Below are 129,224 nucleotides of genomic sequence, written 5' to 3' on the forward strand. Positions count from 1 at the left end.
GAGCTGTGTGTGTACAAGTTGTGCGGGGCAGACTGTATATATCGGAAGTACTGGGTGTAGGCTGCGCACATAGCGGAGCCGTGTGTGAGGCTTCGGGAATATAGGCCGCAGTGCAGACACTTGCTGAGTGTGAGGAGTGAGTGTAGTGAAGTGGGATCCCAGTCACATGATCAGGGTCCTCAGTGAATGATATCCAGAGTACAGACGCTACATGGAAACTTCTCCTCAGTCAGTGACATTTCCGCTATTATTTGCACTCACTACTGGCACAATTATCCCGCGCCGCCTTTTCTACACAATCAGGGATCTCTTCAAGAAGGAGTTTAACAAGGAGTTGCCGGCCCCGAGTGGATCAGGAGGATGCAGGAGCAAGTACAAGTATGCAAGAGCTCTGTCATTCCTCTGGTCACAATGGTGAGCAGATGGTAAATATTAACCACCCCATTTAATAAAAAATGTTTACATGTCGAACACTTTGTTTGGGTTTCAGCCAGGGCCAAGCAACATCAATATATTATATTTTTTTTTCCCACAGTACCGTCTGCAGCACTCAGGAGCCTGCAGTGTTGAACCCTTCTGGGGCGATCCCTCAGGAGTCCTCCACCGAGGGACACTTCGACAGACTCGGCCCATCTGCAGCTTCGCAGCCTTCCCTCACATCTGGTGAGGGACCAGTAGAAGCGCCACTGCAGCGCGAAACGGCTGTCGTCCATTCCACTCCTGCTCCTATCCTCCCGACGCCGATGTTTTAAAGTATTGGAATAAAGAAGTTTTTTAACCGGTTTGTGCCATCCGATCCTTTCAATTTTTGTATCCATTGTGGCTATTTTCTTTGGAGTGGCACCCCGGCTCACGGAGCACTTACTGCTGTATACATGCTTGCAGCATCAGGTCATGCAATTACCTGTGCACTGAGTGGGCTTCCCCGCTGTGCGGATAAACACTTTGTTGGAGCTACCTCAAACATAAAGATACCAAATGTAAATTTTTGGTGAAGAATCAACAACAAGTGGAACACAATTGTGAAGTTGAATGAAATGTATTATTTTACATTTTTGGGGAAATTCAAAAACTGAAAAGTGGGGCGTGCAATATTATTCGGCCCCTTTAACTTAATACTTTGTTGCGTCACCTTTTGCTGCAATTACAGCTTCAAGTCTCTTGGGGTATGTCTCTATCAGTTTTGTACATCGAGAGACTGAAATTCTTGCCCATTCTTCCTTGGTAAACAGCTCGAGCTCAGTGAGGTTTGATGGAAATTGTTTGTGAACTGCAGTTTTCAGCTCTTTCCACAGATTCTCGATTGGATTGAGGTCTGGACTTTGACTTGGCCATTCTAACACCTGGATATGTTTATTAGTGAATGATTCCATTGCAGATTTTGCTTTATGTTTGGGATCATTGTCTTGTTGGAAGACAAATCTCCATCCAAGTCTCAGGTCTTTTGTAGACTCCCAACAGGTTTTCTTTAAGAATGGTCCTGTATTTGGCTCCATCCATCTTCCCATCAATTTAACCATCTTCCCTGTCCCTGCTGAAGAAAAGCAGGCCCAAACCATGATGCTGCCACCACCATGTTTGACAGTGGGGATGGTGTGTTCAGGGTGATGAGCTGTGTTGCCTTTATGCCAAACATATCATTTGGCATTGTTAACAAAAATTTTGATTTTGGTTTCATCTGACCAGAGCACCTTCCACATGTTTGGTTTGCCTCCCAGGTGGCTTGTTGCAAACTTTAAACGACACTTTTTATGGATAGCTTTGAGAAATAGCTTTCTTCTTGCCACTCTTCCATAAAGGCCAGATTTGTGCAGTGTTCGACTGATTGTTGAATAGTTACAACTAGCTCACTCCAATGTGATGCAAAAAGGGGGGTGTTTAATATACATACAGTAGTCACAAACGTTTTGGTCTGCAATGGACCTTCATCAGTGTGCTAAATTAGCGTGAATGGTATATATAGTAGAACCCCGGTAGGAATTAATTGATTTGCATCAAAATGTAAGTTTAACTGGAAAAATTGCACTGAAAACAGTCCGGCTAGCGGGAGAGGAAGAGGCACGAGAGACCCATTCCCGTACCTCTGCGGGAAACTTGGCAAGAAATTGCTCTATAAGGAACGCCTGTATAACATCTTCCACAGTAAAGGCGTTTTCTGCTTCCAGCCATCTCCGACATGGCTGGGACATCTTATGTGCATACATCCTAAACAATCCCCCCCCCCCCCCCCGTAGTGCATGGGAGGTCTCAGAACTTGGCCCTATATGAGTCTGGGGTGATAGCATGGTAATCCAGGATAGTCTGCTTTACAATGTTATAATCGCGATTTCGCTGTGAGTCAATGGTTCGGTAAGCCTCCGCCAGGCTACCATTCAGGAGTCCCACTAACAAACGCATCCAGCCAGAGTGGGGCACCTCCATCACGGCACACTGCTGCTCAAAGTCCTTGACGAACCCCTCCACATCTCCGGAAGCCTCATCAAATGGCTTAAACTCTGTCCAGGTGATCCGTACAGGCTCCCAGATCGTTGGGTTTACATTCCGCATTGCGTTACTCCCTCTATCAAGCTCCATTGCTTCTTCTCCGCTGTGCCCGGTGGGCAGCCTCCTCCTTGTACTCCTGAGAGATGCCTGGGCCCAGAACCGCCATCTCTTCTTCATACCACACCACGCACTGGCTTTTTGGGGTGGGGGTCCTCGTCTCCAGTGCTTGTCCTTCAGATATATGGGGGAAGGTGGTCGGGCTGGCACCCACCAGTAGGTCAAATAAGGCCTCTTTAGTCAGTCCCTGGTAGTTCAGGCCCAAGTCTCTGGCTTTCTCCTGTAAACTGGATACAGTCCAATTTCTGTACTCACTCTGTGGGTGGTTCTCCATTAGGTTACGCTCTGTTGATCCCGCTGCTTGCCACCAGTTGTCACAGGGTCCTACTCCGATACCACACAATCAACAGAGCAAGAGTATAGTGAACAATTCCAAGACCTTTATTTAGGCAAAAACACGAAAGGTCCATATAATCCACCACACAAAGGATAAAATAGTCCAGAACACGAATGCAGTTCAGTAACAGGATAAAAGGTGGTCCATATGCTTCCCCTTCTCTCTGACATGCTGTGTTCACCTCATTCCACACAAGACTGATCTGTGTCTCATCTCCCTGATATTTACAAGTCCCTCTCCTCATTCACAGGTTAGGGGGGTGGGTCACAGGGGCTCATTGTTTCAACAAGCTAGGTCAACATGTCATTAGCATATTAGCAAACAACATTATTCACTGACCCCGTGGAGAGATAACAATACAGAACTGTGGGGAGAATATCAGATGGCAAATAACTCATCCTACAAGAGAACACAATAAAAATAAGTAAAATATAAATATACACAAAGATGATACCCATATAGCATATCACACCAGCACACCCCACTTTTCAATTTTTGAATTTCCACAAAAATTTAAATAACCAATAAATTTCGTTCAACTTCACAATTGTGTTCCACTTGTTGATTCTTCACCAAAAATGTACACTTGGTATCTTTATGTTTGAAGCATGATATGTGGGAAAAGGTTGAAAAGTCCCAGGGGGCCGAATACTTTCGCAAGGCACTGTATAGTGTAGAATACACCTCACGAGTCATTCTCTGTGCTGTGATGGGGTGGATCCACAAACGTCGTCAGCACAGACACATGATGCGCTGTCTCTCTCGCTCCTTCGCCAGAATAATCGCTTTCAAATGATTCGCCTCAACAGTAAAATCCACATTAATCTTCAGAATGTTTGCCATCACGCCTTCCATCTTCGCCACTTGCTCCTCTACAACCGGTCAAAAATGGGCTGTAGGAACACTGTATATAAAGGTTTTCAGTAGCCAATAACGTTTGGGAGCCTCCCATGGGCGTTTTTAAAAACTGGATCCGTCGTAAAATGGATTAAAAAAAGGACGAAACAGATCAAAAACTGATGAAACGGATCCCTTTTTTTGCCGGTTCCGCTAGTCGGATCCGGCGGAAAAACAGATCAGTTTCATCAGTTTACGCTGGATCTGTTGCGACATCCGATTCGGTATGACGGCAAAAACCTTATGTGGGAAAGTAGCCTAAGCCAGTTATTTACCCATTGTAAGATAGATCTTACTGCAAGTATTGGGAGACACTCGCTTGGGAACGGGATTCAGTCACACAGGCACAATTTTCTCTATTAAACAGTCTATACGGTTTATTATGGCATCATAAACCAGGTCATGCACAGTCCATTACACTTCATGGAACACAATAGGCACTAACAGATGACATTAAGTTGCAGCTTTAACTTAGATACTCCATATACGGCTTTAACTCACAGTTCAGACACTACACTCGCCAGCCCTCCTTGACTAGCTCCCGGGGGTGTCTGTACGCCGTATCAATATCTCTACTCGTATAGCGCACACGACATTGATTCGCAGTCTCTAAACATGCTAGACCTTACTTCGTCCAGTTACGTGGGAGACCACACAGTTCATTACTGACCCCCTGTCAGTACACACAGTTCCCCATACTCTGGGTTACTTTCCAGGAGCTCCTGCTCCACACGCTGACTCCTGCCAGTACTCTCTTTCTCAGGGAAGCGGCCAAACTGGGATCCACCATCCTGGACAATGCCTTGCTCACTAGGCCACCTGACAGTCCAGATCCTCAGACAGGCTGTAGCTCCCCCAGTGCAGTGCCATTACAGACTTTGCATACACGCCTTCCCATGTGCTCTTCAGGAATTCCTACTCCCTGGACTTTCAACACAGGCCTCCCAGTGCGCTGTTCAGGAATCCGGTCCACGCACAGGACATCCCAACACACAAGTCTTCAGGTCCACGGCCTCTCAGTGCGCTATTCAGGGATCTGGTCCACGCACAGAACCTCCCAACACAAGCCGTCTAGGGCCTACATTCTCTACCACAGAGAGCATTCAGGTCCATACACTCTACTACAGAGACCATGTGACCACACCATGGTCACATTATGTACCTGTAACCACTCCCATAGGTGGGAAGTGTGTGTGGTTAGCCAGACCCGTCCAGCTCTCCAGCTAATCCTGCAAGCCTCCCTTTACAAACTATAAAAATACTTGTGGGACTACAGGTGCCAGAACAACATTACTTCAGGCTTACAGTGCAGACTCCCTCTGCGACACATACCGGTCATTTACAATCATGCCAATCACTATCTCATCATCATCATTACAGATACGCCTCCCTGCGTATCCTGAGGAACACATACAACGGCCCCTAGCTGCAGCATGGGTCACTGTGTCAAACCATTTACACATTTTCCCGCAGATGCAGTATTTTCATTGTGTACCAACCTCTTGTGTGGCACGGTATCAAACGCTTTGGAAAAATCAATATATACCACGTCCAATGACTCACCTTGGTCCAGTCTATAGCTTACCTCTTCATAAAAACTGATTAGATTGGTTTGACAGGAGTGATTCCTCATAAACCCATGCTGATATGGAGTTAAACAGTTATTCTGTCACAGTTCCTCCCCTCAAGGTGTCTGGGATGCAGTTACTGACAGCTCGGCTGTCCAATCTGGTATAGGGGTGTGCCGGAGCTGTTAGTACTGTGATTGACAGCTTGGCCATCCAATCTGGTAGAGGGGTGTGCTGAGCTGTCAGTGTGTTAATTGACAGCTCAACTATCCAATCTGAGACTGATTCGCCGGCAGTCTCGGGTGTTCATTATTCCACTTAATGGCCATTCTTCTTAACTGAGCTGAGTTTCCCAGAACACTGCCAGATGTACATTCATTTTGTGAGGTTTGTGCTGTGCTCTCTGTGCCTTGATTTCTATGTTTGATCTGTTGCCTGACCTTGGACTTTGTTCTGACTACCTGCCTGTTTAACCCCTTCAGCTCTGATCTGTTATCCTCCTGCTACTCTGACCTCAGAACTTTACCTGACTACGTTTTTGTCTCTTCCGTTTATGACGTACCCTCCTGGCTTCTAACCTTGGACTCCTTGACCACTCTGACTCACGGCTTGGCCGTGTGAAGTGACTGGCGTCATATTTTCTCATTGAGATGATCCAGAATAACTGCCACGCTGCTGCAATGCAGGTAGGTACAGGCGCCACTAGATGGCAGTAGAGTGGAAGCAAGACTGCACCTAAACAGAGCTGGCCTGCAGTGCAGCAGTGAGGCTACCACAAGTAGCAGCAGAATAGTCAAACAAGCCGTGTCAAATCCTAGACTGTAGCGCAGTACCAAAGGAATAAGCAAACTCCTGGTTAGAGACAAGCCAGGGAGTCAGTAACGGCCAGGAGTGGAAAAGCCACAAGACAGAAGCAGGTCAGGATACAAGCCAAGTCAAAACCGGGGAGTCGGCACACTTAAGGGAAACACGGAGTCAAGACAGGAATAGGGGAAAACAGAGACACGGATTCAGACAGCAAACGAAGCAGGACAAATCAGAGCAATCAGCGTCAGCTACAGCAGCACTAGGCAAAAACTATAACTGACATCACCTGCAGGAAGCAGCAGAGATAAATAGCCAACCTGAACCCAGGTAGAGGCTGAGAAAGGATGATTTGTGATGCCACCTGTGGTATTCGGCGAGTGATGGCCAATGCTGAATAAAGGGGTCCACTGGGGCTGATGGAGTTGCAGCAGAGTTGGTATAGCTCCCCATAGGTAGAGATTGGTCCCCAGGGATACCGGTACAGTTGGTAAGAGGGATGATTGATGGTTGAGTGCAGGAAATAATTGAAGGACACAGGGATAGCAGTTTCCTTTACCTTTTACTGATGAAATGCAGGTACAGTCCAGGGTACAGGTAGCAGGTGGTGATGGGGTCCGGGCAGCCTGGAAACAATCTCTTTGCGCTTTATCTTGGGGTGAGCCCAATCGCAGCTCCAGACCCTAGGCTCCTCTCTCGTGTTTCCTTTCCCTTCAGTGTCTCACACTACACTCACCAAACCAGCCTCCAGACCAGAACTTATAGGGAAGCTACCCTGAAACAGGGTTTAGAGCTCCCCCTTCTGGTCTGGAATTAGGAAGGTGTTGTATGTTTGTATTACCTGATTAGGGGATCCCTCCTTGCATCCAGGCATGACATTACGCCCCCCCCCCCCCCCCCCCCCCGAGAGGAAGGCAATGCCACTGTGGCAACCGGACTCCTGGGGTGCCACAAGAGCCTATCAGCTGATGTGGAATTGGACATGCCTGCGGTTTTTGACTGACCCTACATGTCAAACACACCATCTTTCTCAACCCACCATAACAAATCCACCTGCACCTCTGTCGCAGTCCAGCAGCTTGTCATGTTCACCATACTCCACCCTGTGTCAGCACAGCAGAGAACCCTCATTTGGGCAGTTGTGCTCTCAGAAAAGATTCTTTGCTCCTACGCATGGCAAAGCTAAGAGCTTTAACTTCACCATCCTCAATCAAGGTCACTCATTCCCCCACTTCTGGGTGTTTGCTAAGCGATAAGAGAGGATGCGATTTAGGCTGGGGTCACACTTGTGAGTACAATGCTAGAAACTTGCTCGAGTCTCTCTCATCAATACCGGGCACAGACGCCGACAATCGAAACCGGAGCGTTCAGATGAATAGAAATACATGCAGCCTCATGCTTCGACCCCAAGTGACTCGCAAGTGTGACATGTGTCTTAGGAAAGCAACCGAGAAAAGCAGACACGCAAATGGAGCGCACACCCAGAAAAATACAAGCTGAGTAGCAACAAATACAAAAAGTTTATTGAAAACCGAGACACATACACTAGAATAAAAGCATATTAAAATATAACAACCACACCACTTAGTCCCATGGTGAATACTCATGAAAGACAGCCCAAAATACAAATAGTAATATATATGCTATGTCACCATGTCTTAAGAACACAAAGCGGAGCCATTTTGTTGGTGATTGCAAAGTTATACTGTCAAGTAAACCGTCAGTGAGGAAGGCAGGCAGCAAGGATTCTGGGAGGTATATAGTGGAGGGAGCAGGGTGACAGCAGCACAGAGTATTTCAGGAGAGCAGTGAGCTGGTCTATGGGAGGTCACAGAAGGAGATATATGGTGGAGGAGCAGGGTGACAGCAGCACAGAGTATTTCAGGAGAGCAGTGTGCTGGTCTATGGAGGTCACAGAGGGAGATATATGGAGGAGGGAGCAGGGTGACAGCAGCACAGAGTATTTCAGGAGAGCAGTGTGCTGGTCTATGGGGGGCACAGAGGGAGATATATGGAGGAGGAGCAGGGTGACAGCAGCACAGAGTATTTCAGGAGAGCAGTGTGCTGGTCTATGGGGGTCACAGAGGGAGATATATGGTGGAGGAGCAGGGTGACAGCAGCACAGAGTATTTCAGGAAAGCAGTGTGCTGGTCTATGGGGGGTCACAGAAGGAGATATATGGTGGAGGAGCAGGGTGACAGCAGCACAGAGTATTTCAGGAGAGCAGTGTGCTGGTCTATGGAGGTCACAGAGGGAGATATATGGAGGAGGGAGCAGGGTGACAGCAGCACAGAGTATTTCAGGAGAGCAGTGTGCTGGTCTATGGGGGGCACAGAGGGAGATATATGGAGGAGGGAGCAGGGTGACAGCAGCACAGAGTATTTCAGGAGAGCAGTGTGCTGGTCTATGGGGGGCACAGAGGGAGATATATGGAGGAGGGAGCAGGGTGACAGCAGCACAGAGTATGTCAGGAGAGCAGTGTGCTGGTCTATGGGGGGTCACAGAGGGAGATATATGGTGGAGGAGCAGGGTGACAGCAGCACAGAGTATTTCAGGAGAGCAGTGTGCTGGTCTATGGGGGTCACAGAGGGAGATATATGGTGGAGGAGCAGGGTGACAGCAGCACAGAGTATTTCAGGAGAGCAGTGTGCTGGTCTATGGGGGTCACAGAGGGAGATATATGGTGGAGGAGCAGGGTGACAGCAGCACAGAGTATTTCAGGAGAGCAGTGTGCTGGTCTATGGGGGTCACAGAGGGAGATATATGGTGGAGGAGCAGGGTGACAGCAGCACAGAGTATTTCAGGAGAGCAGTGTGCTGGTCTATGGGGGGTCACAGATGGAGATATATGGTGGAGGAGCAGGGTGACAGCAGCACAGAGTATTTCAGGAGAGCAGTGTGCTGGTCTATGGGGGTCACAGAGGGAGATATATGGTGGAGGAGCAGAGTGACAGCAGCACAGAGTATTTCAGGAGAGCAGTGTGCTGGTCTATGGGGGTCACAGAGGGAGATATATGGTGGAGGAGCAGGGTGACAGCAGCACAGAGTATTTCAGGAGAGCAGTGTGCTGGTCTATGGGGGTCACAGAGGGAGATATATGGAGGAGGGAGCAGGGTGACAGCAGCACAGAGTATTTCAGGAGAGCAGTGTGCTGGTCTATGGGGGTCACAGAGGGAGATATATGGTGGAAGGAGCAGGGTGACAGCAGCACAGAGTATTTCAGGAGAGCAGTGTGCTGGTCTATGGGGGTCACAGAGGGAGATATATGGTGGAAGGAGCAGGGTGACAGCAGCACAGAGTATTTCAGGAGAGCAGTGTGCTGGTCTATGGGAGTCACAGAGGGAGATATATGGTGGAGGAGCAGGGTGACAGCAGCACAGAGTATTTCAGGAGAGCAGTGTGCTGGTCTATGGAGGTCACAGAGGGAGATATATGGAGGAGGGAGCAGGGTGACAGCAGGACAGAGTATTTCAGGAGAGCAGTGTGCTGGTCTATGGGGGTCACAGAGGGAGATATATGGTGGAGGAGCAGGGTGACAGCAGGACAGAGTATTTCAGGAGAGCAGTGTGCTGGTCTATCGGGGTCACAGAGGGAGATATATGGTGGAGGAGCAGGGTGACAGCAGCACAGAGTATTTCAGGAGAGCAGTGTGCTGGTCTATGGGGGTCACAGAGGGAGATATATGATGGAAGGAGCAGGGTGACAGCAGCACAGAGTATTTCAGGAGAGCAGTGTGCTGGTCTATGGGGGTCACAGAGGAGATATATGATGGAGGAGCAGGGTGACAGCAGCACAGAGTATTTCAGGAGAGCAGTGTGCTGGTCTATGGGGGTCACAGAGAGAGATATATGGTGGAGGAGCAGGGTGACAGCAGCACAGAGTATTTCAGGAGAGCAGTGTGCTGGTCTATGGGGGTCACAGAGGGAGATATATGGAGGAGGGAGCAGGGTGACAGCAGCACAGAGTATTTCAGGAGAGCAGTGTGCTGGTCTATGGGGGTCACAGAGGGAGATATATGATGGAAGGAGCAGGGTGACAGCAGCACAGAGTATTTCAGGAGAGCAGTGTGCTGGTCTATGGGGGTCACAGAGGGAGATATATGATGGAGGAGCAGGGTGACAGCAGCACAGAGTATTTCAGGAGAGCAGTGTGCAGGTCTATGGGGTCACAGAGGAGATATATGGTGGAGGAACAGGGTGACAGCAGCACAGAGTATTTCAGGAGAGCAGTGTGCTGGTCTATGGGGGTCACAGAGGGAGATATATGATGGAGGAGCAGGGTGACAGCAGCACAGAGTATTTCAGGAGAGCAGTGTGCTGGTCTATGGGGGTCACAGAGGGAGATATATGATGGAGGAGCACGGTGACAGCAGCACAGAGTATTTCAGGAGAGCAGTGTGCTGGTCTATGGGGGTCACAGAGGGAGATATATGGTGGAGGAGCAGAGTGACAGCAGCACAGAGTATTTCAGGAGAGCAGTGTGCTGGTCTATGGGGGTCACAGAGGGAGATATATGGTGGAAGGAGCAGGGTGACAGCAGCACAGAGTATTTCAGGAGAGCAGTGTGCTGGTCTATGGGGGGTCACAGAGGGAGATATATGGTGGAGGAGCAGGGTGACAGCAGCACAGAGTATTTCAGGAGAGCAGTGTGCTGGTCTATGGGGGTCACAGAGGGAGATATATGATGGAGGAGCAGGGTGACAGCAGCACAGAGTATTTCAGGAGAGCAGTGTGCTGGTCTATGGGGGTCACAGAGGGAGATATATGGTGGAAGGAGCAGGGTGACAGCAGCACAGAGTATTTCAGGAGAGCAGTGTGCTGGTCTATGGGGGTCACAGAGGGAGATATATGGTGGAAGGAGCAGGGTGACAGCAGCACAGAGTATTTCAGGAGAGCAGTGTGCTGGTCTATGGGGGTCACAGAGGGATATATGATGGAGGAGCAGGGTGACAGCAGCACAGAGTATTTCAGGAGAGCAGTGTGCTGGTCTATGGGGGTCACAGAGGGAGATATATGGTGGAGGAGCAGGGTGACAGCAGCACAGAGTATTTCAGGAGAGCAGTGTGCTGGTCTATGGAGGTCACAGAGGGAGATATATGGAGGAGGGAGCAGGGTGACAGCAGCACAGAGTATTTCAGGAGAGCAGTGTGCTGGTCTATGGGGGTCACAGAGGGAGATATATGGTGGAGGAGCAGGGTGACAGCAGCACAGAGTATTTCAGGAGAGCAGTGTGCTGGTCTATGGGGGTCACAGAGGGAGATATATGGTGGAAGGAGCAGGGTGACAGCAGCACAGAGTATTTCAGGAGAGCAGTGTGCTGGTCTATGGGGGTCACAGAGGGATATATGATGGAGGAGCAGGGTGACAGCAGCACAGAGTATTTCAGGAGAGCAGTGTGCTGGTCTATGGGGGTCACAGAGGGAGATATATGGTGGAGGAGCAGGGTGACAGCAGCACAGAGTATTTCAGGAGAGCAGTGTGCTGGTCTATGGGGGTCACAGAGGGAGATATATGATGGAGGAGCAGGGTGACAGCAGCACAGAGTATTTCAGGAGAGCAGTGTGCTGGTCTATGGGGGTCACAGAGGGAGATATATGGTGGAGGAGCAGGGTGACAGCAGCACAGAGTATTTCAGGAGAGCAGTGTGCTGGTCTATGGGGGTCACAGAGGGATATATATGGTGGAGGAGCAGGGTGACAGCAGCACAGAGTATTTCAGGAGAGCAGTGTGCTGGTCTATGGGGGTCACAGAGGGATATATATGGTGGAGGGAGCAGGGTGACAGCAGCACAGAGTATTTCAGGAGAGCAGTGTGCTGGTCTATGGGGGTCACAGAGGGAGATATATGGATGAAGGAGCAGGGTGACAGCAGCACAGAGTATTTCAGGAGAGCAGTGTGCTGGTCTATGGGGGTCACAGAGGGAGATATATGGTGGAAGGAGCAGGGTGACAGCAGCACAGAGTATTTCAGGAGAGCAGTGTGCTGGTCTATGGGGGTCACAGAGGGAGATATATGGTGGAAGGAGCAGGGTGACAGCAGCACCCTTTTCCAGCCTGTCGATGTGTGACAGTGAGGTGACAGGCGCAGTCCGGGGTGACGCTTGGGGGAAATGTAGCCATATAGCAATGATAAAAAATGAGACCCCATTCCAGATGACTCACCAGCCCTCCCGACTGCACCTAACTGGAGGTCACGCTACCCCTCTATTAACCCAGACCCGTGTGCAGGTGCTCAGCCAGAACCACCGTAGAATGGGTCCCCTTTCTGCAGATAATACTGCCATATAGTTCTCATATAATACTGCCATATAGAGCACATAATGCCGTCACTTGGATCACACATAATACCATCATATAAATCACACATAATACCGTCACTTATATCACACATAATATCACCATATGTCACATATAATAGCGCCATGTAGATCACACAATATAGTTCACACATTATTTCACCCTACTGATCAAACATAATACCACCATACAGGGGCGGATTATAATAGGTTCAATCTGGGCGGTAGCCCAGGGCCCAGTGGTGTGGGGGGGCCCTGGGCTACCGCTCAGATTGCCCGCCGCCATCAGGGCATGGGCGGACATACAGCCGGTGCGGCTGCACAGGGGCCCCGAAGGAGAGGGGGCCCAATCAGCTGTTGAAGTGTTTTGTTCTGTCATAGAGCCAGCGGCAGCATCTCCACTAAGTGGAGAAGAAGGCGGCCGGTACCGGAGTCATTTGCCGTCAGAGAGGGCCCTGCAGGCTGCAAAGACGCTGTACGGGGCCCCCTTCCTCTCCTCTTGAAGCTGCTGCAGTGCTGGCTCTATGAGGCAGGAGAATCACAGCATCGCTTCCCAGTTCCACATGCAGGGGCGTGGCTAGGCAGCATATACATTTTAAATAAAGTTTCGATTGTAAACTTCAGCCTCTCAGTGAGTGGCAGAGTGCACCCCGCTGCCCTGGTCTGCACCCCGCTGCCCTGGTCTGCACCCCGCTGCCCTGGCCTGCACCCCGCTGCCCTGGTCTGCACCCCGCTGCCCTGGTCTGCACCCCGCTGCCCTGGTCTGCACCCCGCTGCCCTGGTCTGCACAGCTCCTCCTCTGGGTCCTCTGCTTGCCACAGGTCTCCTGCAGCCTCTGTGTTCCAGATCTCAGGGCCTCTTCTTCCAGAGCACAAGGTGAGGGATGGCCAGGAGTTATCACTGCTGCTGGTTAGTATCCCCCGAGCAGCAGTGTCAGGAGGCACCATGTCCATGATGACAGCAGTGACTTAGTGACTGTGTGCTCGGTGCTTCCTGGTCGGTGCAGTGAGTGGCTGAGAAACCTGATCCTGCACCGATCAGATAGCAGGCAGCTGCCTCACAGGCACTAATTCACTGCTTGTAATCACTGACCCCAGACACCTCCTGCCATTACTGCAGCAATAAAGGTACCTTCACACTGAGCAAATTTACAACGAGAACGACAACGATCCGTGACATTGCAGCGTCCTGGATAGCGATCTCGTCGTGTTTGACACGCAGCAGCGATCTGGATCCCGCTGTGATATCGCTGGTCGGAGCTAGAAGTCCAGAACGTTATTTGGTCGTCAGGTCGGCGTGTATCGTCGTGTTTGACAGCAAAAGCAACGATGCCAGCAATGTTTTACATGGAGCTAACGACCTGCGAGAACAATAAGTGAGTCACCGCTACGTCACAGGATCGCTCCTGCATCGTTCTGGAGCTGCTGTGTTTGACGTCTCTGCAGCGACCTAAACAGCGACGCTGCAGCGATCGGCTCGTTGTCTATATCGCTGCAGCGTCGCTGAGTGTGACGGTACCTTAACTCCAGGCCCAGAGTGGCTCCTGTCCCCATCCTTCCTCCGATGCAGCATTTGTATTGCTTCACATAATGTATACCGTAAATAGAATTCTATCTGCGCATACCCTTAGCCTCCTCCAACAGAAAAAAAGCTTTATCATGCTCCATCAGTTATCATTTCAGTGTATAACTAACAAAACAGGGCAGTATGAAATAAAGACCAGGGCACTATACACTGTGTTCCAAATTATTATGCACATAGAGTTTCGGAGTGATGAGGTTAGAATTTTTTTGTTTGTCATTTAAACTCATTGATGGTGATGTGTGTCAGGGCTCTTTATATCACTGAAAGCAATTGCAGATTCCTGTGCAAATTAGTTTGGCAGGTGTGTCCAAATAAAGGCAAGACTACTTAAGAAGGCTGTTCCACATTATTAAGCAGCCTACATATTTGGCCAAAATGGGAAAGAAAAATGATGTGTCGGCTGCTGAGAAGCAACAAATTGTGGAGTATTTAGGTCAAGGCATGACTACAATCAATATTGCCAAGACACTTCATCGTGATCATCGCACAATCAAGAAGTATGTAGCTGATTCCCAGCACACACGTGTGCGTGCTGATAAGGAAAAATTGAGGACTCTTTCCAACAGGCAATTGCGTAAGGTTAAAAGAGCAGCTGCAAAAATGCCTGGTCATAGCAGCAGACAAGTTTTTGAAGCTGCTGGTGCCTCGAACGTCCCCAGAACACCAAATGCAGGGTCCTTCAGAGGTTTGCAGCTGTGCGTAAGCCATCCTGTCAACCACCTCTATCCACTGCACACAAGCAGAAACAGCTCCAGTGGGCCAAACGATACATGAAGACTGACTTCCAAACTGTCTTGTTCACCGATGAGTGCCGTGCAACGCCCGATGGTCCAGATGGATGGAGTGGAGGATGGCTGTTTGATGGACACCCCATGAAAACACGGCTAAGGCGCCAACAAGGAGGAGGTGGAGTAATGTTTTGGGCTGGAATCATGGGGAGAGAGATTGTCGGCCCCTTTATGATCCCTGAAGGGGTAAAGATGAACTCCATAATCTATGTGGAGTTTGTAAAACAACACTTCCTGCCATGGTTCAAGAGGAAGAACCGTGCTTTCCGCAGCAAGATCATTTTCATGCATGATAATGCACCGTCTCATGCTGCAAAAAACACATCTGCATCTCTGGCTGCTATGGGCATAAAAGAGGACAAACTTATGGTGTGGCCACCATCTTCCCCTGACCTCAACCCCATTGAGAACCTCTGGAGCATCATCAAAAGGAGTGTCTATGATGGCGGGAGGCAGCTCACATCTAAGCAACAGCTCTGGGAGGGTATTCTGTCCACATGCAAAACAATTGAAGCAGAAACCATCCAAAAACTGACAAATTCAATGGACGAGAGAGTTCAGAAGCTTCTTTCGAACAAGGGGTCCTATGTGCAAATGTAACATCACCTAGAATAAAGTTTTCACTTGAAAACTGTTTGATTTCATTTTGTAATAAGCTGATAATGCTTATAACTTCACAATTGGCCATATTTTTGTTCAAAATAAAATAAAAAAGGTTGAAAACTCTGCTGTGCATAATAACTTGGAACATGCATTTTGAGTGTTTATTTTTTTTAAAAAGATACTGTTTTCATAGGCAGTTTGTTCCAAAACATTGCAATTATACTAGAATAGTAGATGACTGGAAAATAACAATGACTGCAATTCAGATAGGCAATTTAGAGAAAATATGAGGAAATATTATTTGCATAATAATTTGGAACACAGTGTAAATAACAATGCTGTACATAACGAGAGGGCACTGTGTAATAAGTGACGGCGTTACACATAACAAGAGAGGGGACTGTGTAATAACGGGTGGCAATATACAGTACATAATGAGAGGAGACTATGCAATATGCCGTATTTTTCAGATTATAAGACACACTTTTTTCCCTCAAATTTGGGGGGAAAATGGGTGTGCGTCTTATAATGTGTATATACCTTACCGGTACCTTTGCCGCTGGCTGGGATGAGGGGGTGTCCGGCGATGTTACAGGGGTGTCCGGTGCTGCGAGGGTGTCTGGCGATGCTGCCCATTGCTGCGGCGGGTGTCTCTGATGCTGCAGGGGGCTCTGCCGACATTTTGTGAAAGGCCAGAGCCCCCCGCAGTTCCATGGTTTCCTGTGCGGTGGACTCCAGGAAAATGGCGCTGGGGGCGGCGCATGCAGAGGTGGAGATAACCCGCAGAAGCACCGCCGGACACCCCAGCAGCGCCAGACACCTGCAGCATTGGAGACACCCGCAGCAGCACCACCGGACACCTGCAGCAGCACCGGACACCTGCTGTGGCGCCCCCAAATCGGAACACCCCCTCATCCCAGCCTGCGGCCTGCAGCATCACCCCACTCCTGCCTCCTCCAGCAGCGACCCTGGGACCCCGTTTCACCGCAGCTACTACCCCCAGTAAGCAATAAGACGGAAGGATTATAAGAAGCACCACCATTTTATTAAGAAAAAAAAAAAATCCTATTTTTCTCCTCAAAATTTGGGGTGCGTCTTATAATCTGGAGCGTCCTATAATCCGAAAAATATGGTATGTATATATCTGTACATTGGTAGCCATAAAAGGAGGGAGGCCCAAACACATTTCTTGCACAGGGGCCCCAAATCGTCTGTGTCCGCCCCTGCATCAGGGCATTACTGCCCTGACTGGCGTAGTACGGGCCTGTTGGGCAGAGGGGGCCCTCATCGGGCCCCGTCTCATCTGCTCACCAGGCCCCTACCGGCCCTGCGGCAGTTTCACCTATTGATGTTCGGGCGCGCGACCGCACGTCAATAGGTAACAGCCGCCAGCCAATTGGAGGCTGGCTGCTGAAGTCGGCTGCAGACGCAGCGCACACGTCGCCGGCGTCTGACGTCATTGTCAGAGTCAGACACTGGGGCAGATTGCTGGACACACTGGGGGCAGGATGCTGGACACACTGGGGGCAGGATGCTGGACACCCTGGGGGCAGGATGCTGGACACACTGGGGGCAGGATGCTGGACACACTGGGGGCAGGATGCTGGACACACTGGGGGCAGGATGCTGGACACACTGGGGGCAGGATGCTGGACACACTGGGGGCAGGATGCTGGACACACTGGGGGCAGGATGCTGGACACACTGGGGGCAGGATGCTGGACACATTGGGGGCAGAGATGCTGGACACACTGGGGGCAGAGATGCTGGACACACTGGGGGCATGATTGGAGACATGGGGCAGAATGAAAGACATGGGGCAGGATTGGAGACAGGTTGTGCAGGATCATGGGGCAGGATGGATACGGTGGAGAATGATGGGGCAGGATGGGGAGAACATATGGCTGGAGCCAGGAATGAGATACACGGGGCCAGGATGGGGAATATTATTACGATAGGGGCTAATTAAGGGATATTATTACAGCAGTGATTTATTTATTTTATTTTTTGAGGACACTGTTTTAAATGGGGGGCAGTCCTGTTACTGTGTAGAGTGACACTGTCGCCTCTTTTTCTTCATGTGGTGTATTGTAGAAGTTGGGAAAATTTAAGTAATGTGTTCTACAAGCGGAGCTCGAGATAACTGTGTTATTTCCTGCAGAGACGAGTCCTGGCTGGATGAAGTGATGGCGGTCTCTGCTGGATGAAAGATGAAGGACTTCACCTAGAGACGTCACTGGTGAGTCAGTGTTACCTATACACTGACACTATACACTGTATACTATATACTGAACTGAAGGGTAAATTGACTAGATCAATGGATGTTTGACAGGTTATAGTTTCACACAGCAACTATTTTTCTGGAATAATCTGGCTCAGGTATATGATGACCCTGTCACATGACCCCGTCACATGACCGGGGGGCCCACAGTGTCTGAACAGCCCGGGGACCTGGCTACCCTTAATCCACCCCTGCCACCATACAGATCACATATAATACCGTCATATAGATCACACATAATACTTGGCGGCTCAGGAGACAGGATCACACAGGATAGGATTAGATACACAGCTCAGCAGACAGCATCACACTGGATAGGATTAGATACATGGCTCAGCAGTCAGTATCACACAGGATAGGATTAGATACACGGCTCAGCAGACAGTATCACACAGGAGAGGATTAGATCCACAGCTCAGCAGACAGGATCACACAGGAGAGGATTACATACATGGCTCAGCGCAGTATCATACAGGATAGGATTAGATGCACTGCTCAGCAGACCGGATCACACAGGAGAGGATTACATACACGGCTCAGCGCAGTATCATACAGGATAGAATTAGATACACTGCTCAGCAGACAGGATCACACAGGATAGAATTAGATACACGGCTCAGCAGACAGCATCACACTGGATAGGATTAGATACATGGCTCAGCAGTCAGTATCACACAGGATAGGATTAGATACACGGCTCAGCAGACAGCATCACACTGGATAGGATTAGATACATGGCTCAGCAGTCAGTATCACACAGGATAGGATTAGATACACGGCTCAGCGCAGTATCATACAGGATAGGATTAGATGCACTGCTCAGCAGACCGGATCACACAGGATAGAATTAGATACACGGCTCAGCAGACAGGATCACACAGGAGAGGATTACATACACGGCTCAGCAGACAGTATCACACAGGATAGGATTAGATACACGGCTCAGCAGACAGGATCACACAGGATAGGATTACATACACGGCTCAGCAGACAGTATCACACAGGATAGGATTAGATACACGGCTCAGCAGACAGGATCACACAGGAGAGGATTAGATAGAAGGCTCAACACAGTATCATACAGGATAGGATTAGATCCACAGCTCAGCTGACAGGATCACACAGAATAAGATTAGATACACGGCTCAGCAGACAGTATCACAGCTGATGGAATTAGATACACGGCTCAGCAGACAGGATCACACAGGATAGGATTAGATACACAGCTCATCAGACAGTATCACACAGGAGAGGATTAGATACACGGCTCAGCACACAGTATCACAGGAGAGGATTAGATACACGGTTCAGCAGACAGGATCACACAGAATAGGATTAGATACACGGCTCAGCAGACAGTATCACAGCTGTTGGGATTAGATACACTGCTCAGCAGACAGGATCACACAGGATTGGATTAGATACACAGCTCATCAGACAGTATCACACAGGAGAGGATTAGATACACGGCTCAACAGACAGTATCACAGGAGAGGATTAGATACACAGTTCAGCAGACAGTATCACACAGGAGAGGATTAGATACACAGCTCAGCAGACAGTATCACACAGGAGAGGATTAGATACACTGCTCAGCAGACAGGATCACACAGGATGGGATTAGATACACAGCTCAGCAGACAGTATCTCACAGGAGAGGATTATAAGCTCATGGCTTCTTCAGGAAGTTTCCACAGAAAGATATATATCTTTCTGTGGAAACTTCCTGAAGAAGAAGCCATGAGCTTCGAAACGCGTTGAATAAACCACCCGAACATCTTATAACCATACCTGGATCCATCATTTGTTGCAGCAGCGCGGATTTTATCCATATTCATCTATTATAACGGTTCTAAGAGGTCGCATCGCTGACCTGTGGATCTGCAGCAGCTGACAACAGTGCAGCGCCCCAGAGTCCTGGTCGTTGCAGTACTGTCGCTCTGCCACTAAGGGGAGTGATGGTACGTCTGATGGCACTAAAGGAGTTCACCTGACCAGGTATCACAGTCACACATTACACTTCACACTCCGGCCACCAGGGGGAGCAAAGAATTCTATGTATTAGGCCACTCCTCACACTCTGGTAAAACTGGGGGTTGGATAGGAAGTTAGAGGGAAGCTGACTGGGTTTTGCCCAGGTAACATCTAGTGAGAGAAGAGCGTTGCTTGGGAAGATCCAGGGAGGTCCCTGTCAGGGGTGGGATCCTGACAGAGGCCTAGCAAAAGGACAGATCGTTATGGAGCCGCGCCTGCACTTCATTGCGGCGGCATCTTAAGAAAGGACACGAAGCGAAGTATATTGTGGAGAAGTGAGAAACGAGATCACAGCACAAAGGCGATAGAACCAGTAGGAGTCATGCCCCGAGATCGGCAACATCCTACTGAGGCGCGTAGCCGGAACACCGAGGAAGTATTGTGCTCTACGCATTACATCAAACCAACGGCAGGGCAGTTAATTTTAGGTTGGCTGCCTCACCTTAATCACCTAATGAAGACAACGGAGGCAATTGTGGGAGAGGGGCGTCTCTAGGGTCCCTATAAAATAACTCCAGGCCTACCCCGTCATACGGGTGCGTCTGTCATGTCGGACAATGTTCAGACCAGGTCGTCTGACAGACAGCGGTAATTCCGCATTTGACCACTGTTTGCTCATTGGCGTCGGCTAGTTTTCGTCTGGCTACTCCGGGGTTAATTTATCTGATCCTCGGATTGGAAGCTGGGCCATGCCCATTTCCTTTAAATGGTTCTCCTGATCTTTGGGCGTCGCCGATTATAGCTTCTGTCTTATCCATTGTTATCTCGGTCTGGAGTGGAGAGCTGGTTGTTGGAGAATCGTTGCTGGTGGTGTATTTACCTTTGTCTTATTTACTCCTTCCTATATTTGTATTTATTTTGCCCTGCACATTTATAGTGTATTCCTGATTGACTGTGGTGTGATGTATATTTTCCTTTATCCTTGTTTGTTATAACTGTGGGTATCGGTCTATTGCATTCACTGGGTGGTGGTATTCAGTCTAGGGCTGAATCAGGAGTCAGGGTGAGGGTGGAGGCCTGAACATGCACACCTTCAGTGTAAACTTCAGGTAGAGGGTCAGACAGGGTTTCCCTAGTCTGAGGGAAATTGCAGGGGCCCGGGTTATTAGCTCTCGCCCTCCTTGTCTCCCCGTGACAGCGTCCTATCGATATCATCTGGGGGACGGAGAGAAAGAACAGAAACATACACAACAGTTGTGAGGACTATCCCGAGGTGCTCAGCAGGGAAGTACTACAACACCCAGGCGCTAGTAGGAAGGCACAGATTTCCACCTGCAAAGGGAACTCTGGATGTGCCTTCGCACCGGCCGGTCTCAGCCAGCCCTGTTAGCAGTGCTCTGGATTGTGGATGCCGAAGCCTTCAGTAAAGAGACTGCAACCCTGTGTCCTCGTCATTTACTGCAACCTACACCACCGCCTACACCTTTTTTTGGGCGCCCCTTAGCAGGACCATGGACCGGGTCGGGCCACCGTGACATCCTCAGAACCGAGAGACCCGGATCCGCGTACCCCGCTGTCCTGCGTTTGGGGGCCGCTCCAACTACACGATTTTACTGTGTAACACCAGGTGAGCAGTTCTCTCATAATTGATTGGAAACAATCCTGGGGATAAGACCCTATTTGTGCTTTTTTTGTCTCCTACCTTTCTATACTAACAGGAGAGGGTTAGATACATGGCTCAGCAGACAGTATCACACCGGATGGGATTAGATACACGGCTCAGCAGACAGTATCAAACAGGAGTGGATTGGATACATGGCTCAACAGACAGTATCACACAGGAGAGGATTAGATACACGTCTCATCAGACAGTATCACACAGGAGAGGATTAGATACACGGCTCGACAGGATCACACAGGTTAGGATTAGATACACGGCTCAGCAGACAGGATCGCACAGGTTAGGATTAGATACACGGCTCAGCAGACAGGATCACACAGGAGAGGATTAGATACACGTCTCAGCAGACAGGATCACACAGGAGAGGATTAGATACACAGCTCATCAGACAGGATCACACAGGAGAGGATTAGATACACTGCTCATCAGACAGTATCACACAGGAGAGGATTAGATACACGGCTCGACAGGATCACACAGGTTAGGATTAGATACACGGCTCAGCAGACAGGATCGCACAGGTTAGGATTAGATACACGGCTCAGCAGACAGGATCACACAGGAGAGGATTAGATACACGTCTCAGCAGACAGGATCACACAGGAGAGGATTAGATACACAGCTCATCAGACAGGATCACACAGGAGAGGATTAGATACACTGCTCATCAGACAGTATCACACAGGAGAGGATTAGATACACGGCTCGACAGGATCACACAGGTTAGGATTAGATACACGGCTCAGCAGACAGGATCGCACAGGTTAGGATTAGATACACGGCTCAGCAGACAGGATCACACAGGAGAGGATTAGATACACGTCTCAGCAGACAGGATCACACAGGAGAGGATTAGATACACAGCTCATCAGACAGGATCACACAGGAGAGGATTAGACACACGGCTCAGCAGACAGGATCACACAGGATAGGATTAGATACACGGCTTAGCAGAGTAGACAGGATCACACCGGATGGGATTAGATACACAGGTCAGCAGTCAATATCATACAGGATAGGATTAGATACACGGCTCAGCAGGCAGTATCACACAGGAGAGGATTAGGTACACAGCTCAGCAGACAGGATCACACAGGAGAGGATTAGGTACACAGCTCAGCAGGCAGTATCACACAGGAGAGGATTAGATACACGGCTCAGCAGACAGGATCACACAGGAGAGGATTAGATACACTGCTCATCAGACAGTATCACACAGGAGAGGATTAGATACACGGCTCGACAGGATCACACAGGTTAGGATTAGATACACGGCTCAGCAGACAGGATCGCACAGGTTAGGATTAGATACACGGCTCAGCAGACAGGATCACACAGGAGAGGATTAGATACACGTCTCAGCAGACAGGATCACACAGGAGAGGATTAGATACACAGCTCATCAGACAGGATCACACAGGAGAGGATTAGATACACTGCTCATCAGACAGTATCACACAGGAGAGGATTAGATACACGGCTCGACAGGATCACACAGGTTAGGATTAGATACACGGCTCAGCAGACAGGATCGCACAGGTTAGGATTAGATACACGGCTCAGCAGACAGGATCACACAGGAGAGGATTAGATACACGTCTCAGCAGACAGGATCACACAGGAGAGGATTAGATACACAGCTCATCAGACAGGATCACACAGGAGAGGATTAGACACACGGCTCAGCAGACAGGATCACACAGGATAGGATTAGATACACGGCTTAGCAGAGTAGACAGGATCACACCGGATGGGATTAGATACACAGGTCAGCAGTCAATATCATACAGGATAGGATTAGATACACGGCTCAGCAGGCAGTATCACACAGGAGAGGATTAGGTACACAGCTCAGCAGACAGGATCACACAGGAGAGGATTAGGTACACAGCTCAGCAGGCAGTATCACACAGGAGAGGATTAGATACACGGCTCAGCAGACAGGATCACACAGGAGAGGATTAGATACACGTCTCAGCAGACAGGATCACACAGGAGAGGATTAGATACACAGCTCATCAGACAGGATCACACAGGATAGGATTAGATACACGGCTTAGCAGAGTAGACAGGATCACACCGGATGGGATTAGATACACAGGTCAGCAGTCAATATCATACAGGATAGGATTAGATACACGGCTCAGCAGGCAGTATCACACAGGAGAGGATTAGGTACACAGCTCAGCAGACAGGATCACACAGGAGAGGATTAGGTACACAGCTCAGCAGGCAGTATCACACAGGAGAGGATTAGATACACGGCTCAGCAGACAGGATCACACAGGAGAGGATTAGATACACGGCTCAGCAGTCCGTATCACACAGGAGAGGATTAGATACACGGCTCAGCAGTCCGTATCACACAGGAGAGGATTAGATACGTGGCTCAGCATACAGGATCACACAGGTTTGATGTCCTGATCAGGAGCTGCAGTGAGAGGCCGGAGCAGCACAGAGCCTCCCCCTCTCTGTGTTACCTCTCTGCAGCTGGTGGTAAGGACGTCAGACCGCGGCCACCAACTACTTCCTTTCTATGGGCTTCCGACCAATGGGGCCGATCTCCTCCCTCTTCTGTGATGTGGACGGCCCAGGGGGCATGCTCAGATCACAGCAGGGAGCAGCTCAATGCTAGGTATAGGGTCGGCCAGTGGCTGCCATATTTGCAGAGTGTAAGTGTTGTGCTGGGACTCTTACACGCCTGTAAAGCAAATGGCATCGCCCAGTGGCTGCAAAAATCATTAATAATAAAAATATTAAGTAAAAAAAAATAATTTGGTATTACTTCCCTTTAACCCCTTCCCGACCCATGACGCCTATGCGGCGTCATGGAATGATCGCATCCCTGCAGATCGGGTGAAAGGGTTAATTCCTATTTTACTCGATCTGCAGGGAGAGGGGGAGTTGTACTTCAGCCTAGGGGGGGTGGCTTTGCCCCCACGTGGCTACGATCGCTCTGATTGGCTGTTGAAAGTGCAACAGCCAATCAGAGCAATTTGCAATATTTCACCTATGAAAATGGTGAAATATTGCAATCCAGCCATGGCCGATGCTGCAATAGCATCTGCCATGGCTGGAAATCATGTACTGGCCCCCCCCACCGCCCCCGATCTCCTCCCCAGTCCTCCGTTCTGTCAGGTACCCCCCTCCGTCCCCCTGTTCGCTCCCCCGTGCTCCTGTCCGCTCCCCCGTGCTCCTGTCCGCTCCCCCCGTCCTCCGATCCCCCCCCCTGTGCTCCGATCCACCCCCCCACCACCCCCTCATACTTACCGATCCTCCCGAAGTCGGTCCGTCTTCTCCCTGGGCGCCGCCATCTTCCAAGATGGCGGGCGCATGCTCAGTACGCCCGCCGAATCTGCAGGCTGGCAGATTCGTTACAGGTACATTTTGATCGCTGTGGTAGGTTCTACCACAGCGATCAAAATAAAAAAATAATAAATAAACCCCCCCTTTATCACCCCCATAGGTAGGGACAATAATAAAATAAAGAAAATATTTTTTTTTCTTTTTCCACTAGGGTTAGGGTTAGAACTAGGGGTAGGGTTAGGGGTAGGGTTAGGGTTAGGGGTAGGGTTATGGCATGTGCACACAGAGCGGATCGGCCGCGGATCCGCCGCGGATCCGCCGCGGATCGGCAGCGGATCGGCAGCGGATCGGCCGCGGATCGGCCGCGGATCCGCAGCGGATCGGCAGCGGATCGGCAGCGGATTGGCCGCGGATCTGCAGCGGATTGTCAGCGGATTGGCCGCGGATCCACAGCGGATCGGCAGCGGATCCGCAGCGGATTGGCCGCGGATCTGCAGCGGATTGGCCGCGGATCGGCAGCGGATTGGCCGCGGATCTGCAGCGGATTGGCCGCGGATCCACAGTGGATTGGCAGCGGATTGGCCGCGGATCCGCAGCGGATTGGCCGCTGCGAATTCGAAGCAGTTTTCCATCAGGTTTACAGTACCATGTACACCTAAGGAAAACCAAATCTGCTGTGCCCATGGTGCGGAAAATTCCGTGCAGAAACGCTGCATTGTATTTTCCGCAGCATGTCAATTCTTTGTGCGGATTCCGCAGCGTTTTACACCTGTTCCTCAATAGGAATCCGCAGGTGAAATCCGCACAAAAAAACACTGGAAATCTGCTGTAAATCCGCAGGCAAAACGCAGTGCCTTTTACCTGCAGATTTTTCAAAAATCGTGCGGAAAAATCTCACACGAATCCGCAACGTGGGCACATACCCTTAGGGTTAGGGTTGGAATTAGGGCTAGGGTTGGAAATAGGGTTAAGAATAGGCTTGTGGTTAGGGTTACGGATAGGGTTAGGGGTGTGTTGGGGTTACAGTTGTGGTTAGGGTTGGGATTAGGGTTACGGTTGGGATTAGGGTTAGGATTAGGGTTGGAATTAGGGTTACGGTTGTGTTGCGGTTAGGGGTGTGTTGGGGTTAGGGTTGTGATTAGGGTTATGGCTACAGTTGGGATTAGGATTAGGGGTGTGTTGGGGTTAGTGTTGAAGTTAGAATTGAGGGGTTTCCACTGTTTAGGCACATCAGGGGTCTCCAAACGCAACATGGCGCCACCATTGATTCCAGCCAATCTTGCGTTCAAAAAGTCAAATGGTGCTTCCGCCCTTCCAAGCCCCGACGTACACCCAAACAGTGGTTTACCCCCACATTTGGGGTACCAGCGTACTCAGGACAAACTGGGCAACAACTGTTGGGGTCCAATTTCTCCTGTTACCCTTGCAAAAATAAAAAATTACTTGCTAAAACATAATTTTTGAGGAAAGAACAATTATTTTTTATTTTCACGGCTCTGCGTTATAAACTTCTGTGAAGCACTTGGGGGTTGAAAGTGCTCACCACACATCTAGATAAGTTCCTTGGGGGGTCTAGTTTCCAAAATGGGGTCACTTGTGGGGGGTTTCTACTGTTTAGGCACATCAGGGGCTCTGCAAACGCAACCTGATGCCCGCAGAGCATTCCATCAAAGTCTGCATTTCAAAACGTCACTACTTCCCTTCCGAACCCCGACGTGTGCCAAAACAGTGGTTTACCCCCACATATGGGGTATCAGCGTACTCAGGAGAAACTGGACAACAACTTTTGGGGTCCAATTTCTCCTGTTACTCTTGCAAAAATAAAAAAATTCTGGGCTAAAAAAATATTTTTGAGGAAAGGAAACACATTTTTTATTTTCACGGCTCTGCGTTATAAACTTCTGTGAAGCACTTGGGGGTTCAAAGTGCTCACTACACATCTAGATAAGTTCCCTTGGGGGTCTAGTTTCCAAAATGGAGTCAATTGTGGGGAGTTCCTACTGTTTAGGCACATCAGGGGCTCTGCAAACGCAACCTGACGCCCGCAGAGCATTCCATCAAAGTCTGCATTTCAAAACGTCACTACTTCCCTTCCGAACCCCGACGTGTGCCAAAACAGTGGTTTACCCCCACATATGGGGTATCATCGTACTCAGGAGAAACTGGAAAACAACTTTTGGGGTCCAATTTCTCCTATTACCCGTGGGAAAATAAAAAATTGTGGGCTAAAAAATCATTTTTGAGAAAAGAAAAATTATTTTTTATTTTCATGGCTCTGCGTTCTAAACTTCTGTGAAGCACTTGGGGGTTCAAAGTGCTCACCACACATCTAGATTAGTTCCTTGGGAGGTCTAGTTTCCAAAATGGGGTCACTTGTGCGGGAGCTCCACTGTTTAGGCACACAGGGGCTCTCCAAACGCGACATGGTGTCCGCTAATGATTGGAGCTAATTTTCCATTCAAAAAGCCAAATGGCGTGCCTTCCCTTCCGAGCCCTGCCGTGCGCCCAAACAGTGGTTTACCCCCACATATGGGGTATCATCGTACTCAGGACAAACTGGACAACAACATTTGGGGTCCAATTTCTCCTATTACCCTTGGGAAAATAAAAAATTCTGGGCTAAAAATCATTTTTGAGGAAAGAAAAATTATTTTTTTATTTTCACGGCTCTGCGTTATAAACTTCTGTGAAGCACCTGGGGGTTATAAGTGCTCACTATGCATCTAGATAAGTTCCTTGGGGGGTCTAGTTTCCAAAATGGGGTCACTTGTAGGGGAGCTCCAATGTTTAGGCACACAGGGGCTCTCCAAACGCGACATGGTGTCCGCTAACGATTGGAGCTAATTTTCCATTCAAAAAGTCAAATGGCACGCCTCCCCTTCCGAGCCTTGCCGTGCACCCAAACAGTGGTTTACCCCCACATATGAGGTATCGGCATACTCAGGAGAAATTGCCCAACAAATTTTAGGATCCATTTTATCCTGTTGCCCATGTGAAAATGAAAGAATTGAGGCTAAAAGAAATTTTGTGTGAAAAAAAAGTACTTTTTCATTTTTGCGGATCAATTTGTGAAGCACCTGGGGGTTTAAAGTGCTCACTATGCCTCTAGATGAGTTCCTTGGGGGGTCTAGTTTCCAAAATGGGGTCACTTGTGGAGGAGCTCCAATGTTTAGGCACACAGGGGCTTTCCAAAAGCGACATGGTGTCCGCTAACGATGGAGATAATTTTTCATTCAAAAAGTCAAATGGCGCTCCTTCCCTTCCGAGCCTTACCATGTGCCCAAACAGTGGTTTACCCCCACATGTGAGGTATTGGTGTACTCAGGAGAAATTGCCCAACAAAATTTAGGATCCATTTTATCCTGTTGCCCATGTGAAAATGAAAAAATTGAGGCTAAAATAATTTTTTTGTGAAAAAAAAGTACTTTTTCATTTTTACGGATCAATTTGTGAAGCACCTGGGGGTTTAAAGTGCTCACTATGCTTCTAGATAAGTTCCTTGGGGGGTCTAGTTTCCAAAATGGGGTCACTTGTGGGGGAGCTCCAATGTTTAGGCACACGGGGGCTCTCCAAACGCGACATGGTGTCCGCTAAAGATTGGAGCCAATTTTTCATTGAAAAAGTCAAATGGCGCTCCTTCCCTTCCGAGCCCTGCCGTGCGCCCAAACAGTGGTTTACCCCCACATATGAGGTATCAGCGTACTCAGGACAAATTGGACAACAACGTCCGTGGTCCAGTTTCTCCTTTTACCCTTGGGAAAATAAAAAAATTTTCGCTAAAATATCATTTTTGTGACTAAAAAGTTAAATGTTTATTTTTTACTTCCATGTTGCTTCTGCTACTGTGAAACACCTGAAGGGTTAATAAACTTCTTGAATGTGGTTTTGAGCACCTTGAGGGGTGCAGTTTTTAGAATGGTGTCACTTTTGGGTATTTTCAGCCATATAGAACCCTAAAACTGACTTCAAATGTGAGGTGGTCCCTAAAAAAAATGGTTTTGTAAATTTTGTTGTAAAAATGAGAAATCACTGGTCAAATTTTAACCCTTATAACTTCCTAGCAAGAAAAAAAATTTGTTTCCAAAATTGTGCTGATGTAAAGTAGACATGTGGGAAATGTTATTTATTAACTAATTTGTGTCACATAACTCTCTGGTTTAACAGAATAAAAATTCAAAATGTGAAAATTGCGAAATTTTCAAAATTTTTGCCAAATTTCCGTTTTTTTCACAAATAAACTCAGAAATTATCGACCTAAATTTACCACTAACATGAAGCCCAATATGTCACGAAAAAACAATCTCATAATCGCTAGGATCCGTTGAAGCGTTCCTGAGTTATTACCTCATAAAGGGACACTGGTCAGAATTGCAAAAAACGGCAAGGTCATGAAGGGGTTAAAGAGAAATGGGAGCAAGATGTTGGGGTAATTGACAATGAGCAGTGGGATGACATATTATCCTCGATTCCCCAGCTGTCCACTAGTGAGGCACAAAGGCTGTCACAGATGTACCTGCTGCATCGGGTACACAGGACTCCCAAATTCCTGCATAAAATTGGGGTAAGAGAGGATGACTTGTGTCCGAGATGCGGTTCGGGCCCTGATGATTTGCTACATATGTTTTGGTCATGTGATTCCATCTGGAATTTCTGGACCAAGTCATAGACCACATAGACATGGTGTTTAGGCCATGTTCACACGTTGCGGTTTTTACCACGGATCCATGGCGTTTTTGACGCTGCGGATCTGCAGCAGTTTTCCATGCGGTCTACAGTACCATGTAAACCTATGGAAAACCAAATCTGCTGTGCACATGCTGCGGAAAAAAATGCGCGGAAACGCAGTGTTGTTTTTTCCTCAGCATGTCAATTCTTTGTACGGATCTGCAGCGTTTCTGCACCCATTGACTTGTATTGAGTCGGGCACATCCGCAGCAAAACCACAGATATAAAAAAGATCTGCGGTTTAGGTGTGGTGAAATGCTGCAGATCGGGAGGGGGGAAGAGTGTGGGTGGTGCGTGGGCGGAGACTGTGCGTGTCTGTGTGTGCAGGCGGGGTCTGTGCGAGACCGTCAGGGGTCTGTGCGGGCCTGCCGGGGGTCTGCGGGCTGCCGGGGATGTCTGTGCGGGCCTCTAGGGGGTCTGTGCAGGCCTCTCGGGGGTCTTTGTGTGTGTGTGCAGGCATCGTCAAGTCCCATCGGGCTATGCCTGCTACAATGACAGTGAGGGACACATTAGCCAATGATGGGACAGTAGTAGTCCCAACATCCGGCTAATGCGTTGAACGTAAAAAAAACAAACACAAACATACATACTACATACATACAACATAATACATACAACATACTACCTACATACAAAATACTACATACAACATACTACCTACATACATACAACATACTACATACATACAACATACTACATGCATATAACATACATACTACATATATACACCATACATACAACATACTACATACATACAACATACTACATACAGTACATACTACATACATACAACATACTACATGCAAACAACATACATACTACATACATACCTACAACATACTAAATACCTACAACATACTACATACAGTACATACAACATACATACAAAATACTACATACATACTACATACAACATATTACATACATACATACAAAATACTACATACATACTACATACATCCAACATACTACATACATACTACATACAATACATTCGTACATTACATATAACAGAGTACATACTCACCATCACTTGTCACCTTGATCCCTGATGCCAGTGTCACCTGTAAAAAATATTAAAATAATAAACACTATACTCCCTGATCCACAGAAATCCAATAAAAATGAGTGTCCCACGACGATCTCCTGTGGAGAGCAGCAGCATCAGCTGATGCGTCCCCTCTCTATGGGCTCCTGGAATACAAGGACGGAAGATATCCTTCCGTACTGTATTCTTCCACCACTGTAAAAAATTGTCCCTAGTCTCACTTGTGGCACTGCTGTGTGAGAAAGTTCCCATGCAGCAATGCCATAAAGTGAGAGCCTGGACTAAGGTAACCTCAGTGATGCACTGCAGGAGCTATTGTCTTCTGTCAGTATGTCACTGAAGGTCCTATAGAGCAGTGACATCAGCCGATGTCACTGCTCTATAGGGGGATCGTCGTGGGACACTCGTTATTAATTGGACTGCGTTGGACAGGTAGTATACGGTTTATTATTTTACATTTTTTGCAGGCGCTCAAGTATGGTAAGTATGGTGAAATTAAGAATAATAAAACACTTTTTTTTGGATGTGTCTTTATTTAACTCTTTCACTACTCTAGGATTAATAATGGATAGGCGTCTTATTGACGCCTCTCCATTATTAACCCGGGTTAATGTCACCTTACAATAGCAAGGTGACATTAACCCCTTATTACCCCATATCCCACCGCTACTCGGGAGTGGGAAGAGAGGGGCTAAGTGCCAGAATTGGCGCATCTCACAGATGCGCCATTTCTGTGGCGGCTGCGTGCTGGTATTTGTAGCCGGGGGGGGGGCCAATAACCATGGCCCCTCTCTAGGCTATGAATATCAAACCGCAGCTGTCTGCGTAGCCTTTCCGGCTATAAAATATAGAGGGACCCCACGTCATTTTTTTGGGGTCCCCCTATTTTAATAGCCAGTAAAGGCTACGCAGACAGCTGCGGGCTGATATTCATAGCCTAGGAGGAGCCATGGGTATTAACCCCTTCCCAGGCTACAAATATTGGCCCCCGGCATTGGCTTTCCCCCTCTGGCGCAGAAAATTGCATGGGAGCCCACGCCATTTTTTCCTTTTTTTAATTAAACGCTCATTAAGAAACATCGGCATTGCTATATCTATGGATATATCTATCTATAGATATATTTGTAGATAGATATATCTATAGATACATAGATGTATCTATCCATATATCTGGCTGATTTCACACATCAGGTTTTTGCCATCAGGCTCAATCCGGCAAGTTTTGAAAAAAAGGATCCGTTTTTTTCTGCCGGATCCTTTTTTTCTCATAAAGTTGTATTAGCCGGATTGCGCCAGATGGCCTCACGTTTCATCCGGTTTTTTGCCAGATCCGTCAGAAAAGCTGTTTCCGGTGGATGGAGAAAACGTACAGAAGAACGGTTTTACTGTCCGGCGAAAAAACACGCAGCGACGGATCCGGCGAAAAATGTATGAAACTGAGATGTGAAATGAAGAATCCGGCCTCCGAATCCGTTTTTTCATGCATTTTTTCCATTGAAATCATGCACATCTTTCATTCTCTCTCTAAAAAAAAAACAAAAACGGATCAGTTTCATCAGTTTTTCACTATTTGCAACGGATCCGTTTTTTAAAAAATTCACCGGATCCGGCCTGATGGCTAGATGTAGATAGATATATGGATAGTTAGGCTACTTTCACACATCAGTTTGTTTCCGTCGGGCAGGAGCCGGTGAATTTGTGGAAAAAGGGATCCGTTGCAAATAGTGAAAAACTGATGCAACTGATCCGTTTTTTAGAGAGAAAGAACGGAAAATGTGCATGATTTCAATGGAAAAAATTCATGAAAAACTGAATTCGGAGGCCGGATTCATCATTTCACATCTGTTTCATACATTTTTTGCTGGATTCGTCGCTGCGCGGTTTTTCACCGGACAGAAAAAACTTTTCTATGTATGTTATCTCCGTCTGGCGGAAACAGGTTTTTTTTTTTACAGATCCGGCAAAAATAGGATGAAACATGTGGCCATCTGGCGCAATCCGGTCGCTAATACAACTCTTAGAAAAAAACGGATCCGGTGAAAAAAAAACACAAACAGATCAGTTTTTTTCAAAACTCGCCGGATTGTGCCTGACGGCGAAAACCTGATGTGTGAAAGTAGCCTAACTATCCATATATCTATCTACATCTATCTATCTCATTCCTTCTGTCTATGTATCGATCTGTCTATCTATCTGTAGGTCTATCTATGTGTGTAATGGAGTGTGGGTTGGACAAATGTAAAAGAGGAGGTTGGACAAGACATGACATCACAATTTTTTTTTGTTCAATAATACATCTTTATTTAGCTTTCAAAACCGCATCAAAAATGTGCAAAAAACGCATAAAAATCACACCTGCGTTTTTTGCCAAGACCTGTGGGTTTAGTGCAGAAAAATACGCAGGTAAATCTGCAACGTGTGCACATACCCTTAGGGTTGTGATTCCTACAAATCCTCTGGTTTGTGTCTTGGGTTTTGTGGATGGGGTTGCTGAAGATGCAAACATAAGGTTGGCACAAGAATGTTATATCAAGCCAGGAAAATTATAGCAGCACACTGGTTGGACAGAGAGCCACCTACGTATCAAAAGGGGAGAGCCCTGTATAAATACTGTAAAATATGGGAGGATTGGAAAATTCACCAAGGCATGGATATTATGTCTACTTGGGGGTGCTGGGTAATATTATTACTTGTGTCGAGCGAGATATGTCAGATTAAGGTCCTTGGAGTGAAGCATATAAAATCTGTTCCCATAATGTCCTTCCCTTTTCAGGAGAAATCTAAAGAACTTGGAGACTTGGGACTTATCTTTCATAATGTTTATTTGCACATGAGTGTACAGATTGCCATATTCAGCTTAAATATGTTGATTATTAATATAATAAGATACTTGCTAATTGCTATGTGGTCCGGAACAAGGAGGGGGGAGGGGGTTTGGATGATTGTTGTCTTTTGTTGTATGTAGAAAAATTCAATAAAAATTTATCTGATTTTTTAAAAAAAATGTTTTTGACAAACAATACATCATATGCAGTGCATAAAATAAACAAGATTAACACAGGAAACTTACTATGGTGATCACAGAGATGATTTGGCTTAGCAAAGGAGAGCACTGCGATTGGGAACGTCCAGTGAACGGGATCGTACATACACTGATATATATCTTTCTGCATGAACCCAGATCATAATTAGCCTTGACCTTTTATCAGCACCTAAGTTACACCCAGACACCCCTCCTTGATGACCTCACATGGGCCGGATGGTGGGATGTTCTCAGCCCTTCAGGATTTTATAAAATTCCCAACATTAATAATATCTTCACTCCTGCAGACCACAGAAGATCAAGATCGCTGCTATGCTTTTTATCGCCATTTTACCTTTCCATATAGATAGTAAACATGACATGGCTGGAGTCAGCGATCTGACCACTACTGATTTGGGGCTTATAGGCAGGTATTGCTTTATGGATTTTAATGTTTTCTATAACAGTCTTATAGTCAAAAAACTATGGTAAGTTGTAAAGTAATTTCCCTTTCACATTTTATTATACGACTGTCTGTTATATCTTTTTGTATAATTTGTCAATAACATATAATATGATTTTTCAGTAATTCATTTTTCACACTCTAGGTATGGTAATGGGTTCTCTCTGTGTGGCATTTTCCAGCAGTGTCGGTATTTGTGATCCCTGGGTTCATGTGAGGTTGTTACATCATGTGAAACCTGCCCCCAATCAGCACTGGTGTCACCATCCCCACCTTCGGACATATCGAAAATCATGAGGAAGTCGGAGCAGCCACAGCCCTGACTTTCAGTTGATATTCAATACATCCAAAGGCGGGGACAGTACAGCCAGCACTGATTGAGAGCAGGGCTCATGTCATGTAACAACCTGACGTGAGCCTCGGGAATGTGAGTCCCGACACCACTGAAACGATGCTGGCATGGAAGCTAAGAGGAGTGTTTTTATTTTGACAAGGCCAAACATGAGGAATCACAAGGAGTTGTTGTCGGTTGAATCATTTTCAACAGTCTGAACATAAAAAAGCTTCTCCACGGTGTGAGTTTTCTGATGTGTATCAAGAGTTGATTTAGCTGCAAAAGATTTCCCACATTCTGAACATGGAAATGGCTTCACCCCTGTATGAGTTCTCTGATGTGAATCAAGATTTGATTTAGTTGCAAAAGATTTTCCACATTCTAAACATACAAATGGTTTCACCCCTGTGTGAGTTCTTTGGTGTCTATCAAGATGCGTTTTCCGGTTAAAACATTTCCCACATTCTGAACATGAAAAAGGCTTCTCTCCTGTGTGGGTTCGCTGATGTTCGATAAGCCATGATTTCACTGTAAAACATTTTCCACATTCTGAACATGAAAAAGGCTTCTCCCCTGTGTGAGTTCTCTGATGTTTGATAAGATGTGATGTATCTGTAAAACATTTCCCACATTCTGAACATGAAAATGGCTTCTCCCCTGTGTGAGTTCTCTGGTGAATAACCAGACTGTATTTCTTGTTAAAACATTTCCCACATTCTGAACATAAAAATGGCTTCTCCCCTGTGTGAATTATCTGGTGACTAACCAGATTTGATTTCTTGTTAAAACATTTCCCACACTTGGAACAAGAATAGTTATTTTCTACTGTGTGATTTTTTTGATGCTTAAGAAAAGATTTTTCAAAAGGAAAACTAGTTCCATATTCTAAACCTGAAAATGAATGTTTTGCTATATGAGCAGTTAGTTCTTCAGTGTTTACTTTGTGACTTTGATTTTCCTTAGCAGTCTGTAATGAATCTGAAGACAGGACCTGTTTGAAAGGATCAGATGATAAATCATTGCTGTGAAGGGATGATGGTATATCTGGAGTAATGGCAATCACTTTAATTGTATCCTGTGGAATCTCAAGATCATCTGATTTAAAAATTAAAGATGTCATCTGTCCCTCTGATCTCCTGGTACAGTCATCTGCCAAGAACAACATCAATTATTAGTTTTTAATATAATATCTTTGACTTATATCTTAGAACATTTCTACTTAAACTGGCTGCAAAAATAGCAAGTTATGTAAAAATATTGATCTACCAAGACAATGACAGTTCATAGGCTAATAGAAAACCTCATAAGATGCACGAGTAGATCGTAGTGCTCAACTGTTTGTTCACTCTGCTTCCCAAATATCGAATAAAAAGCCACCAAACTGTATTGTAAGCAAAAATAATACCAATAAAAACTCTAGTCCTCTGAAAAAAAGTCCCCACTCAGGTCCATCATCTGTCGGTGGAAAAACAGGTTTCCACATTATTAGGCTATGTGCACACCTTATGGATTTTGCTGTGGATCTGCTGCGGATCTGCAGCGGATTTGTAGCCGTTTTCCATGCATTGTACAGTACCATGGAAACGTATGGAAAACAAAATCCGCAGTGTACATACTGCGGTAAAAAACGTTTGGAAACGCAGCGTTGTTTTTTTCCGCATCATGTCAATTTTTTGTGCGGATTCTGCAGCGGTTTACAGCTGCTTCTCAATAGGATTCCGCAGGTGTAAAACTGCAGGTGGAATCCGCACAAAAACCATGGTAAATCCGTGGCAAATCCGCGGATTTAAAGGATCGCACTAACGCAATGTGAACCTAGCCTTAGTGAGTTAAAAGTCTTAAAAGTTGAACAGCGATTTCTCATTTTTACAACACTTTGAGGGGTCTATATGATAGAAAATACCCAAAAGTGACACCTTTCTGAAAACTGCACCCCTCAAGGTTCTCAAAACCACATTCAAGAAGTTTATTAGCCCTTCAGGTGCTTCACAGGAATTTTTGGAATGTTTTAAAAAAAAAAAAGAACATTTAAATTTTTTTCACAAAAAATGTATTTCAGATCCAATTTGTTTCATTTTACCAATGGTGCCAGGAGAAACTCGACCCCAAAACTTATTGTAAAATTGGTCCTGAGTACACTGATATCCCATATGTGGGGGTAAACCAGTGTTGGCATGGCAGAGCTCGAAAGGGAAGGAGCGCCATTTGACTTTTCAATGCAAAATTGGCTAGAATTGAGATCGGACGCCATGTCACGTTTGGAGAGCCCCTGATGTGCCTAAACAGTGGAAACCTTCCAATTCTAACTCCAACCCTAACCCCAACACCCCCCTAACCCTAATCACAACCCTAACCATAACTCTAACCAGAAACCTAATCCCAACCCTAACCCCAATTGCAACCCTAACTTTAGCCCTAACCCAAACCCCAAACCATAACCCTAACCCAAAGCCTAATGGGAAAATGGAAATAAATTTTTTTATTTTATTATTTTTCCCTAACTTAGAGGGTGATGAAGAGGAGTTTGATTTACTATTTATAGCTTGCTTTTATAGCAGGTTTTTATGTTTGGCAGCTGTCACAAACTAAAAGACGCTTTTAATTGTAAAAAAAAACCATCAATTCATGAATTTCTTTTGGGAGGGCATTTACACTGTTCCACGTGCAGTAAAATTGACAAAGCAGTTTTAATCTTTGGGTCAGTACGATTACAGTGATACCTCATTTTTTTTTTTATGTTTTGGCGCCTTTACACAATAAAAACTATTTTATATAAAAAATAATTATTTTTGCACGGCTTTACTCAGAGCTGTAACATTTTTGTTTTTCCGGTGATGGAGCTGTTTGGGGGCTTTTTGCGGGACAAGATGACGTTTTCAGCCGTACCATGTTTATTTATATCCGTCTTTTTGATCGCGTGTTATTCCACTTTTTGTTTGGCGGTATGATAAAGCATTGATTTTTGCCTTTTTATGGTGTTCACTAAAGGGGTTAACTAGTGGCATAGTATTATAGGGTGGGTCATTACGGACGGCGGTGATACCAAATATGTGTACTTTTATTGTTACATTTTTCTTCAAATATTTATTTTATAGAATGTATTGATTTTTTTTTAAACATATTTTTACAATTATTTAATAAAAAAAATTAATTCTTACTTTTACACTGTGTCCCACTATGGGACACTCATTTTGTGCAGGCTGATCGCTTCTATAGCATGCAGATCTGCATGTTATAGAAGCTGTCACCGCTGCATGTATTTTACACTGACCTGAGATACTTCCTGTTCATCACTGCGTAAGACAGGAAGTCTCTCAGCTTTGGAGACCCAGATGTCTCCATGGCAGCGATCGGGATCCCACGGCGTGCGGCGGGGTCTCCGATCCAAAGTCAGAGGGGCTGTCAGCCCCTGTTCCGGCTCCGGAACGCTATGATCATGTTTGATCGCAGTGTTTCAAGGGTTAAAGTGCCGGGAGCCATCTGTGACCGATCCTGGCACTTAGTGTCGGTGTCAGCTGTGAGAATTTTTTGACGGGCCAATTTTTACAATTTTGACCACTGTCCCTTTATGAGCTACTAACTCTGGAATTCTTCGTGGTGTTTTTTCGTGGCCTACTGAACTTCACGTTGATGGTAAAAAAAATTTTTCTTATAACTTCTGTTTGTGTAAAAATGGAAATTTGGAGAAAATTTGGAAAATTAAGCAATTTTCAAATTTGAATCTTTATGCCCTTAAAACAGAAAAATATGTTATACAAAATAGTTAATAAATAACATTTCCCACATGTCTACTTTAGATCAGCACAATTTTGGAAACAATTTTTTTTTATTAGGCAGTTATAAGTTGAACAGCGATTTCTCATTTTTACAACAAAATTTACAAAACCATTTTTTTAGGGACCACCTCACATTTGAAGTCAATTTGAGGGGCCTATATGGCAGGAAATACCCAAAAGTGACACCATTATAAAAACTACACCCGTGAAGCTGATCAAAACCACATTCAAGAAGTTTATTAACCCTTCAGGTGCTTCACAGTAATTAATGGAATGTGGAAGGAAAAATTAACATTTAACTTTTTTACTATAATGTAACTTAAGACTATTTTTTTGTTAATTTCACAAGGGTAACAGGAAAAAAATAACCCCAAAACTTACAGTGGTGTTCAAAAGTCCTGCATAGGCATAGGATAAATTGATTTTTCAAGTTTTAAACGTTTTCTGTCGAATATCTTCGATGCTAATATGACATATTATATATGGTTTTGTTCAGAATACAATTTTGCATTCTCTCCCTGTAATATTTTTAGCTTTTGAAGCAGTTTTGCCTGAAATTATTGCAACAATATGGGAATTGAAAGCACAACTATATATTGTACAGCTTCAGATCCAAAATTAGCCAATCACAGATGAGGTTCTTGTGACCAATCATAACCTGGATATGGCAGCCAATCACATTGCATTACATTGCATCACATCTGCTGCTTTGTTTGTTTGTTTTATCTGTTGGTCTATCTAGTGAATCATACTGTAGAGTTTTATGATGGGGGCCTTCAGATTTTTGTCAGCGGAGGATCGTGTGCGAGTTGTGGTGCTACATGAAGAGGGTTATACTGGCCCCCAGATCGCAAGGAAGGTCGGCTGTAATCAGAGTATAGTCGTAAGAATTTTGCAGAAACATAAGCAGCTTGGAATTACCCAGGACAGGCCCAGATCTGGTCGGCCCAGAAAGTCAACTAAAAGGGAGGATAGAGTACTGATAAGAACATCCCTTGCCAATCGAAAGCTCACCTCTCCTCAGCTTCTGCGAGAATGGCAAGAAAAGTGCAATATTGAGGTAGCAACATCAACTGTTAGGAAGAGATGTTTGGAAGCAGGATTGAAAGGGTGCAAGGCCCGAAAGAAGCCATTGATGACAGCCATACAAAGACAAAGGAGAAAACTGTGGGCATTGAAATATTTAAAATGGAGGAAGGAGGAGTGGGAAAAAGTGCTAATTAGTGATGAAAGCACTTTTTGCATTTAAGGAAATGATGGCAAGTCTTATGTGAGAAGGTTCCCACATGAAGAGTACAAGCCAGAGTGTTTGAGCTTCTCTGTGAAACATGTAATGAAAGTAATGGTCTGGGGCTGTATGGCAGCCAATGGTGTTGGAAGAACAAGGTGGCTACTATTGACTGGCCAGCTCAGTCCCCGGACCTCAATCCAATTGAAAATTTGTGGCACAAGGTATCATTAGAGATATCTAGAAAACAGCCAAGGACCAAGAGTGAGTTGATTGAGGCTCTGATACAGGCCTGGAACCACATCATCACTCGTGAACATCTGCAGAAGCTTGTTCACTCAATGCCACAGAGATGCAAGCTGGTGCTCAAGAGCAAAGGCTGGCCAATAAAGTATTAGAAGCTAAAGATGCACTCAAAAGGCCCTTTTCAGGACTCTGAATTAAATAAAAAATAATACATCTTAAAAAGTAAAATTTAAGTCTGTGTGAACTTGCATTGGAAGTTAATGAACTTAGAAACCTGTTCACTATTCTACACACTGTACTGGTGTAGGTATGGTTATGCTGTAAAAAAAATTATCAAAAATGCGCATACCATAACAATTTATACACTTGGGACATTCAAAAATGAGTATGGCAAACAATGAGGGATTACAAAAACATATATGTTCCACCAGTTTCACTGTAGAGCTGCAGAAGTATGAAACATATAGTTTTCTTCACGCCTATGCAGGACTTTTGAACACCACTGTATAATGCAATTTCTCCTGAATATGCCAATACCCAATATATAGGAAAAAACCACTGTTTAGGCGCATGGCAGAGCTCAGAAGGGAAGGAGCGCCGTTTGGCTTTTTCAACACAAAATTGGCTGGAATTGTGTTCGGATGCCATGTCGTGTTTGCAGAGCCCCTGATGTGCCTAGACAGTGGAAATCCCCCACAAGTGACCCCATTTTGGAAACTAGAGCCCCCAAGGAACTTATCTAGATGTGTAGTGAAAACTTTGAACCCTCAAGTGTTTAACTAAATTTTATAACGTCCGGATGTGAAAATAAAAAATCCTATTTTTTTCCCACAAAAATGATCTTTTAGCCCCCATTTTAATTTTCCCAAGGGTAGCAGGAGAATTGAACCCCAAAAGTTCTTATACATTTTGTCCTGAGTACATTGATACCCATAAGTGGGAAAAAACTACTGTTTGGGCACACGTCTGGGCTCCGAAGAGAAGTAGTGACGTTTTGGAATGCAGACTTTGATGGAATTGTCTGAGGGTGTCATGTTATGTTTGCAGTTCCCCTGATATGCCTAAACAGTAAAAAAACAAACAAACACAAGTGACCTCATTTTGGAAACTAGACCCCTTAAGGAATGTATCTAAATGTGCCTAAACAGTGGCAATGCCCAACAAGTGCCTCCTTTTTGGAACTAATCTACTGTTACCTGGAATGTGCATTTTATAATGTAGTAGCATACTTAACATAGTAACATAGTAAAATAGTTAGCAAGGCCGAAAAAGGACATTTGTCCATCCAGTACAGACTATATTCCACCAGAATAAATCCCCAGGCCTACGACCTTCTAAAGAACCTAATAACTGTAAGATACAATATTGTTACGCTCCAAGAAGACATCCAGGCCTCTCTTGAACCCCTCGACAGAGTTCGCCATCACCACCTCCTCAGGCAAGAAATTCCAGATTCTCACTGCCCTAACAGTAAAGAATCCTCTTCTATGTTGGTGGAAAAACCTTCTCTCCTCCAGACGCAGAGAATGCCCCCTTGTGACCGTCACCTTCCTTGGTATAAACAGATCCTCAGAGAGATATTTGTATTGTCCTCTTATATACTTATACATGGTTATTAGATCACCCCTCAGTAGTCTTTTTTCTTGACTAAGTAATCCTAATTTTGCTAATATCTCTGGGTATTGTAGTTCCCCCATCCCCCTTACTAATTTTGTTGCCCTCCTTTGTACTCGATCTAGTTCCATTATATCCTTCCTGAGCACCAGTGCCCAAAACTGTGCACAGTACTCCATGTGCGGTCTAACCAGGGATTTGTACAGAGGCAGTATAATGTTCTGATCATGTGTATCCACTCCTCTTTTAATGCACCCCATGATCCAGTTTGCCTTGGCAGCTGCTGCCTGGCACTGGCTGCTCCAGGTAAGTTTATCATTAACTAGGATCCCCAAGTCTTTCTCCATGTCAGATTTACCCAGTGGTTTCCCGTTCAGTGTGTAATGGTGATATTGATTCCTTCTTCCCATGTGTATAACCTTACATTTATCATTGTTAAACTTCATCTGCCACCTTTCAGCCCAAGTTTCCAACTTATCCAGATCCATCTGTGGCAGAATACTATCTTCTCTTGTATTAACTGCTTTACATAGTTTTGTATCATCTGCAAATATCAATATTTTACTGTGTAAACCTTCTACCAGATCATTAACCCCTTCACCCCCAAGGGTGGTTTGCACGTTAATGACCGGGCCAATTTTTACAATTCTGACCACTGTCCCTTTATGAGGTTATAACTCTGGAACGCTTCAACGGATCTTGGCGATTCTGACATTGTTTTCTCGTGACATATTGTACTTCATGATAGTGGTAAAATTTCTTCGATATAAGTTGCGTTTATTTGTGAAAAAAACGAATATTTGGCGAAAATTTTGAAAATTTCGCAATTTTCCAACTTTTAATTTTTATGCCCTTAAATCACAGACATATCTCACGCAAAATACTTAATAAGTAACATTTCCCACATGTCTACTTTACATCAGCACAATTTTGGAACCAAAATTTTTTTTTTGTGACGGAGTTATAAGGGTTAAAAGTTGACCAGCAATTTCTCATTTTTACAACACCATTTTTTTTTAGGGACCACATCTCATTTGAAGTCATTTTGAGGGGTCTATATGATAGAAAATACCCAAGTGTGACACCATTCTAAAAACTGCACCCCTCAAGGTACTCAAAACCACTTTCAAGAAGTTTATTAACCCTTCAGGTGTTTCACAGGAATTTTTGGAATGTTTAAATAAAAATGAACATTTAACTTTTTTTCACACAAAATTTATTTCAGATCCAATTTGTTTTATTTTACCAAGGGTAACAGGAGAAAATAGACCCCAAAATTTGTTGTACAATTTGTCCTGAGTATGCTGATACCCCATATGTGGGGGTAATCCACTGTTTGGGCGCATGGCAGAGCTCGGAAGGAAAGGAGCGCCATTTGACTTTTCAATGCAAAATTGACTGGAATTGAGATGGGACGCCATGTTGCATTTGGAGAGCCCCTGATGTGCCTAAACATTGAAACCCCCCACAAGTGACACCATTTTGGAAAGTAGACCCCCTAAGGAACTTATCTAGATGTGTGGTGAGCACTTTGACCCAACAAGTGCTTCACAGAAGTTTATAATGCAGAGCCGTAAAAATAAAAAATCATATTTTTTCACAAAAATGATCTTTTCGCCCCCAATTTTTTATTTTCCCAAGGGTAAGAGAAGAAATTGGACCCCAAAAATTGTTGTGCAATTTGTCCTGAGTACGCTGATACCCCATATGTGGGTGTAAACCATTGTTTGGGCGCAGGGCAGAGCTCGGAAGGGAAGGAGCGCCATTTGACTTTTCAATGCAAAATTGACTGGAATTGAGATGGGACGTCATGTTGCGTTTGGAGAGCTCCTGATGTGCCTAAACATTGAAACCCCCCACAAGTGACACCATTTTGGAAAGTAGACCCCCTAAGGAACTTATCTAGATGTGTGGTGAGCACTTTGACCCAACAAGTGCTTCACAGAAGTTTATAATGCAGAGCCGTAAAAATAAAAAATCATATTTTTTCACAAAAATGATCTTTTCGCCCCCATTTTTTTATTTCCCCAAGGGTAAGAGAAGAAATTAGAGCACAACAGTTGTTGTGCAATTTGTCCTGAGTACGACGATACCCCATATGTGGGGGTAAACCACTGTTTGGGCGCATAGCAGAGCTCGGAAGGGAAGGAGCGCTATTTTACTTTTCAATGCAAAATTGACTGGAATTAAGATGGGATGCCATGTTGCGTTTGCAGAGCCCCTGATGTGCCTAAACATTAAAAACCCCCACAAGTGACACCATTTTGGAAAGTAGACCCCCTAAGGAACTTATCTAGATGTGTTTTGAGAGCTTTGAACCCCCAAGTGTTTCACTACAGTTTATAACGCAGAGCCGTGAAAATAAATTCTTTTTTTTTTTCACAAAAATGATTTTTTAGCCCCCAGTTTTGTATTTTCACAAGGGTAACAGGATAAATTGGACCCCAAAATTTGTTGTCCAATTTGTCCTGAGTATGCTGATACCCGATATGTGGGGGGGAACCACTGTTTGGGCGCATGACAGAGCTCGGAAGGGAAGGAGCGCCATTTGGAATGCAGACTTAAATGGATTGGTTTGCAGGCGTCACGTTGCATTTGCAGAGCCCCTGATGTACCCAAACAGTACAAACCCCCCACAAGTGACCCCATATTGGAAACTAGACCCCCCAAGGAACTTATCTAGATGTGTTGTGAGAACTTTGAACCCCCAAGTGTTTCACTACAGTTTATAGCGCAGAGCCGTGAAAATAAAAATTCTTTTTTTTTTTCACAAAAATGATTTTTTTAGCCCCCAGTTTTGTATTTTCACAAGGGTATCAGGATAAATTGGACCCAAAAAGTTGTTGTCTAATTTGTCCTGAGTATGCTGATACCCCATATGTGGGGGGGAACCACTGTTTGGGCGCATGACAGAGCTCGGAAGGGAAGGAGCGCCATTTGGAATGCAGACTTAAATGGATTGGTCTGCAGGCGTCACGTTGCATTTGCAGAGCCCCTGATGTACGCAAACAGTACAAACCCCCCACAAGTGACCCCATATCGGAAATTAGACCCCCCCAAGGAACTTATCTAGATGTGTTGTGAGAACTTTGAACCCCCAAGTGTTTCACTACAGTTTACAACGCAGAGCCGTGAAAATAAAAAATCTTTTTTTTCCCACAAAACTTATTTTTTGGCCCCCAGTTTTGCAGGAGAAATTGGACCCCAAAAGATGATGTCCAATTTGTCCTGAGTACGCTGATACCCCATATGTTGGGGTAAACCCCTGTTTGGGCACACGGGAGAGCTCGGAAGGGAAGGAGCACTGTTTTCCTTTTTCAACGCAGAATTGGCTGGAATTCAGATCGGATGCCATATCCCGTTTGGAAAGCCCCTAATGTGCCTAAACAGTGGAAACCCCCCAATTATAACTGAAACCCTAATCCAAACACACCCCTTACCCTAATCCCAACAGTAACCCTAACCACTCCTCTAACCCAGACACACCCAACCCTATTCCCAACCGTAAATGTAATCCAAACCCTAACCCTATCTTTAGACCCAACCCTAACTGTAGCCCCAACCCTAGCCCCAACCCTAGCCCTAACCCTAGCAATAACGCTAGCCCTAACTCTAGTCCTAACTCTAGCCCTAACCCTAACCCTAATGGGAAAATGGAAATAAATACATTTTTTAATTTTTTTATTTTTCCCTAACTAAGGGGGTGATGAAGGGGGGTTTGATTTACTTTTATAGCGGGTTATTTAGCGGATTTTTATGATTAGCAGCCGTCACACACTGAAAGACGCTTTTCATTGCAAAAAATATTTTTTGCGTTACCACATTTTGAGAGCTGTAATTTTTCCATATTTGAGTCCACAGAGTCATGTGAGATCTTGTTTTTTGCGGGATGCGTTGACGTTTTTATTGGTAACATTTTCGGACACGTGACATTTTTTGATCGCTTTTTATTCCGATTTTTGTGAGGCAGAGTGATCAAAAACCAGCTATTCATGAATTTCTTTTTGGGGAGGCGTTTATACCGTTCCGCGTTTGGTAAAATTGATAAAGCAGTTTTATTCGTCGGGTCAGTACGATTACAGCGATATCTCATTTATATCTTTTTTTTATGTTTTGGCGCTTTTATACGATAAAAACTATTTTATAGAAAAAATAATTATTTTGGTATCGCTTTATTCTCAGGACTATAACTTTTTTATTTTTTTGCTGATGATGCTGTATGGCGGCTCGTTTTTTGCGGGACAAGATGACGTTTTCAGCGGTACCATGGTTATTTATATCAGTCTTTTTGATCGCGTGTTATTCCACTTTTTGTTCGGCGGTATGATAATAAAGCGTTGTTTTTTGCCTCGTTTTTTTTTTTTTTCTTACGGTGTTTACTGAAGGGGTTAACTAGTGGGCCAGTTTTATAGGTCGGGTCGTTACGGACGCGGCGATACTAAATATGTGTACTTTTATTGTTTGTTTTATTTTATTTATATAAAGAAATGTATTTATGGGAATAATATTTTTTTTTTTTTTCATTATTTTGGAATATTTTTTTATTATTTTTTTTTACACATTTGGAAAAATTTTTTTTTACTTTTTTACTTTGCCCCAGGGGGGGACAATACAGATCGGTGATCTGTCAGTTTGCATAGCACTCTGACAGATCACCGATCTGCGAGAAGTGCAGGCTGCTTCACAGTGCCTGCTCTGAGCAGGCTTCTGTGAAGCCACCTCCCTCCCTGCAGGACCCGGATCTGCGGCCATCTTGGATCCGGGTCTGGAGCAGGCAGGGAGGGAGGTAAGACCCTCGCAGCAACGCGATCACATCGCGTTGCTGCGGGGGGCTCAGGGAAGCCCGCAGGGAGCCCCCTCCCTGCGCGATGCTTCCCTGCACCGCCGGCACATCGCGATCATGTTTGATCGCGGTGTGCCGGGGGTTAATGTGCCGGGGGCGGTCCGTGACCGCTCCTGGCACATAGTGCCGGATGTCAGCTGCGATATGCAGCTGACACCCGGCCGCGATCGGCCGCGCTCCCCCCGTGAGCGCCGCCGATCGCGTATGACGTACTATTCCGTCCTTGGGAAGTAGGGCCCACCCCACATGGACGGAATAGTACGTCTAATGACAGAAAGGGGTTAATGAATATGTTGTGGAGAATAGGTCCCAACACTGACCCCTGCGGTACCCCACTGGTCACAGCGACCCAATTAGAGAATCTACCATTTATAACCACCCTCTGCTTTCTATCACTAAGCCAGTTACTTACCCATTTACACACATTTTCCCCCAGACCCAGCATTCTCATTTTGTGTACCAACCTCTTGTGCGGCACGGTATCAAACGCTTTGGAAAAATCAAGATATACCACGTCCAATGACTCACCGTAGTCCAGCCTATAGCTTACCTCTTCATAAAAACTGATTAGATTGGTTTGACAGGAGCGATTCCTCATAAACCCATGCTGATATGGAGTTAAACAGTTATTCTCATTGAGATAATCCAGAATAACATCCTTCAGAAACCCTTCAAATATTTTACCAACAGTAGAGGTTAGACTTACTGGCCTATAATTTCCAGGTTCACTTTTAGAGACCTTTCTGAATATTGGTACCACATTTGCTATGTGCCAGTCCTGCGGAACAGACCCCGTCACTATAGAGTCCCTAAAAATAAGAAATAATGGTTTGTCTATTACATTACTTAGTTCTCTTAGTACTCCTGGGTGTATGCCATCCGGACCCGGAGATTTATCTATTTTAATCTTATTTACCCGGTTTCTCACCTCTTCTTGGGTTAGATTGATGACCCTTAATATAGGATTTTCTTGTCTCTCGGCATTTCACCTAGCATTTTATTTCTACCGTGAATACCATGGAGAAGAAGGAGTTTAATATATTAGCTTTTTCCTCGTCATCTACAACCAGTAGCGTAGCTACCGGGGGGGCAGAGGGGGCCATCGCCCTGGGCCCACTGCTCAGAGGGGGCCCACCCGGAGCTACGCTGATACAGATACGAGCTGATACAGTTACCTTCTGCGGCAGAGCAGGGAGAATCCATCTCCTTTCTCTGCCGCCAGCCGCTATGGGGCCCCTGAGCTTGCGGGGAGGCCGGTATCCGTCATCACACTGATGAGTATGACGTCACCACCCGGCGCCTGCTGTCAGAAGATGAATGGGAGGTCAGAGCACCGCTGGAGCAAGGAGGAAGAGAGGTGAGTATTTATTGTTTTTTATGGGGGCTGCCTTATACTTCAGAATCATTATAGTGAATATATACAGTTGTGCAGTGTTCGTCAGGTTGTCGTGCATCAGTTATTTAAGTCAGAAATGAATTTAGTAGCCCAGGTTTGTCGGGGCAGGTGCTGCATTGATAAATTGAGTCCTTGCGTATTCCCCTTTTGTAACACACTCGGCACCTCTTTTGCGATTTTCATTTTTTTTCCAGTCTGAGGGACCTCCCCTGGGAAATGCTGACCTGGTACGATACGAGCATCTTCAGTTCCGGAAGTACTGGGGCCCGATCCTTCCTGAGTGCCAAATATCAGAGCCTTAACGACTACCTCCTGGAACTGAAGGTACGACATATCGGTGTGGCCTGCACATCATGACAGCAGGAAAGCGTTGAGCATTGCCATTTGTACGATATGTATGGCCAGCTTTTTGTACCACACTCTGGCCTTTCTCAAAGCACTGTATGGCTAGAGGAGTTGATCAGAGAGATCTACGCCCCCCATGTTTTTGTTGTACCCCAGTACAAAGTTCGGTTTGCTGACCTGTGCAGAGGTACCTCGAACAGTGCGGATTGTGCTGCCATCACCATGTATGGTGGTCAAGAAAAAGACATCCTTCTTGTCCTTGTACTTCACCACTAGCAGGTGGTTGCTGCATTGGGTTCTGCGGTCAACCTTTCTGAGCATCTGCCCAAGTAGCATTTTTGAGAGGCCTCTCTGATTTTTGTGGACAGTACTGCAGGCTGCGGTACCTCGCACAGAGGGGGTTTTGAAGCTTGGGATGCTGGTATAAAAGTTATCTGTGTAGAGGTGATAACCTTTATCCAGCAGTGGGTGCGCCAAATCCCAATTTTCCCACTCACTCCCAGGACAGGGGGGGCATTCAGGGGGTTGAATCCTGGTGTCCTTCCCTTCGTAAACTCTAAACCTGTGGGTTTTGCTGAAGTGTTCGATGACCAGCCAAACTTTGAACAGACAGTCAAAGTTGCAGTCATCTCATGGGAGACACTGTGCATTATCAGTATAATACAAGAATTTGTGGATGGCCTCAAAACGTGTCTGGACCATGACCATTCAGAACACTGGAGTGTTGTATAAAACATCAACACTCCAATGTTGCTGAAGCTCTGGCTTCTTCAGGATCCCCATGTGAAGGACCAGGCCCTAAAACTGCATAATTTGAACTGCGTCTACAGGAGACCAGTTAGAAAATGAAGAACTGGGAATTTGTGCCAAAAATTACTGAGCATACAAATTAGTTTGCTCCACCATGAGGTTAACAAAGTCCTTAGAGAAAAAGACTTTGAAAAAGTCTAGTTCTGTGAGGCCGGTGGTGTCAAACTTGATTCAGCTACAAAATCAGGAATCAGTGGCTCGTAATTTTCAGAGGGTGATGTCCATACAGCGTCCGTAATGGGGTGCGCTGGTTCATCTTCTGGAATAGTGGGCGCTGCTTCATCTTCTGTCTTGGGACGTCTCTGTGGCGGTTCAGCAGGAGCTAAGGAGGACGATGAGGAGGAGAAAGAGGATGATGAATCTGAAAAGTAAAGAAATGTGGGATTCTCACCCTCACCATCAGTATCGGGGGTAAGGAAAGCATACGCCTCCTACACTGAATAGCGCTGTTGGGACGAACGGGACGACTTTTTTTTATGAATATGGTGATTGTGTCAGCACTTTTTCTTACTGTTTGTGTGGAGGGGATAGTGCTTGGTGTAAACTTCTGTCAGAAAAGAAAAAGATAAAAGAAAAAAAGTGGGGGCGTGGCCTGGAGCTTGAGCGAAGCAGACGTGTGTGGCAAGAGCTCCCCAGTATTTTCTACCTGGGGACCCCAAAACCGCGTCCAAATCCTTGGGAATTCCACAATCGTGAGCCCGGGGTGTCTCTGAACGGACACCGCCTGAACCCAGCGCTGAGAGAAGTGCCGTACTTCACAGAGAAGACACCGGCTGGAATGCGCAGCGCCACAGCCAGACGGCGCCATCATTGTCTCCTCTACAGCCCCTGCAGTGAAGGAGCTCCTTCAGCGGAGGGGCGCCACACTGCGGAGCCCCGGGGTGAACATCAAGTCGTGAGGCAAGGAGGGGGATCGCGGCTCTCAGCGGTAGGTCCGGTGAGTCGGAAATCATTGGTGGCGCAGGGGGAGACCGCCCGCTCTCCAGCAGCCAGCATCACACAGAGGCTGCGGCGGTCTGGCCCACTCACCCAGGGGAAGACTACCACACCGCCCGTCCCTATCGTCCCCTCACTCTCACCTCCTCCGTCCCAGCCCTGCCAGACGTGGGTGAAGAGTGGAGGCCTGCGGGGAATCAAAGCAGCTGCAGTTCCAGTTCTCCCTCCCCCGCCTCTGGGTCTGTGTTTTGGCGCCAATTGCCGCCATTATAAGCAGGAGCGGGAACAGCTCCTTCACGGTGACGTCACACCGCCCTGGGATTAGCATTGGTCTGGAGAGACTGTACAACACAGTCAGAGCCCCGGTTTAACCCCCTGATACCTAGAATAAAGGGGAAGTCTTTCTGGGGAGGGGTTTTTACTGAGTGAGGAGCGGGATACGTCATGTAGCTTCTCGGATCCCCTATGCACACCCCACGGCCATCCATTAGCATATAAAACTTTCTATTGTTCATGGGTAAACCCAAAAAACGCTTAGAGGCACCTCTGGACCCTACAGCCCAATCCTCAGAGATGGATCGCTTCTTAACCATTAACAAACAGCACAGAAATACCAGATCCCACTCCTCCATGGGGGTTCCTGAGGATTACTTGTCTTCACAAGGCTAACTGACTCCACATAACTCGCCTGAAAGGGCATCAGAGGGGGACGTTAATAGTAATGATCTTCCTGATGACATGAACGTGCAGGACCTTAGTAAATTAATATGAACCCTTCCCACCAAAATAGATTTGGAGAAATTTGCTTGTAGAATAGAAAACTCCTATAAAAAGGAGCTCCATGCCCTAAAATCAGAATTTACAACAAGAGTGGAAGAAGTAGAGAAAACCCAGGAACTCGTATTGCAAGAACTACAAATTCACAGAGAGGTCATAACAAGCCATAATTTGAGACTAGAGGAATTAGCGACCGGAATGGAAGATCTGGAAAACCGTAATAGGCGTAATAATATCAGAATACGTGGTTTACCGGAGTCCATAGGCCCAGCTGAACTAGACCCCACAGTGCAGAAGCTATTCCTAGAAATCTTAAAATGATGCGGGATCGGGCCACATAGAACTTGACCGGATTCATAGGTCCCTTGGCCCGAAACCACAGTCAGATTCAAGACCCAGAGATGTCATTTGCAGAGTGCACTATTATAAAACTAAGGAATCTATAATGTTAGCGGCCAGACAGAGGGGCACAATTCATTTCTGTGGAACACAGATCCTAATACTATCAGACTTGTCCAGGCGGACCCTGCAGCTGAGAAGAGCCCTACGTCCATTATTGTCCCTCCTCCAGGGGAAAGATATCCCTTACAAATGGGGCTTTCCATTTCAATTGATTGCTTTCAAAAATGGGAAATCAGCCACCTTCCGCAACCTGGGGGATCTGGCCAACTTCTTAGGTACTTTCGAGCTGCCCATGACTGCATTGCCTGATTGGCCAAGTTCTCCTCAGCTTCCAGATATATCACCGAGATGGTCAAGGGTCCAGCGCTCCAAACAACACAAGAAGCATGACTCACCCTCTGACCAGACCTGAGAGCCTTTCATCTATACCCCATTTGATTTTGTGGTGACCTTGCCAGAGCTTCCGCGTCTTGTCGAGTCGCTCTGCATCTGGGCTAGATATGTGGCAGGAATTGAGTTTTGTTCCATAAATTGCCTCCACATAAGCTAAACTTATTTGTTTATCTTAGTTGTTTGACATAGTATTGGAGCTTTACTAACCCAATTTCTTCTTTCTAACATTTTATTTCCTAATTAGAGTTCCAGTTTAACCTTTATGAGTATTGTTACTAAATACTTGAAGTTTGCCTTTATACAATGTTACATAACTGTTGATTTGCCCCTTAGGCCGGGGGGTGCTGGGGGGACTGAGCCTCGCCTTTGGCTCTACCTCACCCAAATTGGTGCGAGTGGTGGCATTTTGGTACACTACAGCACCGAGATTTCCTCATCTAGGTGCCCGACCTTTACACTCTTTTTCTCCTTTCTCGGCCTACACTTAATAGGCCCCTCTCTTCTCTTTCCCATGGTTCTCCCCTCCAAATCCCTTATCCCATTCCCAGTCCAACCAACACACATGGATCTTCCATGGGCCTGGTTTCAAGGCTCTCACGATCAGCGGTTCAACCTACACCTTGATCATGGCTAAGATCAAATTTTGCTCTTTTAACACCAGAGGGCTTAACACACCAGAAAAAAGAAGGCAGGTACTATACTCTAGCCACAAGCAATGTGTCTCAATACTAATGCTCCAGGAGACCCACTTCAAAACAGGAGTGACTCCTAATTGTATATCGTACCATTACCCTAAATGGTTTAACAGCACAAACCCCCACTCAAAATCTAAAGGGGTGTCCATCGGCTTCCACAAGTCCTTCCTCCCCGAGATCCTAGATTCGGTAGCTGACGCAGAAGGGAGATTTATCTTTTTGAAACTGGCATGGCAATCTCGTGAACTCATATTGGCAAATGTTTATTTCCCTAATCAGGGTCAGCACAAATTTGGCTCCAAGTGCAAACAGCTTCTAGAAAAATTTGCAGGAGGCGCGCCAATCATCCTCGAAGGTGACCCCATGAATCCTCTACTTGATGTGTCATCAGGTAAGTCCTCATACCCCGTATCCTCTATCAAAAAAGTGAAGAAGCAGCTGAGTGACTTACGGTTGATGGATGTGTGGAGGGCGTTGCACCCGGGCGTGAGGGACTACAGCTATTATTCCCCAATATATTCTACATATAGCAGAATTGACTACTTCTTTGTCTCGCACTCCATGTTAGATGGCGGGGTAGAGGCCGATGTGGGGTCGATTCTGCGGTCTGACCACGCACCCATTTACCTCACCGTGCAACTGGGCCCCTCTGTGAGATCCGGGTTCTCGTGGAGGTTAAATGAAAATCTCCTGCAGGATCCGACTTGTGTTTCAGAAGTGAAGCGTTCCATTGAAGGTTTTATGGTGGACCATGCTGACGACCCCACGTCGCCCTCGATCAAGTGGGAAACCCTAAAATGTATCCTGAGAGGCGTATTCATATCGCATGGTTGCCGTCTTAAAAGAGAGCACACTGTAGAAATCACAGAACTTTCCTCCCAGATTCACAAACTCGAAGCAAAACACAAACAGGACCTCTCCCCGCTCAGTTTATCAAATCTGTCCACAGCCAGACAAAAACTTCTCACTATCCTAGATCAGAAATCTCGATGCCTAAGGGAAAAAATAAAGAGTCGCTTTTATCATCTAGGTAACAAAAGTGGCAAACTTTTGGCGAGGGCATTACATCCCAGGGGTCCCCAAACATTTATCCCATACATTAAAAATTTCAGAGGCAAAAATGTCTACAGCACGCAGGACATACTTTCTTGCTTTTATGACTACTATAGCTCACTCTATAATCTAAAGGGCCATTACAACGATCTTCCCCCGCACTCACTTCGGGATAAAATTAAATCGTATATCCAATCAAATCGGCTGCCCCCTATCTCGGAGGGGTGCTTGGTGGACTTGGAGGACGAGTTCTCACTAGAGGAAATCTCCTCTGTGGTAGGGGATCTGAAGTCTGGTAAAAGCCCTGGTCCTGATGGCTTCACAGCTGGCTTTTATAAACAGTTTTCGGACCTGCTGTGTACTCCACTTTTGACTTCTTGTAATCATGTGGCCTCGGGGGGGTCCTTTCCACCTCAGGCACAAGCTGCGCATATAACAGTCATCCCGAAACAGGAGAAAGACCTTACGCTGTGCAGCAGTTACCGCCCCATCTCACTTATTAATATAGATGTAAAAAATTATGCTAAAATGATAGCCCAAAGATTAAATAGTCTTTTACCCCATCTGATCAACCAAGACCAGGTCGGTTTCATCCCGGGAAGGGAGGCGCGGGATAATACCATCAGATCTATCTCTCTGATTGATAGGGCAAATAGAGGTGGAGACCCCATGTGCATACTTTCAATCGATGCCGAGTAGGCTTTTGATAGGGTGGGTTGGGAATTCATGCAAGGAGCTCTAGAGGGCATTGGGTTAAAAAAGAGGATGTTGGCATGCGCGGGCTTTGGCTGAGTCGGACATGACCGGCTGAGCTCCGCATCCCAACGGGCCAATATAACCCCACAAAGCACCGGAATCATAGCGAAATCTATAGCAGCAGTGGAGACTCACCACAGGGCATCGCCAGAGTGATTATGCCGAAGAAAGGAGGCGCAGGGCAGTCGGTGAACCGCACAATAGAGGAGCTCCTGTTAAACAGCAGCGTGGGCAAGATGGCCGCCGCAGCAGCACACTCCTCAGCTTCCCTCACAGCGGTAAGCAGCGACGCTGAAATGGAGGAGTCTAGCATAGCAGGGGAGACAGTAGTACCCACAGCAACCCTGATAAAGACATTACAACACACATTCCGCTCTGAGCTGAAATCAGCCATGCACAACGTTACTGCACAAATCCAGGAAATAATGCAGCGTACCTCCACTCTGGAGGATAAGATGGAGGCAACAGTAGGGGCCCTGGAGGAGGATCAGGAGACCATTAAAGTACACACTGAACGCATAATAGACCTGGAGCTAAAGTGTGAGGACTTTGAGAACAGGTCTCGTAGAGGCAATATACGCATTAGAGGTCTCCCAGAGTCTATTGTAGCCCTTAAAGACACAGCTGCAGCACTGTTTAAAGCACTACTCCCAGATGTAGACCCTACACTGCTTCACATTACAAGGATCCATAGAGCCTTGGGCAGACCGAGAACATCTGAATTCCCTAGGGATGTAGTGCTTAAGATGCATTATACTTACATAGTTACATAGTTATTGAGGTTGAAGGAAGACTTTAAGTCCATCTAGTTCAACCCATAGCCTAACCTAACATGCCCTAACATGTTGATCCAGAGGAAGGCAAAAAAAAACCATGTAGTAAGAGTAAGCTCCATCATGGGGAAAAAAATTCCTTCCCGACTCCACATACGGCAATCAGACTAGTTCCCTGGATCAACGCCTTATCAAGGAATCTAATATATACCCTGTAACATTATACTGTTCCAGAAAGGTATCCAGTCCCCTCTTAAATTTAATTAATGAATCACTCATTACACATCATACATCATACGGCAGAGAGTTCCATAGTCTCACTGCTCTTACAGTAAAGAATCCGCGTCTGTTATTATGCTTAAACCTTCTTTCCTCCAGACGTAGAGGATGCCCCCTTGTCCCTGTCTCAGGTCTATGATTAAAAAGATCATCAGAAAGGTCTTTGTACTGTCCCCTCATACATTTATACATTAAAATAAGATCACCCCTTAGTCTTCGTTTTTCCAAACTAAATAGCTCCAAGTATAATAACCTATCTTGGTATTGCAGACCCCCCAGTCCTCTAATAACCTTGGTCGCTCTTCTCTGCACCCGCTCCAGTTCAGCTATGTCTTTCTTATACACCGGAGACCAGAACTGTGCACAGTATTCTAAGTGTGGTCGAACTAGTGATTTGTATAGAGGTAAAATTATGTTCTCCTCATGAGCATCTATGCCTCTTTTAATACATCCCATTATTTTATTTGCCTTTGTAGCAGCTGCCTGACACTGGCCACGGAATATGAGTCTGTCATCCACCCATACACCCAGGTCTTTTTCATTGATGGTTTTGCCCAGAGTTTTAGAATTAAGCACATAGTTATACATCTTATTACTTCTACCCAAGTGCATGACCTTACATTTCTCACCATTAAAGCTCATTTGCCATTTATCAGCCCAAGCTTCTAGTTTACATAAATCATCCTGTAATATAAAATTGTCCTCCCCTGTATTGATTACCCTGCAGAGTTTAGTGTCATCTGCAAATATTGAAATTCTACTCTGAATGCCCCCTACAAGGTCATTAATAAATATGTTAAAAAGAAGAGGGCCCAATACTGACCCCTGTGGTACCCCACTGCTAACCGCGACCCAGTCCGAGTGTGCTCCATTAATAACCACCATTTGTCTCCTATCCCTGAGCCAGCTCTCAACCCACTTACACATATTTTCCCCTATCCCCATTACTCTCATTTTATGTAACAACCTTTTGTGTGGTACCGTATCAAAAGCTTTGGAAAAGTCCATATACACTACGTCCACTGGGTTCCCTTGGTCCAGTCCGGAACTTACCTCTTCATAGAAGCTGATCAAATTAGTCTGACATGATTGGTCCCTAGTAAACCCGTGCTGATACTGGGTCATGAGGTTATTCCTCTTCAGATACTCCAGTATAGCATCCCTTAGAATGCCCTCCAGGATTTTACCCACAGTAGAGGTTAAACTTACTGGCCTATAATTACCGAGTTCAGTTTTTGCCCCTTTTTTGAATATTGGCACCACATTTGCTATACGCCAGTCCTGTGGTACAGACCCTGTTATTATGGACTCTTTAAAGATTAAAAATAATGGTCTATCAATGACTGTACTTAATTCCTGCAGTACTCGGGGGTGTATCCCATCCGGGCCCGGAGATTTGTAAATTTTAGTGATTTTTAGACGCCGCTGTACTTCCTGCTGGGTTAAGCAGGTGACATTTAATGGGGAATTTTTATCACTAGTCATATTGGCTGCCATGGGATTTTCTTTTGTAAATACTGATGAAAAAAAGTCATTTAGCATATTGGCTTTTTCCTCATCCTCATCCACCATTTCACCCAGACTATTTTTAAGGGGGCCAACACTGTCATTTTTTAGTTTCTTACTATTTATGTAGTTAAAGAATATTTTGGGATTATTTTTACTCTCTCTGGCAATGAGTCTCTCCGTCTCAATCTTTGCTGCCTTGATTTGCTTTTTACAGAATTTATTTAATTTTCTGTATTTATTTAATGCCTCATCACTACCTACTTCCTTTAATTCTCTAAATGCTTTCTTTTTGTCCCTTATTGCGCCCCTAACAGCTCTATTTAGCCATATTGGTTTCCTCCTATTTCTAGTATGTTTATTCCCATACGGTATATACTGTGCACAGGTCCTATCCAGGATGCTAATAAACGTCTCCCATTTTGTGTATTTTTGTGTCTCAGGATATCGTCCCAGTTAATTGCACCAAGATCCTCTCTCATCCGTTGGAAATTTGCCCTCCTGAAGTTTAGTGTCCTTGTCACCCCTCTACTACCCATCTTATTAAAGGTTACCTGAAAACTTATTATTTTGTGATCACTATTCCCCAAGTGACCCCCAACCCTTATATTTGAGATGCGGTCTGGCCTGTTGGTTAATATTAGGTCTAGCAGTGCCCCCCTCCTTGTCGGGTCCTGAACCAGTTGTGAAAGGTAATTGTCTCTCATAGTTGTCAAAATCCGATTACCTTTGCTGGAACTGCAGGTTTCTGTTCCCCAATCTATTTCAGGGTAGTTGAAGTCCCCCATAATAATGACTTCTCCTTGAGCCGCAGCTTCATCTATTTGCTTTACGAGGATATTCTCCATTGCTTCCATTATTTTTGGAGATTTATAACAAACCCCTATCAGTAATTTATTATTTTTTCCCCCTCCCCTTATCTCCACCCACAGGGACTCTACATTTTCATTAAATTCACCTATATTATCACGCAGGATGGGTTTTAAGGAAGATTTTACATATAGACACACCCCTCCCCTTATGAAGAATCCAGAGACCTAACTCTATCAGCAACCAGAGAAATGTCCTCCCTACCTGGACTACCTAATACAGTGCGACTTTTTGCTGATTTATCACCCTCTACGCTTGCGAGGAGAAGGGCACTTAAACCGGTCACAGCAGCACTTCAGGCACTGGATATTAAGTACAGATGGGGGTTCCCGTTTGCATTATTATTTACTCATGGAGGTGAATCGTTTATATGCCGGTCCTTGGAGGAAGGAATAACAGCTCTTGAACGCGCAAAAATACCAATCTTGGACCCCATACCTCCTCAACCGAAGCGTAAATCGCGCCCGCAGAGAGAATGCATACAGACCCCTAGAACCAGGAGCCAGAATGCGCGGGTTACTTGACTCACCCCTGAGACCACATAGTGAACTCCTTTGTGATTGGAGCTATAGTGCCACCGCTTTTGTGCTTTAGTTCTACAAAAGACTTTCCTGGATAGTTTTTAGTAGAGTCAACCAGCTGCGATATAAAGTTAAAATTTATAGTTGGTTATAACCTATGAACAGTATATTTTCCACCTATACGTATTTTATAATTAGCAAGGGTTAGGCTGTTGGGCCTTGGTACATGCTGCCTGACTAGGCCGACTTCTGGGATTCCTTTTATTATGGGAGCCCGGAACGCTGCCTTAACCCCTTCATGACCCAGCCTATTTTGGCCTTAATGACCTTGCCATTTTTTGCAATTCTGACCAGTGTCCCTTTATGAGGTAATAACTCAGGAATAGTGTTGAGCATTCCGATGCTGCAAGTATCGGGTATCGGCCGATACTTGCTGTATCGGAATTCCGATACCGGGATTCCGATACTCTTGTGGTATCGGGTATCGGGTATCGGAACAACATTTTATTTTAATTCTCTCTTTTACACATTTTAACATTGTTAAAATGTGTAAAAGAGAGAATTAAAATAAAAAATATCGCTATACTCACCTGTCCGACGCAGCCGGGACCTCAGCGCAGGAACCGGCAGCGTTGTTTGTTTAAAATTCCCGCTTTTACATGGTTACGCGAACTCCCGGCTTGTGATTGGTCAGGGCGCCCATGTTGCCGGGCCGCGGACCAATCACAGCAAGCCGTGACGAAAATACGTCACGGCTTGCTGTGATTGGTCCGCGTCCCGGCAACATGGCCGCCATTAACCAATCACAAGCCGTGACGTCACGGGAGGCTGGACTTGCGCGCTTTTGAAAAAGCGCGCGTGTCCAGCCTCCAGTGACGTCCCGGCTTATGATTGGTTGCGCCGCGATCAACCAATCACAAGCCGGGAGGCTGGACACGCGCGCAATTTTAAAATGCGCGCTTGTCCTGCCTCCCGTGACGTCACGGCTTGTGATTGGTTAATGGCGGCCATGTTGCCGGGCCGCGGACCAATCACAGCAAGCCGTGACGTATTTTCGTCACGGCTTGCTGTGATTGGTCCGCGTCCCGGCAACATGGCGCCGTGACCAATCATAAGCCGGGACGTCACTGGAGGCTGGACACGCGCGCTTTTTCAAAAGCGCGCAAGTCCAGCCTCCCGTGACGTCACGGCTTGTGATTGGTTAATGGCGGCCATGTTGCCGGGACGCGGACCAATCACAGCAAGCCGTGACGTATTTTCGTCACGGCTTGCTGTGATTGGTCCGCGGCCCGGCAACATGGGCGCCCTGACCAATCACAAGCCGGGAGTTCGCGTAACCATGTAAAAGCGGGAATTTTAAACAAACAACGCTGCCGGTTCCTGCGCTGAGGTCCCGGCTGCGTCGGAGAGGTAAAGTATAGCGATATTTTTTATTTTAATTCTTTCTTTTACACATTTATATGGTTCCCAGGGCCTGAAGGAGAGTTTCCTCTCCTTCAGACCCTGGGAACCATCAGGAATACCGTCCGATACTTGAGTCCCATTGACTTGTATTGGTATCGGGTATCGGTATCGGATTGGATCCGATACTTTGCCGGTATCGGCCGATACTTTCCGATACCGATACTTTCAAGTATCGGACGGTATCGCTCAACACTACTCAGGAACGCTTCAACGGATCCTAGCGATTCTGAGATTGTTTTTTCGTGACATATTGGGCTTCATGTTAGTGGTAAATTTAGGTCGATAATTTCTGAGTTTATTTGTGAAAAAAAACGGAAATTTGGCAAAAATTTTGAAAATTTTGCAATTTTCACATTTTGAATTTTTATTCTGTTAAACCAGAGAGTTATGTGACACAAAATAGTTAACAAATAACATTTCCCACATGTCTACTTTACATCAGCTCAATTTTGGAAACAATTATTATTTTTTTGCTAGGAAGTTATAAGGGTTAAAATTTGACCAGTGATTTCTCATTTTTACAACAAAATTTACAAAACCATTTTTTTTAGGGACCACCTCACATTTGAAGTCAGTTTGAGGGTTCTATATGGCTGAAAATACCCAAAAGTGACACCATTCTAAAAACTGCACCCCTCAAGGTGCTCAAAACCACATTCAAGAAGTTTATTAACCCTTCGGGTGTTTCACAGCAGCAGAAGCAACATGGAAGGAAAAAATGAACATTTAACTTTTTAGTCACAAAAATGATCTTTTAGCGAAATTTTTTTTATTTTCCCAAGGGTAAAAGGAGAAACTGGACCACGAATGTTGTTGTCCAATTTGTCCTGAGTACGCTGATACCTCATATGTGGGGGTAAACCACTGTTTGGGCGCACGGCAGGGCTCGGAAGGGAAGGAGCGCCATTTGACTTTTTCAATGAAAAATTGGCTCCAATCTTTAGCGGACACCATGTCGCGTTTGGAGAGCCCCCGTGTGCCTAAACATTGGAGCTCCCCCACAAGTGACCCCATTTTGGAAACTAGACCCCCCAAGGAACTTATCTAGAAGCATAGTGAGCACTTTAAACCCCCAGGTGCTTCACAAATTGATCCGTAAAAATGAAACAGTACTTTTTTTCACAAAAATATTATTTTAGCCTCAATTTTTTCATTTTCACATGGGCAACAGGATAAAATGGATCCTAAAATTTGTTGGACAATTTCTCCTGAGTACACCGATACCTCACATGTGGGGGTAAACCACTGTTTGGGCGCATGGCAAAGCTCGGAAGGAAAGGCGCGCCATTTGACTTTTTGAATGAAAAATTATCTCTATCGCTAGCAGACACCATGTCACGTTTGGAGAGCCCCTGTGTGCCTAAACATTGGAGCGCTCCCACAAGTGACCCCATTTTGGAAACTAGACCCCCCAAGGAACTTATCTAGAAGCATAGTGAGCACTTATAACCCCCAGGTGCTTCACAAATTGATCCGTAAAAATGAAAAAGTACTTTTTTTTCACACAAAATTTCTTTTAGCCTTAATTTTCTCATTTTCACATGGGCAACAGGATAAAAATTGATCCTAAAATTTGTTGGGCAATTTCTCCTGAGTATGTTGATACCTCATATGTGGGGGTAAACCACTGTTTGGGTGCACGGGAAGGCTCGGAAGGGGAGGCGTGCCATTTGACTTTTTGAATGGAAAATTAGCTCCAATCGTTAGCGGACACCATGTCGCGTTTGGAGAGCCCCTGTGTGCCTAAACATTGGAGCTCCCCTACAAGTTACCCCATTTTGGAAACTAGACCCCCAAAGGAACTTATCTAGATGCATAGTGAGCACTTATAACCCCCAGGTGCTTCACAGAAGTTTATAACGCAGAGCCATGAAAATAAAAAATAATTTTTCTTTCCTCAAAAATGATTTTTAGCCCAGAATTTTTTATTTTCCCAAGGGTAATAGGAGAAATTGGACCCCAAATGTTGTTGTCCAGTTTCTCCTGAGTACGCTGATACCCCATATGTGGGGGTAAACCACTGTTTGGGCACATGCCGGGGCTCGGAAGGGAAGTAGTGACGTTTTGGAATGCAGACTTTGATGGAATGGTCTGCGGGCATCATGTTACGTTTGCAGAGCCCCTGATATGCCTAAACAGTAGAAACCCCCAGCAAGTGACCCCATTTTGGAAACTAGACCCCCAAGGAACTTATCTAGATGTGTGGTGAGCACGTTCAACCCCCAAGTGCTTCACAGAAGTTTACAACGCAGAGCCGTGAAAATAAAAAATCATTTTTCTTTCCTCAAAAAAGATGTTTTAGCAAGCAATTTTTTATTTTCACAAGGGTAACAGGAGAAATTGGGCCCCAATGTTTGTTGCCCAGTTTGTTGTGAGTACAGTGATACCCCATATGTGGGGGTAAACCACTGTTTGGGCGCACGTCAGGGCTCAGAAGGGAAGTAGTGACATTTGAAATGCAGACTTTGATGGAATGGTCTGCGGGCGTCACGTTGCATTTGCAGAGCCCCTGATGTGCCTAAACAGTAGAAACACCCCACAAGTGACCCCATTTTGGAAACTAGACCCCCGAAGGAACTTATCTAGATGTGTGGTGAGCACTTTCAACCCCCAAGTGCTTCACAGAAGTTTATAACGCAGAGCCATGAAAATAAAAAATAATTGTTCTTTCCTCAAAAATTATGTCTTAGCAAGTAATTTTTTATTTTTGCAAGAGTAACAGGAGAAATTGGACCCCAACAGTTGTTGCCCAGTTTGTCCTGAGTACGCTGGTACCCCAAATGTGGGGGTAAACCACTGTTTGGGCGCATGTCGGGGCTTGGAAGGGAGGGAGCACCATTTGACTTTTTGAATGCAAGATTGGCTGGAATCAATGGTGGCGCCATGTTGCGTTTGCAGAGCCCCTGATGTGCCTAAACAGTGGATACCCCTCAATTCTAACTTCAACACTAACCCCAACACACCCCTAATCCTAATCCCAACTGTAGCCATAACCCTAATCCCAACCCTAACCCCAACACACCCCTAACCACAACCCTAACCCCAACACACCCGTAACCCTAATTCCAACCCTAATCCGAACCCTAATCCCAACCCTAACCCTAATCCCAACCCTAACCACAACTGTAACCCCAACACACCCCTAACCCTATCCGTAACCCTAACCACAAGCCTATTCTTAACCCTATTTCCAACCCTAGCCCTAATTCCAACCCTAACCCTAAGGGTATGTGCCCACGTTGCGGATTCGTGTAAGATTTTTCCGCACGATTTTTGAAAAATCTGCAGGTAAAAGGCACTGCGTTTTACCTGCGGATTTACAGCAGATTTCCAGTGTTTTTTTGTGCGGATTTCACCTGCGGATTCCTATTGAGGAACAGGTATAAAACGCTGCGGAATCCGCACAAAGAATTGACATGCTGCGGAAAATACAATGCAGCGTTTCTGCACGGAATTTTCCGCACCATGGGCACAGCGGATTTGGTTTTCCATAGGTGTACATGGTACTGTAAACCTGATGGAAAACTGCTACGAATTCACAGCGGCCAATCCGCTGCGGATCCGCGGCCAATCCGCTGCGGATCCGCGGCCAATCCGCTGCGGATCCGCGGCCAATCCGCTGCGGATCCGCAGCCAAATCCGCACATGCCATAACCCTAACCCTACCCCTAACCCTACCTGTAACCCTAACCCTACCCCTACCCCTAACCCTACCCCTAACCCTAACCCTACCCCTACCCGTAACCCTAACCCTAGTTCTAACCCTAACCCTAGTGGAAAAAAAAAATATATATATATTTTCTTTATTTTATTATTGTCCCTACCTATGGGGGTGATAAAGGGGGGGGGGGTTATTTATTATTTTTTTTATTTCGATCGCTGTGATAGAACCTATCACAGCGATCAAAATGTACTTTTAACGAATCTGCCGACTGGCAGATTCGGCGGGCGCACTGAGCATGCGCCCGCCATTTTGGAAGATGGCGGCGCCCAGCGAGGAGGCGGACGGACACCGGGAGCCTCGGTGAGTATAAGGGGGGGGGAGATCGGGGCACGGGGGGGCGTCGGAGCACAGGGGGGTGGCATAGCAGCACGGGGGGGGGCGGGCAGGAGCACGGGGCAGCGGAGCACAGGACCGAGGGGACCGGACCCCATAACGGAGCACTGGGGGGGCGATCGGTGGGGTGGGGGGGTCACATTAGTGTTTCCAGCCATGGCCGATGATATTGCAGCATCGGCCATGGCTGGATTGTAATATTTCACCAGTTTTTCAGGTGAAATATTACAAATCGCTCTGATTGGCAGTTTCACTTTCAACAGCCAATCAGAGCGATCGTAGCCACGGGGGGGGGGGGTGAAGCCACCCCCCCTGGGCTGAAGCACCACTCCCCCTGTCTCTGCAGATCGGGTGAAATCGGAGTTAACCCCTTCACCCGATCTGCAGGGACACTATCATTCCATGACGCCACATAGGCGTCATGGGTCGGATTGGCACGGGTTTTCATGACGCCTACGTGGCGTCATGGGTCGGGAAGGGGTTAAAAGGGTATTTCACCCAAATGTTTATTTGTTCTTTGTCTAATGTTTTTGTCTCCCCTTGTGTTGTTCTTTCCCTTATGTTTCTTTACAGATGTGAGTATGCTCTACTGCTCTACTTATCTCTGACGCGATCTTCTGACAAGTCAATGAAACCAGACAAAAGTCACTGGCGGATCATTAGCGGTAATAATTTTTGCACATATGTGTAGAGTATTGTCCCATAATGTGCATGGGTTCAACTCACCCATGAAGCGTAAAAAGGCATTCCTAGACTATCACAAACACAAGCCAGACATCGTATGTTTACAGGAAACCCACTTTTCAAAAACCTCTAGCCCTAAATATCTTGACTCCAACTACTCTCGTTTTTATCTCGCGGCTTGGGAGCGTAAGACTAGGGGTGTGGCCATACTACTTAAAAATAGCCTGCCATTTCAGGTGGAGGGCACCGTTGAGGACCCGGGGGGGAAGATTCATCATCACACATGGTAAACTACAAGGACAAAGCATCTGCATAGTAAACAGTTACATGCCCACTGCAACTCAGACGCTGTATTTAGATTAATATTATCAAAAATATCGGTAATCTCCTATCAGCATTTGATCTGGTGTGGGGACTTTAACTTCACTTTAGACCCCGCTCTCGACTGCACTGCAGCAAAACGCACAGACATATCTAAGAGAGACAGACGACAGATAATTTGATTGATGAATGAGTATAGACTAGTCGATGTATGGAGGGAAACAAATGGCTCCACAAAGGGAGATACCTTTATGTCTACTGTACATAAAACTTACTCAAGAGTAGACATACACTTAGCCACAGCAAACACATTGCTGGGGGTTCTGTTCTTACGTCATGTTCCGTCCTCTTGGTCGGATCATGATGCAGTCCTCTCGGTTTTCAAATTTACCGCTAACACATCTAAATTGTTCAGGTGGCGACTAAATAACTCCCTATTGACAGACCCAGAAATAGCAGCGACTATCAGCAAAGATCTTAAGCTCTACTTTCAAACGAACGTAAATGAAGAGACATCCCCGGGAAACATATGGTTAGCGCATAAGAAATTTATCACGGGCACTATAAGTTGGCAACAGCTAGGAAAAAAAACAGATCTGAATTGCAAATTAAACTAGAAAACAAATTACTTAATCTTGAACAAGCAAATCAGCAATCCTCTTCACGGTATCTAATCAAACAGATACAAGATGTCAAACTTCAGTTAAATACCGTCCTCACACATAGAACAGAACGGGCCCTAGCATGGACGAGGGCCTCTTTTTATAGAATGGCAAACAAGCCAAGCAAATTATTAGCACGACAATTACGCCAAAAAGAAACTTTAAACACTATCCACTCAATTAAAAAAAGCGACGGAAATGTCTCTGCTCATCCTGAAGATATTTATACTGAGTTCCATAATTTTTATCAAAATTTATACTCTTCACCTAAGCCCCCTCCCCCGCATTCTCTGCAAACGTTTCTGCAGCATCTGACACTCCCCAAGCTTAACGATTCCTCCTCCCAATTGTTGCAGGCTGAGATAACAGACGAAGATGTGGAGCTAACAATCCAAAAACTGAAGACTGATAAAGCCCCTGGGCCTGATGGCCTTACGGCACCATACTATAAAAAATTCAAAGAAACCCTCACGCCACACATTACAAAGTTCTGCAATGCACTATTAAATGGTACTCAAATGCCCCCAGAATTCTACATAGCGCATGTAGCAGTTATTCCCAAGCCCAAAAAAGATCACCTATTAACTAAAAATTACAGACCGATCTTGTTACTTAATGTTGATTTAAAGATATTCACATCTATTATTACAGATAGAATCAACAAAGTACTCCCTTCCCTGGTACACAGAGACCAAGTGGGCTTCATACCACGGAGACAGGGGCCAGATAATATAAGACGTAATCTAAATATAATACACTCAGCAACCAATTCTCAGCGGCCTACTATGCTTTTAGCCTTAGACATCGAAAAGGCTTTTGACTCTGTGTCATGGCCATACCTCTTTAAGGTATTATCCTTGTTCGGTCTACCCCGCAAACTAGTCAATTGCCTAACTCTACTATATGATAAGCCAACTGCGTATCTTAAACTCCCGTCGCTGCAGCCCACCCCAATAAACATAATGAGAGGAACTAGACAGGGCTGCCCTCTTTCGCCAGCTCTGTTTGCCTTAGTAATGGAGCCTCTCGCTGAGGCCATAAGGAAAAACCCTAACATCTTAGGGCCTACAGATCTGGGCGATCAATATAAAGTCAGTTTATTTGCTGACGATTTGCTCCTAGCCCTTTCTAACCCCCACACCACCCTTCCAAATTTATTCTCACTACTATGTGATTTTGAGTCAGTATCAGGGCTTAAAATAAACATAGATAAATCAGAGGCCCTCTTCCTGAACATACCTGAAAAAGACCAAACATACTTGGTGTCGCAGTTTGGGTTTGAAAAAAAAGAACACTTTCTAACCTATTTGGGGATTAACTTAACGTCTGACAGGTCCACCCTGTATAAATGGAACTATACCCCCCTTATAAAGAATTTTCAACGAGATCTGGCTAAATGGTCGTCACTGACACTTTCATGGCTAGGCAGAATAAACGCCATAAAAATGGACTCTCTCCCAAGGTTCCTATACCTGTTCCGCTCCCTCCCCATTCCAGTTCCCTCGAGAATATTACGAGATATACACTCTATGGTGTCCAAATTTATTTGGCAGGGGAAAAAACCTAGGATCAAGCAACAGATTATGTTTATTCACTGGAAGAAGGGAAGATTTTCCTTACCTAACTTTATAAATTATTTTAAAGCTGCCCAAATTGCCCAGCTATCTAGAATATGCTCAACAGTAGATAAACCTAAATGGGTACAACTGGAGTAATTTCAATTAAAACCTTACTCTCTGATGGGCCTGCTGTGGTCTGAAGCTAAGCTCCCTAAACATATCACTAATATTTCACCTTTCGCAGCTCAGTCTTTACTCCTTTGAAGGAACGAGAGGTTCAAGAATGAGCTACAAACCAAGAATACACCACTAAATTCATTATTTTGCAATCCGGTCTTCCCTCCGGGTCTTGACCCACAACCCTTTTCCTGGTGGGTACTCAGAGGAATAACCACAATAAAACATCTCTGTTCCCCGTTTAACATAGTCCTGTCTAAACAAGAGTTTATTCAAAAGTATGATCCGCCAGCACGAGAAATATTCCGTATTAACCAAATCTTTGATTTTGCCAGAAAGAATGTACCGGGTGGGAGGCCTTTTCGGATCACTGGATTTGAACAGAAATGTGTAGATGATCCACTGGGTGGGGGGATTATTTCTTATTTATACTCTTCCTTTGCTAGTATACAAGAGGAGAAAAAGCTTAAATTTATGCGGCAGTGGGAGGAGGACTTGGGGTTTGACATCTCGCTGACGGAATGGCAGAGCTGTTGTGATACCTTGTCAAGAGGCTCCCATCAGGTGTCTCTGGTTGAGTCTTCCCTTAGAGTCTTACATAGAACATACCTAGTCCCTACGAGGCTGCATACCATATATCCACAGATCTCTGACAAATGCTTTAGAGGTTGTGACACACCGGGAGATATGCGTCACATATGGTGGTCCTGCCCGGTGGTGACTGATCTGTGGCGGGAAGTAAAGCTCCTAATAGATAGGATGATTGGAAAAGAGACAACAATGAACCCACTGACCCTCCTCCTGGGATTAAAACCGCAGGGATTATCTAAAAAATTATACAGACTGGTGGTATTATTGGGAATGGCGACCAAAATACACATAGCGTCAAAATGGAGGTCTCCTACACTTTCAATATCTCTTGTCAAAGATAGAATGAACACTATCATGATATATGAGCGCATTCAAGCGACGAGAACCGATAGCTGGAACTCCTTTTTCCAAATCTGGTCGCCATGGCTGGAACTACATCCGGATGGTCAAATGAAGTTGGCTCTCACCCTGCCTCCCTGAGATGTTGCTTCTTCTTTTTCTCTTCGGTGGAGTGGGGACCCTGAGCTGGACAATGTTGATAACCGATTGATGCTTGTTGATATGTGAGAAAGTTATTGTAAAATTGTAGAGTGGTTTTATACTGTCTTCGGTCTTGAGCTCATCCCCTTTTGTTTCTGTCTTGTTTTTGTCTTGTCTTTAATTTATCAACATTAATACTTCCCCCATACATTACAATGTTAGTGTTGATACTTATGTAATTTTTGTATTTTCAATGCTCCCACGTTGGGAGATTATTGTGAAATTTTTTTCAAATAAAAATTATTGAAACAAAAAAAGAAAAAGAAAAGAAAAAAAAGAGGATGTTGCGGAGTATCATGGCGCTTTATGAGGCCCCTTCAGCACAGATTAAAGTGAACGGGTCTCTGTTAAACTCCATACAAATTAGCAATGGCACTAGGCAGGGGTGCCCCCTCTCACCCTTATTATATGTTTTAACCATGAAGCATTTAGCCACCGCGATCCGCAATAACTCATCCATAAAAGGTTTGAGGATCCAGTGAGAAGAACACAAACTAGCCCTGTTTGCTGACGATGTGCTTATGTACATCACCTCTCCTGTAACCACCATTCCCAACATCATCTCAGAGCTCCAGAAATTTGGGCTTTTAAGCAATTTCAAGATAAACTCACATAAATCAGAAATTCTCAATATCTCACTCCCGCCCTCCTTAGTCTCCCAGTTACGCTCCTCTTTTCCGTTCAGATGGCAAACTAATTCCCTTAGATACCTGGGCATTACACTAACCTCAACTACAACACAGTTATATGAAGCTATTTATAGACCGACCCTTCGCAGAGTGGAGATAGATCTGGAAAAGTGGAATAAACTTCATTTATCCTGGCTTGGTAGAATCAATTCCATTAAGATGGATTTGCTGCCATGTCTCCTCTACTTTTTCCAGACTATTCCTTTGGCCCTTCCGCCCTCATTTTTCTCCAGGCTTAAGGTTATGATCTTACGTTATATCTGGTCTGGTAGGCGCTCACGTTTATCATATCAGCTCTTAAACAGATCCAAACAATCAGGAGGGCTAGGTCTTCCAAACTTCCAACTTTATAATTACGCATCCCTGGGAACATGTGTCCTAGATCTTTTCCATCATACACACAACAAAAAATGGGTGAACTTGGAATTTAATCTCTCGGCGACCAATCCTATCGCCAACATTTGGCAAAAGAAAAATGCACAGGAATTGAAGGAGGAACTCCCCTTCCTCACAAGAAACCTAGTGCTCTTCGTCAAAAATGTTAGCCAAAAACTCAATATTTCCTCGATACCTGGTCCCATGACTCCAATTATCGACAACCTAGACTTCCCGGCTGGACGGGATAAAATCTTCTTTTTACATAAACATAAGGACAGTCATCCGGTAATATATGATTACATAACCCAGTCCGCTATAAAGCCCCTACAGTCCCTCTTTGATGATTCAGATCCACCCCCTGAATCATGGTTTCCATACGAACAAATTAAAAGTTTTATCTATGTGACTTCTAAACAGACTAACATATTTAGACCCCTCACTCCCTTCGAGTCGGCATGCCTGGGTGCGGGCCCTCCTACGCGTTCGATATTCTTATATGGGATGTTCCAGGACCATCAGGTAACCGTGTCTGGCTCTCCTGCATTCTTTGCGAAATGGGAGAATGACCTAAACAAAACCTTTTCACCAGAGGATAGATCCAAGTGTCTCCTTCACACCTTCAGATCTTCGCTGTGCGCCGACCACCAGGAGAGAAGCTACAAGCTATTGTCCCGATGGTATAGATGCCCGGACAGTATTCACAATATGTTCCCATCCACTCCGGATGTTTGCTGGAGGCGTTGGACAGAAAAGGGATCATACTCTCATATCTGGTGGTCTTGTCCTCCCATCCATAAATTCTGGAAAGATGTATTTGATCTGCATAATAAATTATCTTTATATAGGATGCAGCCAACTATGGAGCTGGCCTTGTTATCGATATGTGATCTATCCATTGCCAGGTTCAAGAGAGGTCTTCTTAGACATTTCCTCACAGCTGCACGCAATCTGATACCTCGGTATTGGAAACAATCCAAATCTCCATTACGCTCTGATCTTGTAATAGAATTGAACCATTTATTTAGAATGGAGCAGTTGATTGGGCAGAATACAGGAACTTTAGATAGAGTGCTGAACATTTGGTCTCCTTGGATCATGTTCAGAGAGACTCCAGACTTGCCATCTTGGATAGGGCATGTCTGATTGCAGACGGGAAGCCAGGACCCAACTCCTCCTCTTTTCCTCTTTTTTTTTTTTTTCTCTTTCTTTTTCTCTTTTCTCTTCTCTATCTTCTTTCAATCATAAATAAAGTTTAAGCTATTACGACACTACTGTATAATGCTACCATAGTCGTTCTAACTCTTACAGCTTAACCGACTCCTTATGTTTACAGTAGGGAGGTCGGAAAGAATATTAACAACTCTAGCTACTACAACCATAACGCATTTTATTGTTTAAAAGTGCTTGCATTGAAGTTGTTAATTGCATATCTGTCTGATGCTGATCTAATTTGTATCGAATATTTTCATGCAATTTGTTCCAATAAAAAGATTTACACAAAAAAAAAGAAAAAAAGCAACCAGGGAGAAAAAAAAATGTCTGTGAAAAGAAAATTGTAAAACAGCCGGCACGAGCTCTGATGAGTGAACTGCGTCACTAATCAAAGCTCGGATGCTGCTGGATGTGCGCACGGAGGTGGCGCAGAGGGGGGTGAAAAAGAAAAGTGGAAACCATTTATTAAATTATTTTAGCCTCAATTTTTTCATTTTCACATGGGCAACAGGATAAAATGGATCCTAAAATGTGTTGGGCAATTTCTCCTGAGTACACCGATACCTCATATGTGGTCACAAACCACTGTTTATGCACACGGCAGGGCTCGGAAGGGAAGGAGCGCCATTTGACTTTTGAATGAAAAATTAGCTCCAATCGTTAGCGGACACCATGTCGCATTTGGAGAGCCCCTGTGTACCTAAAGATTGGAGATCCCCCCAAAAGTGACCCCATTTTGGAAACTAGACCCCGCAAGGAACTTATCTAGATGCATAGTGAGCACTTTGAACCCCCAGGTGCTTTACAAATTGATCCGTAAAAATGAAAAAGTACTTTTTTTTCACAAAAAAATTATTTTAGCCTCAATTTGTTCATTTCCACATGGGCAACAGGATAAAATGGATCCTAAAATTTATTGGGCAATTTCTCCTGAGTACACTGATACCTCACATGTGGGGGTAAACCACTGTTTGGGCACACGGCAGGGCTCAGAAGGGAAGGAGCGCCATTTGACTTTTTGAATGAAAAATTGGCTGGAATTGAGATCGGACGCCATGTGGCGTTTGGAGAGCCCCTGATGTGCCTAAACAGTGAAAAACCCCCAATTCTAACGGCAACCCTAACCCCAACACCCCCTAACCCTAATCACAACCCTAACCATTACCCTAACCACAAACCTAACTAGCTCCAATCGTTAGCGGACACCATGTCATGTTTGGAGAGCCCCTGTGTGCCTAAACATTGGAGCTCCCCCACAAGTGACCCCATTTTGGAAACTAGCCCTCCCATAGAACTAATCTAGATGTGCGGTGACCACTTTAAACCCCCAAGTGCTTCACAGAAGTTTATAATGCAGAGCCGTGAAAATAAAAAATCATTTTTCTTTCCTCAAAAAATATTTTTTAGCCCTCAATTTTTTATTTTCACAAGAGTAACAGGAGAACTTGGACCTCAAAAGTTGCTGTCCAGTTTGTCCTGAGTATGCTGATACCCCATATGTGGGGGTAAACCACTGTTTGGGCACACGTCGGGGCTCGGAAGGGAAGTAGTGACATTTTGGAATGCAGACTTTGATGAAATGGTCTGCGGGCATCACGTTGCATTTGCAGAGCCCCTGATGTGCCTAAACAGTAGAAACCCCCCACAACTGACCCCATTTTGGAAACTAGACCCCCCAAGGAACTTATCTAGATGTGTGGTGAGCTATTTGAACCCCCAAGTGCTTCACAGAAGTTTATAACGCAGAGCCGTGAAAATAAAAAATAATTTTTCTTTCCTCAAAAATTGTTTTAGCAAGCAATTTTTTATTTTCACAAGGGTAACAGGAGAAATTGGACCACAATAGTTGCTGCCCAGTTTGTCCTGAGTATGCTGGTACCCCATATGTGGGGGAAAACCATTGTTTGGGCACACGTCGGGGCTCGGAAGGGAGGGAGCACCATTTGACTTTTTGAACGCAAGATTGGCTGGACTCAATAGTGGCGCCATGTTGCCTTTGGAGACCCCTGATGTGCCTAAATAGTGGAAACCCCTCAATTCTAACTCCAACCCTAACCCCAACACACCCCTAACCCTAATCCCAACTCTAGCCATAACCCTAATCACAACCCTAACCCCAACACACCCCTAAGCACAACCCTAATCCCAACCCTAACCCTAACCCCAACACACCCCTATCCCTAACCATAACCCTAACCAAAAGCCTAATCTTAACCCTATTTCCAACCCTAGCCCTAATTCCAACCCAACTTTAATTACAACCCTAACCCTATGTGCCCACGTTGCGGATTCGTGTGAGATTTTTCTGCACCATTTTTTTAAAAAATCCGCAGGTATAATGCACTGCGATTTACCTGTGGATTTACCGCGGATTTCCAGTGTATTTTGTGCGGATTTCACCTGCGGATTCCTATTGAGGAACAGGTATCCACAGGAATTCACACAAAGAATTGACATGCTGCAGAAAATACAATGCAGCGTTGCCGCGCTGTATTTTCCGCACCGTGGGCACAGCGGATTTGGTTTTCCATAGGTTTTACATGGCACTGTAAACCTGACGGAAAACCGCTACGAATCCGCAGCGGCCAATCAGCCGCGGATCCGCAGCCAAATCCGCACCATGCGCACATAGCCTAATTCTAACCCTAACTCTAACCCTAGCCCTAACCCTAGTTCTAACCCTAACCCCAGTTCTAACCCTAACCCTAGTGGAAAAATAAATGTAAATATATTTGCTTTATTTTATTATTGTCCCTACCTATGGGAGTGATAAGGGGGGTTCATTTACTATTTTTTTTTTATTTTGATCACTGTGATAGGTTTTATCACAGTGATCAAAAAGGGGCCTTCAATGCCCAAAGTCATTTGAACAGTTTTGGGTGGAGATGTTGTGGTCGAGATGCAAAATGGTGATCACACGATTGTGATACTGCCTGAGTACACCACCGATAAAGCAGCCACAGCCGGCGACTGAGAAGAATCTGTGACTTCTCTACATTTAGTGTTTACTACTCACCTGGGTAGTCATATGTAGGAATCTCCTCTTTACACCACTCACCACCCCTCACATATGTCTCTGTAGTATTAATATGGGTCAGATCTTCACCCTGAAACAAATATTGTAAAAGTCACAGACAGATGGAGAAGTCACATCTATGATAAACTCTAATCCTGCCATCTCAACCGTTATCATTACACATGTATAAAACATAATACTGGGGGATAAACAAGACTGAGCACAAGACCTTTCATAGCGGTCTACATATCATAGAGGAGATCGCATTACTTCTCTCCATCTACCTGATGATCCTGAGGAACATTGGGATCTTCTTGTTTACAGTTCTGTGGAAGAAGAGGACGGGGACATCTCTCTGGTGTTGTCCTCTTACTGGATAGATCTGGAGGAAACACATACAGGGACTGAATTCATTCTTTACATACAGATAATTATAGGCCATGTGTATTTAGTCTATTACCTGATGATGTGAAGGACTGAGGAACCTCCATTATGACGTCCTTGTACAGGTCTCTGTGTCCTTCTAAATACTCCCACTCCTCCATGGAGAAATAGACGGAGACATCCTGACACCTTATAGGAACCTGACACATACAATTATACCGTCATCCCCTGATCCCTTCATAGCGTTACTGTATAATGCCCCAGCATTCACAGCAGTGTCACCTCTCCAGTCAGCAGCTCAATCATCTTGTAGGTGAGTTCTAGGATCTTCCAGTCATTGATGTCCTCATTTATCAGGGGGTGAGATGGAGGCCCCGTGATTGGGCTCAGGGGTCTTCCCCATCCCTCAGACACGAGGTCCTGACAGCGCTCACTAGAAGTCTTCTTCACTACTGTGTAATCCTGGTTATGGAGAGACACATTAATAAATCTCACTACAGACATTTCCAGAGTCCTCACCTCTCCAGTTCTGTCCATCTGTTATTCCCATAGATAAGAATGATGTAATGTGACGTCATCAGAATCTCTCACCTCTCCAGTAAGCCGGAAGAGGATCTCTAGGGTGAGGTGTAATATCCTCTCCGCCATCTTGTCTCTGTCCATATCCATCATTGATGGGTAAATCAGGAAAATTCTCTTATATAGAAGATCTTCACCGAGAGGATCCGATATTGTAGAGACCTGAATGAGAAGAAGATGAGCCGATGTACCATCATAAAAATCCTGTGTAATAATACAATTACTGGAGATAATAAGGGAAACATATGAGGAGATTTATTATTTTACAGTATTTAGTTTTCTTCTTTACATCTACTAATAAAACCTATATATTTAGGCCACAGACAACAAGCAGTTTCTTCGTCAGAGTCGGCAGCTGAATACGTTTCTCATAGACTCATCTTCCATAACGCTAATTCTCGTCTCATTTCCCGACACTGGAATCAGCATTAGCAATACTGCAGGAGATATTCATTACACGTGACAGGAGAAATAACTACTTCATGTTGAGGACGACATCTTCATCTTCTACTACGGCTCTAGAAACATATTTGTCCAGAGTCCGCACCTGACTCCATCACCACCGGCCATCTATATGAACTCTATGGGCACCAGAACATAGATGTGCACCGCAGGGACGGCAGAGGTGCGGCTGCAACAAAAACCCTGGCAGTTTAACCACTTGCTGCTGTGAAAAGAAAACATGGCATCTAAGAAGGTGTGACAGAGTCCGGCTGAATGCCCCTCCGCCCCCAAGTACTCGATAGTATGAGGCAGCCTACAGTTGCTATGATACTTACATGCCTAATAATGGTGTCTGGGCTGCAATGTATGAAGGCCGGGCCAGAGGGAGCATCCAATATGTTACCTTTTAAAGCACCCATACACATTAGACTAAAGTTACATGAAAGCACTGATTTCGGGGGGTTTATGCAACTATATAATGTGTTTGGGGGCCTCCCAACAGATGTCAGGGCAGAGATGGATCTGGCATCCTGAATTTCAGAGGATAATCCGTTTGTTCTTCCTGTAGATAATCCTCCTCTAGAGGAGTCTGGAGGCGACTCTCTCATACAGACCACAGGAAAGCTGGAATATTTGTGTGTATGGGGGAGTCGGGAGAGATACCCATCTGCCAAATGACCGTTCAGCCAACACTTATCTCATGTGTATGGGGCCATTAGTATTACACTGACAGGCAGTGATGATATTCGGCACTACAGTAGTACAGGGCATCACCGGAGCCATCAGAGGCTTGTCTGTTGTATGATCGCACTAATCAGAACTATTTAAGAAAAGGTTTAGGGGGCGTGGCCTAGGCAGCAATGGTGTAAGGTGTGCGGTGCCTAAGCTCCTGAGTGACATCGTCTGAAATCAACTCAAACCGTGGAAAAACAGCATCCTTTGGTAAAAATAATCGAGGATATGTTCCCAGTATCTCTCTAGGATAACAGAGAGCCTAAATTTGTGACTTAATTGTCTCTTCTGAGAGAAATTCCTGTCAGCATTTTGAGGCCTGTCAATCTTTGTGACAGGAATCCTCAGCCATTTTTCCTGCCGGTTTTCTCCCTGTTAAATTGACTGTGATTCCTCAGCTTGTCCACCCAGTACTGAGACAACCCACCTGACAACAGAGGAACCCCTGGAATTAACAGGTCACAGTGTTTATTACCTTCACCCCGACACCGGCCCGGCTAATTAGAGAAGCACCAGCTCTCCGGGCGCCATCTTAGAAAATCGTCATCTGACACAATAGGAGTATTTACCGCCCTGCCCATCTCTATACAGCACCAAGCCTCCCTGGACTGAAAGGTGGAGGCAGAAAAGAACAATTAAGGATTCAGGGAGGATCCGGTGAAGTGACGGACAGCGCTTCACGCCACCTCTGACACTCCCCTGGACTTCGCATCATAGGAGAAAACAGAAGACGCCGCCATTTTATTGGTGGTCAGCGGCGGACCAGGCGACACGCACGACCGGCTCCTGTTAAAGCTGCGCCGGACAACACAAGCTGGACCCGATCAGCTGCAAATCTAATCGGCGGTAAGTTCCAGCTCCTGGCTGGGAAAGTCCCTGCACCAGAAGACGACAACGCGGCAACACAAGCTGAGGACTCAGACAGCCGGCCGGACTGCTTCAGCGCCATTTCTGGAGGTGGTGAGTTCCAGCTTATGCTGGATGCTGCATCACAGGGGGTAGAGAGATTAACGGAGACTGACGGTCCGGAACGCCGTTGGCTCTGAAGACCCTGCCAGATCCACTAGCAAGAAGAAGAGACTACAACACAACTAATCCTGCTGACGACTAGTTAGGAGCCTGAAGGGCTTTTAATGCAAAAGAGCTATAACCTAATTTCTCTGGCAGCATCAACCCCAGGTGAATAGTATTAGTTTACACACCCCTCTGTATCTCTGCATAGTCATAACTACTGCCTACCTATATAGTACCTTCTCTCTCCTAATTATATTCTTAGGGTTATTCTAATAAGCAACCCTTTGTCTCTTACTTCAGAGTTACCAGTAGAGAATTCTGACTAATCCTCCCTAAAATTCTTCCACGACAACATATAAATCAGTCTATATAACTCCAACTTTGCTGGGAGATTTAGAGTGTGGGCAACCCTCCTACCCTATTCTGTGACTGTCTTAGTTACTACTATCTGAACTCTAGAGCACGGATCGGGGATAATTATGAGTAAATCCTCGGCCAAACCCCAATTCTCAAACATGGCCTCATCAAATTCTCAAAAAGCCCAAAAATTTAAAGGGGTAGGGCGAAATACATCAAAAGACTTGATAACTAAAACAAGTCCCAATAGGTCCAGGTCCCCACTAAAAGATGAGGAAGAATCAGACCACGAAAAACTCTCTAACCGCAATGAAGTAAAACAATCCTCCCCCACTACTATTATAGAGATGGATTCATCTACCTCTTTAAAGAGGAAAATTCCGGAGGTTATAGCCGAAAAATACACTACTCCACATGACTCATCTGACGAGGTCTCAGAAACCTCTCCTAACTTGAGCCCAGCTAAATCCAAGCAAAAAATAAGTAACCCAAACATAGACGATACCCAGGGATTTGACCTGAATTCTGTGGGGATTCTTATATCTAAATTGACAGGGAAAATGGACAAATTCGAAAATAGTATGAATGAAAAATTTGATAAACAAAATAAATTACTAGAAGACTCATTGTCCCTCCTCAGCAAAAGGATGGACAGGTTTGAGGACAGAATTAAAAAAATAGAAGAGAGGCCAGATCTAACCTCTAAAATAAACAAAGACATAACAAAAGAGTTGCACAAGCTGAAGCTCAAGGTAGCGGATTTAGAAGATCGAAATCACAGAAACAATATTAAAATTAGGGGCATCCCCGAAACCATAGGCCCAAACAAACTGGAGGAATTTACCAAAAAATTATTCAGGAAAATTATTCCCTCCCTAACGGAGCAAGAGCTAGAAATTGACAGAATACATAGGCTGCGAAAACCGCCCACCATCCCTAAAGTCCTACCCAGAGACACACTCATGAGAGTGCACTTCTTCAAAACAAAAGAAAGAATCCAAAATTACTTTAGAGAAAATAAACATTTCCCTGAGCCATTTGAAAAACTAAAAATATATGCTGACCTCTCCAAAGAAACGATTGAAGGGAGGAAAACTTTTCAAAGCATTACCATACCTCTCAGGGACAATGAAATCTCCTATAAGTGGGGATTCCCACTCAAGTTAATAGTCAACTACAAAGGCAACTTTATCGTTCTTAATTCTCCAGAAGAAGGCAGAGACTTCTTGCACTCCATCAGTATTCCTCTTCAACCATGACATAAGGATCGCCTTGACTCTGATGGTAAAACATGAAGAGTTTTTGATCAAGTTTATTGTTTACTTAAATGGGAAACTATCCCGATAAGAAGCTAATACCTATCTTTGGTCGTTCTTGTTAATGTTACATGGGTATAAGTTCAACAACCAAGAAGGTGTTGCTTGGGAGCTAGTAACATGAACTTTTCCCCCCCAACAGGTGAAGTCAGGTTCACCGCAGTGGACCACTTCAAGTGGACATTTCAGTTTACTGTTTATTGTTCTTACTTTTATTTAAAGTATATAGGTTTGTTAATCCTCACAGGTTTGCTTATACACAATGAGTTTAAAATTATCTTACAACGTAAGAGGTTTAAATAGTCCACACAAAAGACACACCCTTTGGAGAGAACTAATTAAAAGCCATGCCGATATAATTTGTATACAGGAATCCAAATTTAAACAAACAGACAACCCAAAATTTTCGCATAAAAACTTCCCACATATCTACAAGTCTGACAACACAAAAAAGAAAGCTGGCGTGGTCACCATCATCAAAGGAACTATCTCATTTGAATTTCTAGAGGAGATCAAAGATGCTAAAGGGAGATTTCATATTCTTGTTTGTTCTCTGAATAACCAGATTTGCACAATCGTTAATATCTACGCCCCCAACACGGGTCAAATAGGTTTCCTGAACAAAGTAAATAAAAAAGTCATATCAGTCAAGAGAGGTGCCATGATTTGGTTGGGAGACTTTAATATGGTTCCGAATGCAAATATGGATTCCTCCAACCCAAACAGATACAGACCACACACTTTAGACAATTGGATACATCAAAATGAATTATTTGACATCTTTCGGTGCCTAAACTCCACTTCAATTGATTTCTCCCATTTCTCTGACCCTCATCAATCAGCGTCACGAATTGACTTAATCCTGTCAGATATCTTTACACTCCCCAAGATCCATAGAATTACTATAGAAAGGAAAACCTTCTCGGACCACTCCCCAGTTTCAGCGGAAATTCAAACTGACCACACGATTAATAAGAATCCACTATGGAAATGTGACGCTAACCTATTACACCACCCTGATCATAGATCAATAATAGAAAAATCACTAACAAATTATTTCACAGAGAATTCACCTACCGAAACAACCCCATTCACCCATTGGTGCGCCCATAAAGCGGTCATAAGGGGCATCATGATCCAAATCTCTGCAAAAAGGAAAAGAATGTTTAGGATCCAGATTGAGGATATTCAAAATAAAATAAAAGATAAGGAAAGCGAACAACTAAATTCAAACCCCCCATCTACTCAAATTAAAACAGAGCTACTAAAACTCAGGCAGGAGCTCAAGAAAATCATTTTTTCATCATACCACACCATGGTCAAAATTTCCAAAATGAAGCAGTATTCCTCAATTAATAAGCCAACGCGATACATGACTAATAGAATAAAAAAGATAAGACAAGTAAACAGGATCACCAAAATACAAACAAAAAATGGTACAACGGTATCTCATCCCCAAGATATAGCCAACTCCTTCGCAGATTATTACAGCAAATTGTATTATTTACATTCCCAACCCTCCACCCCACTTCCCAATATTTCTGACAATGAAAAATTCTTGACCTCAATTAGCCTTCCAAAATTGACCCACGACGATTTAGAAAACCTAACTTCCTCATTCTCCCAAGAAGAAATCGAAAAAACTATCCTCCAACTCAAGGACTTTAAATCGCCAGTCCCAAATGGTTTCGGAAACGAATATTATAAAACCTTCACCAAATTACTCTCCCCACATCTACAAAACCTTTTTAATATAGCTAGTTCCTCAGGTAAATTCCCAGCAGAAATGTTAGAATCGACAATTATTTTAATTCCCAAACACAATTCGGACTTAACCCTTGTTAATAATTACAGGCCAATTTCCTTAATCAATACAGATCTGAAAATTTACTCCAAACTAATTGCAAATAGGCTCAAATCCTATTTGCCGTTATTGGTTCATGGGGACCAAATGCGTTTTATAACAGGTCGTCAAGCGCCAGATGGTACTAGAAGACTTATCAACTCAATTAAATTGATTCATTCCTCTAAAGTGCCATCTGTAATTATTACTCTAGACGCCGAAAAGGCTTTTGACCGATTAAATTGGCTTTATTTAACATCAGTACTTCAAAAATTTGGGTTTAATGAAAAATATATCAACAGCGTAATGGCACTCTATTCAAAACCAACAGCCAAAATTTATGCAAACAATTACTCCTCTACACCATTTAACATTTCAAATGGTACACGACAAGGGTGACCTTTATCTCCGTTGCTTTTTATTTTATCAATGGAACCACTGGCGCAATCAATTAGGCAAAATAATTCCATAAAAGGTCTACAAACGCGAACACGCCATTATAAGATAGGGCTCTTTGCCGACGACATGATGTTTACCCTGACGGACCCCTATGAATCAGTTTCGGAGCTACAAAAAACCCTTCAATTTTTTTCAACTATTACCTTTTTTAAGATAAACGAAAATAAATCCAAAATATTGCCATTTTACTTGATGGAATTAGAAACAAAGAAAATAAAAGATATAGTTTCATTCAGTTGGTCGGAAGGAGACCTAGACTATCTAGGTACAATCATTTCAAAAAACTTAGACACATTAATGAAGAAAAACTTGAACAAACTCTTGGAAAATATAAACAAAGACCTCAGTTTCCTCGGTACTAAAGACCTCTCATGGTGGGGCAGAGTATTGGCAACTAAAATTTTTATCGTCCCAAAAATCTCTTATATACTGAGAACACTTCCCCTAAAAATCAACACTTCCTACCTGACTAGCTTCCAATCAACAATAAATACGTTTATTTGGAATAAAAAAAAAGGGCCCGCATTTCCACAAACATTCTATATAAATGCAAGGAATTTGGGGGCATAGGCTTACCAAACATTACAGCTTTATATCTATCGAATTTAATAAAACAAAGCCAGTATTGGTTCATGAAAGAAGATCCTCCGAATTGGCTTGACCTTGAAATTGAACTTAAACCAATTCTTTGGGAGATTTCCTATGGTTTTGACCATATTCTCAACAGACCTTATAAGGCCTACGCCCATCACCCTATCTTTTCTCCCATTATATATGCCTGGAATAAATTGTCCAAACGAAAGAGAGGCTCCAACAGGAAAGTCCTCCTCCAAAATACCCCTATAGAGATTATCATGCTTACACAAAATATTAACCCCTCCCCCATATGGAGAGACAATGGGATTCAAAAATTAAATGATATCCATGATGGGGTTAAATTTCTCACCTTCAGCTCTATTAAACAAAAATTTAAAATACCCTCCTCAGCCTTTTTCCCTTACATGGTACTAAAGGACCAAGCTCAAAAATTCATTACAAACAAACCAAAAATATCTGAAGCAATTATTAATTCACTAAAAAACCCCACACACAATTTATTTTGGAGTAACAAGCAAATATATCGGTGGTTTAACAATGACACACAATTTAATAAGTTAGCTCATATGATAAAATGGGAAGGGGATCTGAATGTAACGTTCACTCCAGAACAGTGGGAAAATGCAATCCACTTTACTTATGCATCAAACATCTGCATGACACTGAAAGAGGCCTACTATAAAATAATAACAAGATGGTACTACACTCCGGCTCGCCTTTCTCATCTGCCGTCAGGAGGATCTCCATTATGCTGGAGAGAATGTGGAGAGCGTGGAAGTTTGCTACATGTGTTTTGGTCATGCCCCCGAGTAAAACCCTTATGGAGGCAAGCCATAAAATTAATTAACAAATTATTAACAGGTAATATTATAGTTACCCCTGCAATGGCCTTGTTGTCCCTGAACTGGGAAAAAATAGACACAAATGTGAGATCTCTTATCATCCATATCTGCCTTGTGGTCAAACAAATCATAGCTTTCCATTGGAAGAATCCGATTTTACCGGCTTTTACTGAAATTATAGACCAAATTAACTTACACAAGACATACGAAGAAAACTTCGCAATAGCAAATAATTACTATACGAAACATGATAGGAAATGGAAGAAATGGGTTGAGGTAAACTCCAACCTATCGCCTTAAAGGAAAGATGATGGCTTCTACATACCTGTGAGGATATTACGATTTATTATATGCTATATGCTATTATTATATGCTATTATATGTTACTATATGTTAATCTGTTAAACAATTGTTAATCATTATCAAATTTTGTTTAAAATGGACAGCGTGTCCACAATGTTGTTCTCACCTTTCCCCAAACCCACCCTCCTACCTCCCTCCCTCTCCTTCCCCTATTCCCTTGTGAGCTGACTCCACATGCTAATATTAAATTTCAAAGTTATAATAAAATTATTTGAATAAGAAAAGGTTTAAAAAGGTTTAAAGTAAAAAATAATCACAGTTTGTAGAAGGGAAGTGCTCCAAAATGTATATCTTTATGTAGAGATGTGTTTAGTGATATATAATTCCCCCAGATGTGCTCAGTAGCCCCCTCCTCAAGCTGGTATATCAGGTTTCATTTAGGACTTAGGGAATGCACCTTTGCCAGTGGACAATAGACTGGTGACCTCATCCCCACACACCTGGGGCTGGACATAAAAGGCACAAGACACATGTGCTCTGGCTCTTTTTGCCTTGCTGTTTTTCCTGGGACGATCATGGACGTACATGGTGGCTTAAAGGGACTCTGTCACCTGAATTTAGAGGAAACAATTTTCAGCCATAGGGGCGGGTTTTTCGGGTGTTTGATTCACCCTTTCCTTACCCGCTGGCTGCAATATTGGATTGAAGTTCATTCTCTGTCCTCCATAGTACACGCCTGCGTAAGGCAAGATTGCCTTGTGCAGGCATATACTACGGAAGACAGAGAATGAACTTCAATCCAATATTGCAGCCAGCATGCAGCCAGCGGGTAAGGAAAGGGTGAATCAAACACCCGAAAACCCCGCCTCTATGGCTGAAAATTGTTCCCTCCAAATTCAGGTGACAGAGTCCCTTTAAGTATTCTCTGTATCCCCTTTTCTTTCTAAGCCCTGTAACCTCTTAGGCCTTAGGGTTAATAAGCTATAGATTGGGAGGACTGATATTGTATGTGTGATTTAGGTAATCGAGCAGTTAATTGTGGGTTTTTTATATTGTTTGATATTGTTGCGATATTACTGGTTATTGTGGGTTATTACTGTGTGATATTGTTGGGATATCACTGTATACTGGAGTGCTAATACTGTATCAGAGTTGTAATATTCATATATTTGTATATATATATATATATATAAATGCATGTAGAAAAGCTGCGGAGACACCATCACGTGTTTCTCAATGCAAGTAACGAATAGCCAGGTCTTTCCCCGGGAAGGAACAACCACGGGATGGGCAGCATCCAATAAAGGAAAACCACCTATACCAAAACATGGTATCCATCCACAAACAGCTGTTTCGGGGTATTTGCCCCTAATCAGTGTGGAGTAGGAAACTGGCTATTAGCAGTGCCTAGTGAAAAGACTATAAACATAAGGGTGAATGACCTCAGGGAGATCAAAACATCCAACACCGCGGAGACACCATCACGTGTTTCTCAACGCAGTGATCCAGAACATTGCCCCCATCCCTAATGGGAAATATGCAAATGCGTATTGCTTGCATTGAGAAACGAGATTATTGTAATTATTATATTGGGGTATAGTAGATCATAATTGTATTGAAATATTCATATAGCTCCGGTGCCATGCAGTGTCTGCATTTTTCATTTCTGCTTGTTTATAATTTAGATTCCCTCTGTATTGATTGAATCCACTGCTAAATCAAATTTTAATGTATTTTTTTCTAATAAAATATTGTACATATTATTATCTTGTGGATACCTCGGTTTTTCTCCCTCCCAGATGGAGAATTTGTTGAATTTATGTTGTTATTGAGGTTGTATACATCAGTGTGGGATATTGGTTATTCATTCTCAGTTAGTATATAGTATAAGGATAAGATAACGTTGAGGCACATTAAGATTAAGTGGATATTAATTATTAACCCTCCGTCACATACAATATCGGTTCTAACGAGTTCACATACAATGTGACTGTCAGGCGCAGGCTAGAAAAATACCTATAATATCTAATGTTTGCAATTTCAGTGCTCTAAAAGTGATCAGTGACCTTCATAGGGATGTAATAAAAGAGACTACACATAATCAGGTGCAAAAAAAAACATTTACTTAACATAAAACTAATAACTCTGAAATACAAACATTCAAAACTCCCGCCAAATAGTCCCCAGTTCGACTCTGTCAAAAAACTCTACAAAGAAAATTTATGGAAACAAACTTAATTTTAAGGTACCATAAGTACTATTAAACACATATTCAATCAGAATTAGATCCTGAAGTTTCCCCAGAAAAATTACACTTGCAGAGCAAAGAGCAAGAATTACACATCATTTTTGCATGTGTCAGGCAGATTGCATTATGACATTTGTGACATTCATAATTAGAAAGCCTTCTGATTCCGCTTTCCGTGGTACAGGTGGTGCATCTCCTTCTTTTGGGAGGTGGTACAGGTGGTGAATTTTCACTATCATCTTCTGGGCGGAATCTACTGAATATGCCTGAGCAGCACACTTTCTTATTTAATCTGCCTTATCTCTATGAAATATCCTCACACTTTGTGCTATACATTCATAAAACAAGCTAAATAAACAATTGTGATGAATAAAAACATAAAATACCAAGCTTATTGAGTGTGACGTGTTCACATACAATGAGCCTGAGAGATTAGCGCAGTTACCGTATTTTTCGTACTACAAGACGCACTTTTTCCCCCCAAAAAAAGGGGGGAAAATGGGGGGTGCGTCTAATAGTCGCAATGCAGGCTTACCGTGGCGGCAGAGGTGCGGTGGCAGAGGTGCGGCGGCAGACGTGCGGGGATGAGGAGGCGCAGTGAGCGGGGTCCCTTCCGGTCCATCTTCCGGAGGCCGCGCATGCGCAGATGGAGTGCTCTGCTTCCCGGGGCTTCAGGAAAATGGCAGCCGCGATCTCCATCTGCGCACGCGCGGCCTCCCGCGGCCATTTTCCTGAAGCCCCGGGAAGCAGAGCGCTTCATCTGCGCACGCACGGCCTCGGAAAGATGGCCGCCACCACCGCTAACAACAGGATTCACCCGGCTCTGCTGCTTACCGGGCTGCTGCATCACCTCACCGGGGAAAGGGACCCCTCTGACGCCATACCTCTCACTGCGCCTTGTCATCCCAGCACCTCCTCATCCCAGCACCTCCTCATCCCAGCACCTCTGCCGGTTACCACTGCTGCAACCCTCCCATGGACACCAGGCCGTGGCGTCGCCCACCTAAGCAGGAAGGGTCCCTGCTCAGGTGCACGCCGTACCGCATCACCCCACCTCTGCCGACACCATGCCTCCTGTGACCCTGCTCTGCCACCGCCAGCCCTCAGGTAAGATACTGTAAATTCGGACAATAAGACGGACCCCCATCTTATAAAAAATCTTTTTTTCTGCAATTTTCACCCCAAATTTGGGGTGCGCCTTATGGTCCGGTGCGTCTTATAGTCCGAAAAATACGGTATATCTGTCCTCCTGAAGCTCTGCAATCCAACTGTGGTATGAGGTTTCACAGAGCTGCTAGAGACAGGAGACTACCTGGAGGGAGGGGATTTCCTCACAATCTGGTGAGGAAGGAGAAATGAAAGTAAAAGAGATGTGCCTGTCAGGCCTATTGTATGTGACTGAGGGTTAATAGTCAAGTTTGGCATTAATAGTTAATATTGGACCTCAATAGAGGTGCAAGGAGGGTTCCTCCATTTGGTACTATAAGTTTTAGTGATTTTGTGGAGGAAGTCCCTTCCTTTAACACAGTTTTTGCGACAAGAAATATCCATCACTATAAGGAACACAGAGTCACTGCACAATGTTAGTTAAGACAGGTCCATAACAACTTTATTATCCTATACACAGTGGAGTAGATAGAAATCACAGGTCCCACAGCAATAGATATAATTGGGCCCCCTAACTTAAAGGAAAAAGATATATCATATATATATATATGTGGCGGAGTCATATCTCCCGACTCTGCAGACCGCATGCTGCCTTTGTTAATTTAAGTCTGCAACTAGATAGACCAAAAGTCTGTATTTCTTACTAATCCCTGTCAGACTCATCAACAGAACATTTTTCCCCTGTAGACCCAGGTAACTCAGTATGTCTCCTACACACTATGATGGACCCCACAATATGATGGTCCAAACAGCACCTCATACACTATTATGGCCACCACAGCCTGCTACACAAAGTAAGGACCACCACTCAGTATGGAGGGGACTGCGGCACTGTGGGAACATTATACTGTGTATGGGGGGGATGATGGTACTTTGGTAGCACTGTACGGTGTGTAGGGGGATAGCAGTACTATGAGGACAGTATACAGTGTGGGGGAAATGACAGTACTGTGGGAGCATTATACTGTGCATGGTGGAATGGTGGTACTGGAAGGTTATTCTGTGTGTGGGAGAAAGGTAGTATTGTGAGACTATTATACTGTGCGGAGGTAATGACGATACTGTGAGAAGATTACTGTATACTGTGGGGGGGAATGGCAGTACTGTGGAAACATTACACTGTGTGGGGGATGGAGGTACTGTGGGAACATTATACTGTGTGGTGGGATGGTGGTACTGTGGGAACATTATGCTGTGTGGAGGTATAACAGTACTATGGGAAAATTACACTATGTGGAGGATGGCGGCACTGTGGGAACATTACACTGTGTGTGGGGGATGGTGGCACTATGGGAAAATTACACTATGTGGAGGATGGCGGCACTGTGGGAACATTACACTGTGTGTGGGGGATGGTGGTACTGTGGGAACATTATGCTGTGTGGAGGTATAACAGTACTATGGGAAAATTACACTATGTGGAGGATGGCGGCACTGTGGGAACATTACACTGTGTGTGGGGGATGGTGGCACTATGGGAAAATTACACTATGTGGAGGATGGCGGCACTGTGGGAACATTACACTGTGTGTGGTGGGATGGCGGCACTGTGGGAACATTATACTATGTGGGGGGATGGTGGTACTGTGGGAGCATTATACTGTGTGGGGGAGGTGTGGAAGGTCGGCTCACTTAGCTGCTCCTCAAGGTAGACACAGGCACACATGGGGTTCTGGGTGGTTTATAGCATCATGATCCCAAAGCCCAAAATGGTAACAGAAAAACAGCCTTTCTGGCTCCAAAGAAAAAATAAACAGCTCATACAAAGTCCTGCCCAGAGCTTCTGGGACAACACATGTGGCAGCTCTCACAGGAGCTTCAGTATGGAGACTTCCTTGCCTCCACACAACACAGCCAGAGGAAAAAAAGCTGCTGGACATTTAGGGTATGTGCACACGCTGCGGTCTTTGCTGCGGATTTGACGCTGCGGATCCGCAGCAGTTTTCCATGCAGTGTACAGTACCATGTAACCGAATGGAAAACCAAAACCGCAGTGCCCACGATGCAGAAAAATCCGCGCGGAATTGCTGCGGGAAAAAAAGAAGGACCATGTCACTTCCTTCTGCGGATTCTGCAGCGGTTTTCAACATGCACCAATAGGAAAGTGCTGTTGAAAACCCGCAGAGGAATCCGCAGAAGAAACCGCACGAAAATCCGCAGCGAAAACCGCAGTGAATTTGCACTGCGGATTTTCCAATTCCGCAGTGGAAAAATCTGCAGCAAAATCCGCAGCGTGTGCACGTAGCCTTATTTCCCCAGCCACACCCTTGAGGCGGAGATATGGGGAGTGGGCATCCTGCCCATCTCTTACCTACTCACCTAAAAACCCACCCATAACATGGCAGCTTAACTCCTTCAGCACAAAGAATGCTGAAGAGAAACTTATGGGTTTCTAGATCACGGAGGAAAGCAATCTCCATGACACATCTCTCCCCTCACAGACAGCGCCAGTGATCCTGTCACAGGGGTATTATACATAAGGGGCATTACACTGTGTGGGGGCAAAGAAAGGGTAGATGCTAGAGTGTATGGGCTCCTTCCAGGTGTGACGTCATTTCCGGGGGCGTGTCCTATCGGGAGGGGGCGTGTTCTCCAAGGCGGCAAAGGAAAGCAGCATGATGACAGCTTGTGGACGCCATGGAGGTCAGTGGTTTCAGGGTGAAAAATGCTACTTGCCGATCGCTATTCGCTATTGGGGGGAGGCCCTGTGGTGGTCGACCTACTTGTCTGTGTGGGGAGTGACCCGTGGTGGGATTTTGGGGGGTGTTGCTGGCTATTGTGGGGGACCCCTGTGGTGTGGTTTTGGGGGGCTCCGCTGCTGCTGGCTATTGTGGGGGTTCCCTGCGGTGGGATTTTGGGGGGCTCCGCTGCTGCTGGCTATTGTGGGGGACCGCTGTTGTAGGATTTTGGGGGGCTCCGCTGCTGGCTATTGTGGGGGTTCCCTGCGGTGGGATTTTGGGGGCTCCGCTGCTGCTGGCTATTGTGGGGGGCCTCCGCTGCTGCTAGCTATTGTGGGGGATCCCTGCAGTAGGATTTTGGGGGGCTCTGCTGCTGCTGGCTATTGTGGGGGATCCCTGCGGTGGGATTTTGGGGGGCTCCGCTGCTGCTGGCTATTGTGGGGGACCCCTGTGGTGGGATTTTGGGGGGCTCTGCTGCTGCTGGCTATTGTGGGGGACCCCTGTGGTGGGATTTTGGGGGGCTCTGCTGCTGGCTATTGTGGGGGATCCCTGCGGTGGGATTTTGGGGGGCTCCGCTGCTGCTGGCTATTGTGGGGGACCGCTGCGGTGTGGTTTTGGGGGGCTCCGCTGCTGCTGGCTATTGTGGGGGACCGCTGCAGTTTTGGTGGGCTCTGCTGCTGCTGGCTATTGTGGGGGACCCCTGTGGTGGGATTTTGGTGGGCTCCGCTGCTGCTGGCTATTGTGGGGGACCCCTGCGGTGGGATTTTGGTGGGCTCCGCTGCTGCTGGCTATTGTGGGGGACCCCTGTGGTGTGGTTTTGGGGGGTTCCGCTGCTGGCTATTGTGGGGGACCCCTGTGGTGGGGTTTTGGTGGGCTCCGCTGCTGCTGGCTATTGTGGGGGACCCCTGTGGTGGGGTTTTGGTGTGCTCCGCTGCTGCTGGCTATTGTGGGGGACCGCTGCGGTGTGGTTTTGGGGGGCTCCGCTGCTGCTGGCTATTGTGGGGGGACCCCTGTGGTGTGGTTTTGGTGGGCTCCGCTGCTGCTGGCTATTGTGGGGGACCCCTGTGGTGGGATTTTGGTGGGCTCCGCTGCTGCTGGCTATTGTGGGGGATCCCTGCTGTGGGATTTTGGGGGGCTCCGCTGCTGCTGGCTATTGTGGGGGACCCCTGCGGTGGCATTTTGGGGGCTCCGCTGCTGCTGGCTATTGTGGGGGACCCCTGCAGTGTGGTTTTGGGGGGCTCCGCTGCTGCTGGCTATTGTGGGGGACCCCTGTGGTGTGGTTTTGGGGGGCTCCGCTGCTGCTGGCTATTGTGGGGACCCCTGTGGTGTGGTTTTGGGGGGTTCCGCTGCTGGCTATTGTGGGGGACCCCTGTGGTGTGGTTTTGGTGGGCTCCGCTGCTGCTGGCTATTGTGGGGGACCCCTGTGGTGGGGTTTTGGTGGGCTCCGCTGCTGCTGGCTATTGTGGGGGACCCCTGTGGTGGGGTTTTGGTGGGCTCCGCTGCTGATGGCTATTGTGGGGGACCCCTGTGGTGGGATTTTGGTGGGCTCCGCTGCTGATGGCTATTGTGGGGGATCCCTGTGGTGGGATTTTGGTGGGCTCCGCTGCTGATGGCTATTGTGGGGGATCCCTGCTGTGGGATTTTGGGGGGCTCCGCTGCTGCTGGCTATTGTGGGGGACCTCTGCGGTGGGATTTTGGGGGGCTCTGCTGCTGCTGGCTATTGTGGGGGACTCCTGCGGTGGGATTTTGGGAGGCTCCGCTGCTGCTGGCTATTGTGGGGGACCCCTGTGGTGGGCTTTTGGGGGGACCTGCTGCTGCTTGCTATTGTGGGATTTTGTGGGGGGGGACTGCTGCTGGCTGTTGTGGTGGACTTCTGTGGTAGGCAACCTGCTTTTGTGAGGGGGGCTGCAGGCTATTGGGGGACCCCTGACCTGCTTGTGGGGGGGGGGGGCGACCTGCTGCATGCAATTGGGGGTGACCCATTTTAGTGGGGGGGTGACCTGCTTGTGGGGGGGGGACCTGCTGCTGGCAATTGGGGGGACCCCTGTGGTGGGATTTAGGGGTGACCTGCTTATGGGGAGACTTGTTTGGGGTGGGAGACCTGCTGCTGGCTATTGGGGTGACCCCTGTGGTGTGATTTGGGGGCGACCTGCATGCGGGGGACCCCTTTTAGTGAGGGTGACCTGCTTATGGTTGGGTTTGGGGAGGCGACCTGCTTGTTGCGGGACCCCTTTTAGTGGGGGCGACCTGCTTGTGGAGGGGTGACCTGCTGATGGCTATTGATGGGCCCCTGTGGTGGGGTTTGGGGGTGACCTGCTGGCTATTGTTGGGGACCCCTGTGGTGGGGTTTGGAGGTGACGTGCTGCTTACGGGGTGGACCCCTTTTAGTGGGGGCGACCTGCTGCTGGCTATTGGGGAGACCCTGGTGATGGGGTATGAGGGCGACATGCTTGTGGTCGGGTTTTGGGAGGGCGTGACCTGCTGTCTATTGGGGGGGACCCTTGTGGTGGATGTGGGGGGAGACCTGCTGCAAGCTATTGGGGGACCCCTGTGGTGGGATGCGGGGGTGACCTGCTTGTGGTGGGATGTGGGGAGGCGACCTGCATGTGAGGGGTGACCTGCTGCAGGCTATTTGGGGGACCCCTGTGGTGAGATTTGAGGGCGACCTGCTTGTCGTTGAATGTGGGGAGGCGACCTGCTTGTCGTTGAATGTGGGGAGGCGACCTGCTTGTCGTTGAATGTGGGGAGGCGACCTGCTTGTCGTTGAATGTGGGGAGGCGACCTGCTTGTCGTTGAATGTGGGGAGGCGACCTGCTTGTCGTTGAATGTGGGGAGGCGACCTGCTTGTCGTTGAATGTGGGGAGGCGACCTGCTTGTCGTTGAATGTGGGGAGGCGACCTGCTTGTCGTTGAATGTGGGGAGGCGACCTGCTTGTCGTTGAATGTGGGGAGGCGACCTGCTTGTCGTTGAATGTGGGGAGGCGACCTGCTTGTCGTTGAATGTGGGGAGGCGACCTGCTTGTCGTTGAATGTGGGGAGGCGACCTGCTTGTCGTGGAATGTGGGGAGGCGACCTGCTGCTGGCTATTGGGGGGATCCCGTGGTGGGATTTGGGGATGACCTGCTGCTTACAGATGGAACCCTTTTATTGGGGGGTGACCTGCTGCTTACTGGGGGATCCCTTTTATTGGGGGCGACCTGCTTATGGGTTGGGTTTGGGGGGGGGGGGCTGAAGAGGGTTTAAGCTGGGTGGGGGGTGGACATCGAAGGGGGTGTGTGCTGGGTGGGGGGGTCCACGTCCGATGGGTGTTGGATGTCCGATGGGGGTTTGTGGGGGTTGGACATCCGAAGGGGGTGTGTGCTGAGTGGGGGGGTCCACGTCCGATGGGGGTTTGTGCTCGGGAGGGGGGGGTCCACGTGTGATGGGGGTTTGTGCGGGGTGGGGGGTCTGCATCTGGGGGTTTGCTGGGTGGGGGGTTCCGCGTCCGGTGGGGGTTGGACGTCCGATGGTGGTTTGTGGGGGTTGGACGTCCGATGGGGGTTGGACGTCCGATGGGGGTTTGTGGGGGTTGGACGTCCGATGAGAGTTTAAGCTGGGGTGGCGTTCGATTGGAGGGGGTGTCTGATGGGATTTATGGTTGGGGCAGGGGGCGCCATATTTGGATTTACGCTTGAGGGGAGGGAATGTCTGGTGGGCTTTGGATTTATCCTGTGGGGTCCGCTGGTTAATGTGAGGTGGATGTTCCTGACTGGGGGAGCGAGGTTATGCTGTGTGGCCATCTGGTTGATGTGGGGGGGGGCCGGGGTAATGCTTCATTGGGGTACACAAAAAAAAATATGAGTGTATGCTGCTTATGCTATGCAAAAAAAAAAGGTATTTCCCTGTAGAGTAGGCCACACCACCAACTGGCACGAAGCTAATCCTTTTTAGCTTAATGTCAGTAGGAGGCAGACATGGGTCTGGACCACCCAGCTCAGTTCTGACTTAGGTTTTGGGGGGGGTTTTTTATTAACGATTTTCCTTTTTCTTTTTTTTTTCTTTTTTTTTTTTTCAGATACGGCTTTTGAGGGCGACAGTGGAATTGTCACTCTAATCTCCCACCTAGAATTGTCACTACCATATCATCTGTGGTCTACGAGGCAAGGCCCTAACACATCAAAAGTGTTTGTGGTTCCCCAGAGGACGGTCCATGCCACGAATCCCCCTACCCTCTGGCCCCCCCAGAGCCAGATAGAGTAGGGAGGGAAGACTAATCCGTTATGTGCCAGCCGCCGAAAGGTCTGCGTCCAGGTTATTCCATGCCCATCTTCATCATCGGTCTGTGAAGAATGATGTGTGACCTTCAGGACAGGTATATCCTACCAGGCAGTGAGGGGGCTACTTTAAAAAAAAAAAAAAAAAAAAAAAAAAAAAAATGGAAAGGACAGGACAAGTATGTCCTAGTTTGCCCCTGAGCAATATGGACATCTTCTGGGGAAACCTTCCTATTCATGCAGCCTCCATGTTTTCCAGAGGCTCCTGTGACCCTGCTCTTAAAATATCCAGGCTTCGGTCTAGGCCTTCTCTGGTGGCCGGTCCACACCGCCAGTGCCCTGAACAATCATGCACACCAACTTTCTAGTGTGTCCTACTCTGCACCTATCAGTTTAAGAGTACTTCGCTTCTGCAACAGAGGACTAAAGTCTGCCTCCCAAGACATCTGCTGTTCAATTTTGGTTGTTTTGGAAATGTTCTGTCCAAAAAACCGACGGGACAACTCTCCGACCCGCCAGGAAAAGATGAGACCTTCCTTTAGGCCAACCCCCTCCTGGCATCCATGAACCCACCAGCACTGGTCTGCTAGGCCTGGATCTAGCAGACTCTCTTCGACATGATGGGGCGTTCCCACCTTGGATGTTTCTCAGGGTCGGCTGCCGTGTCCTTCACAATTCAAGGCCGGTATTACGATCTCTGGTCTGGGACACCGAAACCTCAGACATCGGAGGCAGGCCTGGGGGTAACAGAGCCACATACCAAACCGACAGTCCAACCCGCATGCACCAACAGCATACTACAGTTTTACAATACTTTAGAAATGCATAAAATGAAACAAGCAAAGGCATAAAGTTATTCAATGCAAAAAAATGCAGTTTTATAAAATTGGAAATGTTTCTATATCTAATGGTAAAATGATATTTATCCAGTATTTCTATAAGTAAAAGTCTGAGATTTCTGTGGGAAATGGTCATTTGTTCCTCTTAAACCAGTTCTGAATGTAAATAAAACATTACTCTGATGAAGTCTCCACATTGTATTTTCGCCTTTCATTTCATGCGTAGGGCAGGACAAGCCCATGATGTATCTGTGTAACACATGGTAGGTGCTATAATAACAGCCTTAGGCTGGTTTCACACCAGCGTTCGGCAGGGCTGCGGATGGCAGCCTTCTTCCTCCGTTAAGGCTACTTTCACACTAACGTCGCTTGCTGTACGTCTCAATGCGTCATTTTGGAGAAAAAACGCATCCTGCAAAGTTGCCTGCATGATGCGTTTTTTCTCCATAGACTTTCATTAGCAACACATTGGGACGGATTGCCACACGTCGCATCCATCATGCGACAGATGCGTCGTGTTTTGGCGGACCGTCGGCACAAAAAAAGTTCCATGTAACTTTTTTGTGCGTCGAGTCCGCCATTTTCGACCGCGCATGCGTGGCCGAAACTCCGCCCCCTCCTCCCCGGAACTCACAATAGGCCCCGGATGCGTTGTAAAACTGCCTCCGCTGCCCACGTTGTTCTACATAAAACACACTGTCCGTCGGGCCGACGGTTTGCGACTGCCCATACCGACTGACTAGTGTGAAAGTAGCCTTAGCCCTGCTCACTGCCACAACTCTTCATTCAGTTCCGCCTACGTCTGCATGCGTCCTGCATACCCTATCTTTAATATTGGGTACGCAGGCCAAGCGGATGCCTCCACATGCGTTGTTTCAACGCTGCGCCGACTGCAATAAAATGCAACATGTTGCGTTCGACGCAGTTCAGCGCATCTTCAAAATGAGGCATGCCTGCGTACCCAATGTTAGATAGGGGACGCATGCAGACTTAGGCGGAGCTGAAGGAAGAGGCGCAGCAGTGGGCGGGGCTTAATGGAGGAAGAATGCTGCCGAACGCTGGTGTGAAACCTGCCTGAGACAGGTAAGCCACTTTTGAAACAGTGTTCACATGTACAAGCTCTTAGCCCCTTTGTGGCGGGGCCAATTTTTTAAAATCTGACCAGTGTCACTTTATATAGTAATAACTCTGGAATGCTTCAACATCCCATTGATTTTGAGATTAATTTTTTTTTTCGTGTTATATTAGGCTTTATGATAATGGTAAACTTGAGTTGATATGTTTTGATTTATTTTGTAAAAAATCAGAAATTTTACAAATTTTAAAAAATATAAATTTTGAATGATTTTCCCTTTAAGGCCGGCCGGAGTCACACTAGAGAGGAATACGGACGAGTGCTATGCGAGAAAAAAATCGCATAGCACTCGAACCAATGTTAATCTCCCAACACTTTTTTTTCACGGCCGTATATGTGCGAGTGAAATTGCAGTATGCTGTGATTTGCACCGTATATCAGCCGAGACTCGCCAATGAAAGTCTATTTGTGCAAGAAAAACTCACACCACACGGGCCTTCAGTGTGACTTGCGAGAAATACGCAACGGTGTCCTTTGAAAGGCCGACAATTCAGGTGCAGTGTACAGTAAAATCACACTGACAGGTTACAATAGAATAGACATATACACACAGTATAGGTGTATATAAAATCTAAAGAGATACACTACAGACCAAAAGTTTGGACACACCTCATTTAAAGATTTTTCTGTATTTCATGACTGAAAATTGTATATTCACACTGAAGGCATCAAAACTATGAATTAACACAGGTGGAATTATATACTTAATTTCAGTTTCACACTTTTTTGTTATGTCTTATATTCTAGGTTCTTCAAAGTAGCCACCTTTTTCTTTGACTGCTTTGCACACTCTTGGCATTCTCTTTATGAGCTGCAAGAGGTAGTCACTTGGAATGATTTTCACTTCACAGGTGTGCCCTGTCAGGTTTAATAAGTGGGATTTCTTGCCTTATAAATGGGTTTGGGACCATCAGTTGTGTTGTGCAGAAGTCTGGTGGATACACAGCTGATAGTCCTACTGAATAGACTGTTAGCTGCTTTTTTCCTGCCATAATACAAATTCTAAGTAAAGAAAAACGAGTGGCCATCATTACTTTAAGAAATGAAGATCAGTCAGTCCGAAAAATTGGGAAAACTGAAAGTGTCCCCAAGTGCAGTGGCAAAAACCACCAAGCGCTACTAAGAAACTGGCTCACATGAGGACCGCCCCAGGAAAGGAATACCAAGAGTCACCTCTGCTTCTGAGGATAAGTTTATCCGAGTCACCAGCCTCAGAAATCGCAGGTTAACAGCAGCTCAGATTAGAGACCAGGTCAATGCCACACAGAGTTCTAGCAGCAGACACATCTCTACAACAACTGTTAGGGCTTGTTTCCATTTGCGAGAAACACATCCGTATCTCGCATGTGGAAACCAAGCTGTGGCGCCGGCACTTTGGAGCAAAGCGTGCAGCTCCATGTGTTCCTATGCGGCTGCATGCTCCGCTCTGGAGTGCCGGTGCTACAGCTTGGTTTCCACATGCGAGATACGGACGTGTTTCTCGCAAATGGAAACAAGCCCTAACAGTTGTTGTAGAGATGTGTCTGCTGCTAGAACTCTGTGTGGCATTGACCTGGTCTCTAATCTGAGCTGCTGTTAACCTGCGATTTCTGAGGCTGGTGACTCGGATAAACTTTCTCGCAAATGGAAACAAGCCCTTAAGAGGAGACTTTGTGCAGCAGGCCTTCATGGTAAAATAGCTGCTAGGAAACCACTGCTAAGGACAGGCAACAAGCAGAAGAGACTTGTTTGAGCTAAATAACGCAAGGAATGGACATTAGACCAGTGGAAACCTGTGCTTTGGTCAGATGAGTCCGAATTTTAGATCTTTGGTTCCAACCACCGTGTCTTTGTACACAGAAAAGGTGAACGGATGGACTCTAAATGCCTGGTTTCCACCGTGAAGCATGGAGGAGGAGGTGTGATGGTGTGGGGGGCTTTGCTGGTGACACTGTTGGGGATTTATTCAAAATTGAAGGCATACTGAACCAGCATGGCTACCACAGCATCTTGCAGCGACATGCTATACCATCCGGTTTGCTTTTAGTTGGACCATCATTTATTTTTCAACAGGACAATGACCCCAAACACACCTCCAGGCTGTGTAAGGGCTATTTGACCAAGAAGGAGAGTGATGGGGTGCTACGCCAGATGACCTGGCCACCACAGTCACCAGACCTGAACCCAATCGAGATGGTTTGGGGTGAGCTGGACCACAGAGTGAAGGCAAAAGGGCCAACAAGTGCTAAGCATCTCTGGGAACTCCTTCAAGATTGTTGGAAGACCATTCCCAGTGTCTACCTCTTGAAGCTCATCAAGAGACTGCCAAGAGTGTGCAAAGCAGTCATCAAAGCAAAAGGTGGCTACTTTGAAAAACCTAGAATATAAGACATTTTCAGTTGCCTTACACTTTTATTAAGTATATAATTCCACATAGTTTTGATGCCTTCAGTGTGAATGTACAGTTTTCATAGTCATGAAAATACAGAAAAATCTTTAAATGAGGTGTGTCTAAACATTTGGTCTATACTGTCTGTGTGTGTGTATGTATGTGTGTGTGTGTATATGTATATGTGTATATATATAATATATCACACGGACGGCGGAATAGCTGATAGTTAATTTGTCGGCTTCTGTTAAATCATTGCAGAGGCTGACAGGATAGGAGACATGGTTTACATACAGTAAACCATTGCAGAACAGTTAGACTTATATAGGTCAGTGACTAATACGGTTAGTTGTGTGTGTGTGTGTGAAATTTGGGGCCTGTATGTATTTAATAATGTTTTCACTGAAAAAACTGGCGTGGGCTCCCGCACAATTTTCTGTGCCACAGAGGGAAAGCCAGTGACTGAGGACAGATATTATAGCCTAGAGAGGGACCATGGTTATTGCCACCCCAGAAAAGGTGCATCTGTAAGATGCGCCAATTCTGGCACTCAGCCTCTGTCTTCTCACTGCCCTGTAGCGGTGGCATATGGGGTAATAAGGGGTTAATTTCACCTTTGTATTGTAAGGTGACATTAGGCCAGCTTAGTAATGGAGAGATGTCTGATAGATGCCTCTCCATTACTAACCTGTGGGCTTGATGTTACTTGACAATAAAAAGGTGACATCAACCGCACAATTATGAACCCCTCTGCTACAGGGCAAGTGGGAAGAGCGAGGCTAAGTGCCAGAATTGGCACATCTATAAGATGCGCCATTTCTGCGACGGCTGAGAGCTGATGGTTTTTAGCCTGTGGGGCTGCCAATATCCATGGCCTCTTCACAGGCTATAAATATCAGCCTACAGCTGTCTGCCTAGCATTTGCTGGTTGGATTTTATGTCAATATTTTGTGTCCCCCTGTAAAATAGCCAGTAAAGGCTAAGCAAACAGCTGTGAGCTGATATTAATAGCCTGGGAACCTTTATGGTTATTGGCTCCTTTCCAGAATAGTAACATCAGCTGTCAGCTTTCCCACTGCTGGTTATGAAAATTATGCGGGAGCCCATGCAGGTTTTATTTTTTTAAAAATAAACCTATTGCATTTCACGCAGGTTTGTTAGTTGTTTTTTTTTACAGCATATGTAGGTTAATTATGTTAATGCTCCTACATGGGTGTGTGTGTGTCTTTAGTTAATATTAATGAGGGTATCTCGTGAAGAGTTTGAATAAGGAAATGCATCAAATTCCTTTATTTATTTTTATTTTTTTTAATATATCTTTATTTAGCGCTCACGATTTACAGAAACGCATCAAATCCGCATAAAAAAGTACAGAATTTCCACTGCGTTTTCTGCTAAGAGACGCACTAACCATGCAGACATTTCCTCAAGCAAATCTGCAACGTGCGCACATAGCCTTAACCATTATGCGTCCATATTCATTAATGAGCAGAACCACGTGACCGCTGAACACAGGAAGAGCTGCCCGGAGACCATCGGACATGCAGGGACCGTGCCAGGAGCAGGTGAGTATGTGACAGCCGCCGCTTCCCCGCCGACAATGACTCGAGTATAAGCCGAGAGGGTCTCTTTCTGCCCCCAAAAATTTCGGCTTATACGCGAGTATATACGGTACAGCACTCTAGAAGGGTGTGTATAAGGCCATATAGGTGCTGGTGGTACTATATATGGGGAAAACCTGGTGACAGGTTCCCTTTAAGAAACCTATGGAACTAGGTTAAAATTAGCATTTTTTTGGATGGTGAAAAACTTGTAATTTAAATATTGATGGTGGCTGAACTGCAGGTGGTCTGTGTCGCTTCATAAGTTTAAGGCCGGGGTCACACTAGCGTAGAATACGGACGAGCGCTATGTGAGAAAGCATCGCATGGCACTCGGACCAGTGTTAATCTATGGGGCAGATCACATCTGTGATTATTTTTTCATGCCAAATCAGCATACGAGAACAATCGCAGCATATATACCTGACAGGGGCCCATACAGTCTATATCTACAATAATATATACCTGACAGGGGCCCATACATTCTGATATCATCACTAATATATATACCTGACGGGGCCCATACATTCTGATATCATCACTAATATATATACCTGACGGGGCCCATACATTCTGATATCATCACTAATATATATACCTGACAGGAGCCCATACATTCTGATATCATCACTAATATATACCTGACAGGGCCCATACATTCTGATATCACTAATATATACCTGACAGGGCCCATACATTCTGATATTATCAGTAATATATATACCTGACAGGGCCCATACATTCTGATACCATCACTAATATATACCTGACATGGGCCCATACATTCTGATATCATCACTAATATATATACCTGACAGGGCCCATACATTCTGATATTATCAGTAATATATACCTGACAGGGGCCCATGCATTCTGATACCATCACTAATATATACCTGACATGGGCCCATACATTCTGATATCATCAGTAATATATACCTGACAGGGGCCCATGCATTCTGATACCATCACTAATATATACCTGACATGGGCCCATACATTCTGATATCATCACTAATATATATACCTGACAGGGGCCCATACATTCTGATATCATCACTAATATATACCTGACGGGGCCCATACATTCTGATATCATCACTAATATATACCTGACAGGAGCCCATACATTCTGATATCATCACTAATATATACCTGACAGGGCCCATACATTCTGATATCACTAATATATACCTGACAGGGCCCATACATTCTGATATTATCAGTAATATATACCTGACAGGAGCCCATGCATTCTGATACCATCACTAATATATACCTGACAGGAGCCCACACATTCTGATATCATCACTAATATATACCTGACAGGAGCCCGTACATTCTGATATTATCACTAATATACACCTGACAGGAGCCCACACATTCTGATACCGTCAATGATATATATATACCTGATAGGAGCCCATACATTCTGATATCATCACTTATATATACCTGACAGGAGCCCGTACAGTCTACAGTATATCTACAGTAATATATACCTGACAGGAGCCCACACATTCTGATACCGTCAATGATATATATATACCTGATAGGAGCCCATACATTCTGATATCATCACTAATATATACCTGACAGGAGCCCATACATTCTGATATCATCACTAATATATACCTGACAGGAGCCCATGCATTCTGATACCATCACTAATATATACCTGACAGGAGCCCACACATTCTGATATCATCACTACTGTAATATATACCTCACAGAGGCCCATACATTCTGATATTATCACTAATATACACCTGACAGGAGCCCACACATTCTGATACCGTCAATGATATATATATACCTGATAGGAGCCCATACATTCTGATATCATCACTTATATATACCTGACAGGGGCCCATACATTCTGATATCATCACTAATATATCCCTGACAGGGGCCCATACATTCTGATATCATCACTTATATATACCTGACAGGAGCCCGTACAGTCTACAGTATATCTACAGTAATATATACCTGACAGGAGCCCGTACAGTCTATATCTACAATAATATATACCTGACAGGAGCCCGTACAGTCTGTATCTACAATAATATATACCTGACAGGGGCCCGTACAGTCTGTATCTACAATAATATATACCTGACAGGAGCCCGTACAGTCTGTATCTACAATAATATATACCTGACAGGAGCCCGTACAGTCTGTATCTACAATAATATATACCTGACAGGAGCCCATACAGTCTGTATCTACAATAATATATACCTGACAGGAGCCCGTACAGTCTATATCTACAATAATATATACCTGACAGGAGCCGGTACAGTCTGTATCTACAATAATATATACCTGACAGGAGCTCGTACAGTCTATATCTACAATAATATATACCTGACAGGAGCCTGTACAGTCTATATCTACAATAATATATATCTGACAGGAGCCCATACAGTCTGTATCTACAATAATATATACCTGACAGGAGCCCGTACAGTCTGTATCTACAATAATATATACCTGACAGGAGCCCGTACAGTCTGTATCTACAATAATATATACCTGACAGGAGCCCGTACAGTCTGTATCTACAATAATATATACCTGACAGGAGCCCGTACAGTCTATATCTACAATAATATATACCTGACAGGAGCTCGTACAGTCTATATCTACAATAATATATGCCTGACAGGAGCCCGTACAGTCTATATCTACAATAATATATACCTGACAGGAGCCTGTACAGTCTATATCTACAATAATATATACCTGACAGGAGCCTGTACAGTCTGTATCTACAATAATATATACCTGACAGGAGCCCGTACAGTCTATATCTACAATAATATATACCTGACAGGAGCCCATACAGTCTATATCTACAATAATATATACCTGACAGGAGCCCGTACAGTCTGTATATACAATAATATATACCTGACAGGAGCCCGTACAGTCTATATCTACAATAATATATACCTGACAGGAGCCCGTACAGTCTATATCTACAATAATATATACCTGACAGGAGCCCGTACAGTCTATATCTACAATAATATATACCTGACAGGAGCCCATACAGTCTGTATCTACAATAATATATACCTGACAGGAGCCTGTACAGTCTATATCTACAATAATATATACCTGACAGGATCCCGTACAGTCTGTATCTACAATAATATATACCTGACAGGAGCCCGTACAGTCTGTATCTACAATAATATATATCTGACAGGAGCCCGTACAGTCTATATCTACAATAATATATACCTGACAGGAGCCCGTACAGTCTGTATCTACAATAATATATACCTGACAGGAGCCCGTACAGTCTATATCTACAATAATATATACCTGACAGGAGCCCGTACAGTCTGTATCTACAATAATATATACCTGACAGGAGCCCGTACAGTCTATATCTACAATAATATATACCTGACAGGAGCCTGTACAGTCTGTATCTACAATAATATATACCTGACAGGAGCCCGTACAGTCTGTATCTACAATAATATATACCTGACAGGAGCCCGTACAGTCTGTATCTACAATAATATATACCTGACAGGAGCCTGTACAGTCTGTATCTACAATAATATATATCTGACAGGAGCCCGTACAGTCTATATCTACAATAATATATACCTGACAGGAGCCCGTACAGTCTGTATATACAATAATATATACCTGACAGGAGCCCGTACAGTCTATATCTACAATAATATATACCTGACAGGAGCCCGTACAGTCTATATCTACAATAATATATACCTGACAGGAGCCCGTACAGTCTGTATCTACAATAATATATACCTGACAGGAGTCCGTACAGTCTATATCTACAGTAATATATACCTGACAGGAGCCCGTACAGTCTATATCTACAATAATATATACCTGACAGGAGCCCATACAGTCTATATCTACAATAATATATACCTGACAGGAGCCCGTACAGTCTGTATATACAATAATATATACCTGACAGGAGCCCGTACAGTCTATATCTACAATAATATATACCTGACAGGATCCCGTACAGTCTGTATCTACAATAATATATACCTGACAGGAGCCCGTACAGTCTATATCTACAATAATATATACCTGACAGGAGCCCGTACAGTCTATATCTACAATAATATATACCTGACAGGAGCCCATACAGTCTGTATCTACAATAATATATACCTGACAGGAGCCTGTACAGTCTATATCTACAATAATATATACCTGACAGGATCCCGTACAGTCTGTATCTACAATAATATATATCTGACAGGAGCCCGTACAGTCTATATCTACAATAATATATACCTGACAGGAGCCCGTACAGTCTGTATCTACAATAATATATACCTGACAGGAGCCCGTACAGTCTATATCTACAATAATATATACCTGACAGGAGCCCGTACAGTCTGTATCTACAATAATATATACCTGACAGGAGCCTGTACAGTCTATATCTACAATAATATATACCTGACAGGAGCCCGTACAGTCTATATCTACAATATATACCTGACAGGAGCCCGTACAGTCTGTATCTACAATAATATATACCTGACAGGAGTCCGTACAGTCTATATCTACAATAATATATACCTGACAGGAGCCTGTACAGTCTATATCTACAATAATATATACCTGACAGGAGCCCGTACAGTCTATATCTACAATATATACCTGACAGGAGCCCGTACAGTCTGTATCTACAATAATATATACCTGACAGGAGCCCGTACAGTCTATATCTACAATAATATATACCTGACAGGAGCCTGTACAGTCTGTATCTACAATAATATATACCTGACAGGAGCCCGTACAGTCTGTATCTACAATAATATATACCTGACAGAAGCCCGTACAGTCTATATCTACAATAATATATACCTGACATGAGCCCGTACAGTCTATATCTACAATAATATATACCTGACAGGAGACCGTACAGTCTGTATCTACAATAATATATACCTGACAGGAGCCTGTACAGTCTATATCTACAATAATATATACCTGACAGGAGCCTGTACAGTCTGTATCTACAATAATATATATACCTGACAGGAGCCTGTACAGTCTGTATCTACAATAATATATACCTGACAGGAGCCTGTACAGTCTATATCTACAATACTATATACCTGACAGGAGCCCGTACAGTCTGTATCTACAATAATATATACCTGACAGGAGCCCGTACAGTCTGTATCTACAATAATATATACCTGACAGGAGCCTGTACAGTCTGTATCTACAATAATATATACCTGACAGGAGCCCGTACAGTCTATATCTACAATAATATATACCTGACAGGAGCCTGTACAGTCTATATCTACAATAATATATACCTGACAGGAGCCTGTACAGTCTGTATCTACAATAATATATACCTGACAGGAGCCCGTACAGTCTGTATCTACAATAATATATACCTGACAGGAGCCCGTACAGTCTGTATCTACAATACTATATACCTGACAGGAGTCCGTACAGTCTATATCTACAATAATATATATCTGACAGGAGCCCGTACAGTCTGTATCTACAATAATATATACCTGACAGGAGCCTGTACAGTCTATATCTACAATAATATATACCTGACAGGAGCCTGTACAGTCTGTATCTACAATAATATATATACCTGACAGGAGCCTGTACAGTCTGTATCTACAATAATATATACCTGACAGGAGCCTGTACAGTCTATATCTACAATACTATATACCTGACAGGAGCCCGTACAGTCTGTATCTACAATAATATATACCTGACAGGAGCCCGTACAGTCTGTATCTACAATAATATATACCTGACAGGAGCCTGTACAGTCTGTATCTACAATAATATATACCTGACAGGAGCCTGTACAGTCTGTATCTACAATAATATATGCCTGACAGGAGCCCGTACAGTCTGTATCTACAATAATATATACCTGACAGGAGCCTGTACAGTCTGTATCTACAATAATATATGCCTGACAGGAGCCCGTACAGTCTGTATCTACAATAATATATACCTGACAGGAGCCTGTACAGTCTATATCTACAATAATATATACCTGACAGGAGCCTGTACAGTCTATATCTACAATAATATATACCTGACAGGAGCCCGTACAGTCTGTATCTACAATAATATATACCTGACAGGAGCCCGTACAGTCTGTATCTACAATAATATATACCTGACAGGAGCCCGTACAGTCTGTATCTACAATAATATATACCTGACAGGAGCCCGTACAGTCTGTATCTACAATAATATATGCCTGACAGGAGCCCGTACAGTCTGTATCTACAATAATATATACCTGACAGGAGCCTGTACAGTCTGTATCTACAATAATATATGCCTGACAGGAGCCCGTACAGTCTGTATCTACAATAATATATACCTGACAGGAGCCTGTACAGTCTATATCTACAATAATATATACCTGACAGGAGCCCGTACAGTCTATATCTACAATAATATATACCTGACAGGAGCCCGTACAGTCTGTATCTACAATAATATATACCTGACAGGAGCCCGTACAGTCTGTATCTACAATAATATATACCTGACAGGAGCCCGTACAGTCTGTATCTACAATAATATATACCTGACAGGAGCCTGTACAGTCTATATCTACAATAATATATACCTGACAGGAGCCCGTGCAGTCTGTATCTACAATAATATATACCTGACAGGAGCCCGTACAGTCTGTATCTACAATAATATATACCTGACAGGAGACCGTACAGTCTATATCTACAATAATATATACCAGGAAGGAGCCCATACAGTCTGTATCTACAATAATATATACCTGACAGGAGACCGTACAGTCTATATCTACAATAATATATACCAGGAAGGAGCCCATACACTCTAGCATCTTCACAGTGAGCCGGCTAGAGTGTATGGGCTGCAGTCAGGACCTGGAAGGAGCCCATACACTCTAGGCTCAACCGCAAAGAAAGGGGCCTGTACTAGGAGGACAACCCGCTCCCTCACTTCCTGTCCTCCATAGTTGGGTCGTATGTATCTATTACAGGAAACAGAGCAAACCTCAAAAGAGTCTCAGTGCAGAAGGGGTTAATGTCCCCCCCCCCCCCGCTCAGTAATGGGGAATCTCCACTTACCTCCACCTGCAGAGCCGCACTCCACATATATGGCCGCTCTGTGCGCACAGGACCTGTGATGAGGTCACAGGAGGGGAGGAGTCAGGGGTCACATGATCAGGGGCCTCAGTGTATGCAGGACTCTGCTGTGCTGGTTGTCATGGTGCTGGATGAGGGGAAGTTTCTGTGTGGGGTCAGGAGGGGTTTACAGTGTGGATGTAGCTGAGCCGTGTGTGTACGAGGTGTACGGAGCGGAGCCGTGTGTGTACGAGGTGTATGGAGCAGACTGCATATAACAGTAGTACTGGGTGTATGCTGCTCACAGAGCGGAGCCGTGTGTGCGGAGCAGACTGTATATAACAGTAGTACTGGGTGTACGGTGCTCACAGAGCGGAGCCGTGTGTACGGAGCAGACTGCATATAACAGTAGTACTGGGTGTACGCTGCTCATAGAGCGGAGCCGTGTGTACGGAGCAGACTGCATATAACAGTAGTACTGGGTGTACGCTGCGCACAGAGCGGAGCCATGTGTATGGAGCAGACTGCATATAACAGTAGTACTGGGTGTACGCTGCTCACAGAGCGGAGCCGTGTGTACGGAGCAGACTGCATATAACAGTAGTACTGAGTGTACGCTGCTCACAGAGCGGAGCCGTGTGTACGGAGCAGACTGCATATAACAGTAGTACTGGGTGTACGCTGCGCACAGAGCGGAGCCGTGTGTACGGAGCAGACTGTATATAACAGTAGTACTGGGTGTAGGCTGCGCACAGAGCGGAGCCGTGTGTGCGGAGCAGACTGCATATAACAGTAGTACTGGGTGTACGCTGCGCACAGAGCGGAGCCGTGTGTACGGAGCAGACTGTATATAACAGTAGTACTGGGTGTACGCTGCTCACAGAGCGGAGCCGTGTGTACGGAGCAGACTGCATATAACAGTAGTACTGGGTGTACGCTGCGCACAGAGCGGAGCCGTGTGTACGGAGCAGACTGCATATAACAGTAGTACTGGGTGTATGCTGCGCACAGAGCGGAGCCGTGTGTACGGAGCAGACTGTATATAACAGTAGTACTGGGTGTACGCTGCTCACAGAGCGGAGCCGTGTGTACGGAGCAGACTGCATATAACAGTAGTACTGGGTGTACGCTGCGCACAGAGCGGAGCCGTGTGTACGGAGCAGACTGCATATAACAGTAGTACTGGGTGTACGCTGCGCACAGAGCGGAGCCGTGTGTACGGAGCAGACTGCATATAACAGTAGTACTGGGTGTACGCTGCGCACAGAGCGGAGCAGTGTGTACGGAGCAGACTGTATATAACAGTAGTACTGGGTGTACGCTGCTCACAGAGCGGAGCCGTGTGTACGGAGCAGACTGTATATAACAGTAGTACTGGGTGTACGCTGCGCACAGAGCGGAGCCGTGTGTACGGAGCAGACTGCATATAACAGAAGTACTGGGTGTACGCTGCTCACAGAGCGGAGCAGTGTGTACGGAGCAGACTGCATATCAGTAGTACTGGGTGTACTCTGTGCACAGAGCGGAGCCGTGTGTACGGAGCAGACTGCATATAACAGTAGTACTGGGTGTATGCTGCTCACAGAGCGGAGCCGTGTGTACGGAGCAGACTGTATATAACAGTAGTACTGGGTGTAGGCTGCGCACAGAGCGGAGCAGTGTGTATGGAGCAGACTGCATATAACAGTAGTACTGGGTGTATGCTGCTCACAGAGCGGAGCCGTGTGTACGGAGCAGACTGTATATAACAGTAGTACTGGGTGTACTCTGTGCACAGAGCGGAGCCGTGTGTACGGAGCAGACTGCATATAACAGTAGTACTGGGTGTACGCTGCGCACAGAGCGGAGCCGTGTGTACGGAGCAGACTGTATATAACAGTAGTACTGGGTGTACGCTGCTCACAGAGCGGAGCCGTGTGTACGGAGCAGACTGTATATAACAGTAGTACTGGGTGTATGCTGCTCACAGAGCGGAGCCGTGTGTACGGAGCAGACTGTATATAAAAGTAGTACTGGGTGTAGGCTGCGCACAGAGCGGAGCAGTGTGTATGGAGCAGACTGCATATAACAGTAGTACTGGGTGTACGCTGCTCACAGAGCGGAGCCGTGTGTACGGAGCAGACTGTATATAACAGTAGTACTGGGTGTACGCTGCTCACAGAGCGGAGCAGTGTGTACGGAGCAGACTGCATATAACAATAGTACTGGGTGTACGCTGCTCACAGAGCGGAGCCGTGTGTACGGAGCAGACTGCATATAACTAGTACCTGTTGTGCGCTGTGCACAGAGCGGAACCGTGTGTACGGAGCAGACTGCATATAACAGTAGTACTGGGTGTACGCTGCGCACAGAGCGGAGCGGTGTGTACGGAGCAGACTGCATATAACAGTAGTACTGGGTGTACGCTGCTCACAGAGCGGAGCCGTGTGTACGGAGCAGACTGCATATAACAGTAGTACTGGGTGTACGCTGCGCACAGAGCGGAGCCGTGTGTACGGAGCAGACTGCATATAACTAGTACCTGTTGTACGCTGTGCACAGAGCGGAGCCGTGTGTACGGAGCAGACTGCATATAACAGTAGTACTGGGTGACAGTATTAGAACCCTTCTTGGTGAGATCAGTTATAGGTTTAGCGAATTTTCTGTAATAATTAGCAAACCCTAAAAATCTCTGAACCGACTTCAAACATTCAGGCCTAGGCCACTCCAGCACTGCCTGAACCTTCACCGGGTCCATCTCAAACCCATCACTGGAGACAAGGCACCCCAAAAAAATCATTTTCTGTACTGCAAACTCGCTGTTAGGGCTGGCGGAACGCACCGAGTTAATTGAGAGATATTATTTGGTGCGTTCGCAGCCCGGGGTCCACCGTGCAGGAGAGGACCTGTTGCTGGCAAATGGCAGCCCTTTATGGCGGTAGAAGCGAACTCTGTTACTTCACAGAGACGCTGTGCCAGATCTCACTCTGACCCTCGGTGGCTTTTGAGCCCGCGCCTGAGGACGCCTCGAGTCAGCAGCTGAGACCTTGGCAACTAAGAAACGCGGAAACCTGTTGACTTCACAGGAGTATCCAGCAACTGCCGAGCTGATGGCAGTGTGTAGCAACACAAACATACAATCTCCTCACCGGAGGAGCCGGTATTCTAGGGGCTTATTTCAGCCGGGGCCCTAAATCCACGCACACAATCTCCTCGCCGGAGGTGCCGGCATTCTAGGGGCTTATTTCAGCAGAGTCCCTGAACACACATAAATGTGACCACACTGGCGCATGCACATAACTGAATCAATACTAGCGCATGGCCGTGCGGTCATGAGAGCCTTAAATAGCTGCAGCAAGTACAGGACCTTCCTAGAAGGACCAATGAGAGGCTGCTACAGAGCCTGAGCACCTTCAGGACCTTCCTGGAGGACCAATGGATTTAGCTGCAGTATCTGAACATGTGACCCTCAATCTCCACTGAGAGATCTTACTCTGGGCATGCTCAGAACGAGAAAAGCAGGACTTAGTCCCAGAAGCGTCTGCTCGCCGCTGCCCAGCACTGGCTTCAATGGCAGAAGCTGGAATAGCAGCAGTAACCCTTTGTACAGAGTCAGACTGAGCGAGGCGCTGGGACTGACGTCTCTGCTGAGCAGGCTCCACTGCGGCAGGAGAAGAATAGGAGACCACAGAGGAGATGGCCCGAGATCCCCCCTGTACAGAGGCGGGAACTCGACCCCTTACACTCGCACTTCTCTAATTTAGCAAAGAGAGAGTTTTGCTCAAAATCTGCAGAACTTTGCAGACTCTCTGCCAATGCGACTCCAGATCAGGTGAATAGATCAAAATATAATCCAAATAAACAATAACACTCCTACCAATCAACGACCTCAGAATGTCATTAAATTTTCAAAAAACGCAGGCGCATTGGTAAGGCCAAAAGGCATCACCAGACACTCAAAATGACCTTCTGGGGTATTAAAGGCTGTCTTCCATTCATCACCCTCCTTCACCCGCAGCAAATTATATGCCCCACGAAGGTCAATCTTAGAGAGCCATTTCCCTCCAGTTAGTTGGTTAAACAAATCTGGAATCAGCGGCAATGGGTAAGGATTGCGCACAATGATCTTATTAATCTCCCGAAAATCCAGACACGGCATAAAGCCCCCATCCTTCTTTTTGACAAAAATGAGTCCTGCAGCCACAGGGGACTTAGAGTGTCTTATATGACCTGCATCTAAACTAGTCTGTAGGTATTCCTTTCAGGCCTCCCTCTCAGGAATCGTCAGATTAAATAAATGACTCTTAGGAAGTGTGGCACCTGGGACGAACACAATAGCGCAGTCGTAATCTCTATGGGGTGGTAGAACTTATGACTTAACCTCCGAAAATACCCTCCAGAAATCCCGAATGGCTTCAGGTAGCTTCTTCTTCACAACAGCAGCAATGTGAACATTACAACAATTATCATAACACCCCTGACCACAGGACCTTATAGTACTAGACGACCAGTCCAGCAAAGTATTCTGCATTTTTTACCAGGGTAAACCCAGGACGACTGGGCAAGGTAAATTAGCAAGGACAATCAAGTCTATACACTTTTGATGTTCCATATTCACAATAAGTGGGAACCCGGTAACCTTTCGAGAAATACACCCATGTTCCAGAGGAGTGTTATCAATAGCCACAAAAGGAATAGGAGATGACAATGGTTCAGAATCAAACTTATATTTGTCTAAGATATGTTGATCAATCAAATTAAGTGCACAATCCACCATTACCTGAAAATCAATGGAATGACCATGGTGGGGCATCAAATGAGATAAGATTTATCTCCACCTCAAATTGCCGCTGGGATCAGATCCGTGGGATCTTGACTAAACATTGGTCGGTTCTTCATACTGATAGTGCTCTTGCGGCACACTTACATTCAAGCCCCTATATTACACAACGTAGGGGGAAAAATTTGAGAGATTTTCTTGTTAAAAGCCACTATGTCACGAAGCCACAGACTTTGTGTAATTCTGGTGCTCGTAGAGTTGGCTGTTTCCCCTGCGGGTCTTGTGTCACCTGCCCTAATATCCTGCGATGTGGTACTTTCAAATCATCTGATGGGAGCAGTGAGTTTAAGATCCATGATTATATATCTTGTAACACCACTCATATAATTTATTATGCCACCTGCCCATGCTCCCTTATTTATATCGGCTTAACATCAAGGGAGTTGAAAGTCAGGACACGTGAACACGTGCGGGATATTAGGGCTGCCAGAGACATTGTAGATGCTGAGGCCTTAGCGTCTTTAAAGACACTTCTGAGACACTTCAGATCCTTTCATGGATCTGATCCCAGCAGACTGATGGTGCGGGGGATTGATAGAATTCATGGCGGAATTAGGGGTGGGAATTTAAATCAAATCCTCGCACAACGTGAGTTCAGGTGGATTGCCACTCTTGATACCATGACTAGTGTTGAGCATTCCGATACTGCAAGTATCGGGTATCGGCCGATACTTGCTGTATCGGAATTCCGATACCGAGATCCGATATTTTTGTGGTATCGGGTATCGGTATCGAAACAACATTAATGTAAAAATGTGTAAAAGAGAGAATTAAAATAAAAAATATTGCTATACTCACCTCTCCGACGCAGCCTGCACCTTACCGAGGGAAGCGGCAGCGTTCTTTGTTTAAAATTCGCGCTTTTCTTTCCTTTACGTGAGTCCCGGCTTGTGATTGGTTGCGTGCCGCCCATGTGACCGGGACGCAACCAATCACAGCAAGCCGTGACGTAATTTCAGGTCCTTCAGGATTTTAAAATTACGTTCCGGCGTTGTGATTGGTTGCGTCGCAGTCACATGGGCGACGCAACCAATCACAGCAAGCCGTGACGTAATTTCAGGTCCTTAAGGATTTTAAAATTACGTCCCGGCTTTGTGATTGGTTGCGTCGCAGTCACATGGGAGACGCAACCAATCACAAGCCGTGACGTCACGGGAGGCTGGACACGCGCGCATTTTAAAATGGGCGCGTGTCCAGCCTCCCGTGACGTCCCGGCTTGTGATTGGTTGCGCCGCGAAAATTTTAAAATGCGCGCGTGTCCAGCCTCCCGGCTTGTGATTGGTTGACCGCGGCACAACCAATCACAAGCCGGGACGTCACGGGAGGCTGGACACGCGCCCATTTTAAAATTTTAAAATGCGCGCGTGTCCAGCCTCCCGGCTTGTGATTGGTTGACCGCGGCGCACAAAATGAGTGAGGATGAACTAAACCAAACAAGGGGAAACTGCCAATGTTGTCAAAACATCAATTGTTGCATAATAAGTTTGGTCGAATTTGCAGGATGTGTCTCACATTCCCATGTATCACCTCTCAGCTGATGTATTATACAAGCCTCCCGGCTTGTGATTGGTTGACCGCGGCGCAACCAATCACAAGCCGGGACGTCACGGGAGGCTGGACACGCGCCCATTTTAAAAAGCGCGCGTGTCCAGCCTCCCGTGACGTCACGGCTTGTGATTGGTTAATGGCGGCCATGTTGCCGGGACGCGGACCAATCACAGCAAGCCGTGACGTAATTTCGTCACGGCTTGCTGTGATTGGTCCGCGTCCCGGCAACATGGCGCCGTGACCAATCATAAGCCGGGACGTCACTGGAGGCTGGACACGCGCGCTTTTTAAAAAGCGCGCGTGTCCAGCCTCCCGTGACGTCACGGCTTGTGATTGGTTAATGGCGGCCATGTTGCCGGGACGCGGACCAATCACAGCAAGCCGTGACGTAATTTCGTCACGGCTTGCTGTGATTGGTCCGCGTCCCGGCAACATGGCCTCCCTGACCAATCACAAGCCGGGACTTCACGTAACCAAGTAAAAGCGCGAATTTTAAACAAACAACGCTGCCGGTTCCCTCGCTGAGGTCCAGGCTGCGTCGGAGAGGTGAGTATAGCGATATTTTTTATTTTAATTCTTTCTTTTACACATTTATATGGATCCCAGGGCCTGAAGGAGAGTTTCCTCTCCTTCAGACCCTGGGAACCATCAGGAATACCGTCCGATACTTGAGTCCCATTGACTTGTATTGGTATCGGGTATCGGTATCGGATTGGATCCGATACTTTGCCGGTATCGGCCGATACTTTCAAGTATCGGACGGTATCGCTCAACACTAACCATGACCCCCAAGGGGCTGAATGAGAAGCTATCCTTTGCCTCTTTCTTGTAGTGGCTATTTTTGACCCTAGTTCCCCCTTTGTCCTTGTCCGCTGTGCTGCAAATTTCCAATTCTCTACAGTTATTTTATATTCTTCACTCACCCTATCTTTTATATGTTTTGTTAATTGTTGTGTTGTTTTTTAGTTTTTAGTGTTTACATATCTATATGCCCCATGAGCTGGCGCACGCTCTCAGATGACAATACCGCTCCTCCCATACCATATGTGATGAGTAAAATTGCTGGTGTTTCGACCATACTTGAACATTTAAGATGGATCTGTGATACCTCCTGGGAGTCGGTGCATGCCTTTTGGTGACAATATCATCGCATTTCTACTATATACAGTGAATGAACAGGCTCGGCGATTATCTGGACGGTTCTGTGATGCTGCTAATTTAACATTTATATATACCATGATATGGTTTTAATACTGCTCTTTGTCACTTTATTATGTGCTGCACGTAGGTTTTTTGCCATACTAACTGTACACTTTTATGTCATTATATCGCCATTTTGTATCTGTATTTTTATATATCCTATGCTTTTTATGCATCCTTTATTGGGTCACAATGATTGCACACTGCTCTCTTTCTTATTGAGCATTTTTCACCCCTATACTATTTTCTGCACCATGTCACAGTGCATCGTTTTATATTTCCTTGGTACACCAAATCATGGCCGCCGCCTGTGTCTTCAGAATATGGCTGCCGGAGTGCGCACGCGCACTTTGATCTGCACATTGCCCGCCAGTCCCTGCGGTTATCAAATGAGACGATGTACGCATGCCCCTTGACGTCACCAGGCAAGATTTTGCCCGCATGCACACACCATACTGACAGCCGCGGGGAGAGATGGTCACTTCCGGCGTGTGGCTTTTGATGTGCGTGCGCCGCACATACCGGCAATTGGGGGCTGCATTATTTAAACCTTGGGGACACAACACACGCTATTCCCCTTCTTGAAGAAGCATCTACGCGAAACGCGCGTCAAGGGGTCGCAGTGGGAGGACCTAGATTATATCGGCTATTATGGGTGAGTTATAGCTTTCCTTTGGGATATGCAGGGGTATTGGGGACCTGCCTTATTAGGCAGTATCTACGGTATCTATGTTTAGCACCTTTATTTCCCACCTATTAGCTTTTCACTACCCCATATATACCCTTGTGATTAGAGCTTGCTATATTCACCCTGAGCCACTTTATCCATACTACTTGTCGCTCCTCCTGCTGTACCAGCAGGTTCCCTATTCTTTTTTCCCCTCTTTTTTGTATAGCCTTATTATTTGGCTAATACTGCTTGTATTTGTATTTGATTTAATAAACGGTTTTGGTTTTTACTCTACTCTTTTGGTGTTCTCTGTACTCCATGTTATCTGGTTTTGGACCATGATATGTGGTATTACCAGAAAAAAAACTCCTACGGACCGTAAAAACGCAATACAAACTGGAGTGTTACTCCTACTGACCTTTTTCTTTCCTTATGTGAACCTCACATTGCTTAATACAATGGTTAGCCTTACCACAATACAAGCATAGCCCTTCAGAAAACCTCTTCTCCCTCTCCTGGGAAAGAGAGGACATCGCCCCAAGTTGCATTGGTTCTCTGCTCTCGACGGGCCTATCCTGAGAGACTGGGTTCAGCATTATAAGAGCCTTCTCTTCATTCTGTCTGCCTCTCATTCTTCTATCCACACGGATAGCTAACTGCATAGCAGTTTGCAAAGTATCAGGTGCAGGATATGCAATGAGAAAATCTTTAACTCTTTCACTTAAACCTGCTAAAAACTGACTCTTCAGCGCTGCGTCATTCCACCTGACCTCTGCGGACCATCGACTGAACTGGATGCAATACCTCTCAGCATTAACAGAACCCTGTTTAAGCCGTCTGAGCTCTGCCTCAGCTGATGTGACCTGATCAGGATCATACAACAACCCCATTGCAGAAAAAAATGCTTCTACTGATGTCAAACAAGGATCATCAGGCTGTAATGAAAATGCCCAGATTTGGGGTTCACTTCGCAATAAAGATAAAATAATCCCCACACGCTGTAATTCACTCCCTGAGGATCTGGGTCTAAGCCAAAAATATAGTAAACATGCATTTTAAAAGCGTAAAAAATTCCTGCCGTTTACCACAAAAAAACTAAGGTAATCCTACCTTAGGTTCTTCAGAGCGTGCTCCAGAGTAATTACTCACGTGCTGTTGCAGGTCAGTAACTTCCAAAGTTAACCCTTGCAAGCGCTGAGCAAGTTCTTTTACGCTGCACATATTGAATCCGGGAAAAGATTATTATTTTTTTATATGTGTGGCTGAACAAACTGTTACGGAACTGCAACACAGAACTAGGATAGAAGGGGGAAAACTAACCCTGCACTGAGACTAGGCTGATACCCTACGATAGAATGGGCCATTCCTAGCAAATAGATCCACGGATGATCCTAGGTTAATCTCAAGCAAAGACCTATAGCTAGGGGGAAGGAGGTCCCTAAAAGATCTGAGGACTGGGTATAAAAACAGGTCACCTCCTAATAGAAAATACAGAGATGGCTGAAGAAACCAACAGAAAACAGAAACTAAGGATAGCGGAACTGGGGATCCCAGAACTGCACAATATCAAACACAGAAAGCTATCAAAGCACCTAGCCAGAACTCTAGCGGATTAACACTGATGTCCAGCAAGGACTGGGAGGCAGGTGCTGGGTAGTAAAGGGTGATACAATCACCTGACCTAAGACAACCCAGCACCAGGGGAGAAAGACCAGCAGCCAGAAACCACAACAGGGAGGAGGGTGTGTGTACACATTTACTTCTTAAGCCGTCACATCCGTCCACCTTCAGAACCCGTTGAAGCGCCATACGGGCGCGAAACGGCCGTCGTTCTGCCTGTACCCATCCATTCTTGTAGATACACCCCCGTGCCGTGAAGATATGTGTGTGCAATAAAGTTACCTGTTTTAAAGACCGGAGAGTGCGGCCGCATCTTTCTTCTATATTACCGTCAGTGAGTCTTCATTCACGGCTTGACCACTCGACGTCAGCGGACCAGCTGGAGTAAACTTTATCAGGAGGCGTACACCAAACCACATCGGTGGTGCAGGTACTTCTTTTTTTCTTCCTCTTTTTTTGCAATGACATTGTTTTACAGCACCTAGCACACTTAAGGATTGGTTCATGGTGGCCTATGTTTACCCAGTGTGATTATAGACACTAATCTCCAGTGAACATGGAGGCAGAAGCTGGGACCGTTAGAACAGGATTACAAGCCGGCCGGGTGGATGTAAGCAACTATTTTAAAGAATGTGAACAGGCCGATGAGGTACAGACTTTAAGCACTAGAGCACTTGAACAGAAACTGATGAATCTCTCTGAAAGAGAAGTAAGATTATTTTGGACAAACAACTCACTTACTTCATATGTAGAATGTGGAAGGGTCCCACGAGGACTTAGAGTGTGGAAGGATTTTTCACACTTCACAAATGATCCCACTTTCCAAATGCAATGGGAGCAGATAATGCTAAAATGCTCCCAAGAGTTGTTAAATCTGGTATTAAAATCAAATATTCAAAACTATGAGCAAGTTGATACCGAAATACAGAAAACGCAAGCCGAATTACAAACAAGAATGACTGAAAGCCAATGGACACAATTTAATAAAAAAATGGAGACAAAATTGGTACCTATACAGGCTGAAATTAAGCAAAAGAAACGAGATAAGTTTATAAGGGATAAAAAAGACTTTGATCAAGGACTGATATTCACCTGGAATAAACAACTTAAAAAAGAGGGGAAACACACGTTCGATACAGGAGTGCCTAATAAGTATAGGAGGAGATCGGGGAAACGCAAATTCAACCTCAGAAAAGACTATATGACCACTGAGTCTGATTCTAGCCCAAGTGAGGGCATGTCGGCTTCAGGCGGTTCAATGGAGGGACTGGTCACGGCAGGAACCTCTAACCCAGATCTCCCTTTAGGCGGAGAAAGACGCGCCGAGGAGGAAAAAGGCGGTCGCGTCATGCAAGAACGGAAAAAGAAGTTTGTGTCATGGAGACAGAGACGTTAGGATGCCCCAACGAACAATGTGTGGTGAACTTGACCGAGCATATTTTGAATCCAGCACACTTATCATTACTCACAAAGGGGTTAAATTACTGTATCCCAGTTGATTTTGACTTTGCACAATTTAAAATAGATTTGTTTAAGTCAGTGCGTAAAATTCATTTATATAAACAGTTCCGTAATGTTCCAGATGGGCAAAACAACTTGGAAGGAGAGAAACCATGTGCTATAGGACCTTTGGGGTTTATGGCAGGAGCAGGGTTGGAAGTCTTGGCAGACACATATGCCGAGGCAGAGTTACTAATAGGTCTTACTGAAAATCCAACAAAAACCTTGCGAAATCAAGTTGACAGTAATGTACCTTTTACAGGTGGGGTTCCATCAAAATATATGCCCCCAGTGTCACCTGGGAATGTCATAGACTTGTTTGCTACACAGGTCACGAGAGATGTAGAGGCCTTGATCTATCCTAGAGCACCCCCCAACCTCACACCTGAAGAGCAGAAGGCCATGAGAGAAATCTCCAGCTGGAAAGACACGATTGTCCGTCCCGCAGATAAAGGGGGAAAAACCGTATTAATCCCTAGAGAGATGTATATTAATGAAGCCCTAAGACAATTAGGTGACACTATAACGTATAAAAGACTAGAAGGTGATCCTATCACAAAATACAAGGGCGAGTTGAGAACGCTTTTACGATTAGCAGTGGAGGGAGGAGTTCTTTCGGGCAAAAAAGCTGAGAAGCTGCTGCCGGAGTTCCCCATAAAGCCACATTGGTATCAAGTCCCTAAAATTAACAAATCAGTAACGAACCCACCCGGCCGACCCATTGTGTCGGGGGTGGGTTCTCTCACGGAACCTCTTTCAAAATACATTGATTGGTTGTTGCGTCCTTTATTATCACATATTCCTTCATACATTAAGGACACTGGAGCATTCTTGGTACTGTAAGGTTTCTCTTACTGAGTGTGTTGGGGGACACTCACTTGGCCGCAATATTCAAGCACACGGCACGGGATTATAAAATAAAACAGTCCATACGGTTTATTAAAGTGCGATAAACCGGGTAATGCACAGTTCATTATTTGTATCACATAGAACACCACAGGCACCAACAGTCTCTTTGGTACCTGACGGGAGCCACTGCTCCACCTTGCCGACTCTTCTAACAGCCTTTGGGTAAGCTGCCTAACGGGGATCACCAACTCGCCTGGTCAATACACAGTAGTCAGTCCAGACCTCACCGAAGGACTCCAGCTTCCCCACACTCTGTTAACACTCTTCCGGGTAAGCTGCCTAACGGCGGTCCCCAACTTGCCTGGTCGGCACCCAGTAGTCAGTCCAGACCTCACCGAAAGACTCCAGCTTCCCCACACAGTAACAGTCCCTGGCCCCGCAGATCCCGGTCCTCACCTCGTGCTATTCAGGGATCCGGTCCTCGTCGCAGGACCTCCCAACACCCAGGTAGCCAGGACCCTGCCTGGTGGCCTAGTCCGGGTATTCTTCAGGACGTCCTTCCCCAGCCGGGAACGTCCAATACCCAGGCCACCCGAAGCCAAGTCTCACGGTCTCAGGTGCTTGCAGGACCCTAGTCATTCCTAGGACAATCCAACACCGACCGTCTCAGGTGCTCACCGGACCCTAGTCATTCCTAGGACAATCCAGCACCATCCGTACATCAGGTTCCTCGGTCTCAGGTGCTCACCGGACCCTAGTCATTCCTAGGACAATCCAGCACCATCCGTACATCAGGTTCCTCGGTCTCAGGTGCTCTCCGGACCCTAGTCATTCCTAGGACAATCCAGCACCGACCGTCTCAGGTGCACACAGGACCCTAGTCATTCCCAGGACAATCCCGCACCTTCACCGGTCAGGTCCATACACAGGTTCCACACAGGAACCACACAGGACCTACCGGACATACCTCTCAGCTCCACACACAGGGAGCTCACAACGAACACTGACCCACACCCTGGTCACGTTACATACTGGTAACCACTCCCCTGGGTGGGAGTATATGTGTGGCTAGTCTGACCCTCCCATCTCTCATGACTAGCCTAGTAAGTCACCCAAACTTAACTATACACATTACACGAACTCTTGAGGGACTACAGGTCCCAGCATAACCACAATACATCAGACTTACCACGCAGACTGTCATGATTCCCAATGGCAGGGACATGGGCAAAAACGGACTAGCTCTAGGAAGATGGTATCTCAGGCAACCGCGATGCTGAACCCAACACGCAAATAGAAGCAGCCAGGGGGCGTGCCCACGCCGATCTCCAGACACCCCGCACCAGCCGGAGAGCTAACCACCCCCAGAAGAGGAATACACAGACCCGGACCGCCTCCAGGGAAACCCCAAAAGCCATAGTAGCCCTCCACATGCAACAACGGTTAGGCAAGAGGAAAACACAAACGCAGCATGAATATAGCCTCAGCAAAGCGAGGCCCCCCGACCAGACAAATGAAAATACAAAAGAGGACTCCGCGGTTACCTCAAAACCCTAAGCAGCCATCCTGAAACTACCTTAACTCCGTTATCAACTCATGACACCGGAGTAGTAATTTCAGATCACTAGAGCTTCCAGCAGCACAAGAAATATAAATGCATGCTGGACAAAACAAACACAAAAAAAGCCAAAGATTCAACTTAGCTGAATTGCAGACTTGGAGCAGGTAGCAAGCAACAGAGATGCTCTGGTAACATTGATTGCCGGCACTAGAGTGACTGAGAAGCCAGACTAAATAGGAAACTCCCAATTTCCTGATGAAAACAGGTGCACTGGAAACACCAGACCAAAGTCAACCAGTACCACCAGTAGCCACCAGAGGGAGCCCAAAAACAGAATTCACAACAGCAGACTCCCTCTGCGACACATATCGGCCATTCACAACACTGCCGATTACAGGTTCACCACTATTACCACAACAGATACGCCTCCATGCATATCTCACAGAGCGCCCCCTAGCTGCCACAGGGGTCACTACACCATCACATATATCACATATCCCCCCCCTCTGTTCACACCTGTAGGGTTGAACACCTGACAAACACCTGGACTCTCGAGACAGGTCACACACACTCTCTTGTCCTACCAGTCGAGAAGACCGTCTCAGTCGGTTTTGAGCCACACTCATACTCATACCCTTGTTGGGTTTACCCCGCCCTCAGCGGTCAACACGTAGGCCTTAAGCTTTGGCCCTTAAGTCACAGTCTGTCTGTGTCACCAAACCTTTAAGGTACCGTCACACTAGGCGAGGTTGCAGTGATAGCGCCAGCGATCCGTGACGTTGCAGTGTCCTGCATAGCGATATCGCTATGTTTGGCACGCAGCAGCGATCTGGATCCTGCTGGGATATCGCTGGTTGCAGGGAGAGTGGACGAACTTTCTTTCGTCGCAACTTTCCCGCTGACACCGCTGGATCGCCGTGTGTGACGCCGATCCAGCGATGTCTTCACTGGTATCCATGGTAAACATCGGGTTACTAAGCGCAGGGCCGCGCTTAGTAACCCGATATTTACCATGGATACCATGGTAAAAGTAAAAAAAAAAACACTACATACTCACCGTCTGTTGTCCGTCACGTCCCCTGAAGCTTGCCGTACTGACTGTCTCAGCTTCGGCCGGCCGTAAAGCAGAGCCCAGCGGTGAACCTGCAGTAACAGCGGTTCACCGCTGGGCACCGCTGTTACGGCCGGCCGGCGCTGAGACACAGTCAGTGCGGCAAGCGCCGAGGGACATGACGGACAACAGACGGTGAGTATGTAGTGTTTTTTTTTTTTTTACATGGGGACTTCGGCATCGCTGAAGACAGTTTCAGCGATGCCGAAGTCGCTTGGTCGCTGGAGAGAGCTGTCTGTGTGACAGCTCCCCAGCGACCACACAGCAACTTACCAGCGATCACGTCGCTGGTCGCGATCGCTGGTAAGTTGCTTAGTGTAACGGCACCTTTAGTCACTACCTTTTCTCTACCAGGTCTCCCACCTAGGTCACTCAACACTGAGTTAGCTGAGGAGTTACTGCCTCCAACTCTTCCTTGGTGATCAGCCATACCACCAAGCCCAGGCGAATTTGAGCTTCCCTTGGCTTGCTCTAAACGTCGAGTGGCTTCATTATTCCTCAACAGGATCATCTGTTTCATGCGGAGGCACTGTAGACGCATATCCTTCAGGACAGCTACCCGCTTCACTGTGACTTCCTTAGTCGACAGTGCCACCAACTGTTTCGTCTCTAGTGCCCAATGCACACTATACGCTTCTACTGCCTTTTTAAAGGCTTCATGCACACCCTCACCGGTACATGCATCTTGCGCCTCTTCGGGTACATCTATCACACACTTAAAGAGTGGATTCTCACTTTCTTCAGGAACGGACGGCCCCTGTTTTGCCATCGACCTTTCCGACCAGACATCTGCCACAACCGGGTGACTATCTTGTTCGGCTCTTAACGCCCACTCTTCTTCAGCTTTACCCTCTTCCAGACCCCTGGTCAAAATGGGCATTAGCAGATGTGAGTCTTCGATCAGCATCTTCTTCTCTTGTAGAAGACCACTTAATGCTTCTCTGAGCCCTTTCACATCTTCCCTTAAGGCTTTGTTCACACCTTGCGAGGTTAACAGGTGACCTCTGAGCTCCGAGACTTCCTTCTCCAGCTCATTCACCCTGTGCTCAGCCTCTTGTCTCAGGAGCCTTTCTTGTTCGACATGTTCTTTCACTGTCTCTTTCTCACTGGCATCACCGTCTGAATGGGAGTCACCACCAACCGTCAGCACGACACATGCCCTTGTTACTGGCCCTGACTTGTCACAGTCACCCCCAGAGTCTGTGTCACACTCCACAGTACGTTGACCCCGCAAGTCACTCTCTGTCTGGGTGTCAGCTCCATTTGTCTTATCCACCAGACCACTACCAGTCATATTGTGGCACCCTTCAAGTGACGTCAGGTCAGTTAGTTGGGCAATCGCACCTTTTCCCTTGGTCAGGCCTACATTAGGACTGTCACCTCTAGGGGGCGCATACTCAACATTACTGACATCCACATTATACCTACAAACACGTCACCCTTTTCCCAGAGTGCTACGAAATCTTGTCCTATTACCATAGGATACGGCAAGATCGGGTCTACAGCCACCTCATGGTATGTGGAAACCTCCGGTGCGACAATGTAGATAGTGGCTCACACCTAAACAGCAAAGCCCTCTTGGCCGATCGGGGGCATACCTCTAGGCCAAAGCACAGAAAACCTAACAAAATTCACACTGGGTGGTAAAGCTATGACAAATGCCACAGACTAACCAATAAATAGATGAGTGATCAGATAATCAATCAAAATTCCACACCAGAGTTTTTAGAGGTATCAAAAAAGTACAAGTTTATTCATTAAGTACAAAATATATAAAAGGACAACAGGTAATGAATAAGAAGTGACAACCGAAATCAGTATCAAAAGATGGAAATGCGGTACTGATGGACACACATAAAAAATCCAAAAAACCTTCCTGTTGCAGCTACGAACCAGCACATGCTACAAAGTTATATTGAAAAAATAATATAGAGTGGATGATGGTATATCCTAGCATGGAAGTCAGACAATTCCGTGAAGGGGACTTAACCTCAATGATAGCCAGAGTTTCTAATAAAAAGTTCTAGTGTAAATGATATTCAGAAGCAGAAAATCAGGCTATCAAAACAGCCCAGGTATCTATTACATATATGTTATAACAAAAATATTTATGATTGCAATCTAGTTACCTTGGGACATGCTGGAGAAGTAGCAGGATGCTGTGGGGCTGCAAACAGGGAAAGTAGGCCTCGACGCGCGTTTCGCCGTCGGTGGCTTCGTCAGGAGGCGTGGTTTGTGCTGAGGGACAGATGGGGTATAAATAGGGCACTGGGGGGCTCGTTTGGCCAACCGGCGCACGCTGCCGCATGATGAGGACACTCGTGGCCAGCGGGCGCCGCCGCGTCCGAGGTTGCATGGGCGGGAGGACTGACGTCATCTCCGCCCATCACCACGGCAACGCGGCCGGCGTCCAGCCAGGCCAGGAGCGACACAGCGCATGCGTGCGGTGCGCACAGACTTCAGCGAGTACAAGGGACATGACTACACTGAATACAGGATGGTACCGATGTAAATGCATGGGCTGAAGATCTAAAGTTAGTGAAAACAGTTCAGGGAGGTATATGGATAACTAGAGGGACAGCAGGTGCGGATGTTTAAGGAAAAGTTGTATCAACAAGATAGAAGGACCATATAAGTCCTTTAATCATAATTGAATATATACACGCGAATTGATAACCTATAATTTCAAAAAGCATAATATCAATATATTTAATTAAATATATATAAACCTACTATAGATATGATAGCTCCTAGAACAAAGATACTGCCAATGATTGCATATAGGTATACAGTAGTAGTAAATGATATAATATAGAAATCAAGGGTATTATTATCGTCCCGATTGATGTCTTCTGATGTTAGTAGGCCTTCACAAGTCCCCCACAGTGAAGAAGGAGAGAGGATGATAACTAAGTAAAGACATAAAAATACGACAATAAGAACACTGCAAAACAATTAAATAGAACAATTAAAAATTTAACCCCAGGGTGTCGATTAAAAATAAAGGATTTTATAGAAAAGACTTGAAACTAATAGCCTCATTGAGGCCTAATGGTGAAAGGGTGTCTAGTGTGACCATCCAGCGTGTTTCTTTTTGAAGAAGCTTGCGTTTAGTATTTCCACCTCGGATGCCCATATAGACACGATCAATTCCACAGAATTGCAAACCCCTAGGGTTGCTATGATGATATTCATAAAAATGCTTGGGGATAGATTTTAATAAATGGGGCTCCACACAATTGGCCGAATTTCTGATGTCTCTGATGTGTTCTTGAACACGGACTTTGAAAGTTCTGGTTGTCATGCCGATATAGATACGTTTGCATGAACATTGGGCATAATATACAATGGCCTCTGTGTCACACGTGATGTGATGCACAATTTTATATGTTCTCTCTCCGTTTGAATTCGTAAATTCCTTTTTCCTGGGAACATATTTGCACGCTGAACATTTCCCACAGGGATAACTCCCCCATGGAGGGCCCTTCTGGCGAATACCGAAAGGATTACTTTTCGGAGGGACATAGTGGCTATTGCAGAGCATATCTCCCAATGTACGAGATCTACGCCAAGTGATGAGTGGATAGGGGGATAGTAGATTAGATAGATCTCTGTCTGCCAGTAAGATCGGCCAGTGCTTTCTAAGTATATGATTGATTTCAGACCAATTTGAATTAAACTCTGTGATAAATCGTGGAGTTAGGTTGGTACTGGTAGTAGAGCTCTTGGTCGATCTGGCTAGGAGAGAGGATCTATTGGAATGTAACGCACGTGAGTAGCCCCTATGGATATCTGCGTATTTGTAGCCTCTATCTTTAAACCGACGTGTCAGATCTCTTGCTTGTTTGTGAAATGTGCCATCATCGGAACAGATGCGACGCGCTCGTAAAAATTGTCCCACCGGTATTGAGCTTTTTAATCTAGGTGGGTGGGACGATGTAAAATGTAGTAGTGCATTGGTGGACGTGCTCTTGCGGAAGACATCAGTTGCAATTGTACCATCAGGTGACCTGGAGATAGCCAGGTCTAAAAAATCAATAGAGTCCTGGCTATACTTCCAGGTCAGCTTGATGTTAAGCACATTCATATTGAGGTGGTTCAAGAATGTGTCAAGTTGCGACGTGGGGCCCTGCCAGATAAACAGAATGTTGTCGATATAGCGTAGCCACGAGATGACGGAGCTGTGACCAGGAGTGTCAAGGACCACGTCCCTCTCCCACAGCCCCAGGAACAAATTTGCGTACGAGGGCGCACATGACGCCCCCATCGCAGTGCCCTGGAGCTGTAGGAAGGGGCGGTCCTTGAACACAAAAAAGTTGTGAGTTAAAATAAACTGCAAAAGCTGTAAGATAAAAGTAGTCAATTCTGGTCCTAAATTAGTCATGCTTAAAAAGAATTTTGCAGCCCGCATCCCGTGGCCATGGCCTATCGACGTGTACAGGGACTCCACGTCGCAAGTAACGAACCACATGTCCTCCTCAAGAACCAGGCCATCAAGCCTTTTGAGCACATCTGTAGTATCTTTCACGAATGATGGGAGAGTCTCTACACATTTTTGTAAATAAAAATCTATAAATCGACATGCAGGTTCACAAAGACCCCCCATCCCCAGCGACCACACAGCAACTTACCAGCGATCACGTCGCTGGTCGCGATCGCTGGTAAGTTGCTTAGTGTAACGGCACCTTTAGTCACTACCTTTTCTCTACCAGGTCTCCCACCTAGGTCACTCAACACTGAGTTAGCTGAGGAGTTACTGCCTCCAACTCTTCCTTGGTGATCAGCCATACCACCAAGCCCAGGCGAATTTGAGCTTCCCTTGGCTTGCTCTAAACGTCGAGTGGCTTCATTATTCCTCAACAGGATCATCTGTTTCATGCGGAGGCACTGTAGACGCATATCCTTCAGGACAGCTACCCGCTTCACTGTGACTTCCTTAGTCGACAGTGCCACCAACTGTTTCGTCTCTAGTGCCCAATGCACACTATACGCTTCTACTGCCTTTTTAAAGGCTTCATGCACACCCTCACCGGTACATGCATCTTGCGCCTCTTCGGGTACATCTATCACACACTTAAAGAGTGGATTCTCACTTTCTTCAGGAACGGACGGCCCCTGTTTTGCCATCGACCTTTCCGACCAGACATCTGCCACAACCGGGTGACTATCTTGTTCGGCTCTTAACGCCCACTCTTCTTCAGCTTTACCCTCTTCCAGACCCCTGGTCAAAATGGGCATTAGCAGATGTGAGTCTTCGATCAGCATCTTCTTCTCTTGTAGAAGACCACTTAATGCTTCTCTGAGCCCTTTCACATCTTCCCTTAAGGCTTTGTTCACACCTTGCGAGGTTAACAGGTGACCTCTGAGCTCCGAGACTTCCTTCTCCAGCTCATTCACCCTGTGCTCAGCCTCTTGTCTCAGGAGCCTTTCTTGTTCGACATGTTCTTTCACTGTCTCTTTCTCACTGGCATCACCGTCTGAATGGGAGTCACCACCAACCGTCAGCACGACACATGCCCTTGTTACTGGCCCTGACTTGTCACAGTCACCCCCAGAGTCTGTGTCACACTCCACAGTACGTTGACCCCGCAAGTCACTCTCTGTCTGGGTGTCAGCTCCATTTGTCTTATCCACCAGACCACTACCAGTCATATTGTGGCACCCTTCAAGTGACGTCAGGTCAGTTAGTTGGGCAATCGCACCTTTTCCCTTGGTCAGGCCTACATTAGGACTGTCACCTCTAGGGGGCGCATACTCAACATTACTGACATCCACATTATACCTACAAACACGTCACCCTTTTCCCAGAGTGCTACGAAATCTTGTCCTATTACCATAGGATACGGCAAGATCGGGTCTACAGCCACCTCATGGTATGTGGAAACCTCCGGTGCGACAATGTAGATAGTGGCTACCTGGAGATATTCAGTGTCCCCAGGTGACACAGAATCTCCTGGACGGGTTCGCAGCACAGACGCTTCTCTCCCCGGGTCTATCAATCCCCGCACACACTTTCCATCCAGCCAAAAAGGACACAGACGTGACTCCTCACTAACTGCAGCCCCTTTTTTGGCTCCACCCCCTTTTTGGGCAAGTGCTCCGCTTTTTGACACCACCCCGGTTTGGGATTCAGCCCCCCTTCGGGATTCCACCCCTTTTTGGGCCATTACCCCTATTCGGGTTACCGCCCCTTTTTGGGACTCCGCCCCCTTTTGGGCAACTATCTCCATTTGGGTCACCGCTCACTATTAGGGATACTCCCCTCCCTGGGATACACCCTGTGGACTTCCCCACGGCTCTCAGGCCCCAGTTCACACAGTACACCCCTTTGTCTCTGGGCTTGTACTGGCCCTTTAAGAGTCAACACAACCTGAAAGAGAAAAAAAAAAAAAAAAAATTCCCATGTCACTTCACCAGCTCCCGCTGCAGTCACACACAACCGGCACCTCCAGGTGCTGCCAACCACAAGCCACCGCAGCTCCGCCTACTGTGGAACCTCTCGTTGCAACCGCGGCTACTTTCGACACGGCTCTGCACGGCTCCACCGCTGCCGCTTGTCACCTTCGTGACCCCGCCGAGTCACAGCAGACGCTTGTCACTTTCGTAACCCCGCCGAGTTACAGCTAGACGCTTGTCACCTTCGTGGCTCTGCCACAGCAATTAACTCCACGTGTGCTAGCGGGATCGTTGCCAAAATTCTCCACCAATTGTAAGGTTTCTCTTACTGAGTGTGTTGGGGGGACACTCACTTGGCCGCAATATTCAAGCACACGGCACGGGATTATAAAATAAAACAGTCCATACGGTTTATTAAAGTGCGATAAACCGGGTAATGCACAGTTCATTATTTGTATCACATAGAACACCACAGGCACCAACAGTCTCTTTGGTACCTGACGGGAGCCACTGCTCCACCTTGCCGACTCTTCTAACAGCCTTTGGGTAAGCTGCCTAACGGGGATCACCAACTCGCCTGGTCAATACACAGTAGTCAGTCCAGACCTCACCGAAGGACTCCAGCTTCCCCACACTCTGTTAACACTCTTCCGGGTAAGCTGCCTAACGGCGGTCCCCAACTTGCCTGGTCGGCACCCAGTAGTCAGTCCAGACCTCACCGAAAGACTCCAGCTTCCCCACACAGTAACAGTCCCTGGCCCCGCAGATCCCGGTCCTCACCTCGTGCTATTCAGGGATCCGGTCCTCGTCGCAGGACCTCCCAACACCCAGGTAGCCAGGACCCTGCCTGGTGGCCTAGTCCGGGTATTCTTCAGGACGTCCTTCCCCAGCCGGGAACGTCCAATACCCAGGCCACCCGAAGCCAAGTCTCACGGTCTCAGGTGCTTGCAGGACCCTAGTCATTCCTAGGACAATCCAACACCGACCGTCTCAGGTGCTCACCGGACCCTAGTCATTCCTAGGACAATCCAGCACCATCCGTACATCAGGTTCCTCGGTCTCAGGTGCTCACCGGACCCTAGTCATTTTTAGGACAATCCAGCACCATCCGTACATCAGGTTCCTCGGTCTCAGGTGCTCTCCGGACCCTAGTCATTCCTAGGACAATCCAGCACCGACCGTCTCAGGTGCACACAGGACCCTAGTCATTCCCAGGACAATCCCGCACCTTCACCGGTCAGGTCCATACACAGGTTCCACACAGGAACCACACAGGACCTACCGGACACACCTCTCAGCTCCACACACAGGGAGCTCACAACGAACACTGACCCACACCCTGGTCACGTTACATACTGGTAACCACTCCCCTGGGTGGGAGTATATGTGTGGCTAGTCTGACCCTCCCATCTCTCATGACTAGCCTAGTAAGTCACCCAAACTTAACTATACACATTACACGAACTCTTGAGGGACTACAGGTCCCAGCATAACCACAATACATCAGACTTACCACGCAGACTCCCTCTGCGACACATATCGGCCATTCACAACACTGCCGATTACAGGTTCACCACTATTACCACAACAGATACACCTCCATGCATATCTCACAGAGCGCACAGAGCGCCCCCTAGCTGCCACAGGGGTCACTACACCATCACATATATCACAGTACAGATTCAGAATTTTACGTGGCAACCTACATTCAATTTGACGTCGATAGACGTAATAAATCTGTACACACGCATACCACAGAAACAAGGTGTAGAAGCTATACGGAGTATTTTGACAACTACTGATAAGGACTATAGAACAGTGGAGTTTATATGCAACAGCCTTCAATTTATTTTGACGCACAATGCGTTCACTTTCCTAGACTTCTGGTACCTACAAATGGTTGGTACAGCTATGGGGACTCCGGCAGCATGCACGTTTGCTAATCTGTATTTGGGGTATTTTGAGGAACAATATCTATATTCGGCTAAAAATATCTTTCTTAAACATGTCAAGATGTACTTACGGTACGTTGATGACATGTTCATAATATGGGACGGGACTGAGGAGAGCTTTGGGGATTTTGTTACCCACCTTAACAACAACAGTATGGGAATGGCTTTCACTTCAGTTTTTGGGGGGGCACAATTGGACTTCTTAGACGTATCCGTACGGATAGAGGAAGGGGAAATACATACTTCCCTCTATAGGAAACCCATATCCACCAATGCCCTTATGCATTACGATAGTTATCATCCCAGTCACACTAAACGTGCTTTACCATATGGCCAGATAGTAAGAACTAAGAGGGCTAACAATACACAGGAAGGTTTAGTAAGCCAGTTAGGAGATCTGGAACATAGGATCCAAGAAAGGGGTTATCCAGACTACCTATGGCAGCAGGCACGGAGAGAAATGAATAAAAACCTACAAGGGGAAAGTGGAGATAGATCTAGCCACATAGGCAAAAGATTTACCTTTTGTTTCCAATACGGCCCTATGGACCGGCAGATTAGGGCCGCAATCCGGAATAACTGGCACTTACTAGATGGAGATGGAGAATTAAGTGAGATGGTAGCGAAAGGTCCCTTAATCTCTAATAAAAGGAGCACTAGAGTTAGGGACATATTAGTGCGCAATCGGGTTAGTGAGGAAAAAAAACAGTAATTGGCTAGAACAGTGCACCCCCTCTGGGAACCATCGGTGTGGACATTGTTCCTACTGTAAATATCATACCGTCGATAAGACATTATATATTGGTCCCATCCAACATACCGTAAAACA

The 129,224-nt window shown here is 45.8% G+C and overlaps 1 protein-coding gene and 1 long non-coding RNA gene across 4 annotated transcripts; one reads left to right on the plus strand and one right to left on the minus strand.

Moving 5' to 3' along the window:
* Positions 1-32,776: 32,776 nt before the first annotated feature.
* Positions 32,777-105,232, minus strand: LOC143768020 (uncharacterized). Of its 3 annotated transcripts, XM_077256664.1 has the most exons (9): positions 81,481-81,814; positions 78,782-78,849; positions 77,505-77,666; positions 73,854-74,003; positions 73,545-73,724; positions 73,339-73,462; positions 73,163-73,260; positions 72,879-72,969; positions 32,783-35,458 (listed from the first exon to the last, which is right to left on the minus strand). In XM_077256664.1, exons 4-9 carry the CDS (start codon positions 73,932-73,934, stop codon positions 34,485-34,487), a joined length of 1,548 nt encoding a protein of 515 aa, XP_077112779.1. In that variant the 5' UTR covers positions 73,935-74,003; positions 77,505-77,666; positions 78,782-78,849; positions 81,481-81,814; the 3' UTR covers positions 32,783-34,484. The 3 variants fall into 3 exon arrangements, with proteins under 3 accessions (XP_077112778.1, XP_077112779.1, XP_077112777.1); XM_077256662.1 differs by lacking the exon at positions 77,505-77,666; XM_077256663.1 differs by lacking the exons at positions 77,505-77,666; positions 78,782-78,849; positions 81,481-81,814 and adding an exon at positions 105,173-105,232 and having other exon boundaries at positions 32,777-35,458.
* LOC143766713 (uncharacterized) lies at positions 87,670-93,126 on the plus strand. The gene is made up of 2 exons (XR_013213622.1): positions 87,670-87,806; positions 91,895-93,126. It is a non-coding gene; the product is annotated as an uncharacterized LOC143766713 (long non-coding RNA).
* Positions 105,233-129,224: the final 23,992 nt, after the last annotated feature.

Source organism: Ranitomeya variabilis, chromosome 4 (genome assembly GCF_051348905.1).
Source record: "Ranitomeya variabilis isolate aRanVar5 chromosome 4, aRanVar5.hap1, whole genome shotgun sequence".
Lineage (NCBI taxonomy): Eukaryota > Metazoa > Chordata > Amphibia > Anura > Dendrobatidae > Ranitomeya > Ranitomeya variabilis.

What these genes read in the sequence shown, in the direction of transcription:
- LOC143768020 (XM_077256662.1), bottom strand. Translation starts at nt 81,586, where the DNA reads ATGGAAAGCTATGATTTGTTTGACCACAAGGCAGATATGGATGATAAG. An exon ending in GGGTGAATGGGGTTGTTTCG is followed by an intron (nt 74,004 to 78,781) that starts GTAGGTGAATTC and finishes CTTCTCATTCAG; the next exon opens with GTCTCTACAATATCGGATCC. An exon ending in TTGAGCTGCTGACTGGAGAG is followed by an intron (nt 73,463 to 73,544) that starts GTGACACTGCTG and finishes TGTATGTGTCAG; the next exon opens with GTTCCTATAAGGTGTCAGGA.